Genomic DNA, 144179 nt, shown 5'->3' with positions numbered 1-144179 from the left:
GTGCGTGTAATAAGGAGGCATTTCCTTGCGTGCGGACATGGACCCAGCTTTCAGCCTCTCCACGTACAGTCCACTTCAGATGCATGTCGGTCGTTGACCATGTTGACCAGGCCGCGCCGAGAGCACCAGGGCGGTGGACGACGGCGAGGCCTAGGAAGGGAACGTCACGGAGGCAGGGAAGACTCAGCAGTTGTTTCCCGTGCGGAGGGGAGTACGACTGTATGAGGGTTTACTGGTTCGTCTGCCGTCGCCGGAGAATAACAGCATGTGTGGGTGAGTAGAGGGATGGCTAGGCCAGCGATGGGAGTACGGTGGGGCGGTGAGGCCTGTGCGGCAGCACAGCCGGCCGCGGGGAGGAGAGAGCAGGCAGTCCCGCCGGCGCTTGTTTCAGCGGCTGGAGCAGGAAGAGCAGAGATTGAAGAAGCACGATGGCCATTGTATGGACATCCAACACTCACTGCTTGTGCGTCAACCTTTTTTTAGGAAAGCTTCAAATCTGTGGAAAACATCATACAGCCCATCTGCCATTATTTCTAATAATTTACAACCCATTTGCTAATTCTTAAGGTTTTTTTGGAGCCCATACTCCTTTTGTTAGCATTACAGCCCATATTGTGGCCACGGTTAAAAAATTATACGAAATTTTGCATATTTCGGTGCGGTCCGAACTGTTTTTAATCCCGAAATTTCGAGTCACATTCATACTGATTTTAAAAATAAATGTATATCAATATAAAATCCAACAAATTGTCCACGCATAAAAATCAATGCAATTTAAAATCTCCAAATGAAAAAAAGAAATTTGAAATTAATTGCCAGTTTGATGTGTTTTAAAAATGTACAGCCCATTTCTCATTACTAATAGGCAATTTTCTCGGCCAGCCGAATGAAGCTCTCCTCGTCTTTAAAGATTTGCAGCCCAACAGGCCTGACAAAGCAACTTACTTGGCAAATCACAAAAAACTGGGTTGTGGCCATGGACCCAGTTGCGGCCGTGGACCCAGTTGGCAGCCTCTCCACGTACAGTACTCTTCCGATGTAAGTCGGTCGTTGACCACATTGACCACGCCGCGCCAAGAGCACCAAGGGGGTGCACGACGGTGAGGCCTAGGAAGGGGAAGACGCGGAGCCAGGGAAGACGCGGCAGTGGATGCCCACGCGGAGAGGAGTACGAGGGTTCACTGGTTCGGCTGCGGTGTGAGGCTGCTGTCGCCACAGAATAACAGGGGGTGTGGGTGAGTGGAGGGATGGCCTGGCCAGCGGTGGGAGTAGTATGGGGGCGGTGAGGCCTCCGCGGCAGCACAGCCGGCCATGGGAGGCAGGAGCAGGCGGCACGATCGGCGCTGCTTTGGGCGGCTGGAGCAAGAAGACCAGAGGTTGAAGAAGCACTAAGGCCGTTGGATGGACATCGTACGGTCACTGGAGCTAGAATCGTTCATATTGACTAAGTTGACAAAGCCCTCCATCCCCGTCAACTTAGTAGGCCCACAAGTTAGCCTCCCACTGTGGTGGGTCCCAGCTGGCAGGGGGGTATTCATTTTTTTGTGCGCAATAAGGAGGCACTTCCTTGCGTGCGAAGATATAGTTGGTGGGTCCGACCTGTCAGCGGAGGGAACATTTTTTTCGCAAAATACAGAGGCCCTTCCGGCAGGTCCCAGATGTCAGGTGGAGGAATCATTATTTTGCGCGTAATAAGGAGGCATTTCCTTGTGTGCGGCCATGGACCCAGCTGTCAGCCTCTCCACGTACAGTCCACTTCCGATGGATGTCGTTCATTGACCACGTTGACCACGCCGCCCCGAGAGCACCAGGGCGGTGGACGACGGCGAGGCCTACGAAGGGAACGACACGGAGCCGGGGAAGACATGGCAGTGGCTGCCCACGCGGTCGAGAGTACGAGGGTTGACTGGTTCGACTGCCGTCGCCAGAAAATAACAGGAGGTGTGGGTGAGTAGAGGGATAGACAGGCCAGGGATGCGAGTATATGATGGGGCCGTGAGGCCTGCCCGGCAGCACAGCCGGCCACGGGAGGCGGGAGCAGGCGGTTCCGACGGTGCTGGTTTGGGCGGCTGGGGCAGGAAGATCGGAGACTGAAGAAGCACGATTGCCGTTAGATTGACATCTAACGGTCTGACGCTGGTAGAGTCGATTGTTGACTAAGGGGCTGTTTGGTTTGTGACTAACTTTGCCAAAGGTTGCCACATCTAAGGTTAGGCAAGTTTGACTAACTTAGGTGAGTGTTTGGTTCAAGCCACACCTTAGGTAAGCCACACTTGAGCCCCACATGGCATACACACAAAAAGTGTGGCAAGATTCCCTTAGGCTTGCCAACTTGTGGCTCTCATTTTGATGAACTAAGCTTAGGCAAGGTCGGCAAAATGTGTGGCAAAGTGTGGCAATGCTAGGCCTAGAACCAAACAGCCCTAAGTTTCTTTTTTGATAAACCTTGTGTACGCATGAACTTAGTAGGCCCACAAGTCAGCCTCCAAATCTGTGGCAGACAACATAGAGCCCATTTGCTATTTTTTTTAATAATTTGCAGCCCATTTGCTAATTCTTAAGTAATTTATTACAGCCCATTTTCTGCCCAGGACCGCGGTCAAAAAGTTCAACCTTATTTTGCATATTTCGGTGGAGTCCGAACTTTTGTAATCCCGAAATGATAAACATTTTTTAAGAACTTATTGATTTGCCAAAAAATTGTTTTGTTTTTTAAAGCAAATAAGACGTGGGACAATTGAGTTGGTTTAAGGGAAAACCAGTGGTAAAAAAATCAGCGCTGGGAGGGAAAACAACAACAAAAATAAGGATGTAAATATGAAAAGGGAATTTTATGTATTTTCAATATAATGATACGTGTATATGAACTAATAAAACTATAGGTAGAGATTAGAAAACTGATGTAGGACATGCGTTTCAAGAGGAAAATAGAACTGGGCTGTGTGTTTGATTCAGTAAAAAAACTGCCTGTGGATGTTGTAAGACAAAATATAACTAACGCTGGTGGGCCAAAGGCCAGTAGATACCTGCTGGATCTTGGTGCCCCGTTGTCGTCATGGGCTGGGCCTGTTAAAAACAAAACCAAGCCTGGGCAGTCTACAGCCCAGTTGAAACTTGCTCGACCTGAAAAAACAATATACGTGCTCAATAAACGAGAGAATTCTACAAGTACAGACTGATAACTGGGATGCATCAGGGATATTGTTTCTTCATCGTGATAATAAGAGCATGCACTTGTTTCAAAAAAATTGCAGAACTCGGAATTCGAACGGCAGGTTCTTATGCTACCCATCAAATGAAAATCAGGTGCCTGAAAATTCGTTTCGAAACAAATGATTCAGCTTTATATCCACGTCGACCCTCGGCATGATGGTTGGAAGCAAATGCCATGTTCACACCAAAAGATCGTTAACAACAATACCAACTTGCGGACGACAAGGTAGTACAAGTACCAATACCAAACTAACTTATAATCTTTTTACTCCTGGCCCTAGTGTTCGTCTGGTAGAAAATCTTGCAGAGGACCAGCTCCCACTCCTTCTCTTGGTCCAGGTCCCTGAGGTGGTACTGGTGCATCACCTAGTTGGTCCTCTGCTGGTCGAAGTTCTTGTTGGTGTGCAGCACCAGAACCTTTTTGCTGCCCGTCTGCTGGCCGTTGACCATCACCGGCAAGGTATTGCCGGTGTTGTGCCACATCACGTGCATGCCGCACTCCGACTGTATCTTGCGACGCGTCCATGTGCCCCTTTTGAGCGCCCTGGAATTGCGCTGGAAGAAATGCTTGCTTAGGCCACTCAGTGTGATACCTGCAGTATTGTCGAATACAGGTTTTAGTGTACGTAGTTGGCATTTTCATAACATGTTTGGCATGTTGCAGTCACTTGTTTCACTTTTTATTAACTGTCAAATTGTAATTGCTTCACCAGGTCTGCGTCTAAAAAGAAAAATAGAGCTATAAACAAAGGAATATGTTTGTGCAAGTAGACGGCCGATCAGTGCCTTACCTGGAAGTTTCTCAGGATGGGTGTAGCATATGCCGTGCTCGTTGTCGATGGTTGGTATGAACAAATCGATGAGAGGGTGAGATCTCGCGCTGTCAACACTCACTTTGGCCTCAAGGTGCTCGATCAGCTCCTGATCCGTGGGATCGAACTTGACACTAGCCGGCAGCACCGGCCAATCCTTCTTCGGCTTGCATGGGTTAATTCCAGTTATATGGTACTCAATGTATGATCAATCGACTGTTTTAAGTGAATGATGAAAGATTTCGACAGATAAGTGGTACTCCAAATCTGAAGTCCAGAATACCCGAACACGCCGCCGGGATTCTTGTGTCACCTCACGCGCAGCGTGTTGTCACGTCAATTCAATGTGTGGACATGATGAATAATTTGACCGACGTATACTAGTACTGCTACTGTACTACTTACTAGTCGTATTTAGTGTCACATTTTAACCATAGGTTTAACTAACAAGTACGCACTTGAAGCCTAAGTGATATATATATATACTGCACAACATCTCCATCATCATTATCAGTACATCCTGCGCATGTGAGTTAGGATGCAGTTGATCCCAGAAAGGTATCTATCCTTCAAACCAGAGGAGTGCTTCAAACTAACAACAGTACATAATATCCAACAAAAGAGGGTCGTGCTACAGCAGCAGAATACATGGCTCAGTCTACATATCAGTACGAATCAAGTTGTGCATATTTGCTGTTGGCATGAACCACATTGCCGCATGTCGGGTTTGCAAAAGCCATCCATCGCATGGAAGCTTGATGCCTTTCACACACTGAAGATTATCTGGCAACAAGCTGTGTCGACGAATCTCTAGATATGGTGATTCATGAAACCCATGGTATGATGTGTAAACACAGTCTCCCCTGGCGAATGGAAGTTGCATAGCACGGTAATCATCACCGGTGATATGATCGATGATTGGTTGGATGATCGGATAATTGAGCCCGAGGAACATGGAGTGGTTGCCGAGGCTGTAAACCCGCCTCCAGTTGAATACGCCTGGCCCAACGGAGCTGTGATCTTTCTCGAACACGAAGCAGCCATAGCCATCAATGTCACGAACGCCCCAGGCATTGTACTGCATGTGGTTTGATGAAATGGTTTGGTCAATTTGCTACGTGCAAATGAGCATCAAATGACCACCGTCAGCTGAACGAGCGATAAACTACCACCCATCGGCTGGTACGATTCCAGGTCCTGGAATCATGAAGGCCAGCGCATTTGCGTCTGCTGCAACAATTCAAATTGGAGACCAAAAGGACAAAAATAAACAATCATGTTCAGAGTATGTGTGGAATTAAGATTATTATAACAGTGACACATATCATAGACATAGAATTGCAATGCTGTGGTCATAATCATAACCCAAGTTTAAAAAAAACAAGCCAATGGCTTTCATATTCTAGCAATATATCATGGTTCAAACATCATGTAACAATGAGAGGAAAACAGATATGACAGGGCCTACTCATATTCTACCATAGCACTTACTACAGTTATCATATCAACTCTAAGCAATAACATGCGTTGTTATAAAAATCCTGGAAATGAGAGTAACATATAGAAATCATGAAGTTATACTCATAATATCTATTCTAACAATCATTAGATACCAATTGTTCTCATATCAACTCTAACAATAACATGTGTGGTCATAAAAATCTAGGAAATGAGAGGAACATATAGCAATGATGTGGTTATAGACATACTATATATTCTAAATTTGTAACAATGAACAGGCAATCGTATTCTTAAGGTAAAGATGAGACGAGATAGAATAATTACACGACGATACCAGTATAGGCAGCCAATCTGTGCGTCGACCGCATAAACGATGCCATCATGCACTATAGCATCAGACAGAAGTGTTGGGTAAAGAGGATCGACGATGAGCCATAACCATGTATGGCGACCGGATTCCAGATAGACTAATCCCATGTTGAACACGGCAATGAGCTTGTAATCCATGTAGTCTTCTGATGGTGTGGGCACTTCGCAGCTTACAACCTTCAGCAAACAGAGCTCGAGCCAAAAGCTCGACGCGTCTCGTGCGTAGTAGGCAGGAGTGTCCGGTGGGCCGCGAGGCTCGATGGCGGCGGTATCCAAAGATGGAAGGGTGATCTCTCGCTGGGTGTAGATATCCACGAGACGCCATGGACTACCAGATTGGTGGACAAGGACGATCTAGTTGGCCTTCATGCCCGCCCAGTAGTGGCCGCGCATGAAGGACAAGTGGACGGGTAGTGGTAGCATGTCGAGGGGCACCACGGCAACCTTCGTAGGATCGTCAAGTCGGTGTCTCGGCCACCTGCGAGGATCGGGGCATCAGCAAGCTGGGTGTCTTGAAAAGAGTCGGCCGGTTGCAGACGAGTAGATGGTACAAAGACACCGAGCATGCGGCCAGACGGACGGTGCTGAGTAGGTCCATACGATTACAGACCTGCTCCAGGAGAACATCGGGGAGGGAATTCCAATCGCGGCTCTGCATGTCAGTCGGTTCTGCCATTGGGGTTTTCGGTGCCTGTGAGCCAGCGGGGAAGTGGATTCGGGCGGGCGAGCGAAGAAGCTTCTCCTCGTGTGGCCGAGCAGTGAGTGGGGGGGATATGGTACGCGCGAGCTACCAAGGAAGATAGAGCGGGCGGGCGAGCAGTGAGCGGGGGGAAATGGTGTGCGGCTGACGATGGGGAAGAGAGGAGGAAGAAGAGTGGAATACAGGGAAGAAAGTGCATTAAATCTCAATTCTACTACTACTACCAGGATATACCGTCCTTCGGAGTGTAAATAGTTACACCGATGACATGTGGGTCTACCACAAGAGGGCCCATATGTCAGTTAATGGAGGACAGAAGCGTGCTCTACTGGCAAACATGATGGTAGTATTGGGTAAGGCTGATTTAGTAACACCAACACGCTGGTTCAGCTTATTAATTAAGTGTCCCATCTGCTGCAGCGTGTATTGTCACTTCACTGTGAAGACTAGTTGAATAGTTCTCTCTGACCGAGATGGGGAATAATGGATCGCGAAGACTTCCTTTCTACATTATCCCTATGCCTCTATGCTCACTTCACTCATTTTGCTCCGTACGTAGTCACTTGTTGAAATCTCTAGAAAGACAAATACTCCATATTTGGGAACAGAGGGAGGATTTTACTCGGTATTTGGGAACAGAGGGAGGATTTTACTCCGTATTTGGGAACAGAAGGAGTACCGCCATATGGAGGGAACAGAGGAAGCTTGAAATATGAACATGTCAATGGGAGGGAGTAAGCCCCATGCATGCAGCCATGCATGCAACATGCAACACTCACACGTACACATGGACACACGGAACACTCACGCACCCATGCGGCACATAGCACACGACGCAACACACACGCTCACGCTCAAGTGCTCAACCTACTCCCTATGTCCGTGAATGACTGTACATTTAGAGATTTACACATTGACCAGGGCATAATTAACGCCCAAAAGTAGCAGACTTATGTGTGCATGTGACCATTGAGAGAAGAAGATTAAATGAAGGTCGTTGCATGCTGTAATTAAGGATAGACATGTAGCCTATACCTAGAGCACAAGTTGGTGCATTAGTCAATCAATATCGATTTAGATTAAAGGCTAAATGCATTGGAAGTGTAGATGTACTACACTCTTTATTTTTTAGCTGATTTCTTTGCTCTGCCAACTAACAGGTGGGACCCAGAAACCAGGTGACAATTTAACCAGTCAACAAAGTGCCACGTCGACTATGTGGCTGGTCAGTAGGGTGCAATACGGTGCTCTATGATGAGCTAGTGATCGTATAATCACCGCAAAACTATATATAGTGACCATAAAGAGCGTATTGTTACATACATTGACCGCCAGTGTATTTTTCTCGTTTCAAATTAAGCCATATTAACCGGAAAGGACGCAGTATGGACTAGTACTAGTACTGCTTTGATGTGTCCCGTCAACTCGCCGAACGAGGAGAAGCTTGCTTACTACGCCTTTCCCTCGCCCACGCGCGCGGTGGTTCGCAGGACGAGGAGAGGGTTTTGACTACAACGCCCTCTCCCTCTCCCTCGCCCTCGCCCTCGCGGTGGACGTGCAGCAGTTCAATCGGTGTCAGATTGCCAGAAGCATAATGTGTACTGTAGTATCATCATTGTTGGACCTTCCGAAGAGGCGAAGAGCCAAGTGCAAGGTTCACACGAGTACGAACTGTTGAACCTCCCGAAGAGGCAAAGAGCCAAGCGCAAGGTTTTATAGGAGTTGTCGTCCTAGTAGGAGCGTACTACAACTATAGCGAACGATGCTATTGTATGATGCCGCCACGTCACGTATATCCAAAGCTGTGCCACCTTTTTTTCTCAAAGAGTGTGTTGGAGCCCGTGCAACAACCACACAAGTTGCACGTACACATAACACATTTACTAGTAATAAATTCTAAAGGAAAAATGCCAGTATGCCACACAAGTTCATCTCCAATTCATGTGATAAATTTTTGCACGACTAGTCTACATATATTCACAGCGCTACCGTTCACAATTTACCGTACTCCACTTACACGTTATAGATGGGCTACATGTCCTCCTCCAGGTTCCAGTCCTAGGTGTTCTTCATGGATGGCACGATCCATAGCGGTGTGCAACGGGAATCATTGTTGCAGCTTTCTAGTCCGGTTCCACATGATGGAGACTCATCCAAGCTGAAGCGGCATAAATCAGGGATAGCGTGTCCCAGCATGTCATTCATCCGGCGGTGCGCACTGAAGACACAACCATGCTTCATGAACGGCAGGCCTTCCGTGTCATGCACGGAAGGTGGCATATGCTTCACAATGGGGTAGATGTCCCCAATGAAAAGCGAGTACTCTCCAAGAGTGTTCCTCGGCACCCACGTAGAATCACGGGGGTCAAACTTGGCGCCGTTCATCTGGTACACGCGGCATCTCAGATCTGGACACATGGTGACGTACATAGTCAAGGTCCATGCACAAAAATGTTGTGCTCAAATATGGCGGTCAGTAATACTATGCAGCAAATAGTACTACTCCGGTATAGAGGAAGTAAAATAACCGGCTTATTATATATAGCCACTCTTGGCTACATGGATGAGATAGTAAGACATGGAAAAACAAAAATGGTGGCAGCTAGTGGGTTCAAGGCTTCAAGGGCCTAGCTAGCTATACGCGTCCTCCAAGGTAAAAAGTACTCCTACTAGTACGTAAGTAGAGTACTAGTACAACAATGAAAGAGAAGGCGAGAGGGTTAAAAAATGGAATACCTGGGTAGATGGTGACGGTCCGATCGTGGTAGATTGTGTGACCATGTTGCACATCAGTGGTACCATGGGTAATGACTGCTAAGATAGTTGATCCCAATATGCCAAAGTCAGCTACAAGGTTCCAGGTTAGACCGAATCGCGGATGCAAATGCACATCCAGGTTCGGCGATCTTATTTTGTTCGCAGGATGACTGGTCCCTGCAAAATAATGGAGTACCATTAGGGATGCAAATGATGGTTTGTGTATTCCGTTTGTAATCTCCCGTACCGTAGGATGGCAACCAGATGAAACAAGTCCCCTGGCTTGTCACCACGAAGATGCGGCCTAGATGGCACATGGCGTCTTCGAACGTGTAGGGGTACAAATCTGCCGCCGCCAACACGCGCCAGCCTCTGCCGTTACTGCCTCTTGCATTGATGGCAATCCTTATGTCGAACACCGCGATGAGATAGTAATCGTCGTAGCCACGTTGCTTTGTCGGCGGGTCCACAATTGCTATCTTCTTCAATCTCATGTAGGCATCATCATACATATTCAAGCCTAGCCAGTCCGGAAGGCCGATCCCAATGGCGGAGAAGGGGTCTACCAGAACGGCCGCACTGCTGTCGATGTTGTGCAAAATGATGGTGGTATCCGGCCGGAGGTATGCAAGCCAATCTTCGTTGGCACCGACCCAGACCTATATATAAGACGGTGGGCAGCGGAGAAGTTACGGGATGGAAATGGAATAACTATGTACTACATGATCAAACTCCATTACTGATCTGCTCATCGGACAAAATCCGACTACCTCTCAACGTCGGCAACTCTAGCGGAGTCAACGTGCAACCATGGCCAGGGAGCGGTGGACTGTTCGAAGGATTGTCCCATAGAAGAACCTTCTCCTTGAGGACACATGGAAGACCAACAAGCATGGCCTTTTCCCAAGCCATTTTAAGCACCGTCTTGAAAATGTTGGTGCAGGAAGCACCGAGTCTTGTGGCGATGAGGACGTCGGAGGGGCGTGCGATTTCTCCCAGAGGATCATCATCCAAGGTCTCCCAGCCCCGACGAGGAGGAGAACCGCCTGGCGAATCCATGGGAGCAGCGACGAACTGCCTTCTCTTCGGGGGAGGGGAACTGGCGAGGAGGAGATAAGAGCGTTGTAACCGCAGGGCCTCGTCCCTTCCAACTGTAGATCGTTCCTTAGCGAAGGGGTGAGGCTATTATTTACTACTGGTACTAGCATTATGGGACGTTATGGGATTGCATTATACTGTAAATAATAGCACTAGTAAGAAATTTTTGGCACTAGCTAGTAGTATTTGGCGTGGATTAAGAAATTTTGGGTATGTTTTTGCTATTTTTTGTACACGCCAACTAGTGTCAAAAACCGTCTTACATTATGTGACAGAGGAGTACGTACTCGTACTGTAGCAGTACTAGTACTACTTTCTCAAGTAGTAGTGCGATGTACTGTACTTCTAGTATAGTGCACCAGTTTTGAACTCTTGAATCTCAGGGCCAAGGAGCTACAGTTAGAAGTGGAGGGTACTACTGTTCTCTCGAACCATCGTTGTACTATCAATGCAGGGAAAGTACACCTGCGTAGTGGCCTAGTGGGTACTCTCGGTGCTCTATTCAGCCGCTCCTCCCACGTAGCTAGCCTACTCGGCCGCTCCTCTCACGCACACACTAGCAGCCTGTTTATCAGCGACGGTTACTACGGGGCGGAACATTTGAGTTATTTGATACAGCGAGACTAGGCTTTTCGCTTCCATTTGTGGAGGTGTAATGGATCTCGTCGAACTTTGTTAGTAGTTCCTTCTTTATGAATGGGATGAAGCAAAGCTTTTGCCTCCGTTTCAAAAAAACCATGTCAAGAGGAATTTCTTTTATAGTAGAGCCGATAATGGAGTGAAGTCCATGCGTGCAACGCCACAAGCTACTGAGTAGTACTAGAGCACTTTACGTACAGAGCCATATTGCACAGTTCCCAATGCCCTGCCAGGCTTTTTCGGCTTCTCGGGCTTAATTGGGAGGCGCTAGTTTAAATATGCTACTAGCTGATGAGGAAGCTGCAAGCGAGGTGCGGCTAGGGCGAGCACGCGAGCCACGAGATGCTGGGAAGGAAAACCCGTTCACGTGGCTAGGCTATCCAGTGCACCCAGATTGTGGTGCCGCATGTCCGTTTGACTTCAAAACTCAAACTACCCGTGTAAAATATTGGCTCGCAGCGAAGTTACTATTTAAAAAAATGCCATCGTGCGTTCGGCCGGGATCGAACCCACGAAACGAGGTATACACTCCCACGACCACTAGTAGCACTCGTTGGAGTACAACGTAACCTAGAATCGCCTTTTGTCGCTAGTAGTACATTGTTCCTTACAAGAAACCCCTAATAATGCAAGAAACCAGTAATGCCAAGAAACTACTACCACTTGCATACGTGGCAGACTTAAGACAAGACTACCTTATCAACCATTGTACATGCTCTTACCAACCAGCCCTACCAAGAAATGACTACTCTACAAAGTGTCGTTATAGGCACGTTTCAACCCATGGCCCTGTTTGGATAGATTTGTTGTCAATCTAACCCTGCCATCCAAACACCACTTTGGTTAGAGTTAGTTCAGGGTTAGAATCTAACCTCTGACTTAGAGTATCCAAACAGGGCCCATGTCGCCCATTAATTCAACGCCTTCTATTCGACCGGGCGTTATGACTTGTGGGACCTACATGTCAGTCTGCACAAAAACCCCGAGTGACCTCCTACCTTCGGCCCGTCCACCTAGTCATCCTCGGCCATGGGACGCAGCTACCGCCGCCGGCAGAAGGCGAGGTCAAAACCGCCGGCGGTGCGGAGCCCATCTTGCGGCAGCCCGGATGCTAGCTCCGTCCAGCTGCTTGCCTGCAAGGTTTGCTAGCTAGATTGGCACGGCGGCGCGGCGGCTTGCTCGCGCGCGCCGCACTAAGGCCAGCCATCTGGCTTGAGCGAAGGCCAGCGCGGCGGCTTGCTCGCTCGTGAGTCACGCTCGGGCCAGCCTGCCAACCCGTGCGGAGGCCAGCGCGGCGTCCAGCCCGTCCGGCGGAGCGGCGGCCAACTCGCTCATCACCGGCGCCACCGACGAACACGCATCAGTACTGTTTGAAGTAATGTTCAGGAAAAATAATGATTTGATGGGGAATAACAGGATAGAAGGTCAGATGTGGGTCCCTCGTGTCAACGGACAAGCAAAATGTGTTGGTTTAAGCTGCCTCGTCAGCACGGACGTGTGGGCCAACCCTGTCATAAATGGGTTTAAACTAACCTAATCGGTAGGTAGTAGTTTTTGGCGTGTATTAAGAAATTTTTGGTATGTTTTTGCTATTTTTTGTACAATAGATTCTTCCTAGGGCTGGTTGAAAGTGGTAGTTTTTTGTTAAATACTCTACATATTGTAAGTAGGAGTGAAAGTTAAGCTTTGGAACCCAATAAGCAAGGCTAGTTACATAGTGTATATGTGTACATGATTGAAAGTAAATATCAACCATGAGTGACTAATATCTTGATGGAAAACTCGAAACTATGGAATACTAGGGAAAAGAATTGCATGGTTGGAAATACTAGCAATGTTCATGTGCGTTGCAACGAATCATAGTTAGAATAATGCTTATTCACAAACTTGATACAAAACACTCTAATTTTGATATACATATATCACTAGAGATATATTATGTTTCAATTAGAATATATTCCTTGGGCTGTTTTGGTGAGGTCAGGGAGGGATGTGGTTGGTTTTAAGATACTAATTATGGGTTTTTCTGCAAATTGGTAGACAAGTGGGATGTTTGTGAGAAAAGGCAACAACTTACCACACAGTCGTTAGATGTAGATCTAATGGTCACAAACGACGGATGGCAGACACACCATCATCACCAACTTAGTCTTTTGTAGGAGTACTAGCAAGATCCGTGCATTGCACGGAACATCAAGATGCATTTTTTTATAAAAACACTCGTTGTGATTGACCCATGCGGGAGTAATCCCATGTGTAAAAACTAATGATATCTCGAGAAATAGGAGATAAGGTGAAGAGGAGTGGGGCGTGGTGGTGATTGGTGGTCGGACTGAGCGGAGGCATGGGGATTGACGACGCCGGCAGTGGCCACCAGGCCAATTTGTTCCAGAGGCTTCCTTTCTTAATTGCTCAACAATGAGGTTGTTGGAGATAAGGATGAACGAGGGAAGGCCTTGTCTGCAAATGTGGAGAGGGGTGCGGGTATCTTTTAGTTCAATTTCCATCAGTCAGATATAGATCGGACGGTCTATATTGCAAGATGGCACGCGTACCATCATCACCAACTTGGTTTTTTATAGGAGAAGAAATATAAGTATGGAGATACAAACATATTATCGATACTTGTTTCCATAAACTAGCATCTACATTCTATTCAACGCCTCAGCATGTGAGGCCTTAGCACAATGACTTCTCGACTATGTAAAACAAAGGTTTTCCCGTCGCCGATAAGGAGGGGGTGACGGCGGCGCGCTTTTTGGCTTGCTCTAGTCCTAGTAGTCATACTAGGTGGTCTAAGCACGTGTAGATTTATTCCTTTTCACGTCTCGTGTTCGCCGTACTGCCATGACTGTTGATGAATAGACGGTAAGTTATTCATGGGGAAACCCTTGTTGAGCATGTTTCCGAGAGAGAGAGAGAGACAGTGTGCGTGTGTGATATGTCTAGAGACTGAGGCAATGATAACAGATTCTTTGTGTCTATGTGTGTGGAGGATAGAGAGAGACATGTACAACGGGCTTTGTGTTGTGTAACGTGGAGACACATATACATAATTAGAGAGTGAGTGTGCGAGATACACATGCGGACATGGGGAGAGATGAGGATCCAGATTAATGGGTGTTTGTGTGTGTCTGTGTGTGTTTGTGTGCGCGTTTGTGTGTGAGAGGGAGTGTGTGTATGTGGAGTACAGAGACCACTAATGATGTGAACCTAGTATAAGGGAAGTGGGAATGGTGTGACATGTGTAGTAGCGGGATAGCATGGGTGCGGGCGGGGGGAGCAGACTATTTGGAAGAGACATCGATTGTGTGTGGGAGAGGGGTGTGAGAGCGAGAGAGAGAGAGAGAGCTAGCGACGGAGAGACAGAGAGAGGAAGAGAGGGGGCGTTTGTGTCCATAAATGGCGTATAGATAGGGAGACAATGTTGATGTTGTTTGAAATTGGCCTATGTACGGAGACGCAAGGGAAGCGAGTCATCGTGTGTGTGATAGGGACTTCATGAGAGATCTAGAATAGATGGTGTAGAGAACAATGTGCGAGATCGAGAACGATGATACATTAGGGAGCTATGGAAAGAGTCACGACATATATGTATACAGGGAGGAGCTGGGGCGGGTCCGCATGTGGGAGAGATAGAAAGAGGAGAGTGGTGCACAAGGAGACAAAGTGTGCTTATTTTGCAGTGGGGGTGGTGTGTGAGGTGAGTGTGCGAGAACCACATAACTAGGGAGATAGACGTTTGGGGGCGACGTTTTGTCTGTATGGGAAAGATACACTCTACATAGTGTGTGTGCTTGGGAAAGAGAGATGCCGGGATACCTAGCTAGAGAGTGGGGGAAGAGATGTGTGCATGCCCAAGAGACAAAGTGATAGAGACCTATATTGGGGTCCAGACTTTAGAAGAGAGAGGGGTGTTAATGTGCTCGTGTGTTGGTGTTTGGGGGAGAGAATGACTTCTCTGTGTGTGTGGGGGCGACGAGGGGTGGGGGGGTGGGCGACGAGGGGGGGTTGGCTTCAGATAAAGAGTAAGGTGTCTATATTTGAGGGACTTTAGTGTAATTGAGATATACATGGTCAATAGTGTGTGCACTCAAGGTTGATCAATTTGTTTCACAGTTTGGGCTATGAGATAACGATACTTTTGAACATGCGTGATATACTTTGATGTACCAGAATTACAAACCTAAGATTGGAATTTTGGAATTTGACTCCATCATTAGCTTTTGTAATTCATTTGAACGGAGGTACATTTTTAAGCCGGGATTTCATGATTTCAAATTCATATATCAAACCTAGAGATATACACATACGGGCATGTTCAAACTTTATAATCATCCACTTTATTCATACACATACACATTTTTGCTTTTGTCATCATATTTAGGATAAACACATTTGGAATTTCATTTGAATTGGACCATATGATGGTATTTTCTTGTAGTAGCTCAATGATCCAATATTTGAATTGAATGGACAATCTAAGTTTCGTGTTGGAGACATTGATTTTCAAAACTTGCACTTCTTTTGCGTGCAAAACAAACAAATTCTCGGCCATGATATCATAGTCGGCCGTACAAGAGCAGAATATAATTTCAGGCGCCAAAAGCTTTCAAACTTCCCGCTCACATCGAAATATCTCGCGCCCGAAAGTTTAGCCCTGTGATATTCCTGTTTTACCCCTGCCACATGAACGGAAAAGGGCTGCTTTGGTAACGCCATTGTTTTCCCCTCTTTGCCCCCAACATTCTTCCCCAGAGCCCCTCCCCTTCCCCTCCCCGACCCCCCCCCCAACCACGGCAAGCCGCCGAATCTAGTCCTTCGCCACATCAGTGGACCTCACACCCCGACGGATCTACCTTCCGCACCTTGGAACCCCCAACTGGCAACTCACCACTTCGCCGGAGCCGCTTCAGCGACTGGCTTGTACACCGCTCCAGATCTCCTTGACCGCCATCATGGTCCACCGCACCGGATCTGCTTAACCGGCGCACTCGTCCACCACAGTGTAGGCCCTTCACTGACTCCCTCATCCGTCCCTTCGCTGGCCCTTCATACAAGCCCTCGTCTGCCGCAACTGATCTGCCTCACCGAAAGCACTGTACAACGCGCCCGCCGAAGCCTTCGTCCACTGCACCGGACCCGCTCCACGGACGCCATATTCAACTCCACTGGCCCTGCTTTACCGACGCCGCAGCCTCATCAGGTTATTTCGATCTGTACTCCTTCGTGCAACTGTTCACTTACCACAGATGAGCTTTCTTGTATGTCAACAGGCGCCACAACTGTAGCACCGGAGCCGCTTCAGCGACGGCGACAGCCGGCCCAAACTCAACCGCAACACGAGCACCATCGACGATCCTTGGCTATCAAGTATGCCAACGATACCCATACACCGCCGAGAATCAGGTACTATTATCCAACGGCCGGCGCCTACGTTCACTTTCTTAGCATAAGCACCGCACCTTTGAATTTCTTCAGGGCATCATTCAGCTTTTCATGAGATGCGTTATTCTGCTTGCACCTGTAGGGCCATACTTCTGGCAGTGAACATGTTACATGTGCTAATTACATACCAGTGCACATATAGTTAATATGCTTTAGTTTTGTCCTAAGTATTATTGTACTTCCTAGATATCACTGCCTACTATTTTACTTCTTGCATGCTATATTTATGATAATGGTGTTGTTCTGATGCCACCTGTTGGTTCCATCAGACTGCTTCATGTTCTCTATGCTTAATTACACATCAGCAAACTAGCATGTGGTTCCGCTGGTTTTTGTTTGTTTTACCCTACATTTTCTGATGCTAGCTATTACATCACTGCTACGAGCCTCTGTTCATTATTTTTTTGTGTGTTCTTGATCTTCCCAAGTTGCATGAATAATTTGATGCTTCTATTAATTATGGAGCTGCCAACCCCATCAAGCAAAATATTTGTTCTTTTGGGGCTGGCACCTCAAACAAGCATAAAAATAGAGGGAAGCAGATATATTGTCGTGTATGCACACACCCTTCTTTCATTAGTTTAGATGAACCATTGATGATCAATTCGAACCAGTGCATGCGATTAAAATTAATTTTACCTAAATAGAGGGTGCAGAATAAACTACAACAAGTAGATTTGCAACCACGGGATGCTGATGATATCTTCAAAGAACATTGCAATAGCAGCGAGGCTTCACAGCAACATATGGTAAGCCAGTGTGTTTTAGTACATGTGAAATGTAATGCGTGTGGGCTGCTTTCTTGGCTTGTGCCCTCAACCTGTAATCCTACAGAATAACAAATAGTTCAGTTGTCTACTTTGCTGTATTGCTTGATTCGAATGCTTGTTTGTTACTTGTTACGCTATACCTGAGTTGGCCAATATGTCAGCAGTGCCTGCAAAGAAATGCATGCCTAGTTCATTTGAGTCCTTAACTTTTCCTCTGAACTTCATCACAAGACTGTCTTCGTAGTTTATATGAGGCCACACTGTTAAGTGCTTCCTCAGATTATTTCAACTGCTTAGATGCCTTGGCAACTTAAATATAGCGGTGGTACACTCCCTTTCAACTAGGGATGTCAACTGGGTCCCGTTTAATCCCGATTAAAGTCCACTAGTGGTATGATAGTTCAAAAGAGTTTTTGTTTTTGAGGAAAATGAACCAGGGAGCTAGAAAAAACTAACTAGATGGGACTGGCGGATGTCGTTTATTTGCCACTTACATCCCTAGTTTCATCTTACCATTTTAATTTCTTTTCGGCTGATGCTGCTTCAAACCATTTAAATATAGCTTGCCATGCTCGGCAATAATTCGTATGTCGTTTACCATGTAAGCTTACTGCCTGGATCATGCGATAACTATCTCTTACTTATGTCCAGTGGAAACCTTTCAGGATGCCGTTCACACTAGGACATAATGTACAACCCCGGAATCTATTTGTGGAAGCAGTGCGCCATCCATGTTACCAGATGGTAGTAGTTCAGAGGCAACACCGCTGGAGAGTAGTCTGAGCACAGATATTATAGTTCTTGAGTCTCTACTAGAGGCAGAAAGAGATGGTGTGGCTGCCATGAATGAGGTAATCTCGATCTTGAAGCTGGAAATTATGCAATTAGCTGCACGCATTATGCAAGCAACCCAAGGATTGGAGGAAGTAAGAATGTTGCATTTGAAGACGGAGGAGGTCCTGCTGCTTCTGCTATCTGAAGCCCAGGGTAATCCCAGTTCTTCTTTAGATAGCAGTTGAAATTGTCATTAGATTATTGTACTTGCATGTTGTGTCATGTCTCTGAATGGATTATGTTGTAAGACCCCCTATGTTGTCCATGTGTTGTAATGATCCGAATTTTTTAGACGAGGTAATCCTCAGTACTTGTATGATTGACATAAGGTGAACTATTTTTCGTGTGAGCATATTGTATTGGATGAAATAACTGTTTGACTCAAAGTGTATCCAACCTACTGAATTCAAAGATCACGGCATTTCTAAATCATAATCATATATAAAGGTGGAATAAATCTTTGTTGTGGTTTTGAAGAAATAAATAACAAAACGTAGAATTATCTATGGATATTCGTAATCGAATAAAAATTGGATTTGGATTTAGTTGCCAGGGCCGAGGGCAAACATGAATGCTAATTCTCCCAAGTTTTGAACGAAGCGGCTAGACACACACTATCATTTGTGGGCTGCCCGAAGCAAGTGTTTGCGAGATGGAAATTACTGTCTACCCCTGACACTTGACATCCTTATCGACCGGATTTACACTGCTGTCGATAGGGGTAGACTAGTAACTTCAATCAGACGTGACACAACGGCCTCTGAGCCCATTCAGACACGGTGGGCGCCAAACGTGGGCGGCAAAACACATTTGATTCAAGCTCGTCCGAAAGACATGTGTCTCTCCCTCCATTTCCCCATTCATCCACGGTGGGCGGCAAAACAAACTCTCCTCGTCCGAAATTGATGTAGGCTAATATTTTAAATAGGGGCAGATGTGTAACTTCCCTCAGACGTGACACAACCGCCCTACCTGTCAGCCCCGTTCATACACCGTGGGCGCCAACCGTGGGCGGCAAAACACCCTCTCCTCGCCCGAAATCGTTACCGGCAAATATTTGGGAGATGCGAGATTACCGTCCTATCCCCAACCGACTTGATGTCCGAAATTTTAAACGGGGGATAAGTTCGTAACTTTCCCACATTTCAGACAAGCGCGACCCATAGTTTGAGATCCCCCCTCCCCCTCCATTTCCCCATTCATACACCGTCAGTGCCACGACAACCTCCCCACTGCGGCCAGCCTCCTCCGTCCGCCACCCCATCCTCCACCTTGCCGGAGCCGCTACCCCTACCCCGTCGTCCACTACAAGAGATGGACGTCTCTCATCCACGGCGTCGGACCAGGATCCTTTCATCGCATCGTCTCGCTTCATCGGCGCCGTCGTCCACTTTTTCGTTGCCGCTCCTACGACCGCCTCGTCCACGACAACAGGATTTATCCCCCGACCCGGCCGTCTGCCATCTAAAGTCTTCTTCCCCGCCGCCGATAGCCATCGCACCCGCAGCACCCTCAAAGTATCAGCAGGGGCCTAGACGGCGTCGCAAGAGAGGTCGTACTCTTCCATATGTGCTTAAGTTATTGATCTTACCCGGAAAATAGATGTTTAAATTGTTTACTATACTTTTCTTGTCCGTACCAAATCGTAGTGGCTAGTTGGATGCAAACATTGGTTGCGAAGTAGCTTTGTCCGGTTTGCACCTTCAGATCCGCCATGTAACGGTCACTATACTCGTAAAGCTTATGGTTTCCCCCCTTTATATTCACTACCATCATCGTAGGTGCTTCACTGCTTCATGTCGTGCTAGCACTGCTCCTCAAGACCTCAACCCATCAAGCGAAACAACATGCCACTCATAATTCCAAAGCTTACGTGTTGGAATACGAATCTGATATGATGCTCATATTACTAAAATAGAGAACGTTTAATTGGTCACCTAATGTTCCTATATTCATTTTGAAAAGCATGTGCGCCACCCACTGGTCCAGCTAGTTCCACTTTCCTGATTTTACTCTTGATGCTTAGGGTTTTCCCCTTTTATCTACTCTACTATGATCTGCGTAGGTGCTTTCTGTCATACTAGCATTACTCCACCCTTCAAGCTAAACAGCACAACACTCAAAATTCCAAAGCTTAGTTGTTCAAATATGATTGTGATATGATACTGTTATTAGTTAACAGACACATTTAATTGGTTAGCTAAAGGTCCCACTTGAGTTTCCAAATGCATGTTGCGACATATAGAGAGACAACAGAATTGTATTTCTTTGTCACTTGTTGACTGTACTTTCTTGTCCATACCAAATCTTAGTTGTTATTTCAAACCAAATATCGGTTGCTAACTACCCTTTGCGCGGTTTGCAGCTTCAGATCTGCCATCCCACTGCCACGGTCAACACTATACTCATCATGCTTACGGTTTCCCCATTTTATGATGACCAAGATCAGCCTACGTGGTTCGTGTCGTAATAGCACAGCTCCACCCATCGAGCTAAACAAGCTTAGTTGTACAAATTCAAATCTGGTATTATGTTGATATTAGTAAAACTAAGAGATGTTTAATTGGCTAGCTAAATGTTCCTACTTTAGTTTCGAAATGCATGTGAGCCACATATGGAGAGACCGGAAGGAATAGTATTTCTCTATGCGCTCTGGTTCATCATGGGTGGCCAACTGACATTGTATAGAAAGACTTGCAATATCTTCAACCTGCTTGCTCTTCTGCTCTTCTTTAAGATGATCCTCTTCCCTTGCGGTCGACTGGTCAGGTCGAGTTATTCTCCCTTAGTATATTTTGAATCTGTCAGGTCAGGTCGACTTGTTCTTCTTTACTATATGTTGAAACTGTCATCTGCGAAGTATCATCACTTCTGGAGCTCTCATATTTTGAGTAGTAGGCCACATTATATTAATGCACACACCAAATTACAGCATGCATGGCACCTCTTAGAAGAATTGCAGAGATAGCACAAAGGGGTTTACAGGGAGGAAGTATTGGATTAGAATCACTTCTGCATTACAAAGATAATCTCACTTGTTTTTATGTTTTCATGCATGTCAGGTTTTGAACATTATCAAAATGAATATGAGAATGGGCGCACGAGAGGAATATTGCGGAACAATCCACTGGCTAACAAACTTGGCATGGTGGAGGATGGCCTGTCTTATTCACCCATCAAGGTGCATGCTCTAACTTGGCAAGGTTGTATTGGTCGCACATATTTTGCATCTGACTTCTTGCATTACTTCTACTTTGTTACACCATCTGCTTAGTTTAAGCATCATATATGAGTATATGCCATACCTATCCATTTTCTGTACCTATTCCATGTGTCGTCATACTATGTTTTTCCAGTCAAATGTTGTTCTTTCGTAATAGATGTCCAAAAGGAAGAGGGTGATTGCAGATCCTCAAGGAGTACAAACTAGGTATTTGGAAAAGGTAGTGATACCTATTAAATCAGATAGATCAGCAGCCATAGAAAACACGGGTCCAACTGCAACAGACTTTACTCCTACTCCAGTGGCCAAACCCCTATTAGAACTGCTGACAGCCCAGCGTCAGGTACTGTCTATGATATCAATTCAAAATTTGAACTCCTAAATTTCTGCATGTGCCTTACCTTCTCTCGTGTATGAAAACTAATTTCAGATGAATCTCCTTGCTCAAAGGATCATAGGATCTCACGACAATACTAGGCTCTGCATTGCTCTTGTCAGTACCTCTTGCCCTTTGTTAGCATACTTACACTCATTGCTATTTGATTATGTAGCATCACTGTAAATGTTCGCTTCTTTATCCTCCCTTTGCTTGAAATTATAAGATCTATATTTACTCTTAGATAAATGTAGAATTAACACAATGGTTATGAAGTTTTGGATTGCTCATGTAAGTACCTGTTGTCATGTACTCCCTCTGTATCGAATTAATTGTTGATCAATTGGATGTATTTAGAACTTAATAGTGCTAGATACATCCATTCGAGCGACAACTAATAACGGACGGTGGAGGTATTACTGTACATGCATTGCGAGATAGTTGATTGTCTAGCATTACTCTGCATCTTATCTGCCCTGCCCTCCACTTTCTCCAAATTATCATATCTACATTTACTCTTACCAAAATGTTGAATAAAGCCAATGCCACTGCACACGTTGATGTCTGCATTCCTCTTGTCAGTACCTTTTGCCTTGTAATGCTGTACTTAACTAATTGCTATTTGATTATGTATCATCAGTTTGCACCTGAGCTTCATTATCCTCTATTTCTTCCAATATTATTTGATCTATATTTACTCTTTGCAAAATGTAGAATAATGGCAACGCTTATAAAGAATTTTCTTTGGGGAATTTATTGAATTATCTTTCCATCAACATGGAGAAGGGCTTTGTCTAGCCTGTGTTAACATGTAATGTAAGTTCATCCTTCTCAAGCCTTCGAACTTTGTTCTAGTATAGATTTGGATAGGCATCATTTCCTCCACTTCTGTTTACATCTGATTGGATGTTTGCAACAACTACCAGTTTTAAATTGTAGTTGTAAAAACATGTTCCTTATGCAGAACAGATCCATTTATTTGCTTATATAATTGTGAAACCTGTTACGTGTCTCCTTGTTTCTCTTTCAGAGTCGTTCTCTTATGCCAGGCAGAACTTTAGGAAAGATAATGAGCCAAACCATCTTGAGGACAGCGAAACGACCCCAAGGTCTTGTCTTGATGAAGACACTGAGTTGAAGCTACTCACCAGCAGGTGTGAGACAACCTCTGTGCAGTCGCTGCCTCAATCAGTTAGACTTCTTCAGTCTCAACTTAAAGCGGAAAGGCTTGCTTCAGCTGAGCTCCGACTTGAAGTCAAAGATGTAATGAAGATGTCAGGGGACTGCCTTGCACACTATGGTGCCATACAGCTAGGGATGAAGCATCTATCATTGACACAACTGAGGTCTCATCAGCTTGTTCGGCTGCTTGCGGGGCCCGAGCTTGCCAGGTCTAGTGCCTTCTGAAGTGCTCTCAGTTTTGTATATTCTTTTGTCGGCGCGTTTATATGCACTGGTGGCGACCTTTGATGCCCAGTGTATGTAATCCGTGGTCATGTTGCGCTTTATTATCACCGGTAGCGAACTTTGATTCCCAGTGGATGTAATATGTCGTAATTTCTTTATTGTATAGTCTAGGTTTATTCTTTGGTCGGTATGTTGTAATTTAGGCCAGAAGGTTCAGTGGATCTCAGTGTTGTCGGTCTTCAGGCCGGCCCGCTACTCGTATGGGCCAAAACGTGGGCCTATAATCATCTTGGGCCATTAGCAGGTCTAAACCTATAGTAGTTTCCCGCCTTTAACAGGCCATGGGCTACATATTTACTGTAGTGACACTGGGCTTCCTACGGGCCGTAGAAACAATGGGCCTACTACGGTCCGTAGAAACAATGGGCCTTCTACGGGCCGTAGAAACAATGGGCCTTCTACGGGCCGTATCATCAATGGGCCTTAGACGGGCCGTATGATCGATTGGCCAAACATGGGCCAAAAACAGACCGACTTATGGCCGTAAATGGGCTAGAGTTGGATTCGTCTATTCATGGGCCAACCATAACGGGCCGTCGTTAATAGGCTGTATTTGATGACGCTATGAAAACGGCCCAACGTATTAACGGGCCACAAACGGGCCGACTGTAACCATGGGCTGAATTTGGCCCACAAGCAGAAAATGGCAGTAATGGGCCGTAAGTAACCGAATGCTGGAAATGAGCCCAAGAATAAATGGGCCCTGAGAAGGCCGAAAGATAACATGGGATGCAAACGGCCCAATGGATTAATGGGCCGTTAATGGGTATAAAGTGATACACTGTTCATTACGGGCCAGTTTCACCACGGGCCGTTAATGGGCCAAGAGTTACAAAGGGCCTCATATGGGCCGAAAGACGTCATGGGCCATACATGGGCCGGAACTTAAAATGGGCTGGAATCATATTGGACGGCCCAGATGACGCTACTGGGCCTAATTCGGATAGGTCGTAACGGGCCCTGGGTTAGCGGGCTGTAAATGGGCTATATGCGAACAGGCCGTTAACAGGCTTTCCGTGGGCCGGCCCGCCACCTTTTGACCAAGTCAAACGGGCCGGCCTTTTCACAGGAATGGGCCTCTGTTCAGCCGTGCCATGTGTCGATGTATCATAGGCGCCTTCGGTCCAATGAGTGGATGACATTTGTCCCAACGTTGAGCCGACACGTGTTTCCTCCAGCCAATGATGATTTTACACGTGGAAAATCCCCATTGGTCGGGGCTGTTAGCGGGTTATCAGATCCAAAATCGGACCCGATAGCTTAACGGCGTTCCGTTATGGTGGATGCCACGTGTCGGTCACCCTTGACGAAAGCACTTCTGTGACGCGCGATTTATCGTCATGGAAGTGGACACTTCCATGATGATATTTTTGGTAATGTCATGGAACACGTCTACGACAGCACAGGTATGACTATCTTGATTCTGTCATAAAATTGTCATGGATGTACATGCATGACAAAAAACACGACCTACTGTGACAAACACGTATCATCATGGAAGTGTATTTTTTTGTAGTGATACATTCGGGATGCATCAATGTTTTCAACGGGACAACCCGAATGGATGGTATGGATATCACGGGAGGTCCGCAGGGACCGACAGGTGGGCCTAGAGCCAGCACAACGCCATTGAAACCATTGAGCGGTTGGGAAATCAAATAGACCGACGACGACCTCGTTAGAAAGGAATCGCCGTAGTCAAACACCGAGGTTGGAGCGGATGATGCTGATGAAACATGAATGCAAATCCCTAAGTCACAATTCGACGTACTAACTTGAGGAGAAACCGCCGAACACATTGAAATAGGGATAACCCTGGGACAAGACATATCGAAACATGAACGAATTGGAGCCGAATCCGAAGGAAATTGAGTTGCACACACATGGAAAATCTCACGAAGAAGACCATGGGAAATGTATCGAAAAGAGACAAGAACTTCACCTCAATCACCTGGCCATGGAGGAGGCTCGAGATTGTGATGGTGAGGTCCCAAAACGGTGAAGTGATCCCGCAGAAAGTAGATCTCCTACTTAGCTCGCTCGCTGCCACACTAGACTTTGATGAAGGAGGGGTGTTGTTTCTCCACAAAGCCGCTCCAAGTGGAGTCGGTGGGAGCGTCCTCAGATCTTGATTTGAAGGTGCTCCACATCGCCACCTGCACTGAATCGGGGGATTAGGCCTCCTTGATCGCCAAAAAATGAGCTCCACATCCAATCACCCCTCCAATCCGATGAACCTCATCTTCTCTTTGAGCGACGACATACAAATGATTTGAACATGGACCTATACACAATGGGATGGATAAGGGAATTTGAATCTCACCACCCTTTCCATCTTGCACCGCGCTTCCCGAGTCAACCGATTGATGGGAGGTCTCGGGGTAGGCAGCGCCATCGTCGAGGGGAGCCGCGCCCTCCTGGGCCTCACACCGCACCTATTAGAATTGCTCGCCATGGGAGAGTGGACCAGAGATGAGGGCTATGGCAGAGGGGTGGTGTTGGGGGCAGAGGGAGATGAGAGGTGGAAGGAGATAAGGGAGGGTTTCAGTCGCCAGTCAGCCTTTTCATCTCTCATTTCTCATTCCATTATCCTAAAATTATTTATTTATCATTGTGAGTTTGTCTTCCGAAGATGACAAGTTAGTGCTCTGGCAAATAATACTTGTGCTACCCGTTGCAATAGTGTCGGGGGGATGAACCCCGGGCAGGCAACGGAACCCGGATCCTTTTAAAAAATGACGGGGCCAGCATCGCCCCTCAAGCCGGCCCACGCTTGGCCGGGTAGCTCGACCCGGCCAACCCCCTCAACCCGGCCAAGTCCTCCAACCCGGCCGGACTCCTCAACTCGGCCCCAACAACCAGCTCAAGACAGCCAAACCCGGCATGCCAAGACTTCTCCGACAAGCCAGCTGCACCCTTGGCGCATTCCTCAACCCGGCCATGGGTTAGCTCCCATCCCATCTCAGCCGTACGATGGGACGAGTCTCCACCTACCGATGACCGAGGCAACAGTGCCCCGCCCATGCCTCAGGACAGCCGGGGCGTGGCAACAGTGCCCCACCTACCCGCTGACCAGGGCCAGCGTGGCAACAGTGCAACCGTCGTCACCAATGACGCCAGCAAGCGGCAACCTGACGGAGCGCCACTGTAGCTGACCCAACCTGGCCACTCCCTGACGATCGACGAGATGGCCAACAGTGCCCCCTGTCGGTGTCAAAACCAGCGGATCTCGGGTAGGGGGTCCCAAACAGTGCGTCTAAGGTCGATGGTAACAGGAGACAGGGGACACAATGTTTACCCAGGTTCGGGCCCTCTCTATGGAGGTAATACCCTACTTCTTGCTTGATTGATCTTCATGAATATGAGTATTACAAGAGTTGATCTACCACGAGATCGTAATGGCTAAAACCCTAGAAGTCTAGCCTGTATGACTATGGTTATGATTCTTCTTCCTCTACGGACTAAGCTCTCCGGTTTATATAGACACTAGAGGGATCTAGGGTTACATAAGGTCGGTTACAGAGAAAGGAATCTTCATATTTGTACGCCTAGCTTGCCTCCCACGCCAAGGAGAGTCCCATCCGGACACGGGAGAGAGTCTTCGGTCTTCGTATCTTCACGGCCCATCAGTCGGGCCCATGTATAACAGGTCGGACGCCCGAGGACCCCTCAATCCAGGACTCCCTCAGTAGCCCCCAAACCAGGCTTCAATGACGATGTGTCCGGCGTGCAGATTGTCTTCGGCATTGCAAGGCGGGTTCTTCCTCCGATGACTTTCAAAGAGATGTATTCGGCACTCCATTTAATGTTGTGCCCCTCGGCTTCTGTGCGTCAACAACTTCGGCTTCCACTTGTCAAGCGAATGCGAGAGGTTAGGGTATTTTTGCACATAACACCCCGGCCATGTAGGAACAACGTCTATTTAACGGGATTGGATCTCAGATCCGTTCCACATCACGCAGACAATCCTCAGAGCTTGCTAGGAAAAGAAACATTCCATCATGGCCAGCGCTCCTAGCCCTTCCTCTCGTCCCCACGGCCCATAAAAAGGCGATTGGGAGAGATGTTCCGTATCTCACGGTCAGTTGGTGAAGCTGCAAACACAGGGATTCCTTCCCCCTGCGGATCTAGTCCCCGTTCGAGGAGGATTGAATTCCTTCAACGGCGAGGCTCAGGCTGAGAATTTCCCTGATCCATCCAGGGGGAGCGAGTGTGCTTCGTCCCCTACTTGCTAAGAGGCGTTGGATTTCCAATCCATTTGTTCCTTTGAGGGCTTCTGGAGTATTATGGCCTCCAACTGCACAACTTCACTCCTGCCTCCATCCTGCACATCGCGGGCTACGTCGCTCTTTGCGAGCTATTCCTGGGTTGCGAGGCCCATTTCGATTTGTGGAGAAAGCTATTCTGCCTCGTCCCTCACAACCAAGATGGATCAATATTTGAAGTGGGCAGAGCCGAAGTATGGCGCATCGCCGGGACCGGATACCTGTCCGGCACGCCGAAGAAGGCATCCGAAGAGTGGCCTTCCGAATGGTTCTATATCGAGGACATCGCCCTTCCTGACCCAGTTCGAATGGGTCTTCCCGAATTTACAAGGGTTCCATTGAAGAAACGCCATAGCTGGCGCCCTTGGAGCCTCGAGGAGGAAGATAGTGCGGAAGTCCGTCAACTGATGAGCAAGATAAAGACGCTTGCCCAGTCCGGATTATCAATAGTCGAGGTAATGGCGACTTCCATAGTGCGAGGGGTTTAGCCACTCCAATACAGAGGGCTTCCTATGTGGCACTACAATGGGGAAGATGACGCCTCCCATTGCGGTCAAAAAGGTCCGGACACCCCCGCCGCTTTGGCCAAGATATTGGCCGAACTATTCAAAGGGGAGGAAGAGGAATTCCTTCGCATTAAGCGCCGGGATGGATTTTACATGTACAACCCTCCTAGTTGGGTGAGTTCCAATCCCCTTATTCCATTCAGTCTACTCCCTGAGTCACTTTTAATAAACATTACTCCGTCCATTCGTGACAGGAATGGCGAAAAGTCACCAAGGGGCTACACTACCCCGCCCCACAGCCAGAGAACCATAACCGGAACCTTGACCCCGGATTCGAAGAGGATCCGGACATATATGTGGAGCTCGAGGATGGGGTGTTCTACCAGGCGAGCTGTGACGGCACGGAAGTGGCCATCACTGCCGACTATCCCGGTCTTCTCCCTGCCTCGCACGCAAGTAATCAGGAGATATCTCCTATGAAAGAGCCTCCTCATCCTACCTCACCTACCGCACTGTCTTGTGCTCCAAAGGGGAGGCGCTCGACGCGACATTCTACGCCAATGGCAACTCCAAAGAGAGCGGTGCCCACGCCGGGCAGGCCTTCGAAGAGGAAGGCAAAAGAATACACGACCGAGCCTTCAACGAAGAGGTATGGTTTTGCAAATATGCCCCTTGGCAGTCACATCCAACTGTGACATTATCCGCTGTGTCTTAATAGGAAAAGCGTTCGCTGGACTATGTCCGGGGATCTTACCGGCCGCGCCTCCACAAGTCAGGTTCCCGACCCTGCTTTAAAGGCAAGGGCTGATACGGGAGTGACGCCAAATTGTCCCTCGGCAGAGGAGTCAGATGATGTATCCGTCACAAACTCGGAAGTGGAGAGCGCCATGAATCATCAGCGCCGGAGAGCCGTTCTACGCGACCCCGGCTTTACGAATGAGGCATTCAATGCCTTCAGCTCGGCTGATGCATATATCCAAGCTGCTCGAGACGGGCTTGCCAGAGCCACAGACCAACATTTGAAAGATATGCGGGTAAATTTATATTATACAAAACTAATAATTATATATACCAGTAGCCCCCGAGACTTGAAGCAGTTGATACAACTGATTTAAGGATCATTGTATAACCAGGTGCTTACGGAGAAGAACAACCTGTTGTCTCAGGAACTAGAAAAGTGTCGGACCCAGCTAACTGCTGCTACCGCCGAATTGGAGAAATCCAAGAAGGCATCACCTGGTAATGTTCCCCTCCATCGAGAAAACATAATTATATACCCGTAATGCTAACACTGTGGCTCATCTTATGGCAGGATCGTCAGATCAACTGAAGGAGCAACTAAAAGCCGCCCAAGCGGAAGAACAAGAAGCCAAAAGACTGCTGGCCGCGGGCGAACGTGTACTGACATGACTCAGAGATGAGAAAAACAAGCTGTAGGATGCCCACACCCAGCTGGGTGAAGAACTGGAAGATGTATGGGCCCAGCTGGCTGATTCTGTGAAGGAAAATAAGAGGCTGCGCGGCGGCATATTTGGTATGTGGTCACACTTACCTCCGTGTAGTTTGGAGATGAAAGGGACTGACAGAATTATATTTGTAGGTATGCTGACTGGCCGTCCCGAAGAGGAGATGTCCGGAATCTCGGGCGATCTGCTACAAGAGCTGTCGCAAATGCACGAGCAAGCTTGGTAGGCGATGTGAAGTATTGCTAAGGCTTTATGGCCATCCGCCTCCCCTCCAGGAAGGATGGACGAGCTTATACAGCGCAAGGGAGCACGGTGGCGCTTCCAATTATGGAAGATATCGGCCTACCGGGAAGGTGCACGAGAAGCCTGGGCCATGGTGAAAACATGGTATACCAAGCTTGACCCAAATCATATGGCCCGGGTTGGACCTCTAGGGTCAGATGGGAAAGAAATTCCTGTGAATTTGGTATATGACTGAGTAGAAGTAGCCGCCAGATATTCCCAACAGGATTGTAAGTTAGACAGCCTGTTAGACGGTATAGAGGAGGAATTTTATGAGTCTAAGTGACCATGTACTTTCCTTGACGTATTCGTCCCTAGCCGGATTGTAAAACGATTTTCATGGCAGACCTTTTCGCTTCGACCTCTGCACCCGAAGGTGTAGAGTGTTTCCGAATACCTGAGCGGCAAAATATACCGGGGTATGCATGGAAACCAGGCCTAGGGGTCATAGTTTCTTGAACAGACAAGTTGTCTCCGGCTAGCTATGTTATATTACATTGTGATTGTAAGAAACATCTTCCAGAGAGAATAGTTCCGTTAAGGGTTCCTTTCCCTGGGTGTACATGGGTTAATGTGCATGTTCGAACTGTGATTGAAAAAATCGCAGTATATTCAACATCTGGGGGTTCATATTTTAATGAATGTAAAAACATCTTTAGTTCGCCGATCGAATATTCCCTTAAGAACGCTAGCTTTCGGCTTCACCCAGTCTGAGGTACACATCCGGACCCGGCAGTAACAATCGCAGAGGTGCTCCCTTTATTCCCTAGCCGAACTAACGGGAACGTAGGGCATAAGCACAGGAGCCAGGCAACCCAGCTTGGCCAAAACTTAAGTCATATCGATGCATATAATGGCAAAGAAAAGGTACATATGGGGAAAACGCGCATATGTGATGAGCTTGATGCTCGAAAAATAACAATAATAAGCTTCTGTCAAAGAAGCCCCAGGTATAACTGACGTACATATTTAAGGATGTGTATGTCACAGGTGCACGGTTTAGCCGCACGAAAAGCTTTAATGTTGAAAAAAAGGAAAAAGCAAAAAGAGAGGAAAAAGCAATGGGAACAATAGGGAGAAGAAGACGAACAAAGAGTTCGGCGCTAGGCATAGAATCTTCGGAGTCTGGCCGCGTTCCAGGGGTTCGGCTCTAGGCGATTGTCTGACGCAGCACGCAGGCGGTACGCTCCTCCGGTGAGAACTTCGTCAATGATGAAGGGACCCTCCCACTTGGGCTTGAGTTGCTCCTTTTTCTTCTCCGGTAGGCGTAGAACAAGTTCGCCAACATTATAAGTCTTGGCCCGCACTTCTCTGCTTTGATACCTGCGAGCCTGCTGTTAATAAAATGCGGAACGGGCTTTTGCAACGTCGCGCTCCTCCTCCAGGGCATCTAAGTTGTCCTGCTGATCAAGCTCGGCCTCTCTCTCTTCGTACATGCGCACTCGAGGTGAGTCATGAATAATGTCGCAGGGTAACATAGCCTCTGCGCCGTACACCATGAAGAAAGGTGTATATCCGGTAGTACGATTGGGCGTGGTCTGCAGCCCCTAGAGTACGGAGTCGAGCTCCTCAACCCAGTGCTTGTCTGATTCTTTCAAATATCGCACCAGTCTAGGCTTGATGCCGCTCATAATAAGACCGTTGGCTCGTTCGACTTGACCATTTGTTTGCGGGTGATAGACGAAGGCGTAATCGAGCTTAATGCCCAGATTGGCGCACCAGTTTTTCACCTCATCGGCTATGAAGTTGGAGCCGTTATCGGTGATGATGCTGTGTGGGACACCATAACGGTGTACAACGCCGGATATAAAGTCTATCACTGGTCCGGCTTCGGCCGTTTTAACTGGTTTGGCCTCTATCCACTTAGTGAATTTATCCACCATGACCAACAGATATTTTTTCTTATGGCTTCCTCCTTTAAGGGGTCCAACCATATCAAGCCCCCAGACCGCAAAAGGCCAAGTGATGGGGATTGTTTGCAGAGCGGTGGGTGGCATATGGCTCTGGTTGGCGAAAAGCTGGCATCCGACGCAACGTTGGACAAGGTCATGTGCGTCTGCTCGGGCCGTCGGCCAATAGAAACCTGTTCGGAAAGCCTTGCTTACAAGGGCCCGAGCCGCGGCGTGGTGACCACCGAGACCGGCATGAATTTCAGCCAAGAGCTGCCGCCCCTCTTCCTCGGAGATACATCTTTGGAGTACTCCGGTAGCGCTTTTCTTGTAGAGTTCTCCATCGTGAACCTTGTAGGCTTTAGAGCGCTGGACAATGCGGCGAGCCTCATTCTAGTCCTCAGGGAGTTCTCGCCTATTAAGGTAGGCCAAGAAGGGTTCGGTCCATGGGGCGATGACTGCCATTATGAGATGGGCCGAAGGTGTTATTTCGGTGGCTGAGCCTCCGATGATATCGGTGTGTTCGGCATCCGAGGTTATAATCGGGTCCGGACTATTGTTGTCGCTCTCCCCTTGCCACACCACGGACGGCCTAAAAAGCCTTTCCAGAAAGATGTTAGGTGGGACGGGGTCGTGCTTGGTGCCGATGCGAGCAAGGACGTCCGCTACTTGATTACTTTCTCGAGCCACGTGATGAAACTCGAGCCCCTCGAAACGGGCCGAGATTTTAAGAGCGGCGTTGCGGTATGCCGCCATTTTCGGATCTTTGGCATCGGAATCTCCATTTATTTGAGATATTGCGAGGTTTGAGTCCCCGCGCACTTGTAAGCGTTTTATGCCCACGGAGACAGCCATCCGAAGCCCGTGCAACAAGGCCTCATATTCGGCCGCATTGTTGGAGTCTGTGTATAATATTTGGAGTACGTACTGAACTACGTCTCCAGTGGGGGACGTTAGGACAACGCCCGCCCCTAACCCCGCCAGCATTTTGGAACCATCGAAGTACATAACCCAATTGGAATACGTGTCATACTCTTTAGGGAGTTTGGCCTCTGTCCATTCGGCGATGAAGTCAGCCAGTACTTGGGATTTAACGGCGCGGCATGGTTTGTATGTTATGTCGAATGGAAGGAGCTCAATGGCCCACTTAGCAATCCGGCCCGTGGCATCGCGGTTGTTTATTATGTCGTTGAGTGGTACCTCGGAAGCCACCGTAATCGAGCACTCTTGAAAGTAGTGTCGCAGCTTCCGGGATGCCATGAAGACCGCGTATGCTATCTTTTGGTAATGAGGGTATCGGGATTTGCATGGTGTGAGGACAGTGGATACGTAGTATACCGGTTTCTGGAGTGGGAATTTGTGTCCGTCCTGCTCTCACTCGACGACGAGCACGGCGCTCACCACCTGGTGTGTTGCCGATATGTACAATAACATGGGTTCGCCAACGTTCGGCGCGGCCAGGATTGGGTTGCTTGCTAAAAGGGCCTTTATTTCCTCCAGTCCGGCCGTTGCCGTGTCCGTCCACTCGAAGTGGTCGGTGCGTCGGAGAAGGCGATAAAGTGGCAATGCTTTTTCTCCCAATCTGGAGATAAAGCGGCTTAAAGATGCCACGCATCCCACGAGTTTTTGGACCTGTTTAAGGTCTGTTGGCGTAGCCAATTGTGACAGAGCTCGGGTTTTGGATGGATTTGCCTCAATTCCTCTATTGGAAATGATGAAGCCCAGCAGTTTTCCGGCGGGGACGCCGAAAACACACTTTTCCGGGTTGAGCTTGATGTCATATGTACGAAGGTTGTCGAATGTAAGACGTAAATCATCTATCAATGACTCGACGTGTCTGGTTTTGATGACGACGTCATCCACATATGCTTCAACTGTCTTGCCGATCTATTTCTCCAAGCATGTTTGAATCATGTGTTGGTAGGTGGCGCCAGCGTTTTTGAGCCCGAAAGGCATAGTATTGAAGCAGAAAGGCCCATATGGGGTAATGAATGCCGTTGCGGCTTGATCGTACTCCTTCATCTTGATTTGATGGTATCCGGAGTACGCGTCGAGGAAACACAGTGAGTCGTGTCCTGCTGTTGCGTCAATAATCTGATCGATGCGAGGGAGGGGGAAGGGATCCTTAGGGCAAGCCTTGTTGAGGTCTTTGAAATCGACGCATAGGCGCCAGGATTTATCCTTCTTTGGTACCATCACCAGGTTTGCTAGCCAGTCAGGGTGTTTTATTTCTCTGATGAATCCGGCTTCGAGTAACTTGGCTAGCTCCTCTCCCATAGCTTGTCGTTTGGGTTCGGAAAAACGCCGCAGTGTTTGTTTGACCGGTTTATATCCCTTTAAGATATTGAGGTTGTGTTCGGCCAACCTGCGTGGGATTCCTGGCATGTCAGAAGGGTGCCAGGCGAATATGTCCCAGTTCTCACGCAGGAACTCTCGTAGCGCGGCATCGACCGTTGGGTCGAGTTGTGCCCCGATGGATGCTGTCTTCTTGGGGTCCGTCGGGTGGACTTGAAATTTGACTATTTCATCTGCTGGTTTAAAGGAGGTGGATTTGGGTCGATTGTCCAGGATTACGTCATCCCTATCCACAGTGGAGCGCAGCGCGGTCAGCTCTTCAACCGCGAGGGCTTCAGACAATGCCTCGAGGGCCAGGGATGCGGTTTTATTTTCGACGCGCAGTGCTATGTCCGGATCACTGGCAAGAGTGATGGTGCTGTTCGGCCCGGGCATCGTGAGCTTCATGTACCCGTAATGAGGTATAGCTTGGAAGCGTGTGAATGTGTCTCGCCCCAGTAGGGCGTGATATCCGCTGTTGAAAGGGGCCACTTGGAAGGTTATCTCTTCGGACCGATAATTCTCCGGCGTGCCGAATACCATGTCGAGCATGATTTTTCCCGCGCATCGCGCCTCCCCACTGGGAATGATTCCCCGGAAGGTCGTGTTACTTTGCTCAATGCGGCTCTTATCTATTTCCATTTTTATGAGCGTGTCCTCGTAGATGAGGTTTAGTTCGCTGCCGCCATCCATGAGCACTTTGGTGAGCCGGAAGCCGTCCACGATTGGACTGAGGACCCAGGTGGCTGGTGCCCGGACTGTCCTGAATTTTGGTTCGTCATCGGCATTGAAAGTTATGGCCGTGTCATTCTAGGGGTTTATTGCTGCGACTTGGCAGACTTCGGCGAGGTCGCGGAGTGCCCTTTTGCGTTGATTTTTGAATCAAAGGTCTCGAAGACCGTCAATACTCTGAGGTCATCGTCTTCCGGGGGGTGTTGTTCTGGAGTATTTTTGGTGAGGACATCTTCGCCACTCTTGGCCACTTGCCGGAGTATCCAACATGCTCTAAGGCTGTGGGTTGGTGTGGTATCCGGTGTTGCATGTATTTTGCATGGCCTATCGAGCCACCCCTCCAGAACAGTTCTGCGCCCTATAATGGGCTTTGATTTCTTTACTATTGGGTCAGGCGCCCCACAAGGGTGCGTCCTTTTTGCCCGGACTAGGGGCTGAGTTGAAACCGGTGGTTCCCAACGAGCTGCCTGAGTTTTCCAGGCGTTTTCCATTGCGAAGTACTTCTGTACTATGGTTGCCAAGTCGGCGAAGTCTAATACGCGACGGCGGTTGATGGCGTTGAGGATTCCTTCGTCCGTGCAATTTTTGCAGAATGCGAAGATTGCGTCTTCATCGCGGCAATCTTTAATCTTGTCTTTGACCAGGAGGAATCTGGCCCAGAAGTGATGGACCGTTTCCTGAGACTGTTGTCATATGTACATAAGGTCGCGTATAGCTGGGTGGGTGGGTGGTTTTTAAATCTGAACCCTGACCCGATTTGCGATCCGGAGTTTGTAGATCTTTCGAACTTAATGGTTCAGACTCTGGGATATCAACTGATGTTTTAGGCCCGTCGTCCGATTCTAGGTTCGGAGGGCAGGGCACGTCGTTCCGCGGAAAGGTATCTGGCTCCTCGAGCTCAGAAATCCGAACATGGTGCATCCTCAATATAGAGGAAGAGTTATTGTCTTGCTCCTCCACTACCGCTATCTGATGGGTGATCGGCGGAGATTTGATTTCTCTCTGGCCAGGTTTAAGCCCAATCCGATCGTAGTCTGTAGCGACCCCCAAGGCGGCGATGCGATCTAGGAGTTCGTTTAAAGACGACAACTCCGTCGGATCCATCCGTTTGGAGTATTCGGAGTCAACGCGGAGACGATTTTTGATGACTCGAGAGGTTATCGTCGGCTTAACGGCCGAACAGGCGGTCATGGTAAAGCCGCCAAGCCGGAGGGTTTGGCCCGGAGCCAGGGCTCCTCCGGAGGTGATATTATCCTTGACAACAAGGTGAGCCATCAACCCTGTCTTTGACGTCACAATGGAACTCTCAATGAAAGCACCAATGTCGGTGTCAAAACCGGCATATCTCGGGTAGGGGGTCCCGAACTGTGCGTCTAAGGTCGATGGTAACAGGAGACAGAGGACACAATGTTTACCCAGGTTCGGGCCCTCTCTATGGAGATAATACCCTACTTCCTGCTTGATTGATCTTGATGAATATGAGTATTACAAGAGTTGATCTACCACGAGATCGTAATGGCTAAAACCCTAGAAGTCTAGCCTGTATGACTATGGTTATGATTCTTCTTCCTCTACGGACTAAGCTCTCTGCTTTATATAGACACCAGAGGGATCTAAGGTTACATAAGGTCGGTTACAGAGAAACGAATCTTCATATTTGTACGCCAAGCTTGCCTCCCACGCCAAGGAGAGTCCCATCCAGACACGAGAGAGAGTCTTCGGTCTTCGTATCTTCACGGCCCATCAGTCCGGCCCATGTATAACAGGTCGGACGCCCGAGGACCCCTCAATCCAGGACTCCCTCACCCCCGTACCTAGCGGGCCCCGTGCCCGGAGATCCCGGCGAGCCCTGACCCCCGGCGGGTCCCAGCACCGGCTTCCCGGACAATGACAACCCGGCCCCATGGCCTTGTAACATTACCTTTGTACCCCTGGGGGGTTGACCTATAAAACCCCCAGGAGCCCTCATGCATACAGGCACGCATTTAGCGAACACCAGCAGACTGATCAGCAGAACACACATACCCAAGGAGAGGGAGCAGCCTAAGCCTTGGCCTGCCCTCCTTCTTCCTTCATACAGCTCTAGGAGCAACTCTGTACTGTTACATATAAACTACACTCGGCAGGACTAGGGGTGTTATCTCTCCGTAGAGCCCCGAACCTGGGTATGTCTTGCGTCCCACGCTCGCTCATGCCGACCTCGCCTCTGGAGCCCACCAGTGCCCTCGAGCCACCTCCTCTCTTCTGCCATCCCTTGGCATATGCCGTGCGCCCACCACGACAGTTGGCGCCCACCGTGGGGCAGCTCGAGGTCCTGGCCGGGAGCATGCTTCAGACGGGGCTCCTCTCCGACTCCGATGAGCCCGTCATGCTGGCGGATGATGTCATCGACGCCCTCGCCGCCTCCTTCGCTGCGCTACGCATCTCCGACGCGCCTGCAGCCGACGAGTACCCCAGCGAGGTACTTCACTTTTCGGACTCCCCCCTTTCCCTCGGCGGCGGCACTCCCGCCGGGGCAATGGACCTCTGCGTGGAGGTCTTCGTCACCGACATCGGCGCCACTTCCTCGTCCAGCGCAGTGAGGAAGTCCGCCGAAGTCAGGGCCGCAGCGGAGCGGGCCAGCCCGCCCAACCCGCTGCACGCCACGATGCAGAGCCTTCGCGTCCCATCGGCACGGACATCAATGCCTCCGACATCGCCGAGGGCCGGACTCGTCTTGACGAGGACCGCCAGCGCCTGCTGGACCTCACCGAGACGCTCGCCGCCATGCAGCGCCGCCTCAACTCCGCTCAGCTGGAGTGCAACGCCGCCTACGGCTTCACGCCGGACGCGCCCGAGCCAAGCTGGGTCGCCGACGTGCGGGCCTGGGACGGCGCGATCGGGCGCGCCTTCGGTGCCATCCCTCCCGTGTACAAGACTCCCGTGAAGAACATGCGCGCCGCCTAGGCGGCCGCGGTCGGCCTGGATCAGCTCGCAGGCGAAGAGCTGCAGGACCGCCTCAAAAGGTCGAACGACCTACTTGCCGCGGCCAACGCACATCAGGACCGCCTCAACCAGCTCGCCAAGCTGGCCGGATCCGGCTCCGCCCGCGTCGCTGGACCTGGCGACCACCAGAACACGGCGTCTTCACCACCTGGCAAGGCGCACTCCGGCCGCACCCGGACCCGGCGCAACCCCGCCCCGACGACTGCCGGCGGCTTGGGCGACGAGCCGGTCTCGGAGGCCTGACGCTGACTCGACCCTCTGCTCCAACCCGGCCGACGTCCGACTACGGCCGACCCGCCCCCCGCGGCGCGGTCACTGACAGGCTGGGCCCGCGCGCCATCGACGACACCGACGCCCGCCACCGCCTCGACCGACTCGCCCTCTCTCAGGAGCTAGAGGAGACCGGCCCCATCGAGCCGGCGTGCTTCAGGCCACGCATCCGGGGTGAGCCCTTTACTAAGGGGTTCATGCTCCCCCGTGACACCCCCAAGTACAACGGCACCGTGAAGCCGGAGTACTGGCTCACCGACTACACCACCGCCATCGGCATCGTCGGCGGTAACCACCGCCTCACCGTGCGCTACGCGCCTCTCATGCTCCAGGGGTCGGCCCGCACCTAGTTGAACAGTCTGCCGGCGGGCAGCATCAACGTGTGGGTCGACTTCAAGCAGGCCTTCGTGCGCAACTTCATCGGCACTTACAAGCGATCCGGCCGCCCCAGTCAGCTCACCATGTGCGTGCAGGGGCCGGCCGTGAGTACCTCGCACCCTGGACCGAGCTCCGGAACAGCTGCAAGGGCGTCCACGAAGTCCAAGCGATCCAATACTTCGTCAACGGGTGCCGGGATGGCACCCTCCTCAAGCACAAGCTCTTACGCTCCGAGCCGGCCACCATGGCCGCGCTCATGGTGATGGCGGACAAGTACGCTGCTACCTCTTGAGCACTGCGTTGGTTTTCCCTTGAAGAGGAAAGGGTGATGCAGCAAAGTAGCGTAAGTATTTCCGTCAGTTTTTGAGAACCAAGGTATCAATCCAGTAGGAGGCCACGCACGAGTCCCTCGCACCTACAGAAACAAATAAATCCTCACAACCAACGCAAAAAGGGGTTGTCAATCCCTACACGGTCACTTACGAGAATGAGATCTGGTAGATATGATAAGATAATATTTTTGGTATTTTTGTGATAAAGATGCAAAGTAAAGAAAACAAAATAAAAACGGCAAAATAAATAGCTAAGTATCGGAAGATTAATATGATGGAAAATAGACCCCGGGGCCATAGGTTTCACTAGTGGCTTCTCTCGAGAGCATAAGTATTTATGGTGGGTGAACAAATTACTATTGAGCAATTGACAGAACTGAGCATAGTTATGAGAATATCTAGGTATGATCATGTATATAGGCATCACGTCCGAGACAAGTAGACCGACTCCTGCCTGCATCTACTACTATTACTCCACACATCGACCGCTATCCAGCATGCATCTAGAGTATTAACTTCATAAGAACAGAGTAATGCTTTAAGCAAGATGACATGATGTAGAGGGATAAACTCATGCAATATGATATAAACCCCATCTTGTTATCCTCGATGGCAACAATACAATACGTGCCTTGCTGCCCCTACTGTCACTGGGAAAGGACATCGCAATGTTGAACCCAAAGCTAAGCACTTCTCCCATTGCAAGAAAGATCAATCTAGTAGGCCAAACCAAACTGATAATTCGAAGAGACTTGCAAAGATAACCAATCATACATAAAAGAATTCAGAAGATTCAAATATTGTTCATAGATAAACTTGATCATAAACCCACAATTCATCGGTCTCAACAAACACACCGCAAAAGAAGATTACATCGAATAGATCTCCACGAGAGAGAGGGAGAACATTGTATTGAGATCCAAAAAGAGAGAGGAAGCCATCTAGCTAATAACTATGGACTCGAAGGTCTGAGGTAAACTACTCACACATCATCGGAGAGGCTATGGTGCTGATGTAGAAGCCCTCCGTGATCGATGCCCCTCCGGCGGAGCTCCGGAACAGGCCCCAAGATGGGATCTCACGGGTACAGAAGGTTGCGGTGGTGGAATTAGGTTTTTGGCTCCGTATCTGGTAGTTTGGGGGTACGTAGGTATATATAGGAGGAAGGAGACGTCGGTGGAGCAACGTGGGGCCTACGAGGGTGGAGGGCGCGCCCCCTACCTCGTGGCTTCCTGGTAGCTTTCTTGACGTAGGGTTCAAGTCCTCTGGATCACGTTCGTTCCGAAAATCACGTTCCCGAAGGTTTCATTCCGTTTGGACTCCGTTTGATATTCTTTTTCTGCGAAACTCTGAAATAGGCAAAAAACAGCAATTCTGGGCTGGGCCTTCGGTTTATAGGTTAGTCCCAAAAATAATATAAAAGTGTATAATAAAGCCCAATAATGTCCAAAACAGAAGATAATATAGCATGGAGCAATCAAAAATTATAGATACGTTGGAGACGTATCATACGCCAACGCCGACTCCGCCATGAAGATCCAGGTGGCGCTGGACGAAGCCGGCAAAGCAAAGCCGGTGCCCCCCCGTAGCCGGCCGGCGAAGGAAGCCGGCAGCAGCACAACCAGCAGAACAACAAGCGCAAGGCCGATCAGCCGGCCCAGCGCTACGACAACCGGCTCGTCGCGGCCACTGAGCAGGCGCCCGCGACCGACCCGGCCGCCAAGCGCTGGCAGACCGGCAAGACGACATGGCAACCCGCCATGAGCTTCGAGGAGATGCTCGATGCTCCCTGCAAGCACCACAGCGGTGCAAGGCCGTCCACGCACACGCTTCGGCAGTGCGCCATCACCAAGCGCCTCGTGAGGGGCGACATCCCACCTCCTCCGGCCCCGGCTCCGGGAGCGGGGCAGCCGCCTCCGCCTCCGCCGCCGCCACCGGCTGGCGGCGCGATGCGCGACAACGTCTACCCGGCCCAGAACGCGACCTACGTCATCTTCACTAGCCTCGGCGACGACAAACGCAATGAGCACCTCCTTCGGCAGGAGGTGAACACCGTCATCCCGGCCAAGCCGAAGTACATGCACTGGTCGGAGCGCCCGGTCACCTAGACTCGGGAGGACCACCCGGCCGTCATGCCAAATCCGGGTGGTTACGCCCTCGTCCTCAACCCTACCATCGTCGCACCTCGGCGCACGTGCAAGTTCTCCCGGGTTCTCATCGACGGTGGCAGCAGCAGCATCAACATCCTCTACCACGACACCATGACCAAGCTCAGCCTCGAGGCCAAACACCTGGAGCCGACCCGGACGATCTTCCACGGCATCGTTCCCGGCCTCTCCTGCTCCCCAATCGGCCGAGCCCTGCTCGACGTCCTGTTCGGCGACAGCAACCACTTCCGACGCGAGCCGATCTGGTTTGAGGTGGTGGACCTGTCCAGCGCGTATCACGCGCTGCTGGGCCGGCCCGCGCTCGCCAAGTTCATGGCGGTCCCCCACTACGCCTACCTGAAGATGAAGCTGTCGGGTCCAAAGGGCCTCATCACCATCACCGGCGACTACCGCAAGTCCCTGGAGTGCGCCCGAGACGGCGCCAAACTGGCCGAGTCGCTGGTCATAGCCGAGGAGCGGTGCCAACTCGACCGGATCGTCGCCTTGGCCCAAGAGGCGTCCGCCGCGCCGATCCCGGCCGAGGAGCCGGCCGACGAGGCCTCGTTCAAGCCCTCCAAGGAGACCAAGAAAGTGAAGCTGAACCCGGAAGACCCCAGCTGCAGCAAGTACGTTGTCGTGGGCACCCGCCTCGAGAGCAAATAGGAAGGCGAGCTCATCGACTTCCTCCGTCAGAATCGGGATATTTTTGCATGGACCCCAAAGGACATGCTGGGTATCCCGAGGAAGTACAACGATCACAAAATCCACGTCCGCAAGGACGCCAAGCCTGTCCGTCAACCCCTGCGACGTTTTTCCGAAGAGAAGAGAAGAACCATTGGTGAAGAGGTTGCCAAGCTCTTGGCACCCGGCTTCATCATGGAAGTGTTTCACCCCGAGTGGCTGGCCAACCCAGTCCTCGTCCTGAAGAAGAATAAGACCTGGCGCATGTGTATCGACTACACCAGCCTAAACAAGGCCTGCCCCAAAGACTCGTTCGCCCTCCCGCGGATCGACCAAGTCATCGACTCCACTGCCGGGTGTGAGCTCCTGTCCTTCCTGGATGCTTACTCCGGCTATCACCAGATCAAGCTGGACCCGGCCGATTCCGTGAAGACGTCCTTCATCACGCCCTTCAGGGTGTATTGCTACATCACCATGTCGTTCGGCTTGAAGAACGCCGGCGCCACCTTCCAGCGCTGCATGCAAAAATGCCTGCTGCCGCAACTCGGCCGCAATATCCACGTCTATGTGGACGACATCGTGGTGAAGACCAAGCAGCACCTCACGCTCCTCGACGACCTAAAGGAAACCTTCGCCAACCTGCGCGAGTACAAGGTCAAGCTCAACCCGAAGAAGTGCGTTTTCGGCGTCCCGGCCGGAAAGCTACTCGGCTTCCTCGTCTCAGAGTGTGGCATTGAGGCAAACCCGGAGAAGATCAAGGCCATCGAGCGCATGCGCAAGCCGGCTCGGCTGCGCGATGTCCAGAAGTTCACCGGCTGCTTGGCCTCGGTCAGCCGGTTCCTCAGCCGGCTGGGCGAGAGGGCCTTGCCCCTGTATCAGCTGATGAAGAAGACGACGCCGTTCGAATGGAACAACCAGGCGGACGAGGCTTTCCGGGATCTCAAGCGCATGCTCTCCACCGCACCAGTCCTGGTCGCACCGGCCGAGAAGGAGCCGCTGTTGCTCTACATCGCCGCGACCTCGCGTTCGGTCAGCACAGTGATGGTGGTCGAGTGACCGGAGAAGGACAAGGTCCAAGCCATCCAGCACCCTGTCTACTACCTGAGCGAGGTGCTCTCCGCCTCGAAGCATAACTACCCGCACTACCAGAAGATGTGTTACGTGTGACGCCCGGGTAATCAAGCTACAGTAACCCTCTGGTATGATGCCACGTCACCACGATTACTGTTGCTAATCTCGTGTTAGTTCAGAACCGATCCAAATTCAAATTTGAATTAAAGTCAAACAATAAAAGTTTTCAATTCTCAAAACTAAAATGTTCTTATTGTGACAATTAAATCATCGATAGTATTGGTGGATAAACAACATTTTTATAAAATAATTAATTACTCTAAAGTGATTAGAACTGCAGCAAAACAATTAAGTGAATACCTTTTTCAATTAATAAAATTCTAAACTAATTTATTTCGGGGTAAAACATTTATGGCAGTGGGTGGTTCTCAAACATCAATTTAGGAGTTGTTATCATTTTTTTAAGCTAAAAACAATGTGTATCTAAAATAAAACAGAATAGGAAAATAAAAATAAAAAGAAGAAAAGGAAACAAACAAAGAAAGAAAGGAAAAGACCCCCCCCCCCCGCTGGGCCCCGGCCCAGCTGGCCTCAGGCCCAACAAGACCGGCCCACCCCGCACTTCCCCTGGCCTATATGGCCCTATCCTCTCCCCGAAACCCTAGCTACCCACCAGATCCACCACTTCCCCCCCGTTCCCCACTCCCTCCCACGATCTGGATCGGGGGCACGACCCCATCGTGCTCGCCCCTCGCCCCCGACGCCCGCGTTGACCTCGCCGGAGAACCCCCCCTTGCCCGACGACCCGTCCTCCTCCCCGGACCCCTCCCACTCGACTGGTCTGGATCAGGGAGGGCTCGATCCCGCGCCTCCCATCGCCGCCGTGCTCCACCACCGACGTCGCCGCTCGAACCCCCCCCCCCCCCATGCCGGACCGCCTCCACGACCCCGTCGCTCGCCTCCCCGTCCTCGCCCCCTTCCCGATCCATAACTGGATCGGGGCACGACCCCGACGCCGCCTCGCCACCCAGAGCCACCACGACGGCCTGCCTCCCCGCCGGAACAACGTCCCCGTCCTCCTTCTCGAGCTCGAGCACGCTGCCATTTCCCCACGAACGCCGGTGAGGCTCCGGCCTCCCTCCCTCTCTCCCCTTGTTCTCTGTCGCCGGCACCATCCATCACGCGCCGACCACGCTCGGCCCTGCGACTCGCCGTGGTCCCCCGCGCACCTCGTGCCGCTACCCCGTCCGTCGGCCTCCTCTTCCCCTACTCGCCGCACCCCCGCTTCCTAGCGCCCGCGCCCGCCGGAGTTGTCCTCCCGCGTGCGCGCCCTCCTCCCCAGCGCCCGCGCACGTCGCTTGGGGACGCGCCCCACCTTTGTCCCCGCGTCGCCACCGCTGTCCTCTGGCGCCCGCGTGCTCCGGCCGGCCGGCCTCTCCACGGCCGCGCCCGTGGTCGGACTCGGGCACGGGCACCACACCCGTGCGCCCGCACGCCCGTCAACCCGATTCGCCCTTGGCCCTATGACAGCCAGGGCCCACGACCCCCTGAGAACGTTTATAAAAAAAGAATTAAAAATATAAATAAATAAAAATAATTAATTAATTAACTTAATTAATTTTGATTAATTAAACCAAACAACTAATTAATCATTAGTTACCTAATTAACCTAATTAGCTAATTAAGTAGTCAATGACAGTGGGGCCCACCCCTAATTAATCCTGATTAGGTTAACTAATATGTTTAATAAAAATGTGTCACTGACCAGTGGGACCCACTGGTCAGGTTGACCAGTCAATCCCTGTTGACTGCTGACGTCAGCATGACATCATGCTGATGTCATAAATCCAGTTTCGAATTAAATTAATTCTGTTAATTCTAAAAATGATTTTAAACTTTATAAAATATTATAAAATAAACCGTAACTCGGATGGAAAAACTTTGTACATGAAAGTTGCTCAGAACGACGAGACGAATCCGGTTGCGCAGCCCGTTCGTCCACCACACATCCCTAGCATAGCAAACACGCAACTTTCCTCTCCGGTTCATCTGTCCGAAAATGTGAAACACCGGGGATACTTTCCCGGATGTTTCCTCCCTTCGCTGGTATCACATATCCCTATGTTACGTCATCCCTAGCACAACGTATTGCCGCGTCTTGCTTTGTGTTACCTTTGATTGCTCTGTTATTTATTATGTTCCCCCTCCGTTACTTCTTTCCGGTAGGCTCCGAGACCGTTGCCGATACCCCTGTGATCGGCTACATCGACGACGACCCCTTCTTCTTGCCAGAGCAACCAGGCAAGCCCCCCTGATCACCAGATATCGCCTATTCTTCTCCATACTGCTTGCATTAGAGTAGTGTAGCATGTTACTGATTTCGGTTAATCCTATTCTGTTGCATAGCCTCTCATTGTTGCTACAGTTGTTACCCTTACCTGCTATCCTGCTGCTTAGTATAGGATGCTAGTGTTCCATCAGTGGCCCTACACTCTTGTCCGTCTGCCACGCTATACTACTGGGACGTGATCACTTCGGGAGGTGATCACGGGTATATGCTATATACTTTATATACATGACACATGTGGTGACTAAAGTCGGGTCGGCTCATTGAGTACCCGCAAGTGATTCTGATGAGGGGGCTGAAAGGACAGGTGGCTCCATCCCGGTAGAGGTGGGCCTGGGTTCCTGACGGCCCCCGATTGTTACTTTGTGGCGGAGCGACAGGGCAGGTTGAGACCACCTAGGAGAGAGGTGGGCCTGGCCCTGGTCGGCGTTCGCGGATACTTAATACGCTTAACGAGATCTTGGTATTTGATCTGAGTCTGGCCATTTGGTCTATATGCACTAACCAACTACGCGGGAACAGTTATGGGCACTCGACGTCGTGGTATCAGCCGAAGCCTTCGTGACGTCAGCGACTGAGTGGCGCGCGCCGGATTGGACTGGAACACCTGCTAGGCTAGGTCTGCTTCCGGCCGCGTTCGCAACGTGCAGGTGTGCAATGGGCGATGGGCCCAGACCCCTGCGCCATGGGATTTAGACCCGCGTGCTGACCTCTCTGTTGTGCCTAGGTGGGGCTGCGACGTGTTGATCTTCCGAGGCCGGGCATGACCCAGAAAAGTGTGTCCGGCCAAATGGGATCGAGCGTGTTGGGTTATGTGGTGCACCCCTGCAGGGAAGTTTATCTATTCGAATAGCCGTGTCCCTCGGTAAAAGGATGACCCAGAGTTGTACCTTGACCTTATGACAACTAGAACTAGATACTTAATAAAACACACCCTTCCAAGTGCCAGATATAACCCGGTGATCGCTCTCTAACAGGGCGACGAGGAGGGGATCGCCGGGTAGGATTATGCTATACGATGCTACTTGGTGAACTTACCATCTACTCTCTTCTACATGCTGCAAGATGGAGGCTGCCAGAAGCGTAGTCTTCGACAGGATTAGCTATCCCCCTCTTATTCTGGCATTCTGCAGTTCAGTCCACCGATATGGCCCTTTACACATATACCCATGCATATGTAGTGTAGCTCCTTGCTTGCGAGTACTTTGGATGAGTACTCACGGTTGCTTTTCTCCCTCTTTTCCCCCTTTCCCTTCTACCTGGTTGTCGCAACCAGATGCTGGAGCCCAGGAGCTTGACGCCACCGTCGACGACGACTCCTACTACACTGGAGGTGCCTACTACTACGTACAGCCCGCTGACGACGACCAAGAGTAGTTAGGAGGATCCCAAGCAGGAGGCCTGCGCCTCTTTCGATCTGTTTCCCAGTTTGTGCTAGCTTCTTAAGGCAAACTTGTTTAACTTATGTCTGTACTCAGATATTGTTGCTTCCGCTGACTCGTCTATGATCGAGCACTTGTATTCGAGCCCTCGAGGCCCCTGGCTTGTATTATGATGCTTGTATGACTTATTTATGTTGTAGAGTTGTGTTGTGATATCTTCCCGCGAGTCCCTGATCTTGATCGTACACATTTGCGTGCATGATTAGTGTACGATTAAATCGGGGGCGTCATAGTTGGTATCAGAGCCAACTGCCTGTAGGAATCCCCCTTCCCAACTCCTTGGCCGAAGTTGAGTCTAGTCGTTGCAAAACTTTTACTAACATGGTTGTGCGGCTTACGGGCCCACGTCACCATTGGGTGGTAGTAGGATCTTTTATTCCTCGACCTTTACTCTGGGACTCTGAACTCTCTCCTATTCGGGTTAAATGATTTTGCTAAAAAGACTAACTGTAGGTTCTCGTAAATACTTTCTCCTGGAGAGCCCCTTCCGGCCAGATGATCGCCTGCTACACTAGAAGATTCTGAAGACACTCTCTGATGCTTTCCCGAGACCCTTGTGTTGTGCCCTTCGCCATTGCGATCCCTACCACCGATGAATCTTTATGGATAACTACATACTTTCGTCGTTCATACCTTCATCCCCAGTTGCCCTTGTTATTACAAGGTGCCCTCAAATACTCTCCGATGTTCCAAGCATCCATTATGCTTACTACCCCGCAGTTCCTTGCCGCATGAATACCCCTACGAATAATTCTTCACCCTTATCGAGGAACTGTTCATTACTAGTTGATCATATGATCAACAAGGTACATTGATATACTATCCGGTCTTCCGGTAATTCCCTGCCAGCTGTTGCTGTGCAAATACTTGTCTGCTTGCATTATGGTTGCGTTCCATATGTCTAGCAATATTCATTAGTATCCCTTGTCATCATCATTTTCAGCCTTTGATTTGATATCTGGTGAATGCTCGCAATCCTCAGTCGAAATCCTAGAATTCATCCTTCCGGATCAGACGTCATTTTAAACATGAACTGGTTCTCGACCAACCGAATAGCCGTCGGTTGTACCCGTAAGTTTACTCAACTTATCCATCCTCAATCAGAGCGTTTGCTTCTGATCTCTTGATTTGGAAATCGCAATTCCTTTGCATTTGAGATTTGAATTAGTTAGTTATTGCCATAATCTGATGCCTTTGCATTCTTTCTTCCTCTGATTGAGTACTGATACTCACATCAGCTCTGTTGTGGATTGCCCGATCCATTGTTGGATTTTTATCCGACAGTGTCCTTCATATTCAATCACCTTGAGAAGTTCTTCCCTCATACATAATGCCTTCGGTAAATTGTATCCTATTCTTTTGTCAGCCATGCTCTACTATCGAGCTTGTGTTATTTACTATTGAAGCTTGTGGTATATGTTCCCAATATGACCCTAAGGGTTGAACCTATGCCTTTCCAGATCCGGTAAACCCAAGAGCTATCACGAGTCATACTCTTCTGGAGTTTTGCTAGATAAAATTTAAACATTACAACTTCTTCGAAAAATGAGAAGTGAATGAAAGGGTATGCATTGGAGAAGTGGGAGTCGACCTTGAACTTTGTGTTCATGCCCATGGACACGATGTAGATCCTATCATAGAAGCTTCTTGTAATAATAACTATTTCCTTGATATGATATCGTCTAGTATCTGTGTATTGATACTTTTGCAATCGTGGTTCCGACCATGTTCTCCTTTAAATACCATTTCTCGTGCAAGTTTAAGCACTTGTCCTCTGCAGAGCAATACCCCCGTCCAACCTCTACTTTGGTCTGTCGTCGAGTATTACCCCCCTGGTATCTCGAGAATGCCAAGGAACTACTTAACTTCTTATGAGTTCTTCATCAACTAATATTATTGCCGATTCCATTTTTCCAACGGGTTCTGAGTTGTTAGAACCCCTCAAGGACACCGATAAGTGAATCAATTCCGCACTCCGATTCAATAACTCTAAGTATTTTTTGTTGCTTACAAGTTTAATAATCCTTCAAGTCATTCCTAGCCTGCTCGGCTATGTCATTATCGTGCCGATTTTAACTGTGCTACCTGGACCTTCCAAGCGCACAAATTTCAACAGTGAGCTAATCTTGCATCGATCTTCCTCGTCATATCACTTCTCCTTGAACAGCAAACTTGATTTCGAGTTTGTGTCCTACCCTTGGTTCCAATAACCTTTCGCTTTCATCATTCCCTTGACTTGATGTCATCGTCGATCAATTACATCTTCTTGAAAACCTCTCGACAAATTTGTCGTGATCATTATCAACAATTTGACTTCTTCCAAGTTGTGTGTCGAAATTCAGGATGAGAAATACCATCCTTGCCCCTAGATAAATTGTGTTATCATCGACAACATTCTTGCCTCCCCCCAACACAAACTTGTTCATATTTTGTGTTGTATCTTGATTTCCGTGCTATCCAACTTATGTTATGTTCTACCGTGGAGTATTACCATCTTTGATGTCAAGAATGTCGTGAGCATTACTCCACCTCCTAAGAATTCTTGGTACAGTGATACTGCTCACCATCACCATTCTTTCTTGGTCCCCGTGTTGTTTCTAAACGAAATACCGACAAATGGTCTATGATGTGTAAATTCTGAACTTCTAGCAACCCTATTGCTTTGAAGTTATTGGTCTATAGTTTCATTCTACGTCTATGGCTTAATGAATCATCATTCGAACATTGATCGTGCTACCTAGCCCATATTTCGGGTGAACATTTCAAGCAATGTTTAACTGTGTATGTTTTCCTCGAGCATACATCATTAAGTCATTCGATCTAGCTAATGCTATCTCCTTGTTCACATAGTTGTGGAAATCCATCTTTTGGAAATCTCAATGGATTGTCACTGAGTCAATCAATCACCTCCTCACCTCTCCTTGATTTAATGATGAACCCTTGTTCGGAACTCACTTCCATAGTTCATCTCCCGAGAATCTTCGATGTCGTTTCGACAATTTGTGTTGCACCTTTCTTCTCAGGCATCCTGAGTCTGAGTTATCCTGACACCAATCAGATCTGAATCTCGGTCAGATATGATGGTTGGAACATATTTCCAAGAGTTATAACATTAGTCTTATGTGACCCGGTAAGGTGATGTCGTGCCTAGCACACCTGGCCGGTTGGCCCTATTGTTATAGATTCCTTTTCAGCAAGGTTATCCATTCTTCCATGAGGGAATTGTAAGACTTATTCTACAAGTTATTCCTGATGGATCCTTTGTGTTTTCAAAGTCTGATCTTCACCTGATGACCATGTCAATGCTATCTCGAAGAATGTCTAAGGTACTCTGATTTTCAACAAGAACATTTGAAGCCCAATGCTAAATGTTTCCTGCTCAATTATCCAAACACCGCTGTATGGGTAGTGTCATGAAATTTCTCTCCCCTTACCTAAAGAGTTTTCTACATTATATCCTGTCATGGATATCATGCTCTGCTTGTCCTTGGGAAGGATATACCCTTGAAATATGTGTTTAAACACATTTTCCTTTCCATTGTTCTGTTTACTCTGATAATCGTATTTTCCTTTCCATTGTTTTGTTTAACCTTTCTTGTAATCTGACTTAGCTGAGCAGAGATAATTCCCTGCTTAGTTGAGCACCTCGTTGTACCACTCTCTCAGTAGACCATGTTACTTTTGTTGATGACATTTCGGTAGCCACCGATGGGTGAGAACTTTGCCTATTGGTCCGCCTCGTTTCAACGAGCAGGAAAATGGTTCTCTTCGTCCCTCGCCCTTGGTACCAACGTGTTGCCAACATAACTGACAGGGTACTCTCTGACATGCCTTGCTATCATGACCGTGCAAGATGTCACTGCTCCTATAAAAAAACACATGGTGGGCCCATAACCCATAGTTCCACAGGATCGAAACCTGACTCTCCTGTACCCCCATGTTGCCAAAGTTATTCCTCGCGCTTGATTTTGTATATAATTCATGGGTCATCTTCCTAGTAATATACTTTGGTATCAGACGCAATACTTATTCTCATTGCTCTGGACCCCTTTCACACTTTGTTCAGGCATCGAACGATTGCCTACCCGCTTAAACTTCTCATAGTACCTTCTTACTTTGCTCTCGAAATTTTCTTAAGTTTCAATTTGAGAGTTACTTTCCACCACCTTCCCCTGATGTTAGCTACCAGGTAGTCAACCTTGCAGAGGTCCGTTCTTCCGGAATAACCACCCTTTATTCTTTCGTAAGTACGATGGAGTTCCCGAAGAAAGGATGACGACTTGATCATGGTGTCTTGAAGCAGAGAAATGAAGACATCAACGAAAGGGATCAAACTCTTCGAAAGGGCAGCCAAGACCGACAAGACTCGTTAGGTTTTTCGCTACTAGCACCTTCCCCCCTTACTCCACCGCATAAATCTCGGGACGAGATTTCTTGTAGTGGAGGAGAATTGTGACGCCCGGGTAATCAAGCTACAATAACCCTCTGGTATGATGCCACGTCACCACGATTACTGTTGCTAATCTCGTGTTAGTTCAGAACCGATCCAAGTTCAAATTTGAATTAAAGTCAAACAATAAAAGTTTTCAATTCTCAAAACTAAAATGTTCTTATTGTGACAATTAAATCATCGATAGTATTGGTGGATAAACAACATTTTTATAAAATAATTAATTACTCTAAAGTGATTAGAACTGCAGCAAAACAATTAAGTGAATACCTTTTTCGATTAATAAAATTCTAAACTAATTTATTTCGGGGTAAAACATTCATGGCAGTGGGTGGTTCTCAAACATCAATTTAGGAGTTGTTATCATTTTTTTCTAAGCTAAAAACAATGTGTATCTAAAATAAAACAGAACAGAAAAATAAAAATAAAAAGAAGAAAAGGAAACAAAAAAGAAAGAAAGGAAAAGACCCCCCCCCCAGCTGGGCCCCGGCCCAGCTGGCCACAGGCCCAACAAGACCGGCCCACCCCGCACTTCCCCTGGCCTATATGGCCCTATCCTCTCCCCGAAACCCTAGCTACCCACCCAATCCACCACTCCCCCCCCCCCGTTCCCCACTCCCTCCCACGATCTGGATCGGGGGCACGACCCCATCGTGCTCGCCCCTCGCCCCCGACGCCCGCATTGACCTCGCCGGAGAACCCCCCCTTGCCCGACGACCCGTCCTCCTCCCCGGACCCCTCCCACTCGACTGGTTCTGGATCGGGGAGGGCTCGATCCCGCGCCTCCCATCGCCGCCGTGCTCCACCACCGACGCCGCCGCTCGGATCCCCCCCATGCCGGACCGCCTCCTCGACCCCGTCGCTCGCCTCCCCGTCCTCGCCCCCTTCTCGATCCATAACTGGATCGGGGCATGACCCCGACGCCGCCTCGCCGCCCGGAGCCACCACGACGGCCTGCCTCCCCGCCAGAACAACGTCCCCGTCCTCCTCCTCGAGCTCGAGCACGCTGCCATTTCCCCATGAACGCCGGTGAGGCTCTGGCCTCCCTCCCTCTCTCCCCTTGTTCTATGTCGCCGGCGCCATCCATCACGCGCCGACCACGCTCGGCCCTGCGACTCGCCGTGGTCCCCCGCGCACCTCGTGCCGCTACCCCGTCCGTCGGCCTCCTCTTCCCCTACTCGCCGCACCCCCGCTGCCTAGCGCCCGCGCCCGTCGGAGTTGCCCTCCCGCGTGCGCGCCCTCCTCCCCAGCGCCCGCGCACGTCGCTTGGGGACGTGCCCCACCTTTGTCCCCGCGTCGCCACCGCTGTCCTCTGCCGCCCGCGCGCTCCGGCCGGCCAGCCTCTCCACGGCCGCGCCCGTGGTCGGACTCGGGCACGGGCACCACACCCGTGCGCCCGCACTCCCGTCAACCCGATTCGCCCTTGGCCCTATGACAGCCAGGGCCCACGCCCCCTGAGAACGTTTATAAAAAAAGAATTAAAAAAATAAAAATAATTAATGAATTAACTTAATTAATTTTGATTAATTAAACCAAACAACTAGTTAAACTAATTAAACATTAGTTACCTAATTAACCTAATTAGCTAATTAAGTAGTCAATGATAGTGGGGCCCACCCCTAATTAATCCTGATTAGGTTAACTAATATGTTTAAGAAAAATGTGTCACTGACCAGTGGGACCCACTGGTCAAGTTGACCAGTCAACCCCTGTTGACTGCTGACGTCAGCATGACATCATGCTGATGTCATAAATCCAGTTTTGAATTAAATTAATTCTGTTAATTCTAAAAATGATTTTAAACTTTATAAAATATTATAAAATAAACCATAACTCGGATGGAAAAACTTTGTACATGAAAGTTGCTTAGAACGACGAGACGAATCCGGATACGCAGCCCGTTCGTCCGCCACACATCCCTAGCATAGCAAACACGCAACTTTCCTCTCCGGTTCATCTGTCCGAAAACGTGAAACACCGGGGATACTTTCCCGGATGTTTCCTCCCTTTGCTGGTATCACATATCCCTGCGTTATGTCACCCCTAGCACAACGTATTGCCGCGTCTTGCTTTGTGTTACATTTGATTGCTCTGTTATTTATTGTGTTCCCCCCTCCGTTACTTCTTTCTGGTAGGCTCCGAGACCGTTGTCGATACCCCTGTGATCGGCTACATCGACGACGACCCTTCTTCTTGCCAGAGCAACCAGGCAAGCCCCCCCCCCCATGATCACCAGATATCGCCTATTCTTCTCTATACTGCTTGCATTAGAGTAGTGTAGCATGTTACTGATTTCGGTTAATCCTATTCTGTTGCATAGCCTCTCATTGTTGCTACAGTTGTTACCCTTACCTGCTATCCTACTGCTTAGTATAGGATGCTAGTGTTCCATTAGTGGCCCTACACTCTTGTCTCTTACATGCTATACTACTGGGCCGTGATCACTTCGGGAGGTGATCACGGGTATATGCTATATACTTTATATACATGACACATGTGGTGACTAAAGTCGGGTCGACTCGTTGAGTACCCGCAAGTGATTCTGATGAGGAGGCTAAAAGGACAGGTGGCTCCATCTAGAGGTGGGCCTGGGTTCCTGACGGCCCCCGACTGTTAGTTTGTGGCGGAGCGACAGGGCAGGTTGAGACCACCTAGGAGAGAGGTGGGCCTGGCCCTGGTCGGCGTTCGCGGATACTTAACACGCTTAACGAGATCTTGGTATTTGATCTGAGTCTGACCATTTGGTCTATATGCACTAACCAACTACGCGGGAACAGTTATGGGCACTCGACGTCGTGGTATCAGCCGAAGCCTTCATGACGTCAGCGACTGAGTGGCGCGCGCCGGATTGGACTGGAACGCCTGCTAGGCTAGGTCTGCTTCCGGCCGCGTTCGCAACGTGCAGGTGTGCAATGGGCGATGGGCCCAGACCCCTGCGCCATAGGATTTAGACCGGCGTGCTGACCTCTCTGTTGTGCTTAGGTGGGGCTGCGACGTGTTGATCTTCCGAGGCCGGGTATGACCCAGAAAAGTGTGTCCGGCCAAATGGGATCGAGCGTGTTGGGTTATGTGGTGCACCCCTGCAGGGAAGTTTATCTATTCGAATAGCCGTGTCCCTCGGTAAAAGGACGACCCGGAGTTGTACCTTGACCTTATGACAACTAGAACTGGATACTTAATAAAACACACCCTTCCAAGTGCCAGATATAACCCGGTGATCGCTCTGTAACAAGGCGACGAGGAGGGGATCGCCGGGTAGGATTATGCTATACGATGCTACTTGGTGAACTTACCATCTACTCTCTTCTACATGCTGCAAGATGGAGGCTGCCAGAAGCGTAGTATTCGACAGGATTAGCTATCCCCCTCTTATTCTGGCATTCTGCAGTTCAGTCCACCGATATGGCCCTTTACACATATACCCATGCATATGTAGTGTAGCTCCTTGCTTGCGAGTACTTTGGATGAGTACTCACGGTTGCTTTTCTCCCTCTTTTCCCCCTTTCCCTTCTACCTGGTTGTCGCAACCAGATGCTGGATCCCAGGAGCTTGACGCCACCGTCGACGACGACTCCTACTACACTGGAGGTGCCTACTACTACGTACAGCCCGCTGACGACGACCAGGAGTAGTTAGGAGGATCCCAGGCAGGAGGCCTGTGCCTCTTTCGATCTGTTTCCCAGTTTGTGCTAGCTTCTTAAGGCAAACTTGTTTAACTTATGTCTGTACTCAGATATTGTTGCTTCTGCTGACTCGTCTATGATCGAGCACTTGTATTCGAGCCCTCGAGGCCCCTGTCTTGTATTATGATGCTTGTATGACTTATTTATGTTGTAGAGTTGTGTTGTGATATCTTCCCGTGAGTCCCTGATCTTGATCGTACACATTTGCGTGCATGATTAGTGTACGATTAAATCGGGGGCGTGACATTACGGCATATACTTCACCGCCAAGAAACTGAAGCAGTACTTCCAAGAGCACGTTGTTACTGTGGTCAGCACGGCCCCTCTCGGCAAAATCATCGGGTGCCGGGATGCCTCTGGCCGGGTCGCCAAGTGGGCGCTCGAGCTAGCCGGCCACACCATCCTCTACGAGCCCCGCACTACGATCAAGTCCCAAGCTTTGGCCGACTTCCTCGTCGACTGGAGCGAGACCCAGTACCTGCCGCCGCCACCAGACTCGACGCACTGGCGCATGCACTTTGATGGCTCGAAGATGCGTCTCGGCCTAGGGGTCGGGATTGTGCTATCCTCCCTGAAGGGCGACCGGCTCAAATACGCGCTCCAGATCCATTTTGCCGCCTCCAACAACGTCGCCGAGTATAAAGCCCTTGTGCACGGCCTCCGGCTTGCCAAGGAACTCGGCATCCGGCGCATCCTGTGCTATGGCGACTCGGATCTGGTGGTGCAGCAGTGCTTCGGCGAGTGGGATGCCCGCGACCCCAACATGGCAAGGTACTGCTTCCTCGTCCAGAAGCTGTTCGGATTATTCGCAGGCTGCGAGTTCCTCCACGTCCCGCGCGCGGAAAATGAGGCGGCCAACATGCTCGCCAAGATCGCCTCGTCCCGGCAGTCCATCCTGTCCGGCGTCTCCCTCGAGCACCTGCACAAGCCGTCCGTCAAGCCATCGCCGGACTCCGAGTCCATCTACGTCCCAGACGACCCGGCCTCGCCTCGACCCGACTCGGGGGCTGCCGAACCCGGCCCGGGGGCTGCAGCCGCCAACCCAGCCACCGCCATTCCTGACCCGGGGACTACTGAACCCGGCGCGGGGGCTGCCGCCCAAGAACCCGCCATAGTGGTCGTCTTCGCCGTGGTGACGGCGCCATCATGGGCCCTGCCCATCTCAGAGTTCCTAGAGAACGGGGTCCTCCCCATGGACGAGACCGAAGCCCGGCAAGTGCAGCACCGGGCGTCCACCTACAGCATCATGAACGATGAGCTCATCAAGCGCAACTCCACCGGCGTGTTCCAGCGCTGCGTCGAGCAAGACAAGGGCATTTAAATCCTCCTCGACATACACCAGGGCGAGTGCGGGCACCACGCCGCCTCGCGGTCCCTGGTGGCCAAGGCTTTCCACCATGGTTTCTATTAGCCCACGGCCCTCGAAGACGCAGAGTCGCTCGTCCTCAAGTGCGAGGGATGCCAGCGCTTGAGCAAGCACAACCACCAGCCGGCGTCGGCACACCGGACCATCCCGATCGCCTGGCCCTTCCCGGTCTGGGGACTCGACATGGTGGGGCCCTTCAAGACCGCTCGAGGCGGCATGACGCATCTGCTGGTGGCGGTGGACAAGTTCACCAAATGGATCGAAGCAAGGCCAATCAAGAAGCTGGATGGGCCAATGGCCGTCCGATTCGTCAAGGACATCGCGGTGCGCTATGGCATGCCGAACAACATCATCACGGACAACGGCACCAACTTCGCCAAAGGCGCACTCGCGCGGTACTGCTCCGTCTCCGGCATCCACCTCGACCTGGCTTCCGTTGCCCACCCGCAGTCCAACGGCCAGGTCGAGCGGGCCAACGACCTCATCCTATCCGGCATCAAGCCGCAGCTCGTTGAGCCGCTCATCCGTTCACCCGGCAGCTGGCTCGACGAGTTGTCGGCCGTCCTCTGGAGTCTCCGAACAACGCCAAACCGGTCGACCGGGTTCACCCCATTCTTCCTCGTTTATGGAGCCGAAGGCGTCATCCCGACCGATGTCGAGTTCGACTCGCCGCGCGTCACGATGTACACTGAAGCCGAAGCCAGAGAAGCCCGCGAAGACGGCGTCGACCTCCTCGAAGAAGCACGCCTCTTGGCGCTCAGCCGGTCAGCCATTTACCAGCAAGGCCTGATGCACTACCACAGCAAGAAGATCAAGCCACTCACATTTCGCGAGGGGGACCTTGTCCTCTGACTCGTCCAAGAGCAGGCTGGTTAGCACAAGCTGTCCCCCCCATGGGAGGGCCCATTCATCGTCAGCAGGGCCTTGTGCGACCACAACGCCTACTACCTCATCGATGCCCGCAAGTCAAACAAACACAAGAGAGACACCGCCGGGGAAGAAACAATCCGGCCGTGGAACGCAGAGCTCCTCCGATCGTTTTACAGTTAGCCGTGTGCACGTATGTATCACTGCCTTTTGTAATCGCATGAAAACTATGGAGTCCCCGAACGACGCTCGGGGACTGCCCTTTCTGACCAAGCCATTGTGTCTCCTGCATTTATGCATTATTTACCTCTTTATCAAACCCGGCCACCGGTCCGGCTCGATCGGCCCGGGGGCTCGGGGGCTGGCCGGCTTGGTCACTACCCGCCGTCTTTCCTTAGCAGTTCCTGACGCACTGGGATCGCCGCGACCTTCCACTTCGCCCTAAGCCACAGAACCGGCTTCGGCTATCGGCTGGCAAGCGCGCAAGGCCAGAGCACCAGCCCACCACAAACACTAAGTCAAGGGCTGCCGGGTTACCCAACCCGGCCATGCCACTTTAAGTTGCCACACGACCGGCTGCTCGCCAACCGGCTTCGTCGGATTGCTGCCAGCCGGCCCAGTGGGTGTTTCGCTCGCGCTCAACGTTTCGAACACCTAAGTACTGCGCGCTCCCCTCCAAAGCCAAACCCCTTGTCACGGACCGGAGCCTCGGCCGTCAGACTCGCGGGGGGGAAGCCCAAGGGGGGAAAGTCGCAAGAAAACGGCTCAACAGACGGAAAGCAAAAGTGCAGGCACCCGTGAAGTTCATACATACCGCTGGGTTGATCGACCCGGCCCCGTCACTTATAACACTGCCGCACGACCGGCTACTCACCAACCGGTTTCGACCGGATTGCCGCCAGCCGGCCCATTGGGTGTTTCGCTCACGCTCAACGTTTCGACAGCTCAAGTATTGCGCGCTCCTCTCAAAGGCCGAACTCCTTGTCACGGACCAGAGCCTTGGCCGTCAGACTCGCGGGGGGGGGGGGAGCCCGAGAGAGGAAAGTCGCAAGAAAACGGCTCGAAAGACAAAAAGCAAGAGCGCAAACGTTCACGAAATTCATACATCACCAGTTCTAATTTAAACAGGCCCAAGGCCAGAATTCATTACACCTGGATACCCCCAGTGGGTGGGTGGACCTGCTACCTAACAGAAATTTTTACTAAGTTAAAAACAGGCAGCCTCAGGCATCTCCCTCGGTGGCCTCCGGGTTCGCCGAGGTGCCAGTGTCCCCCTCCTCGGCGTCCGTGTCGCGGTAGACGTCCGTCTCCTCGAAGCTGCCCTCCGAGTCATCCAGAAGCAGGCCGTAGTCGTCGGCAGGCACGACTCCGCCATCCTCCGACCGCTCTGGCCGAAACTCGTCATGGAAGGCGAACCCAACGATATAGCTGGCCCGAGCAGCGATCCGGCCGGCCTCCGCCTGCAGCTGGCTCTCTGAGCCGGCTCGCTGGCCCATCAATGCGTCCAGTGACAGGTCCGGATGCCAAGACATCGCGAACTTGGGTGCCATCTCGGCGCCAGCACGGGCAGCGGAAACGCGCCAGTCATGGAGCCGATCCGGCCCCGCCTCCAACCATCGCGCCAGCCGCGTGAAGCTGTTCGGTGCGACGGAACCCGGCCAGAGGGCCGCCGTCATCGCCGCGCCGGCCTCAGAAAGCCGCCCCATCTGCTCGCTCAAGACTCGCAGACGGGCCTCGGCGGCGGTCACGATCTCCGGGAAGGTCCAGGCCACCCGCAGATCAGTCCCGGAGCCGACGATCCCCTGCGGGTCACGCTGAAAGCGGACCGCCTCCTTCGCCAGCTGGCGCGTCTCCGGGAAGGCCCCTATCAAGAAGAAAAGCAAGTCAGAAGAAAGTCACCAAGGACAAAAAGCCGGGGTCCCAGCCCGGCAAAACCCAAGGAAAGCACTTACTGGAGAAGGACTCTTCCAGGTGCTGCGCTTTGAGCAACGTACCACGCCGCTCCAGGGCAAGGGTGCGGTCGCGCTCCTGCAGCGTCTTCTTCAGATCGGCGACCTTGGTGGGGGCCGCCTTCAGCTCGGCATCCTTGTCATCGGCCGCCTTCTCAGCCTCCTCATGGCGCCGGGTCTCCCCCTGGCTGGTCTCCTCCGACGCGGCCACCCGCGCCTTCAGACGCTCCACCTCGGCCTGGAGCTGACCCTTGTCGTCGGCCAGCTGGCCGCGTTGCTGGTCCACCTCGGTAAGGGCCCGCTGCACCTCCACAACCTTGGCGGCTTCCGCCTTGAGGCGCTCCACCTCGGCCTCAAGACGACCCTTGTCGCCCGCCAACTCCTCCCGCAGCCGGCTGGCTTCGGCGAGCGCCTTCCGGGCCCCCGTCGCCTCCTCCCTCGCCCTCGCCACATTGGCCCCAAGCCGGCCGGCGTCGGCAACGAGCCGGTCGTCGTGGAAGCCGGGCCGAATCAGCCGGGTACTCCAGAACAGCACCTCGGCTGCAGAAGGAAGATTCAGAAACAAAGTATTACTTTAAGATTCGACCCAACTGCTTCGCAGTTGGCCCGAATCTCGGGGGCTACACACAGTGGGTGCGCTAGCGCGCCCCCACTAAAAAAGAGCACGCAAGAAAAAGTACCTGCCGCGGCGCGGAGCTCCTCCTCCTAGGCAACAAGCTCCTCCTTGAGCCGCCAATGCGTCTCTAGGAGCCGGTTGAAGACGCCGACCCGGTAGGAGTCCAGGTGCTGCAAAGAAGCAACAATCAACACGAGACACCAGTTTTAAGATTTGACCCAACTGCTACGCAGTTGGCCCGAATCTCGGGGGCTACACCCAGTGGGTGCGCTAGCGCGCCCCCACACGGAAGAAGCAACAGAAAAGAAAAGAAAGCAGGGGAAAACTTACAAACACGGCGCGCTCAAGTTCCCGTGTCTGCTCCACCTCGGCCTGGGTGGAGGCCTGGATCCGGTCCGACCACCCTCGCAAGCGCTGCGTCACGGCGGCCATCGCCGCCTCCTCCAGGGTCAGAGGCCCGAAGAAGACCTTGCTGGTCCCACTCTGCGTCGGCTGCAACCCGACGGATCGGCGACCCCCCGGCCTGAGCGCTAGGACGTGCTCCCCGTTGGCCGCCTCTCCCGCGGCGGCGCCCTCTCCGGCACCCGCTCGGGCACCGTCGCCGGTTCGATGGCCGGAGCGGCCTGCAGCTCCACCTCCAGTGGCGCTTCGACCATCTGCGCCTGAGGCGCCCCCTCCGGCGCCATCCGCGGCGCCTCCTCCAATGCGGCGTCACCGCCGCCTCCATTGACCCCCACCCGCTCGACCACGTCGGTCCGCGTCGGGGTGTCGTCCCCAACGACCACGACCTCCCGGTCGTGGTCCATCACATCCGCACGACCGCCTTGGCCGTGCTCCCCCCCCCCCCCCGCCGGCATCTCCGGCCACGCCGGCTCGCGCCCACGCCGCCGCAGTGCTAACCTAGGCTTGGGTCGACGCCGCCTCCAACTCCGCCTCGGCCCGGTTCCAGTCCCGCCAGGCCAGGGCTTCGGTGTCGGCAGGGTCCAGACCGAGATCCGGATCCGCCCGCTCCTCCTCCTCGACCCTGTCGACAGTGCCGGCCCGGCTCCTCCGGAACGTGGCGCTCTCGTTGGACGCGGCATCCGCCGCCGCCAGCGCCAACAAGATCGGCGACCTGAAGCACAAGACATAATGAATACGCTGGAGCCAAGCAGAGCCACTCGTCCACTCGGTTCAAGCGAGAAGAGAACTCACCCCGGCACCACCGGAACGGCGGGCCTCGCCGCCCGGTCCTGCGGAGCGCCGTGCCTCCCCTTGGCGGCCGGCTTCGCGCCCCTGGTCGGTTCCGCCGCGCGCTTCACGGCCGAGGCCCGCGGCGCGACGTTGTCCTTCCCGTGCGGGCGGCTCGCCGCCGGCGCCCCTCGAGACGTGTCACGACCGGTTTTCTAATAAAAATATTTATTGAGAAACCGATCCCTTTTATGGACCAGTAGAGAAGAATCCTTCTCACTGGTAGACAATATCTTGATCACAGAAGAAAAACCAGGAGTACTAAATATAATACAAGGTTGAGCGGAGACGGCTCAACAATTTATTACAAGCACGCCGATATTACACATAAAGGCGGATAGGGTGGCATAACTACTGGCTCACAATAAAAATGGTGGTGGGTATATCACAGTGAAGTGGGTGACATGACCCCTGAATCTAACAGCTCTTCGAGCGTCGGAGTGAGGCTCGAGGATTCTTATTGTGGGTGGCGGAAGCGTATATCATACAAGTGACCAATATCCAGGATCGCACGGGACTGACTGGGACTCCTCTAGGCATCGGACTCACTATCAAACTCTTCATCCATGAGATCGCCTTCGTCAACATCTGGCCAAATCAACAAGCCAGGTGAGTACTATGAAAGTACTCGCAAGACAGTTCGGACTTAAGATATAACAAATGTAAACATGATGCATATGAACAGATTAACAAAGCGCACTCAGGGAATGAGATAGCAATGCATGGGAAAATAAAAGGGAAGTCAGGCGGTAGTCCTCCCGAAATCCCAATGTAGTACTGAAGGCCAATCGAGTGTCTGAATGACTCCTCGAAAGGATACAAATGAAATAACAATGCCGCAGTCGGGCGTCAAGGCGACACCTCATAAAGAGCTTATAATGGAAGATAAATAACAGTGTGTGCCACAGTCGGACGTCTGAGCGACATCACGTAAAGGGCTTATATCAAAAGTAAATAACGAGCGTGCCACAGTCGGACGTCTGAGCGACATCACATAAAGGGCTTATATTGAAAGTAAATGACAAGGGTGCCACAGTCGGACGTCTGAGCGACATCACATAAAGGGCTTATATTGAAAGTAAATGACGAGAGTGCCACAGTCGGACGTCTGAGCGACATCACATAAAGGGCTTATATTTCATAACTTAATATTTCAGTAGCTCATGAATGTAAATCTTTTCAAGGGAATATTCAGGTACGAGATAAATAAAAGGTTAGTCCATCCACAGGAATAACAATTCGACCGGGTTTACCACTCAAGCATTGTTCACCGGGGTATTTACCACTCAAGCTTGCTCACCGGGGTTTTGCCACGAGGACTGACATAGATATGGATATACTGGCCATGGTCCTTGATCATGGACACAATGACTCGGAAGGATTTGACTCTGCAGAGTTTGTACTATTTAACCACAGCCAACGGATTTCAGTAGTCACAAGGGACTAGTTCCGTTTACGGTGTTTTAGGAGAAACACATCTAACCAGTACACACCCATTCAACATTCCGATGCCAGGAATCACCCTCGGCAACGTTCAAGGAAAACTTTGAGACGGGGAGGCTACAACCTCATGTAGCATGGGATCAAATTTATACCGCGCGCTCTAAGGGGTGCCCCCCTCTCGGTCCCAACCGGAAACACCCATGCCCCCTGACCGGATGACTGGCTTTAATCCAGGGCCATGGAACCCTCATCCCGGCCCCTCTATTTGGTGTGTAAAAGGAAAGAGGTTAACAACTTACTAAACTGTATTCTTTGCAGAAAACATGTGGCAGCACGAAAGGGGGAAGGACGGTAACGTGGCTCAGTCCACGTTAACGTCGGAGTTTATCAGATGACGTAAGACTGGCATGCTACAACAATACCACCTTACTGCCTTTCATGTCACCACATGATCAGGTCATCTCTCATCAAAGATCACAGTAACTTCGAAACGCACGGTTAGTTGCCTTGCATGCAACGTAATACTCACCGATGCTCATATGCCATGCACAAACCATTCAAGCAAACATGCAAAACACCTATCATATCAAAGGTTCAAACATGCTTGCCTGGTTCGGAGAAGTCGGAGTCTAGCTCGGCGAAGTTCGCGGCTCCGTCACCTCCTCCGGAGCCTACGGTATAACGAAACCGTATACTAATGTGAACATCGTTGCGTGCATAAAAAAATTGTTCCAAATTTTTTCCAAATAAATACTATAAAAAACTAGACAAAGATATAAGACTGACAGAAAAAGAATCAATCAAAAATCATCTTTTATTAAAAAGATATAAGGGTTTTAGTCCAAGGACTCATCTGTGATGAAACAGAAAAGATCCAGGGACTTGTTTGAGAAAACAGAAAACGTTTCGGAATGAAATGCGCCAGCCCAAAGAGAAAACGCATTATGCCCGAAGGCGCCATCAGAAAACGGTTCGAGGGGGGAAGAGAAGAGAGGCTGACGGGGGGGCCCCACCCGTCAGGTTTAAAACTCCAATGGAGCTCGCCGGCGCCCGAAGGCTGCGGTGGTCGCCGGCGTTGAACCACGGCGAGGCAGAGAGATCGGAGGGTACCAAGAGGTTTAGGTTGATCTTCCGCATCGGTGGGTGGTGGACTTGGCCGTCGGAGAGCACCACGTCGACGGCGACACTTTCTCCGGCGGACGGTGGTTCGGGCGATGGTGGAGTACTCCGGTGGGTGCTGCAAACTCCAAATTGATGCGCGGGTCAGAAGAGTGGGTGTACTAGGAGGTTACTGGCAAGAGCTAAGGGGTAGGGGTGCACGCACGGGGGTGAATCGAGCTGGATCCCGAAGCGGGTCGCGGCGGCCGGAGTTGGGGAAGAAGACTCCCTCGGAGTTCTTCCAGTGGCTGGGCGTGGTATTGGTGGTGTGTAGAGGTGGTGTGGGTTCGAGTTCGAGCTCGGGGCCTCCTTTTATAGGCGATCCGAGGGGGTGGCCGTGAACGGGATAGCTCCGACGAGCGATTACGGCGAGGCAGAGGTTTGGCAGGGGGTTTAGGCGGCTAGGCACCATCAGGGAGGATCACTGGTGCCGTTCCCCCGCTAAACCTCGGTCGGGCTAGGCGTAATGCACCGATCCTCGACGGGACGGCCGTACGGGCACGGCGGCGGCAGGGAGCGCGCTCCGCGCCTACCAGTTCACGACGAAGGACTGCAGCGTGCACGGGTGAGTGGAAGGCCACGTGGTGGCCTCTGGTGGCTTGGGCGGCGCTGGACGGCGCCGTCCAACGCTGCGTCTCTCTCTGGCAGCCGCAAAGGCCGCCGCTGCCGTCGCTCACGGGGTGCCGCACCTCCTCCTGCTCGTCGCCGACGCCCGCAAGCCTCCAGGCGATCGTGCGGCGCAGGGATAAGAAGGAAGCACAGTGCGCACGGCGCCACCGCGGCTACTAGCGAGATCGAGAACGGGTTCTGAAGAAAACGACAGTGCTCACTGAAACTGTATCACTGAATTTCTGAACATTGACAGAAATAGTGTCCTTCAGGTGTTCGACGAAATGATTTGGCATGAAGAATTTTTTTTTCTGGAGCTGGGACTTGGTGAGGTGACCTCTCAATGCATCCAGAGGCTGCCTGAATTTTCTCAGATTTTTAGGAGGAGAAAACAATTGAATTTCATCAAATTTGGCAAATATGGTCCAAACTTGCAGCAAGCACAATTTGAAATATTTGAACTCGAGACCAGTGGATCTTCAAGGATCTTGGTTGAGGGCTCTAAGGACTAGCTAGGGAAATTGGTTTGGAGGCAAAACTCAAAGTAGAAATGGTAGCTCCTTTGTAAATCTCCAAGAGCTAAAGTAGAAGGCAGAAATTATTTTTGATAAGAATTAAATGGAAGAGAAATTTATGGGGAGGTTCAAACTGCTGGATTTGAAGTATATCATGACACAAAGATGGGGAATGGCTTTTGGGAGGGGATTTCCACTTAGGTCATGGCAAGAGGAGATTTTGAAAAGGGGAAGAAGGTCACTCCAAATGCCATAGGGCTATTTAAAAGATTTTTCCAAAAGAAATTTCCCAAATGAAAACATTTGGTGTTGAGTCCACATAAGATGGAAAAACCTCCAAGACCAAAAATCAAGTCTTGGGTGAATCCAAACAAAACACTTGTCATAAAAGAAAGTTTTTGAGAGGGAGAGTTCTTTAGAAGAAAATTTTAAATAACACCCCTCAAATCAAATAATTTTTTTTTGAAAAAGCCAAATAAAATTTTTGGGTGTCACAACACCTACCCCCTTAGGAAAAATCTCGTCCCCAAGATTTCAGCTGATCCTCAAATAGATGTGGGTACTCTGCCTGAAGAAAATCTTCTCTTTCCCATGTAGCTTCATCCTCGGTGTGATTGCTCCACTGAACCTTGAAAATTTTAGTTGTTTTCTGACGGGTCCTCCTTTCAGATTCTTCCAAAATCTTTACTGGCCGCTCTCTGTAGGTGAGGTCTGGTTGCACATCAATGCTCTCATGAGATACATGCTTTTCCGGGTTGCTTACACATTTTCTCAATTGTGAGACGTGAAACACGTCGTGGACGTCTGACAGCTCTTTGGGTATGTCTAGCTGGTAGGCTACTGTGCCTCTTCGTGCAACTATACAGAAAGGCCCAATAAATCTCGGGGCTAGCTTCCCTTTAATTTTGAACCGTTGTAGGCCTCGCATAGGAGACACTCGTAGGTATACATATTCACCGGGTTCAAAGCTGACATCACGATGTTTTCGATCGTAATAGCTCTTTTGTCGGCTTTGAGCTGTCTTGAGTCTGTCCCTGATCTGTTTAACTTTCTCCTCGGCCTCCTTGAGCATGTCTGGGCCGAAGATACGACTGTCACCTGTCTCAGACCAATTTAGTGGGGTACGACACCTCCGTCCGTACAGTGCTTCAAAAGGTGCCATTTGTAAGCTGGCTTGGTAACTGTTGTTGTATGCGAACTCGGCATACGGCAAACTTTGTTCCCAACTGGATCCATAGGTGAGCACACAGGCTCTCAGCATGTCCTCTAGGATTTGGTTCACGCGTTCCGTTTGTCCATCAGTCTGAGGGTGGTACGCTGTACTGAATGCTAGTTGTGTGCCCAGAGCTTGTTGTAAGTGATCCCAAAATTTAGAGACAAATTGGGTGCCTCAGTCGGATATTATAGTCTTTGGGACTCCATGCAAACAAACTATACGGGAGAGATAAAGCTTAGCTAGCCTTTGAGTGGAATAGGTTGTCTTCACGGGAATGAAATGTGCTACCTTGGTTAGCCTATCTGTGATGACCCATATGGCGTCATTTCCGCGTTGTGATCGAGGTAGTCCGATGATGAAGTCCATTCCAATTTCATCCCATTTCCACTCAGGTATCCTGTTTGGCTGGAGTAGCCCTGCTGGCTTTTGATGCTCGGCTTTAATGCGCTGACATGAATCGCAACAAGCAATGAATGCGGCTATATCCCTTTTCATACCGTGCCACCAAAATCTTTCCTGAATGTCTTTGTACATTTTGGTTCCTCCAGGGTGGATCGAGTATGGAGCGGTGTGGCTTTCGGTTAGGATTTGATGCTTGAGTTCCTCGATGTTTGGTACGCAAAGTCTGTCCCCGTACCATAATATTCCCTCATTGTCCGTGACGAACTCTGAAGCCTTGCCAAGGCTCATTTTTCTCTTTATACCTTCGATGCTGGGATGTCCCTGCTGAGCCTTCTTAATTTGTTCCATTAGGGTGGGCTGTATCTCCAGATTTGATACGTTGCTCTCAGAGACTAGCACCATGTTGAGTCTAGCGAACTCCTGCTGAAACTCAGGCCTCAAGTTCTGTGGACTGTCGTTGCCCGGGCTGGGGTTCCGACTAAGAGCATCTGCCACTACATTTGCTTTCCCTGGATGGTAGTGAATGCCGACATCATAGTCCTTGACCAATTCCAACCAGCGTCGTTGTCGTAAATTTAGCTCTGGTTGCGTGAAAATATATTTAAGGCTCTTATGGTCCGTATATATTTCACAACGATTTCCCAGTAGAAAGTGCCTCCATTCTTTGAGTGCATGGATGACTGCTGCTAGCTCCAAGTCATGAGTAGGATAATTTTCCTCATGCTTCTGTAGTTGCCTGGAAGCATACGTGACAACTTTGCCGTCCTGCATCAATACACACCCGAGGCCCTTCCGGGATGCGTCACAATACACTTCAAAACTCTTGTGTATGTCTGGCACAATCAAAACCGGTGTTGTTGTTAGTTTCTTTTTGAGCTCTTGGAAGCTTTTCTCGCATGCTTCCGTCCATACAAATTTCTTGTCTTTCTTGAGCAACTGTGTCATTGGTTTTGCCACAGTGGAGAATCCTTCAATAAATCTTCTGTAATATCCGGCCATTCCTAGGAAACTCCGTACATCTGTCACGTTGGCTGGTGGTTTCCAGTCAAGTATGGCTTTGACCTTTTCTGGGTCTACGGCCACGCCTTCTTGGGTTAATATATGGCCTAGAAAACCAACTTGCCTTAGCCAAAATTCACACTTGCTAAATTTGGCGTACAATGATGTTTCCTTAGTTCTCCCAATACAATCCTGAGATGCTCAGCATGTTCTTCTGGTGTCCTTGAGTATACCAGAATGTCATCAATGAACACCACAACAAATTTGTCCATAAATTTCATAAACACTTTGTTCATGAGGTGGACGAAATATGCGGGGGCGTTCGTCAGTCCAAACGGCATTACTGTGAACTCATATAATCCGTATCTGGAGGTGAATGCTGTCTTAGGGATATCTTCTGTCCTTACTTTTAATTGATGATATCCGGATCTTAAATCAATCTTTGAGAACACCTTGGCTTCTGCGAGCTGGTCAAATAGGTCATTTATCCGTGGCATCGGATATTTGTTTTTGATGGTGACCATATTGAGAGCTCGATAGTCTATACACAATCTCAGTGTCCCATCCTTTTTCTTGGCGAATAATACTGGTGAACCCCAAGGTGAGGAGCTGGCTCGAATAAATCCTTTGTCCAGTAATTCCTTTATTTGCTTCTTCAATTCTACCAACTCTGAGGGTGCCATTCTATAAGGTTTCTTATAGATGGGAGTGGTGCCAGGTGCTAGTTCAATGCTGAACTCTATCTCTCGGTCTGGTGGCATGCCTGGTAGTTCTTCAGGAAATACGTCGGGAAACTCGCACACCACTGGAACTTTTCTCAGTTCTGAAATGTCCACTTTGTTCAACTTTGGTTGCCGTGACCGTGGTCTCTCTTGAGCTGTAACCTTAATTGTCTTGCCATGATGGTGAGTGAGAATCACAGTCCGATTGAAACAGTCAATAAATCCCTTGTTGGTGGTCAACCAATCCATCCCTAACATCCAGTCCTTTATTTTCCAACACGATGAGATTAGCCCGAAACTTTAGTCCTTCGAATTCAATAATCACTCCTTGGCAGTAACTCTGAGTGATCTGCTTATTCCCGGGGGACTTGATGATCATAGATTTTTCCAAAGGAAGTATCGGAAAACCATGTTGCAAAACAAAACTCTTCGAAATGAACGAGTGAGAGGCTCCAGAATCAAACAAAACCGTGGCAGGTATTGTGTTGACAGGGAACGTACCGAGTACGATGTCTGGGGCATTATGTGCTTCTTCCCTGGTCACATGGTTCAGGTGACCCTTCCTGTGATTGTTGTTGGGATTGAAATTGTTGCGCTTGGGGGCTGGGTTATTCCCTCCATTGTTCGGCTTGGGGGCAGAGTTCCTTGGTTTTGGGCACTGTTTGGCATAGTGCCCTTCTTCACCACAAGCATAGCAAGTGACCCCTGGACGGTAAATAAAGTCCTTGTCCCTTGAATGAAACTGTCTGGTTGGCCTTAGAGCAGTTGTCGTGGATTTCCTCGCTTCATTCCTCTGAACATCAGTCTTGCTCCGGTTGTTGCGAGCAAGAGTCGTCTTGTCCCTCTTTCGCTTACGAATATCCTCCAGACTGCGGCGCTCATTCTCCAACGTAATGGCCTTGTCAACCAGAGTTTTGAAATCTGGGAAAGTGTGTATGACCAGTTGGCATTTTAGTGCTGGCGCCAGGCCGTCCAAATTTTTTTCCATCCTTTTGTTCTCAGTCATATGCTCATCGTAGGCATAACGAGATAGCTGGGTAAACTGACTGTTGTATTCCGTCACGGTCATACCTCTCTGCTTGAGGTCATCAAATTCTCTTTTCTTGATTTTTATGATGCTCCTGGGGATGTGTGCCCCACGAAAGCCTTCCTTAAACTCTTCCCAGGTGATGTTATGTTCACTGGGATGCATGTGTAGGAAGTTCTCCCACCATGCTGCAGCTGCTCCAGTGAGGTAGTGAGGTGCATAAAGCACCTTCTCATGATCTGAACATTGAGCAATAATCAACTTTCTTTCGATGTCTCGAAGCCAATCATCGGCTTCAAGCGGTCTATCAGTGTGAGCAAACATTGGAGCACGTGTCTTCTGCAGTTTAGACAACTTGGAGTGTGGTTGGTATGGCTCACGGTGATTTCCCATATTGATGACGTGATTCATCATTTCTTGGTGTTGCTGTTGGCTTTGTTCGAAAAGGCGGCATACTTGAGATAAGGCTGCCTCGCTGTCCTGTTTACTAGACTGCCCCTGAGTGAAGTTGTTGCTTGTCTGAGTCCCATAAACTTCTTCGGGTGGATTTGGCATGGAACGAGTCCACGGACGAGACATTTTCCACTCTGGGGTATTATTTTGCAAAACTCATGAGAAGAACTGTGTGGCACAAGGAAAATATTGCAAAGGCAAAAATTTAAAAGACCTCAAGATTTTTCAAGAAAATATTTGATTGCGCACGGAGAAGGACTGCTTAGACATATCTTACACGCGATACGCAAACATACGATACATCACTCAGGATGTGCGTACACACTCCTGACATGTTATTTTAGGCTAGCACACTCCTCTGGAATGAAGCGCATACAACTACTACAAGCTTAAGTACATATAAAACATATCATACATGGAGACACATCGCGCGGCTACTAGTCGCACTCAGTCGGAGATGGTGAAGATGTCCTTCCCCTTGCCGAGGGCAAGACCCAGCGGTGCAGGAGACTCAACCTCCACCTCCTCCCTAATAGGCTCCAGGCGCGTAGCACTGCGCTGAGGTGATGGCGCGGGTGCGACAGGCGGTAGTGTGGGTGCGGCAGGCGGTGCAGCTCTGACTGGAGTAGGAGCAATGACCCGGTCGAACTCCTCAGTGGTAGGCAGACGGCGAGCGGTGGCCAAAATGGCAGGTGAATAGGATGCTGAGGATGAGATGAAAGTCAGTGGCGGTGCCATGTGGAGAAGCTCCTTCCTGCTGGCAGAACCGCCCCGAACTAAGTCCATGCGGGCAGCCACAAGATCGTCCACGAGGTTGTCGAAAGCTTCCTCCAGAGCTTTGAGATACTCAACAAGCATCTCGATAGCTTCATCTCGCTCTCCCCTATGGCAGGCGAATGCATAGTGACAAGTATATGGCACATGGCATGGGAGGTAGCGGTAGCGACGAGTCTTCATCATAGGAAGGATGTCCCGAAGGCGACCTATTGCCTCACGGGCAGCCATCTGCATGGCATGCCTCTCCGTAGGCATGGCCCTCCCCACAAAACGGAAGTGGCGAGACGCAGAACGTCCTCCCTTGAATTGCACCACGGCCTGGTGCATAGACACGTCGTCGCTGAGCTTGTGCTGGTAAAGCGTGAACTCCGGACGAGTCGCTGGCCCGATCGTGAGCTTGGTGATGGAGACGAGGAGTTTGACAAACCCCTCGGTCACATTAGTGAACACTCGAGTCTCGCAGTTGCTGCCAGCCATCTACAAAAGTAGGCAAAAATTCTGAGTAGTCATATCATAAATTTATGATGACCAACAGAAAATAGCTACATTTGCAAAATGCTGAAAAAGCACTAAAAACGCTAATAACCGATTAGCGATCGCACCTAGTGGCTTCCTACAGTCAGCCTGGCTCTGATACCAAGCTTGTCACGACCGGTTTTCCAATAAAAATATTTATTGAGAAACCGATCCCTTTTACGGACCAGTAGAGAAGAATCCTTCTCACCGGTAGACAATATCTTGATCACAGAAGAAAAACCAGGAGTACTAAATATAATACAAGGTTGAGCGGAGACGGCTCAACAATTTATTACAAGCATGCCGATATTACACATAAAGGCGGATAGGGTGGCATAACTACTGGCTCACAATAAAAACGGTGGTGGGTATATCACAGTGAAGTGGGTGACATGACCCCTGAATCTAATAGCTCTTCGAGCGTCGGAGTGAGGCTCGAGGATTCTTATTGTGGGTGGCGGAAGCGTATATAATATAAGTGACCAATATCCAGGATCGCACGGGACTGACTGGGACTCCTCTTGGCGTCAGACTCACTATCAAACTCTTCATCCATGAGATCGCCTTCGTCAACATCTGGCCAAATCAACAAGCCAGGTGAGTACTATGAAAGTACTCGCAAGACAGTTCGGACTTAAGATATAACAAATGTAAACATGATGCATATGAACAGATTAACAAAGCGCACTCAGGGAATGAGATAGCAATGCATGGGAAAATAAAAGGGAAGTCGGGCGGTAGTCCTCCCGAAATCCCAATGTAGTACTGAAGGCCAATCGAGTGTCTGAATGACTCCTCGAAAGGATACAAATGAAATAACAATGCCGCAGTCGGGCGTCAAGGCGACACCTCATAAAGAGCTTATAATAGAAGATAAATAACAGTGCGTGCCACAGTCGGACGTCTGAGCGACATCACGTAAAGGGCTTATATCAAAAGTAAATAACGAGCGTGCCACAGTCGGACGTCTGAGCGACATCACATAAAGGGCTTATATTGAAAGTAAATGACAAGGGTGCCATAGTCGGACGTCTGAGCGACATCACATAAAGGGCTTATATTGAAAGTAAATGACGAGAGTGCCACAGTCGGACGTCTGAGCGACATCACATAAAGGGCTTATATTTCATAACTTAATATTTCAGTAGCTCATGAATGTAAATCTTTTCAAGGGAATATTCAGGTACGAGATAAATAAAAGGTTAGTCCATCCACAGGAATAACAATTCGACCAGGTTTACCACTCAAGCATTGTTCACCGGGGGATTTACCACTCAAGCTTGCTCACCGGGGTTTTGCCACGAGGACTGACATAGATATGGATGTACTGGCCATGGTCCTTGATCATGGACACGATGACTCGGAAGGATTTGACTCTGCAGAGTTTGTACTATTTAACCACAGCCAACGGATTTCAGTAGTCACAAGGGACTAGTTCCGTTTACGGTGTTTTAGGAGAAACACATCTAACCAGTACACACCCATTCAACATTCCGATGCCAGGAATCACCCTCGACAACGTTCAAGGAAAACTTTGAGACGGGGAGGCTACAACCTCGCGTAGGATGGGATCAAATTTATACCGCGCGCTCTAAGGGGTGCCCCCCTCTCGGTCCCAACCGGAAACACCCATGCCCCCTGACCGGATGACTGGCTTTAATCCAGGGCCATGGAACCCTCATCCCGGCCCCTCTATTTGGTGTGTACAAGGAAAGAGGTTAACAACTTACTAAACCGTATTCTTTGCAGAAAACATGTGGCCGCACGAAAGGGGGAAGGACGGTAACGTGGCTCAGTCCACGTTAACGTCGGAGTTTATCAGATGACGTAAGACTGGCATGCTACAACAATACCACCTTACTGCCTTTCATGTCACCACATGATCAGGTCATCTCTCATCAAAGATCACAGTAACTTCGAAACGCATGGTTAGTTGCCTTGCATGCAACGTAATACTCACCGATGCTCATATGCCATGCACAAACCATTCAAGCAAACATGCAAAACACCTATCATATCAAAGGTTCAAACATGCTTGCCTGGTTCGGAGAAGTCGGAGTCTAGCTCGGCGAAGTTCGCGGCTCCGTCACCTCCTCCGGAACCTACGGTATAACGAAACCGTATACTAACGTGAACATCGTTGTGTGCATAAAAAAATTGTTCCAAATTTTTTCCAAATAAATACTATAAAAAACTAGACAAAGATATAAGACTGACAGAAAAAGAATCAATCAAAAATCATCTTTTATTAAAAAGATATAAGGGTTTTAGTCCAAGGACTGATCTGTGATGAAACAGAAAAGATCCAGGGACTTGTTTGAGAAAACAGAAAACGTTTCGGAATGAAATGCGCTAGCCCAAAGAGAAAACGCATTATGCCCGAAGGCGCCATCAGAAAACGGTTCGAGGGGGGAAGAGAAGAGAGGCTGACGGGGGGTCCCACCCGTCAGGTTTAAAACTCCAATGGAGCTCGCCGGCGCCCGAAGGCTGCGGTGGTCGCCGGCGTTGAACCACGGCGAGGCAGAGAGATCGGAGGGTACCAAGAGGTTCAGGTTGATCTTCCGCGTCGGTGGGTGGTGGACTTGGCCGTCGGAGAGCACCACGTCGACGGCGACACTTTCTCCGGCGGACGGTGGTTCGGGCGATGGTGGAGTACTCCGGTGGGTGCTGCAAACTCCAAATTGACGTGCAGGTTAGAAGAGTGGGTGTACTAGGAGGTTACTGGCAAGAGCTGAGGGTAGGGGTGCACGCACGGGGGTGAATCGAGCTGGATCCCGAAGCGGGTCGCGGCGGCCGGAGTTGGGGAAGAAGACTCCCTCGGAGTTCTTCCAGTGGCTGGGCGTGGTATTGGTGGTGTGTAGAGGTGGTGTGGGTTCGAGTTCGAGCTCGGGGCCTCCTTTTATAGGCGATCCGAGGGGGTGGCCGTGAACGGGATAGCTCCAGCGAGCGATTACGGCGAGGCAGAGGTTTGGCAGGGGGTTTAGGTGGCTAGGCACCATCAGGGAGGATCACTGGTGCCGTTCCCCCGCTAAACCTCGGTAGGGCTAGGCGTAATGCGCCGATCCTCGACGGGACGGCCGTACGGGCACGGCGGCGGCAGGGAGCGCGCTCCGCGCCTACCAGTTCACGACGAAGGACTGCAGCGTGCACGGGTGAGTGGAAGGCCACGCGGTGGCCTCTGGTGGCTTGTGCGGCGCTGGACGGCGCCGTCCAACGCTGCGTCTCTCTCTGGCAGCCGCAAAGGCCGCCGCTGCCGTCGCTCACGGGGTGCCGCACCTCCTCCTGCTCGTCGCCGACGCCCGCAAGCCTCCAGGCGATCGTGCGGCGCAGGGATAAGAAGGAAGCACAGTGCGCACGGCGCCACCGCGGCTACTGGCGAGATCGAGAACGGGTTCTGAAGAAAACGACAGTGCTCACTGAAACTGTATCACTGAATTTCTGAACATTGATAGAAATAGTGTCCTTCAGGTGTTCGACGAAATGATTTGGCATGAAGAATTTTTTTTCTGGAGCTGGGACTTGGTGAGGTGACCTCTCAATGCATCCAGAGGCTGCCTGAATTTTCTCAGATTTTTAGGAGGAGAAAACAATTGAATTTCATCAAATTTGGCAAATATGGTCCAAACTTGCAGCAAGCACAATTTGAAATATTTGAACTCGAGACCAGTGGATCTTCATGGATCTTGGTTGAGGGATCTAAGGACTAGCTAGGGAAATTGGTTTGGAGGCAAAACTCAAAGTAGAAATGGTAGCTCCTTTGTAAATCTCCAAGAGCTAAAGTAGAAGGCAGAAATTATTTTTGATAAGAATTAAATGGAAGAAAAATTTATGGGGAGGTTCAAACTGCTGGATTTGAAGTATATCATGACACAAAGATGGGGAATGGCTTTTGGGAGGGGATTTCCACTTAGGTCATGGCAAGAGGAGATTTTGAAAAGGGGAAGAAGGTCACTCCAAATGCCATAGGGCTATTTAAAAGATTTTTCCAAAAGAAATTTCCCAAATGAAAACATTTGGTGTTGAGTCCACATAAGATGGAAAAACCTCCAAGACCAAAAATCAAGTCTTGGGTGAATCCAAACAAAACACTTGTCATAAAAGAAAGTTTTTGAGAGGGAGAGTTCTTTAGAAGAAAATTTTAAATAACACCCCTCAAATCAAATAATTTTTTAAAAAAAAAGCCAAATAAAATTTTTGGGTGTCACAAGACGACCCGGCTCCGGCCGCGCCGCCGCCTCCTCCACCCGGCACCGCTACATTGGCAACTCGCGTCAGCTTTCCCCGCGCTGCACACCGACTAAGCAACTCGAGAAATACAGAAGACGAAACTTACCCAGTCGGCGCCCTGCGCCCGCATCGGCGGTCGCCTCCTCCCCTCCGCCACGGGCCTCAGGCTCCCCCGAGCCAACGAGCACCACCTGCGTCCGCGCCCGGTTGTAAGGATGCCGGATGGTGTTCAGAAGCACCTCCCGCGTCGCGTCAGGGCGAATGAGAAGATGGGCAGCAGCAAAGTACGAAGACCAAGGACTCACCATCGGTGCCGGGTTCGCGTGGCTGTACTGGGGTTTCCCAAACTCCCAGTTGTCCTGCAGATTGGCCTTGGAGATGTCGTTGACCCGACGCACAACCTGGTCCGCCCCCAGCCGCAAGTTCGCCATGCGGTTGGGGTCCTGAAGGCCGGTCATCTGACCGATGAGGTGGCTATGCTGCTGCAGCGGCAGCACGCGGCAGACGATAAAAGCGGTGATGAGGTCGGTGCCGGTGAGCCCTTCCCGCTCCTTCATCACCGACACCCACTCGCACAGGTTAAGCACCTCCTGCGACGGATGCTTGGGGTAGTAGCCCCAATTCCGCTTCTCCCTCGGCGGCGAGTTAACGAAGGGCGGCAAGTTGATGCGGTCCGCGCCGAGGTTGCGGACGTAGAAGAAGGAATTCTGCCATTTCTTGGCAGAATCCTCCAGCGGCATCTTGGAGCAGTCAGCGCCCAACCGCTTGGATATGACAGCGGCCCCGCACTCGGACATCTCCCCGGCCCTCGGCCCCTGCTGCTTCAAGGAGAAGAAGCGCACCCAGAGGTCGATCGAAGGCTCGACCCCCAGGTACCCCTCGCAGAGGGTGACGAAGCCCGAAAGCTGCACGATTGCGCTGGCGCCAAGATGGTGAGGCTGGAGCTCGAAGAACTCCAGGAAGTCGCAGAAGAAAGTGCTCGCAGGAAGCCCAAGCCCGCGCTTGAAGTGCGGGAAGATGACCACGCGCTCCGTGCCCTCGGGCCGCGGCTCCCGCTCGCCCTGCGGCAAGCGCACGACAACCTCCGTCACCCCTGGCAGGTGCCTAGCGGTGCGAAGATAGGCGATGTCATCGAGGGTGACGGTCGAGCCCATCCACAAGCCCGACGGCAGCGCCATCGACAAAGATACGAGAGAAGAAAGAAGAAGGTGGCTACGAAGTTCTGCTCAAAGCAACGGGCGTCGCAGCGCGCGGCGGTCGCAAGAAGCAGAGGAAGGAAGACGAAGGCAGGGGGCGCGAGCGAGAATGATTTCCGCCGCCCCCTCCTCGCCCCAATTTATAAGCCGCGGTTTGAAACGTGGGGGAGTGGGATCGTTTGCGCCCGCCTCTCCCACTTCCCCGCAATAACTCCGCACGTACGTGCGCAATAACTGCTGCGAGAATGACAAACGACTTGCGGACGCCGCAATAAATCCGCGCGCGTGGGCCGAGGGCGCGCGGCCGCGGGCCCCAGTGCGTCGCCCTGTCCCGTCGCGCGCGTGGCCTGTCAGGCCCCTCCAGCTTCCGGGCACCACGTGGCGCCCGCGCGAAGTCCAAAGATTACCCCCAAGATTCGACGGACTCCTCGGTTTCCCGCCTCTGACAGGGTGCCGCGATCCGGCTTCCGGAGGCCGGCACACAGTGGGTGTTGCCGGACCTGACGGCCATAAAATTCACCTCCTCAGGGAAGGGAAACTGCGAAGGCCCTCCTATCCGAAGACGGCGGACCTTCACAGCTTCGGGGACTACTGTCGGGGGGATGAACCCCGGGCAGGCAACGGAACCCGGATCCTTTTCAAAAACGACGGGGCCAGCATCGCCACTCAAGCCGGGCCACGCTTGGCCAGGTAGCTCGACCCGGCCAAGCCCCTCAACCCGGCCAAGTCCTCCAACCCGGCTGGACTCCTCAACTCAGCCCCAACAACCAGCTCAAGACAGCCGAACCCAGCACGCCAAGACTTCTCCGACAAGCCAGCTGCACCCTTGGCGCGTTCCTCAACCCGGCCACGGGTCAGCTCCCGTCCCATCTCAGCCGTACGATGGGACGAGTCTCCACCTACCGATGACCGAGGCAACAGTGCCCCGCCCATGCCTCAGGACAGCCGGGGCGTGGCAACAGTGCCCCACCTACCCGCTGACCAGGGCCGGCGTGGCAACAGTGCAACCGTCGTCATCAATGACGCCAGCAAGCGGCGACCTGACGGAGCGCCACTATAGCCGACTCAACCCGGCCACTCCCTGACGATCGACGAGACGGTCAACAGTGCCCCCGTCCCAGGGGGTCCCGCGCCCGGAGAACCCGGCGAGCCCTGACCCCCGGCGGGTCCCAGCGCCGGCTTCCCGGACAATGACAACCCAGCCCCACGGCCTTGTAACATTACCTTTGTACCCGTGTGGGGTTGACCTATAAAACCCCCCAGGAGCCCTCATGCATGCATACGGGCACGCATTCAGCGAACACCGGCAGACTGATCAGCAGAACACACACACCCAAGGAGAGGGAGCAGCCTAAGCCTTGGCCTGCCCTCCTTCTTCCTCCATACAGCTCTAGGAGCAACTCTGTACTGTTACATATAAACTACACTCGGCAGGACTAGGGGTGTTATCTCTCCGGAGAGCCCCGAACCTGGGTATGTCTTGCGTCCCGCGCTCGCTCATGCCGACCTCGCCTCTGGAGCCCACCAGTGCCCTCGAGCCTCCTCCTCTCTTCTGCCATCCCTTGGCATCTGCCGTGTGCCCACCACGACAAGTAGTGTACCTATACTTTGTTGTGCAACACATGATGAGCATCACACCTTGCACACAACAATGGAGCACACCTTCACACCACACCTTTACGTGTGCACCACGCCGCGTAGTACACCTTCGCATGTTGCGCAACACGCCTTTGTGCAACACTTGACACACCTTCACGCCCATGACACACATTTATGAACCTCACATGGACTTTTTAAGTACATGAATTTTTTAATACATGAGCATTTTTCAAATATGCAAGGAACATTTTTGTATATTCGGACATTTTTGAATATCTGAATACTGCAAACACTTACATGTACATATGTGAACATCTTTCAAAAAAATACACTAATACATTTTTATAAAAACATTTGTGTTCACATGAGATGATCATTTCTAGTGCGTACATAGGCACATTTACATTGAGATACTTCAACATGTATTCCCTTTTTTTGCAATATAAAAAAGTTTAAAGATTTAAACTTATTTTAGAAATATTTTAAAAACATATTTCTGAAAAATACTTTTGTTGAATTTGCCCCCCCCCCCCACCCCCCTTTTTTAGCGTATTTTGATTTGTTTTCGTAGAAATAAACTTTGTAAGCTTATTGGGCTGCGGCTGTGATCCGGCCCGGAGGCACACGTTGAAAGCCTAGCCCAACTCGGAGCTCGGTTCCTCTTCCTCCCCATCCCCTATATTCTTCGCCTCCTCCACATTTCTTCCTTCCGATCGAAGCCAACTACCTCCGCCCGCTTGAGCTCGAGCGCATCCGCCGAAACCGAGGACGACTCTTCTCCACGCCGCCGCCGCCTCCTCGGCCTCTGCCTCCTCGGCCTCTGCCTCCTCTTCGGCCGAGCGGAGAACCGGTGCTTAGGTATTTACCAGTAACCCTCGACTCAGCTTCTCCGCCTCTTTTAACCCTTTGCCGGCACCGATCAATCTCTCCGGTACCTCCACCCGATTTCGCTCCCGCACCCGTCCGTGCTTCGATGCGATCCCCAGATCGTCAATCTAATCTGGTCTCCTAAGCGGATACATCCGTACTTCGTGCATACCCTCGCCTGCCGCCAGTTCGTCCCTCGAGTACGGAAAATAAAGTTTGTGTTTTTCATGCGTTTTGACGGCGAGCAACCTCTTCCGCTAGTGTTGTGCTACGGAGTAGTAATTTAGTTGAAGTATGCTGTGCTAGTAATTTACTTGACTCTGTGGACTCCGGATGTTCTGGAAGAATTTTGTTAGCAGTGCTACCCCGGTTATCCTCCAGCAAGTCAATAACCCTCGGGATTTGTGGAACTAGAGAACCTATTCGCTCATAGCAGGATCTATAAATCTAATAGCATGTAGAAATTGATTGTTTGGACTCTGGAGCCTGATTGCAGCTTTGTCCCTGTAAGATTAGTTGTCTTGGCTCAAATTGATTAACTTGACTACACCATTATTGTAATCCTCTTTCCTGGCCCCTAGAAGCTACTACAGCTTATCAAACATCGAATGTCTGCAAATGTGTATCAGCAATTTTGAATAGGTCTTATGTCTTCTGGGTCATGAATAAACAGTGTGTGAATGAATGTTCGTTTTTCCAGATGTGATTATTGGGTGACTGTGTTATTGTATTATCTGCTTATGTTCACCATCATTTTAATTAAATGTTTTCGTTCCTCATATGCAGGCTCAAAAGGGGTTAACCTTCTTGTCCATGAATATGGTAAGCCTTTAGACAAATTTGATCTTCCTATTAGCTGTTTCGAACTATGTTACCTTCAGGAGCACATCATCGAAATTCAGACCTACAAACTCCTTAATTGAACCTGTCGCCGACTAGCCATAGCTTCAACTAATCTGTGTACCACATGTGCTGTTATTCTCAAACCTTGGATATCTTCTGGATTTATGACCTAGTACGTGCCTTCGTTATCAGTTTGCATCTTTGCTATGCATCTGGTAGTCAGTTACAGTTTTGGACATACCAGCACCTTTTTGCCATGAATAGTTTCCCAGTAATTCTCTATGGCTTCATCAATTGGTGAATCATGTTGCATGGTTCTAATACAATTATTTGTTTTGACTAGTATTTCGAAGGCTATGGTTACCGTGGAAGTACTTTTGAGCAGACCTATCGCTGCTACCCTGCATCTTTTATTGACAAGGTATGTGAATCTTCTTTTCATGAGGTGCCATGTACCCATTTGATAATTATTCTTGAAATATAAAATATGGTGATATAGAAGTTCATACATATTTCTAATCAACGTTATAAAATGTTGATTGCAAGCAATCTAACAAGTAAAAATGATAATGAATGAATTGTAAATTTGGAGTTGCAATCCTTTTGATATAGATCTTTGTTTTCTAGTTCCAAGTCAGTACCAATACAAACAAACTTTGCTCAGTGATGGTGTATGCATTACCCACTTCCATAGTTCCACGGATCATGTGAGATCGGTATTTTCTCTGGAGTATTAATCTGATTTCTCGTCTATGTTCTGGTGGCATGGCTTCTGTCTGGTTAAGGAATGGATAGAAATTGTATATCTGCATGTTCTTTGTTCTCCTTCTCAACTGTGTTTGATTGTCAGCTTTTAATCTTGATCGTCTGATTATGACCCTTTCTGTTCCTAGTTAACTTGATTTATATGTTTTTTTGACATGATTTATAGGTTGAGAAAACTAAAAAACTGATTTCTCAGTAACTAAATACCCGCTGCCTGCCGGCATGTTTCCATTCACTTTGCTGTCTTGCCTCATTAATAATGTATAGAAGAATCTAACGGAATTATTACTCTTCAAAGTAAAGTATTATTTTCCATGAATTTATCTGAAAGATCTTTTGTGCCCTGTCTTGCAGCCACAGCTTGAATCTGGTGACAAAAGTATGCTCTCTCTTCACTAATTTCCTTGCGTCTTTAAGTTACTTTTGGCAGTTGAAATGATAATTACCTTTTTTCCTTTCAGTTATCATGCCACCTTCGGCACTTGATCGTCTTGGTAAGTTGGCAGTGTTAGTAAGAGACATGCATATGTTGATAGTGTACTTTGTTTCTGTGATTATTCTGTGCACTATTTCCACTAAATTCTCAAATATATGTTATTTCCTCTGCAGCGTCTCTGCATATTGAGTACCCTATGCTATTTGAAGTACGCAACACAGCAGCAGAACGCACTTCACACTGTGGTGTCCTAGAGTTCATTGCAGAAGAAGGCATGATCTACATGCCATACTGGGTAGGCCCAGGTTTAAGATATTTTCACGCTTATTTTTATGTGATATCATCATCTCAATCAAACTAACTCCCATATACCCATCAGATGATGCAAAATCTTCTTTTGCAAGAAGGAGATATGGTGTTTATAAAAAATGCCAACCTCCCAAAGGGCACATATGTGAAGCTGCAGCCTCATACAACTGACTTCTTGGACATTTCAAATCCCAAAGCAATGTTAGTATTGTTCTGATAAAACTATTTGCTTTTCCTTGGGAACTTCTTTGCCTTATTTTGCTATGACTGTTGTCTGTTGCACCGTCACTGGAGCTTCCTGGTATGAGTAGTGTGAGATCTGAAGAATACTAATTTCCTGTTCATGTCATTATTGCAGCTTGGAAAAGACTTTGCGGAACTACTCTTGTCTAACCACTGGTGACAGCATTATGGTGGCATATAATAACAAGAAGTACTACATTGATATAGTTGAAACAAAGCCTGCCAGTGCTATAAGTATAATTGAGACTGATTGTGAGGTTGACTTTGCCCCACCACTTGACTATAAAGAACCTGAGCGACCAAAACCTACTGCTCCTCCCAGCGCTGATCCTGCTGCAGGTAGCTTTCTTGCTTTGTACTTAACTGGTAACTTTTGGTGGAATGCATCAATATATCTTGCCGTTCATTAGTAAGGAAGGACCTGCATGTTGCTGTTGCAGAGGCTCAAGTTGAGGAGGAACCAAAGTTCAGCCCCTTCACTGGTCCTGGAAGGCGCTTGGATGGCAAGCCTGCTAAAGATCTGGATGCGTCATCCTCCTCGCCTGCAAAGCGACAAGCTAATGCAACCAACAGTGTTCAGCCCTCAGCATCCTCCACACCACAGATCACGGCGCCACGTAAAACCACGGGAAAGCTTGTCTTTGGCTCTGGTGGAAGCCAGTCATCAAAAGGAACAGAAAAGGTTTGTATTTTGTAACATGCATCTTGTGATGGCCCCATATTGAGAGCTCAATGAGTAACCGTGACATTTCCGAAAGTCATTTGAGATGCATGGAACACTGTTTTCCATGCTTCCAGCTTTTAAACGCTAGTGTCATCTTAACATCTTGTGCATCAATGCCAGGTGCCCGAGAAGGATGCAAAGGAGGAACCGAAGAAAGAAGAGCCGAAGTTTTCAGCATTCACGGGAAAGAAGTACTCTTTGAAGGGTTGAATAGCCAGAGTATGTATTTATCAGCACTTCCTGTTACAAACATCATCAAGGCTAAGAGTCCAGTCAGCTACTGTTTAGTTTCCTGATCCCTTTGGAGCTGGGCATCTTTCGGTGGACTACCAGTCCTTCTTTTCTGTAAACTGTGATCCTTATGTCAGCCGCCGTGGGTCAGTTTGACTGATGTGTAAAAAGTATTTCAATGTCTGGTCATGGATTTTTAGCGAGTTCCTACACATTGCATTTGTCTGTGCTGTTAGTTCCTACACCAGCACGTTCCTAGTTGATCATACTTTTCTTGTTTGATGGAAATAGCTCTTAACTTTCTTTAAAGGAAAAGAGCTCTTAGCAAGGAATAGTCGATATGTATTCGGGTGACAGTTACAATGATTTAGCTTGTTAGCTCTAAAGTGAGAGAAATACATAATCCCAAGAAAGGAAACCAAAAAACCTGGCTAGACGTTACTGATTAGTTCACCACAAACAAGAACTTTACTGATTAGTTCGCCAGAGCTTATCCAATGGTGCTTCTTCTACATGATGTTGGAGCCAACGCACACGATAGGTTGAAGATCTCACGTACGCACGTCCTTAGCATCTACTACCTCTCTTCCAACATAGGTTGAAGATCTAACCTACTTGCGTCCTTAGCATCTACTACCTCTGTTCCAAAATATATGATATTTTGGTAGGCTAAACTAGCTTGCAAAAACGTCATATATTTTGGAACGCAGGTGATACAATCAGATATAAGGTAGAAAGTGGAAGGAACGCAGGTGATACAATCAGATATAAGGTAGAAAGTGGAACGGTATCCAACGAAGCCAGAAAAGGCAACTCCAAAACACAATCCTTGCTCGAATTATTTGTGACTTGGAGCAACGCTGTGAAAACATTGAGCAGCTGCATCCTAATCATAGTTGTGCTCTGTTTTCGTTCGCACTGATGGCATACTAAACCTCGATCTCTTTGATTCTTCCTCGTGAACGCAAAATAAGGCCTCCTGCTGCACCAATCAGTTCCGCTAACATCACTGCCAATGATTCGGTTTGCAGATGGAGCATTACTTCATAAAAAGCAAGCTAAAGGCCAGAGAAACAAAAAGATAAAAAACCATAAATCTCACACGCACGCTACTACATGGAACTTATTCATGGGTCTCACGACTGGTCACAAAAGTGTTGTATTTAACTATTTATACGCTCATAACATGCAGTCTTACTCTGAGCTCATGGATGATCTTATTTGAGGCAACCAAATGAGGTTTATCAGATGCTTCTGTGAACGGAAGTCCAGAGATCAAAATCAGTACAAATGTTTCTTTGTGGTAACCGTGCGGTCTAAATTTTGAAACACGCGGCATTTCTAGAGCGGAACTGCTCCGTGGATGACACTTGCGCCCGATGTTTGGACGATTCACAGATCCAGCGGCCAGTGACCTTTTCGGTGATATGCCTGTCTGGCTGGATTTAACCTTCGTCTGTGAATAGTGCAAATGTTGTCGTGTGCATAGCACGACTCTTTCTAGAGTCCCAAATCCTCCATGAGATAGAGTAGCACCTCTGCCCAGATTAGTTCGAAATGTGGAGCTGTCCTCGGATGCTCTATATATTTATGCTTTGAGTTGCATTCTTTTGCTCTAATGGGCATGCGACCAGCAAATCACAGACATACAGACTCCCCGATACTCACCCCCTGACACCCACAGGTTTGATTCCATGGACAGAGAAATAATGACATTCTATGATCACTCATGGATCAGTTCCTTGCTTGTTGGCAACAGGAGAAGGAAGTGTGTCGCAAAATCACCGCCATACTCATATCAGTTTCCTCTAACATCTCGACAACTTTCAGTAACCCAATCAATCCTCCGCATTTTCATCTGCCATTAGGAGAAACAAAAATTCAAAAAGGCTACTAAAAAGTTATTCGTGGATCTCACTACCAGTTCTTCTTTTTCGTGAGTACGTCAATGACGTACCAAATTCTTATAAAAGATAAGTGATACTCCCTCCGTAAACTAATATAAGAGCGTTTAGAATACTAAAGTAGTGATCTAAACGCTCTTATATTAGTTTACAGAGGGAGTAGTTTACAAAAGCTGAATACTCACTATAATGTCTATCGCCGTTGCAGTCACAAAGCGTTGTATTTATATGTCCACAGCATGTAGTTTCACTTTGTGGGCATGAAGATCTTGTGTTATATCCATGCAAATGATATGAAAGATCAGATTGATGATTCTATCCTTCCGTATGGGATTGGCGTCCTTCGTTTTAGTCACGCAATATCAGCGTGGTTGTTCTACACCGAGTCACAATTCTGAAACTTTGTGGCTTTGATTATGACCAACGTTGTAGGTGATTGCGTGCAGTGTGCCTGGGCGTAGCCACAACTTTTCCAATACATGTAGGACTTCACAAACGTTGCTACATGAACCGCGCAACTTCTAGTATTATGCAAATTTCAAAGGAATTTCAAATGAGAGGAACTCAATATATTTTTACCCGACTTTTTGCATGCAAAACACTCCTAGTACTCATATACGTGATACGTCACCGTAGACAGGGTGACCGTAGCACGTGTATCAAAAAATGATGTCTTCGTCCCTCTGGCCGTCGCCATTGTCCAGCATGGTTGCTGCGGTGCCGAGGGAGACGCCGCGCTTGAGTGCGACCTCGCCAGCGACCTTCTCCCCGGCGTAGAGCTTCGCGGACTCCATCTGGCGCTCCAGCTCGCGCTGCTTGACGGCCTGGATCTTCTTAAGACGGAAGAACTCCTCCCTCTCCTGCTCGTCAAGCTCGCCCCTGATATAGGTAACGGTGTTCTCCAGCTGCGGCTTCACCACGTGCTCCAGCGCGTTCACGCGCCGGTTGGTCGTCTTGATCGCCTCGTCCAGCGTCAGGAACGACGTCTGCAGCGACGCCAGCTCCACCAGCAGCTCGATGGCGCGGGCGTGCGCCGCACGGCAGGCGGACACCTGCTGCCCGCCGCCCGCGAGCCCGGCGAGCAACGGCGCCCTCGCGCCGGCGCCGTCCATGAAGTGCTCGAAGCGGGGGAGGCGGACGCCGGCGATGTTGTCGTGGCGGACGCGCACGCGGAGGCGGGCGGGGCCGGTGACGGACTGCTGGATGACGTGCCGGAGGGGGCCGCCGGCGACGTAGAGCGCCTCGGCGAGGGAGAGGGAGGCGCCGCGCATGGAGTCGCCCACGGCCTCCTTGGCGGTCACGATGCGCTTGAGGATGGCTCGGAACTGCACGGTGAGCGCGTCCGACTTCTTCTTGAGCAGCGCGTGGCCGCGGGTCGCCGCTGCCAGCCGCGCCTTGATCATGCCCATCACCGTCACCGTCGGCACCACGTTCAGCCGCTGTCCCTGACCCGCCATGCCGCGCTGCCGCCGCCGGAAGCTACCTAGTGCTGGCGTGTTGGCTCTGTGCACTTCTTTCTGCGAGGACTCTGTATACTTCTTGATCTGGCTAGCTCGCACCAATTATAGATGCATACGCAGGCGCCAAAGGGACACGTCGGCATGTGTCGGGATGGTTCAGGAGAAGATGACACACACTGGCACACACGAGAGTGCAACATTTGTGCATGGATGCTCATGCTATTGGACTATCTTAAGACTTGTGTAGCTATCTGTTCAATTGTTCATCACCAGAAAACAGCTGAGCTGGTACACAAATAGTCCCTCCGTTCGGCCATGCATTTTATGGCTCAGATTCAACTTCATTCAACGAAACCCGAATTGAGCCTATGTCATGCAAGCGCATATCTGGTCGCAAGTCCATCTGATCCCTAGCTTTCAAACTATTGCTTGTTGATCGCTGTTTTCATCGCGTCGATTTTTTTTTTTTAGCTTTGGTCTCCTACACTGCTATTTGTTGGTGTGTTTATTTGTGCGTGTGTTGATATATATTGGTTGTGTGCATCCGAGCTATGCATGGTACATTCGGTTGTATGCTCATTGTGTTTATATCCACTCGATACTTTATTTTAAGTTAATAAAATCCATTATTTGTCAAAAAAAAGTCCATTTGATCCCTATCTAGCATTTGAACTATTTGCTCTCTGAGCCATGGCCTGTAATGTGTTAATTACTCCTTCTCTTCGATAATAAGTGTTGTGGTTTTGAACTAAAACCTAAACACGTGTTATGTTGTTTAACTCTATGCTGCACGTCTTTTGCGAGAACAGGAAATCAAATATTATCAAAGATCCAAAGCTGATTTCATCTTGGAGGGAGATAGTAATACACGATACTTCCAATTGGTCATCAATGGTCGGCATAGGAATACATGTATTTTAGAGCATCTATAGCCGAACTTGGCAAATCCGACCCCTCAAACGCCCGCGGACGCGCTCGGTCGTGTCTGCGGACAGTGATCGGTCACCTCTCAAAAAACGCATTCCACATCCGGATATCTAAAAATTAAAAACCTCAAATCCATATTATTACATGCAACGTGAAACCTAATCTAAGCGGAGCTCGTCCGGTTCCACTCCCCGCTTGCCCAGCTCCGCCCTGGCCATGTCCGGAGGCCGGCTGCGCTCCTTAGAGTGTTGGTCCGGTCGCCGGCAATCAAGGTAGGATAGGGCATGGGACACGAGCTGGCTCACGGGACTCAAGGCCTTCCCGTCTCCCATGCCCTACTCTTCCTCGTCGGAGACCGCAACCCGAACGGGACTGGTGCACGTTAGATTGATGACGGATCCATCCGGGGACGAGCCGCCAACGTCCACCAGGATGCGGTTGCGGCGCCCGGACTGATGCGCCATACGGGGCGTCGGAGAATGCAACTCCGCCACACCGACGTCCGCTGCCGCCTCCCGCGCCCGGTGCCTTGCACGGCGTGCACGCCGTGCCATGGCCTCGTGGAACGATGGTGTGTCCCCAATATCGGCGCGCCACCGGATGGTTGCGCGTCCGCCAGCGCGTTCGGACGCCAGACGGACCGCACGGCCTCCGGCGAGGCAGCTACGGCCGGCCTAGCTCCGGATCCATGCGCCATTTGGGCGGACGCAATGGATTCCCAACGGATGGAGTCTGAGAGCAGCCGTCCACGGGCCTCCTCCCGGGCGCGGTGGAGCGCAAGCCGGACGACCATCTCCTCCTCGGGGCCGCGTGGGATGAGCTCAGGGTCGACGGATCTAGAGGTGAAGGACTCGGAACCGCTGCCCGCCATGCGGGAGACAGCCGGAAGGAGCCGGAGACGAACTTGGGTAGCGGAGGGGAGTGAAGTGGCTAGGGTTTGGTCCGGCGAGCGAATGAGGAGGATTTTATGTGGGGTCGGGTGGGCCAACGTGGGCCGGGTTCGATGTGGCGGGGGTGCCCGGGCTCCCCCATATCCGCCCCATATTTGGGCTGGATATGGGGGGTGCCGGTCAGCTCGGGCGTTTGAGGGGCCCGTCTGGGTCAAAAAATCATGACCGGACAGTGACGGAGCGGCCCGCCCGGGCGTATGAGGTGCCCAACTGTAGATGCTCTTAGTCTCTAACAAGATGAGGGGTGGATCGAAGGTCTGGCAGAGCTCAAAAGCTATATCACCAAATACAACAAATCTCTGTTCGGGGCGCTGGATGAAAGGAATTTCACCCCTGATGAAACCCGGATAGATGATATTTCACAAGTCACGACAGAAGAGAATGATATCCTCATGACACCTTTCTCTGAAGATATGGTGAGAGCTGAGGTATTCCACATGGAACATAACAAAGCTCCAGGCCCTGAATGCTTCCCCGCAGAATTCTATCAAAATTTCTGGAATCTCGTTACATTTTTCATGCCGGCCAACTCGACCTATCCAGGCTGAACTTTGGTGAGATAGTTTTGTTGCCAAAAATTAAGGAGGATGGGCGGATCCAGCAATAGAAACCAATATGTCTCCTCAATGTCAGCTTCAAGATTTTCACCAAAGTGGCTACTAATAGGCTCAACACGGTGGCTGACCATGTCGTACGACCATCTCAAACAACTTTCATGAAAGGAAGAAATGTACTCGATGGAGTAGCAATCCTACATGAGACTATTCATGGGATGCATAAAAAACATGAGTGGAGTAGTTTTCAAGATTGACTTTGAAAAGGCTACGAAAAGGTCAAATGGTCGTTTCTTCAACAACCCTTAAGAACGAAAGGATTCTTAGATAAATGGCCCCAATGGATCCAAAGTTTTGTTACTAGAGGTAGTGTGGCTGTAAAAGTCAATGATGACGTGTGCCATTACTTTCAGACAAAAAAAAGGATTACGTCAGGGTGACCCCATGCCTTTAATTTTATTTAACACCGTTGCAGATATGTTGTCTATTCTAATTTATCACACGAAGCGGGATGGTCATATTGCAGAAGTAGTGCCACACCTTGTGGATGGCGACCTCTCTATTCTGCAATATACCGATGATATGATTATTTTTATGGAACATGACTTGGACAAGGCTCGAAACTTGAAACTATTGCTTCAACATTTGAGCAGATGTGGGGCCTCAAAATTAATTTCCATAAAAGTGAATTGTTCTGCTTTGAAGAAGTTAGTGTGGCGGCCGCTGATTACGCTGACTTGTTAGGTTGTGCGCAAGGCCCTTTCCCAATTAAATATTTGGGAATTCTGATTCATTATCAACGTCTCACTAAGGCGCGGTGGAAAGATGTAGAGAAATGCTTGGAGAAACGGTTGAGCAGTTGGAAAGGCAAATTGCTATTTGTTGGAGGACGGCTGGTCTTGATTAATTCTGTTCTTACAAATATGGTTCTCTATATGTCTTTTTCAACTCCCAAAAGGGATCTTGCAGAGGCTCGATTATTTCAGATCCATCTTTTTTTGGCAAGGAGACAGTGAAAAGAAAAAGAACAGGTTTGCGAAATGGAGGTTTGTAGGCCAAAAGACCAAGGTGACATTAGCATTCATGACCTTTATGTCAAGAATGATGCTTTACTTGGTAAATGGGTATTCAGACTACTTACTGAGGTTGGCGTCTGCAAACCCTGCTGTGCACAAAGTATATATCTAGGCCAAAAAGCGGTGTCTCGGGCCTATTGAAAACCTGGAGACTCACATTTTTGGGTTGGACTAATGGCGGCAAAGAAATATCTTTTCCGCTTTGGGCCCTTCATAATAAAAGATGGGTCAGAGATTCGTTTCTGGGAGGACAATTGGCTTGGCAATGCCAGTCTCCAAGAACAATATCCCGCTTTATACCGCATTGCCCACGATTCCCCGAGAACAATATCCCCTTTTTACCACATTATCCGCGATAAGAATGGTACTATTGGACATGTGCTCAGTTCATCTCCTCCAAATATTTCTCTCAGGCGGAATGTGATTGGCCCCGTCTTATGTCAAGGTAAAATCTTCTATCCCGATTGGAGTCGATTAACCCGACACATGGACAGATGTGTTTCGCTGGAATCTCACTATATCTGGGTCCTTCACGGTTGACTCTATGTACCGGACGTTCACGCATTCCGAGGTTCCGGTGGATAATAATAAGAAAATTTAGAAGTCAAAGATTCCACTAAAAGTTGAAATCTTCATGTGGTATCTTCGAAGGGAAGTTGTACTAACCAAGGACAACCTCGCCCGTCGCAATTGACAAGGAAGCAAGAAGTGTAGCTTTTGTACTCAGGATGAGACAATCAAACACCCCCTTCTTTCAGTGCAATTTTGCACGTTCTACATGTTCAATCATCCAAGTAACGTCTAATTTGTATTCGCCCACAAGTGTTGCCAATATTTTTTGATCATTGGTTGACCGGTATACCAAAGAGGTGGGTGAGAGCGTATGCCCGTTATGATCGCTTTGACTACGTAGAAATGATTTTTTCTAATGACAAAAGTTATTTTTACTTTGCAGGTTATTGTTTGCTACACGTACTTTCTTCGTACGTGGTCTATGCTATACTGAACAGAGTGACGATCGTTTTTTAAGGCGGTGTGTACGCGTCTGGAGCAGGTGATCATGAAGGTTTTTACCTAACGTGGATGACAGTATAATCTCTGGATTAGTCCACCACCACCTTTTAACACATGCATAGTGCGGTCATATGACTTTTATGTTGACGGTATGTCGGTTTTTTATTTTCTTACTCATCATGATTTGTATCCTCTATGCTACATTTGAAGTCAATAAAAATCGCCTTTTATAAAAAATATATGTTGGCAAACCAATGGGATGAAAATGATAATAAACAAAGAGGAAAGAAATATCTCGGAGCAATTACTATCTTTTGGAGTATTTGAAGGAATTATTTGTGACCACATGTGCTTGGACCACTGCCCCCAATCTCCCAGCCCAACTGTCAGGAAGCAATTATCAAGAACATCGAAGCCCCAATCGTCAGAGCCAAGCATCCAAATCAATTTCTCCACATCAGATTCAGATGGATTGATAGTTCGACACTCCCAACTATTCTTGTTTCCTTCCTGACCCAATGGCCGCCATCGACTTACGCTTCCATCTCCATCCAGCCGCCTTCTCCTCTGTCCACCCGTCCAATTCAAGCGCCAAACCGCACCGCCATTGCCCACCTCAGAGGGTCCATGCTGCAGGAAGAAGGTGCCTCCTCAGGGCGAAGTCTTCAAACGGGCACCCGCAGATCGGGGCCTCCTTCAGCGATGGTACTCGGACGTGCACCCAGCACGGCTGTCTGAACTCGCTGCAGCTTGTGCAAGAATATTGTACCGAGAAGTGGTTGTTGCAGGGGTGCTAGATGCTAAGCCGTCTGGAGCTGGAGGCCCGGCGCCGGAGCAGGGAGAGCACACCGTCAGCATCACGGTCGTCGGAGCCTCCGGGGATCTCGCCAAGAAGAAGATCTTCCCGGCTCTCTTCGCCTTGTTCTACGAGGACTGGCTCCCCGAGGTTTCAGTTAGCTTTGTGTGGTTCTGTTTGGGTTTTTTGGAGCCATGCTAGTCATTTGTTTTAGTTAACCTCTGTCAATGCAGCATTTTACAATCTTTGGTTATGCTCGTAGCAAAATGAGCGATGAAGAGCTCAGGAACATAATTAGCATGACCCTAACCTGCCGGATTGATCAGAGGTACTGCTTATAAATCCTCATGCTTGGTCCCTATGCTATGCTGAGTCGTCTGTGTTGGTTTTACTTGTAACTATCTGAGTTTGCCCCTTGCATTGGGTGTCAATCAGCTTTAGTTGTCTGATTCATGAGCCAAATTTGGCAACGAAAATTGTAGTATGTACAATGGCATGGCACAATGTATCCTCATATATATGTTTGATTTTGTATTACGTCTAAAAGTTTATCCATAAAACAAAGGTCAGCTCAAATTTTTTGTCCTGTCGTAGAATGTGTTCTGAATCTCTGGGCCCATATTCAGAGTGTAACACGTCATATTCGAATGGACAGGGCGAACTGCAGTGAGAAGATGGATAAATTTCTGAAGAGATGCTTCTATCAGTCCGGACAGTACAACTCAGAGGAGGGATTTCACGAATTGGATAGAAAGCTTACAGAAAAAGAGGTAACCCCGAATTCATAGTACATGTTTTTCTAGCCCTTTACTATGAGATACCAAGTAATTATTCCCAAAGAAAAGAGATACCAAGTAATCGCACTGCAGAATTCATGGCAAATATTGCGTAGAAAAAAGGAGTTGAAGCTAAATGTTTGTCATCAATCAGGCTGGGAAGCTACCAAACAGGCTGTTCTACTTGTCTATCCCACCAAATATATTCGTGGACGTGGTAAGATCTGCCAGCCGTACCGCGTCATTGCCGAGTGGGAGTGGCTGGACGAGGTTTATAGTGGAGAAGCCATTTGGCCGCGATTCTGAGTCCTCGGGGGAGCTTACCCGATCCCTGAAGATGTATTTAGAGGAGGAGCAAATCTTCAGGTAACACATAAATGCAGAGTGTTTTCAGCGACTCGCCCTATTTCTTAGGATTTGACAGCGGAATGTGACAGGATTGACCATTATCTGGGCAAGGAGCTGGTGGAAAACCTGTCGGTCCTCCGTTTCTCCAACCTTGTGTTCCAGCCACTCTGGTCGAGGGACTACATTCGGAATGTGCAGCTCATATTCTCCGAAGACTTCGGCACCGAGGGTCGAGGCGGGTCTGCGCTCCGTCATCCAGTCCAATCTTTATAAGAATCTTCATTCATTGGCCAGTGGATTCATCAGGTAGATAATGGCTTCCTTGTTGGGTTGCATTGCAGCTACTTCGACAACTACGGCATCATCCGGGACATCATGCAGAACCACTTGCTGCAGATACTGGCCCTGTTCGCCATGGAGACTCCGGTCAGCCTCGCCGCCGAGGACATTCGCAACGAGAAGGTAGCATGCGTAGCAGAGCAGTATGATCGGTCAGACGAAAAGCCTGGTGAAATTGTCTGTTATGCTTCTTCAGGTGAAAGTGTTGCGATCGATGAGGAAGCTGAAGCTGGAGGACGTGGTGGTGGGGCAGTACAAGGGGCACACGCGGGGCGGGAAGTCGTTCCCGGCGTACGTGGACGACCCGACGGTGCCCAACGACAGCGTGACCCCGACCTTCGCGGCGGCGGCGCTCTTCATCGACAACGCGCGGTGGGACGGGGTGCCGTTCCTGATGAAGGCCGGCAAGGCGCTGCACACGCGGCGCGCGGAGATCAGGGTGCAGTTCCGGCGCGTGCCCGGGAACCTCTACCGGGGGAACGTGGGCACGGACCTGGACATGGCCACCAACGAGCTGGTGCTCCGGGTGCAGCCCGACGAGGCCATCTACCTCAAGATCAACAACAAGGTGCCCGGGCTCGGGATGAGGCTCGACAGCAGCAACCTCAACCTCTTCTACTCGGAGCGGTACCAGCGGGAGATACCGGACGCGTACGAGCGGCTCCTCCTGGACGCCATGGAGGGGGAGCGCCGGCTCTTCATCCGGAGCGACGAGCTCGACGCGGCCTGGGCCATCTTCACGCCCGTGCTCAGGGAGCTGGAGGAGAAGAGGGTGGCGCCGGAGCTCTACCCGTACGGCAGCCGGGGCCCCGTCGGCGCGCACTACCTCGCCGCCAACTACAACGTCAGGTGGGGGGACATCAGCAGCGACGGATCCTTCTAGCTAGCAAGCTCTGCCTATCTGCTAAGGCGCCGGTTGGCTTGATTACGAGTTTACGACTGCCATCAAGTGACAGCCAATTTTACTCAGACTCCTCAGACTCAATCAAGCCGTGAGGAACAGGAGAAGCTCATATTGCAATCGTTTTGTCTTCTGCCTAATCGTACTTGCATTTTCCTTACTTATGCAAGATACAAAATCTGCCACACACCGCAAAATCAAATAATGCCGTATATGGAAAATACTCGAGGTCAGTTTAACCTCAGCTTACTATAAGTCGGGTGTTGCACAGCTTTACACTTCTCGGCTAGCTTAGCTTATACGCTGTAAGTCGAGATCCTATTCACAGGCACTCGACTTAACTATAAGCCGAGATCAAAACAGTGGCGCAATGCACGGCGTGCTAAAAAAACGTTTACAGTATTGGAATAGACAGTTTTTGTGCGTCGCAGAGTGCTGACTCCAGCGATCGCTGCAAAATATCGCACGAGTGCGCCGCCTCCAGCAGACGCGCTATACTTTTTACTACTCGTCGTCTTCTCCTTGTACTCCGACTCGATACACATTCAACTACGACTCAATACTCATAGATAATAGATAGGCATAGATTCATAAATAAAAAGATACATAAATAGATAACATAGATAATAGATAGGCATAGATTCATAAATAAAAAGATACATAAATAGATAAAAACGATACATAGATAGTTCATAGCATAGATAGATAAAAAAAAGATAGTTCAACTACTCCTCGTCGTCCTCCGACTCCGACTCCGCCTCGGTGATGTCCTCCTCCAACGTCTCAATGAAGGCGTCAAGATACCGATCGTCGTTGGAGTCCCAGGTCGACGCTGCTCCTAGCTCGATGTTGAATTGAGCGACCGCTTTCCGCGTACGCATGTCCTCGCGATAGGCGGCTCGCTCCGCCCTCCTCTCCTCCCTTTCCACCCTCCTTTGCGTGTAGAACCCGCGCTCGTTGATGACGTCCTGCGGAAGCGTTGGCGCCACGCCGCTATGACTTCCTCGCCCATCTCGGCGAGGCCGAGACGGCGCTCCCGCCTCCGGTTGTCGCGACGATCCTCGTCGGTGATAAGCCGCGGGGGAGGCACGAGCTCCTGCACCCGCTCTTGCGTCGGCACGTCGGGGAAGTTCATGTCCCTACGAGGCCGCCGGAGGCGCCACGCCGCCACGTCGTATGCACGGGCGGCCTCGTGGGCGGTGTCGAAAGTGCCGAGGCCGAGGCGCATCTCGGCGGACCGGATCTCGACGGAGAAGACGCCGGAGGGGCGTGCGCGGACGCTGTGATAGCCCGAAACTCCCCGGTGGTGAGGCCAGAAAGAGCGGGGAGAGAGCGGCAGAGGGCGCGTGGCGAGGTGGAGGTCGGTGGGAGGGCACGTGGCGGGCGCTGAATTTATAAAGCACACCGAACGCCACGCGCCAAAACTAGCGCACGCCCGACCGCTTTTTCGCTCGCGCTAAAACCCACTTTTACCCCACGCGTGTTTTTTACAACCACTGTTGGAGATGCTCTTAGTGACATAAAGTGGCATAACGGCCGGCTGACGCTAACGGAGGTGTCACAGGCACCTTGGTAAGCCGAGCGTACCACTCATTAATTTTCCAACCCGGGATCGTCATGTGTCCCATATAAGAGCATTTTTAGCAGACCCCTTAAATCACGGAATTAAAAACGCGATTTTCAGTTCGCGAAAAACGTGTTTTAAGGGTCGGTTTGAGCTGCGGCCAAACATACCCCTCAAATTTAAACTGTAAAACCAAATATTCGCTTATATTTTCTTCCCACGTCTTCTTCCTCTCGTCCGTGTCCACGATCAGCTAGCTCACTCCTATAAAACCGACGAACAGTGCACGAAGCGGCCAAATAAGAAGCCGCCGGCGTCCAGCTAGCTCGAAGTGACCAAATACCATGCTCGAATCAATCCAGGAGCTAGATAGCTAGCTAGCTCCTCCGTCCGCCGAATTCGCTAGCTAGCTCCTCCATCCGCCGAATCGATTCGAGCGAGCAGCAAGCTAGCTCCTCCGTCGGAAGAGGCGCGGGCGCGGCGGCCGGGTCGGACGGCCGGGCCGGGAGCCGGGACGGGCGGACGGGAGCGAGCCATTTTGATGACAGTTGTCTTTCGCATATACAGGCACCTTTGGGTTGGCTTCGAAATCCTTATTTTTACATGTTTGATGGGGATGTTTTCCGCGCCTCTTGAAAAAATTACAGGTCAGAGTCATTTACGGGTTCTATTTAGGTCACTTTTTCCGTCTAAAATTGTAAACCAACGGTTATTTTGCAGTTTCATGCGTTTGATCGGGGCTAGCGATGCACTAAGCCGAGTACCTTAGGGCACCCACGGTGTATACGTAAGCCGAGACCCTCGTCGGCTTCTTGGATTGTAGGTAAGTGCAGTCACGTATCTGTTGTAAGCCGAGCGTTGTTTGGTAAATACACGACATGTATGTAAGTTATGATTATGTTTAATACTTGATGTACGCGTAAGTGAGTGCTTTACTAAATACACTCGGCTTACAGACAAATTGGGTAGTGCTATTTGGTCCCGAGAGCTCCTAGGGCCTGCCACGTGGTATGAAAGCCAAGTGTTTTCCAAGTGCACCCGGTGTATAGGTTGTAAGACGAGTGTTGTACTTGGTTTGCCCATATTGCATTTTTTGGTTGCTTGTTCGAACAACCCCACAATTCAAGTAACAAAATGCATACATCTATATCCAACAGGTCCAGCAAGTTCACAACCATATATATAGGACCGTACAACCATATGAAACCAAGCAGGCATACATAGGATGAAAGATGCAATATATAGTTCATAAGCATATATAGTTCCAATTTCACAACCATATATAGTTCCAAGTTCACACATGCATACATCTCCACCAAGTTCGCAACCAAAAGCATGCATACATATCCAACAAGTTTCAAGTTCACACCAAGCAAAAGTTCGAAGTTCACAACCAAGTCAACTTAGGACGATATATGCAATGTGCTCAACCGCTGCGAATATAACATGCATGCCCACCGTCGACGGCATCGGCGATGCAACCTACAAGTTCATTACCACAAGCCTGAGTTTTCAAGTTGAAAATGCAAAGGATCGATAATGATGAAAGTCTAAGAAGTATGAAATAGAAGAACCACTACTTGTGTGCTCTATCATCTCTAATAAACAAACACACCATACATCGATAAGGAAAAATCATTAATTCGGTGCCAAAGCCGGTTGCTGTTTTGTGCATATTTTTAGTTTTACAGAAAATGGATATCCCCGGACCTCAAAATACCTTTGGGATTTTTGATGATTTTTTCGTAAGGAGAAAGTTCTAGAAAGCACTATAAGGTGCCGGGGCCACCCAGGGCCTGGTGGGCCCGCTTGGCACCCCTCTCCATCGCCTTTCGCTCATCTTTCGCCTATAAATCACATATCTTCCGAGACCCTTCGTACCTTTTTTTCGTGATTTTTTTTTCACTGCAGCAAGTTCCTGTTCCGGGGAGATCCAATATGGAGTCCTATTCCAGTGTGCTGCCAGAGGGGGAATCCATCATTGGAGCCATCTTTATGAACCTTACTACCACCATGTCCATATCCATTATCAACAAAGCCAAATTGCGAAGGGGGTTCAAGTCCAGACGCCTGAGAAAACTACACTATCTATCAGGGTTTCGGTGACGAATTACCTAAGACCAATCATACCCAAAGGTCGAATTAGGAAGAGTGATCATACGTGGAAAAAGCCAAGTCATGGGATGAAGATAAACATTGATGCCTCCTTTCAGTATGAAACACTCTCAGGTGCCCGTGGTGTTGTGGCTCGTGATGACCGGGGTGATTTTATAGCAGCAGCAAGTTGGTTTTGTTGGGGAACGTAGTAATAATTCAAAAATTTCCTACGTGTCACCAAGATCAATCTAGGAGAAGCTAGCAACGAGAGAGAGGGAGTGCATCTTCATACCCTTGAAGATCGCTAAGCGGAAGCGTTACAAGAACGCGGTTGATGGAGTCGTACTCGCGGTGATTCAAATCGCGGAAGATCCGATCCAAGCGCCGAACGGACGGCGCCTCCGCGTTCAACACACGTACAACCCGGGGACGTCTCCTCCTTCTTGATCCAGCAAGGGGGAGCAGAAGTTGAGGGAGAACTCCGGCAGCACGACGGCATGGCGGCGGAGCTCATGGTTCTCTGGCAGAGCTTCGCTATGCTCAACGGAGGAGGAGGAGGAGTTGGAGGGGAAGGGCTGCACCAGGGGCAAAGGGTGCAGCTCCCATGCACCTCCCCACTATATATAGGGGTGGAGGGGGCTGGTTTCTTGCCCTCCAAGTCCATTGGGGCGTTGGAAAAGGTGGGAGGAAAGAAATCCCATCCTTTCCCTTCCCCACCGATTGTTATCCCCCTTTTTAGGGATCTTGATCTTATCCCTTCGGGATATGATCTTATTCCTTCTAAGGGGGGATCTTGGTGCGTCTTAACCAGGGGTGTGGGGCCTTGCCCCCACTACCCACGTTCATGTGGGTCCCCCCATGCAGGTGGCCCCACTCCGGAACCTTCTAGAACCTTCCCGGTACAATACCGAAAAATCCCGAACATTTTCCGATGGCCAAAATAGGACTTCCCATATATAAATCTTTACCTCTGGACTATTCCAGAACTCCTCGTGACGTCCGGGATCTCATCCGAGACTCCGAACATCTTTCGGTAACCACATACAATTCCCATTACAACTCCAGCGTCACCGAATCTTAAGTGTGTAGACCATGACCGAGATGCAGACATGACCGAGATGCCTCTCCGGCCAATAACCAATAGCGGGATCTTGATACCCATATTGGCTCCCATATGTTCCACAATGATCTCATTGGATGAACCACGATGTCGGGGATTCAATCAATCCCGTATACAATTCCCTTTGTCCATCGGTATGTTACTTGCCCGAGATTCGATCGTCGGTATCTCTATACCTTGTTCAATCTCGTTACCGGCAAGTCTCTTTACTCGTTCCATAACACATGATCCCGTGGCTAACTCCTTAGTCACATTGAGCTCATTATGATGATGCATTACCGAGTGGGCCCAGAGATACCTCTCCGTCATACGGAGTGACAAATCCCAGTCTCGATTTGTGCCAACCCAACAGACACTTTCGGAGATACCTGTAGTGCACCTTTATAGCCACCCAGTTACGTTGTGACGTTTGATACACCCAAAGCATTCCTACGGTATCCGGGAGTTGCACAATCGCTCTAGCAAACGAACTACGCGATCTTGTGTTATGCTTAGGATTGGGTCTTGTCCATCACATCATTCTCCTAATGATGTGATCTCGTTATCAACGACATCCAATGTCCATGGTCAGGAAACCACAACCATCTATTGATCAACAAGCTAGTCAACTAGAGGCTCACTAGGGACATGTTGTGGTCTATGTATTCACACATGTATTACGGTTTCCGATTAATACAATTATAGCATGAACAATAGACAATTATCATGAACAAGGAAATATAATAATAACTATTTTATTATTGCCTCTAGGGCATATTTCCAACAGGTTTATGCCCAATATCCGTGATGTGGATTCAGCTGAGCTAATGGCAATAAGAAACAGGCTGTACTTGGCGGGCCATATCGGCTGTACCAATGTGGAAGTTGAGTCCGTTTGTTCCTTTGCCGTTGATTTTATCAACCAGATTGAGGACTATTAGGCCCCGAGATAGCAACTATCACAGAGTGCAAACAACTGATTGTAGACTTTGCAAAGATATCCTTCAAACACTGTCTTAGGAAGGTAAATCAAGTAGGAGAGGAAATAGCCAAATTAAACGTGTCACAAACTAACTTACGAATTTCAACAACCACTTTCTAAGCACCAATCAAGAATTTCCGCAAGAATTTTCCAAGCCCTGCAAATTAAACATGTCATCATTGTCAAAATTCGAAGTTACCAGCTAGTAAACATGAATCCATTGTGTTTGACCAATACTCTTTGGACTCCCAATTCCTTATGAGGTGTCAGGGCACGCAGGACAAAGCACAAAATGTACCTCCCCTGCCCTAAGCTCCCCAATACTTCATACAGGAACGAATGAGGGAGCCGAGAACCATTACCTACAGGAGGATTGTGAAGGCGAATGTTATACTGAAGAATAAACTTCCAATTCATTTCCCTAAGAAAAATTCTTCGAACTGATTACTTTAGAAAAATTCTCTACCTGATACTTCTGATTAATATATTTACTTGTTTTCAACATACAAATATAAATGGATATTGCTGCATATCTCCAAAAAAAATACCTTCAGAAATACTATTATCTTTTTCAGATTTTGATTTTTCTTCAACTGAGCTTAAAAAGGGTAATTTATTTTATGTTTTCTAAGCCTTTTTGTTAGGCATTGATGGATGAATAAAGCCCAAAAAATGCTAAGTTACTTCTGTCCAGTTGGCACCAATAGTACCACCAGCATGTAAACAGTGTGCAACAAAACTTCCTTCCAAAGCTAACTCTGCATCTGAAACTTCCTCGGATCCATCACGCGCTCGTCAGATAGAAGTCGAGGAAACAACTAAGCCAGAATTAGAAGAATATTATTGGATCTCTGGCAAGGCATGGAATTGCTGGGAACGACACAGAAGGAAATATGTACAGAAAGTACATGAAACAGAGCTCTGTTGTAAAAACACAGATGCAATATGTGAAGGAAATATGCCCTAGAGGCAATAATAAAGTTGTTATTTTATATTTCCTTATATCATGATAATTTTTTATTATTCATGCTAGAATTGTATTAACTGGAAACTTGATACATGTGTGGATACATAGACAAAACACCGTGTCCCTAGTAAGCCTCTACTAGACTAGCTCGTTAATCAAAGATGGTTAAGCTTCCCAACCATAGACATGTGTTGTCATTTGATGAACGAGATCACATCATTAGGAGAATGATGTGATGGACAAGACCCATCTGTTAGCTTAGCATATTGATCATACAGTTTTATTGCTATTGCTTTCTTCATGTCAAATACATATTCCTTCGACTATGAGATTATGCAACTCCCGGATACCGGTGGAATACCTTGTGGGCTATCAAATGTCACAACATAACTGGGTGATTATAAAGATGCTCTATAGGTTTCTCCGAAGGTGTTTGTTGGGTTGGCATAGATCGAGATTAGGATTTGTCACTCCGAGTATCGGAGAGGTATCTCTGTCCCTCTCGGTAATGCACATCGTAAGAAGCCTTGCAAGCAAAGTAACTAATGAATTAGTTGCAGGATGATGTATTACGGAACGAGTAAAGAGACTTGCCGGTAACGAGATTGAACAAGGTATGTGGATACCGACAATCGAATCTCGGGCAAGTAACATACCGATGACAAAGTGAATAACGTATGTTGTCATAATGGTTCGACTGATAAAGATCTTCGTAGAATATGACGATGGTATTCGGACACTGGAAGTGTTCCGGAGGGTACCGGGTACATATCGGGTCACCGAAAGGGTTACCGGACACCCCCGACAAAAGATATGGGCCTTATGGGCCAAAAGGGGAAACACACCAGCCACAAGGGGCTGGTGCGCCCACCATATGGGCCGGCCAAGAAGGAGAAGGAAAGAAGGGAAGGGAAAGTAAAAAGAGGGAATATGATTCCCCCTTCCTTCCATCTCCCCTCTCTTTCCTTCCCCCTCCGGCAGATAAGGAAAGGGGGGCGCCGGCCATAGGAAGGCCCCAAGTAGGATTCAGCCTACTGGGGCGCCTCCTTGGCTGCCTCCTCTCTCCCCACCACCTATATATATATATGTGGGGGGGCGCCCCTAGCACATAGAACAACAATCGTTAGACGTGTGCGGCGCCCCCTCCACAGTTTACGCCTTCGGTCATATCTTCGTAGTGCTTAGGCGAAGCCCTGCGCGGATCACTTCACCATCACCGTCACCATGCCGTTGTGCTGACGGAACTCATCTACTTCCTCGACACCTTGCTGGATCAAGAAGGCAAGGGACGTCATCACGCTGAACGTGTGCAAAACTCGAAGGTGCCGTACGTTCGGTACTTGATCGGTCGGAGGTAGAAGAAGTTCGACTACATCGACCGCGTTGTCAAACGCTTCCGCTTTCGGTCTACGAGCGTACGTGGACACACTCTTCCCCCTCGTTGCTATGCATCTCCTAGATAGATCTTGCATGGGCGTAGGATTTTTTTTGAAATTTCATGCTACGTTTCCCAACAGTGGTATCAGAGCCAGGTTTATGCGTAGATGATATGCACGAGTAGAACACAAAGAGTTGTGGGCGGTGATAGTCATACTGCTTACCACCAATGTCTTATTTTGATTCGGCGGTATTGTTGGATGAAGCGGCCCGGACCAACCTTACATGACCACGTTCATGAGACCGGTTCTACCGACAGACATGCAACTAGTTTTGCATAAAGGTGGCTGGCGGGTATCTATTTCTCCTACTTTAGTTGAATCGAATTTGGCTGCGGCCGGTCCTTGAAGAAGGTTAAAACAACAAACTTGACGAAACACTGTTGTGGTTTTGATGCGTAGGTAAGAACGGTTCTTCCTAGAAGCCCGTAGCAGCCACGTAAAACTTGCAACAACAAAGTAGAGGACGTCTAACATGTTTTTGCATTGCATGTTGTGATGTGATATGGTCAAGACATGATGTGATATGCGTTATTGTATGAGATGATCATGTTTTGTAAAAGTTATCGGCAACCGGCAGGAGCCTTATGGTTGTCTCTTTATTGTATGAAATGCAAACGCCATGTAATTGCTTTACTTTATCACTATGCATTAACGATAGTTGTAGAAGCAATAGTTGGTGAGACAACCACGACGTAACGATGGAGATCAAGGTGTCGAGCCGGTGACGATGGAGATCATGACGATGCTTTGGAGATGAAGATCAAAAGCACAATATGATGATGGCCATATCATGTCACGTATTTTGATTGAATGTGATGTTTATCTTTTATGCATCTTATTTTGCTTAGTACGGCGGTAGCATTATAAGATGATCCCTTCACTAAATTTCAAGGTATAAGTGTTCTCCCTGAGTATGCACCGTTGCGACAGTTCGTCGTGTTGAGACACCACGTGATGATCGGGTGTGATAGACTCTACGTTCAAATACAACGAGTGCAAGACAGTTTTGCACATGCGGAATACTCGGGTTAAACTTGACGAGGCTGGCATGTATAGACATGGCCTCGGAACACTAGAGACCGAAAGGTCGAACATGAATCATATAGTAGATATGATCAACATAGAGATGTTCACCATTGACGACTACTGCATCTCACGTGATGATCGGACATGGTTTAGTTGATTTGGATCACGTGTCATTTAGATGACTTGAGGGATGTCTATCTAAGTGGGAGTTCTTAAGTAATTTGATTAATTGAACTTAATTTATCATGAACTTAGTCCTGATAGTATTTGCATATCTATGTTGTAGGTCAATAGCTTGCGTTGTAGCTCCCCTATGTTTTTGATATGTTCCTAGAGAAAACTAAGCTGAAAGATGATAGTAGCAATGATGCGGACTGGGTCCGTGATCTGAGGATTATCCTCATTGCTGCACAGAAAGAATTATGTCCTTGATACACGGCTAGGTGAACAGACCTATTGCAGGAGCAGATGCAGACGTTATGAACGTTTGGCAAGCTCGATATGATAACTACTTAATAGTTTAGTGCACCCTGCTTTACGTCTTAGAACTAGGACTTCAAAAACGTTTTGAATGCCATGGAGCATATGAGATGTTCCAAGAGCTGAAATTGATATTTTCAGACTCATGCCCATGTCGAAAGGTATGAGACCTTTGACAAGTACTTTGCCTACAAGATGGAGGAGAATAGCTCAGATAGTGAGCATGTACTCAGAATGTCTGGGCACTAGAATCACTTGAATCAAGTGGGAGTTAATCTTCCAGATAAGATAGTGATTGACAGAGTTCTCTAGTCACTATCACCAAGCTACTAGAACTTCGTGATGAACTATAATGTGCAGGGGATAACGGAAAAAGATTCTCGAGCTCTTCGCAATGCTGAAATCGGTGAAGGTAGAAATCAAGAAAGAGCATCAAGTGTTGATGGTTAACAAGACCACTAGTTTCAAGAAAAAGGGCAAAGGAAAAGAAAGGGAACTTCAAGAAGAATGACAAGCAAGTTGTTACTCCCGTGAAGAAGCCCAAAGCTAGACCTAAGCCTGAAACTGATTGCTTCTACTGCAAAGGGAATGGTCACTGGAACCGGAACTACCCCAAATATTTGGTGGATAAGAAGGATGGCAAAGTGAACAAAAGTATATTTGATATACATGTTATTTATGTGTACTTTACTAGTGTTCATAGTAACCCCTGAGTATTTAATACCGGTTCAGTTGCTAAGATTAGTAACTCAAAACAGGAGTTGCAGAATAAACAGAGACTAGTTAAGGGAGAGGTGACGATGAGTGTTGGAATTGATTCCAAGGTTGATATGATCAACATCGCACACTCCCTCTACCTTCGGGATTAGTGTTGGACCTAAATGTTATTTGGTGTTTGCGTTGAGAATAAATATGATTGGATCATGTTTATTGCGATACGGTTATTCATTTAAGTCAAAGAATAATTGTTGTTCTGTTTACATGAATAAAACCTTCTATGGTCGTACACCCAATGTCAATGGTTTATTGAATCTCGATCGTAGTAATACACATATTCATAATATTGATGCCAAAAGATTCAAATTTGATAATAATAGTGCAACATATTAGTGGCACTATCGTTTAGGTCATATTGGTGTGAAGCGCATGAAGAAACTCCATGCGGATGGATTTTTGGAATCATTTGATACTTGCGAACCATGCCTCATGGGCAAGATGACTAAAACTCCGTTCTCCGGAACAATGGAGCAAGCTAATGACTTGTTGGAAATAATACATAACGATGTATGCGGTCCGATGAGTGTTGAAGCTCGCGGCGGGTATCGTTATTTTCTGACCTTCACAGATGATTTGAGCAGATATGGGTATATCTACTTGATGAAACACAAGTCTGAAACATTTGAAAAGTTCAAAGAATTTCAAAGTGAAGTAAAGAATCATCGTAACAAGAAAATAAAGTTTCTATGATCTGATCACGGAGACAAATATTTGAGTTACGAGTTTGGCCTTCATTTAAAACAATGTGGAATAGTTTCACAACTCACGCCACCTGGAACACCACAGCGTAATGGTGTGTCCAAACGTCGTAACTGTACTTTATTAGATATGGTGTGATCTATGATGTCTCTTACCGATTTACCACTATCGTTTTGGGGTTATGTATTAGAGACAACTGCATTCACGTTAAATAGGGTACCGTCTAAATCCGTTGAGACGACACCGTATGAACTGTGGTTTGGCAAGAAACCTAAGATGTCGTTTCTTAAAGTTTGGGGTTGCGACATGATACGCCTTGATCGGGAACGCAATATTTCAAAAAATTTACCTATGATCATGCAAGATCTATTTGGGAGATGCATAGCAACGAGACAGGAGAGTGTGTCCATGTACCCTCGTAGACCGAAAGCGGAAGCGTTTAGTAACGCGGTTGATGTAGTCGAATGTCTTCACGATCCAACCGATCCAAGTACCGAACGTACGGCACCTCCGTGTTCAGCACACGTTCAACATGATGACGTCCCTCGAGCTCTTGATCCAGTTGAGGATGAGGGAGAGTTCCGTCAGCACGGCGGTGTGGCGACGATGATGATGAAGTTACCGGCGCAGGGCTTCACCTAAGCACTACGACGATATGACCGAGGTGTGTAACTGTGGAGGGGGGCACCGCACACAGCTAAGACAAATCTTGGAGTGCCTTTGGGGTGCCCCCTGCCCATGTATATAAAGGAGGGAGGGAGAGAGGCCGGCCCTCCTAGGGGCGCGCCAAGTGTAGGGACTCCTACTAGCACTCCCAAGTCCTAGTAGGATTCCCTTTCCTTTTAGGAAAGGGGGGGGGGTCGCGCCCCCACCCCTTGTCCAATTTGGTTTGGGCAGGAAAGAGGCGCGCGCCACCTTGTGGCCCTTCTTCCCTCTCTCCACTAAAGCCCAATAAGGCCCATTAACTTCCCCCGACGAATTCCCGTAACTCTCTGGTACTCCGAAAAATACCCGAATCACTCAGAACCATTCCGATGTCGGAATATAGCCTTCCAATATATGAATCATTAGCTCTCAACCATTTCGAGACTCCTCGTCATGTCCATGATCTCATCCGGGACTCCGAACAAACTTCGGTCATCAAAACACATAACTCATAATACAAATCGTCATCGAACGTTAAGCGTGCGGATCCTACGGGTTCGAGAACTATGTAGACATGACCGAGACACGTCTCTGGTCAATAACCAATAGCGGAACCTGGATGCTCATATTGGCTCCTACATATTCTACGAAGATCTTTATCGGTCAAACCGCATAACAACATACGTTATTCCCTTTGTCATCGGTATGTTACTTGCCCGAGATTCGATCATCGGTATCATCATACCTAGTTCAATCTCGTTACCGGCAAGTAATTTACTCGTTCCGTAATGCATCATCCCGTAACTAACTCATTAGTCACATTGCTTGCAAGGCTTATAGTGATGTGCATTACCGAGAGGCCCAGAGCTACCTCTCCGATACTCGGAGTGACAAATCCTAATCTCGATCTATGCCAACCCAACGAACACCTTCGGATACACCTGTAGAGCATCTTTATAATCACCCAGTTATGTTGTGATGTTTGATAGCACACAAGGTGTTCCTCCGATATTCGGGAGTTGCATAATCTCATAGTCAGAGGAATATGTATAAGTCATGAAGAAAGCAATAGCAATAAAACTGAACAATCAACATGCTAAGCTAACGGACGGGTCTTGTCCATCACATCATTCTCTAATGATGTGATCCCGTTCATCAAATGACAACACATGTCTATGGTTAGGAAACTTAACCATCTTCGATTAACGAGCTAGTCAAGTAGAGGCATACTAGGGACATTCTGTTTTGTCTATGTATTCACACATGTACTAAGTTTCCGGTTAATACAATTCTAGCATGAATAATAAACATTCATCATGATATAAGGAAATATAAATAACAACTTTATTATTGCCTCTAGGGCATATTTCCTTCAGTCTCACACTTGCACTAGAGTCAATAATCTAGTTCACATCGTCATGTGATTTAACACCAATAGTGCATATCTTTATGTGATTAGTTCACATCGCCATGTGACTAATACCCAAAGGGTTTACTAGAGTCAATAATCTAGTTCACATCGCTATGTGATTCACACCCAAAGAGTACTAAGGTGTGATCATGTTTTGCTTGTGAGAGAAGTTTAGTCAACGTGTCTGTCACATTCAGAGCCGTATGTATTTTGCAATCTATGTCTACAATGCTCTGCATGGAGCTACTCTAGCTAATTGCTCCCACTTACAATATGTATCCAGATTGAGACTCAGAGTCATCTGGATCGGTGTAAAAGCTTTCATCGATGTAACTCTTTATGACGAACTCTTTATTACCTCCATAACCGAGAAATATTTCCTTAGTCCTCTTAGGTAACTAAGGATAATTTTGACCGCTGTCCAGTGATCCACTCCTGGATCACTATCGTACCCCCTTGCCAAAATCATAGCAAGGCACACAATAGGTCTGGTACACAACATAGCATACTTTATAGAACCTATGGCCGAGGCATAGGGAATGACTTTCATTCTCTTTCTATTTTCTGCCGTGGTCGTGTTTTGAGTCATACTCAACTTTACACCTTGCAATACAGGAAAGAACTCCTTCTTTGACTGTTTTATTTTGAACTACTTCAAAAATATTGTCAAGGTATGTACTCACTGAAAAATCTTATCAAGCGTCTTGATCTATCTCTATAGATCTTGATGCGCAATATGTAAGTAGCTTCACCGAGGCCTTTCTTTGAAAAAATCCTTTCAAACACTCATTTATGCTTTCCAGAAAATTATACATCATTTTTGATCAACAATATGTCATTCACATATACTTATCAGAAAGGTTGTAGTGCTCCCACTCACTTTCTTGTAAATACAGGCTTCACCGCAAGTCTGTATAAAACTATATGCTTTGATCAACTTATCAAAGCGTATATTCCAACTCCGAGATGCTTGCACCAGTCCATAGATGGATCGCTGGAGCTTGCACACTTTGTTAGCACCTTTAGGATCGACAAAACCTTCTAGTTGCATCATATACAACTCTTCTTTAAGATATCCATTAAGAAATGCAGTTTTGACATCCATTTGCCAAATTTCATAATCATAAAATGCTGCAATTGCTAACATGATTCGGACAGACTTAAGCACCGCTACGAGTGAGAAAATTTCATCGTAGTCAACACCTTGAACTTGTCGAAAACCCTTTGCGACAATTCGAGCTTTTGAAGATAGTAACACTATCATCAGCGTCTGTCTTCCTCTTGAAGATCCATTTATTCTCAATAGCTTGCCGATTGTCGGGCAAGTCCACCAAAGTCCATACTTTGTTCACATACATGGATCCCATCTCAGATTTCATGGCCTCGAGCCATTTTGCGGAATCTGGGCTCATCATTGCTTCCTCATAGTTTGCAGGTTCGTCATGTTCTAGTAACATGACTTCCAGAATAGGATTACCGTACCACTCTGGTGCGGAACGTACTCTGGTTGACCTACGAGGTTCGGTAGTAACTTGATCTGAAGTTTCTTGATCATCATCATTAACTTCCTCACTAATTGGTGTAGGCATCACTGGAACTGATTTCTGTGATAAACTACTCTCCAACTCGAGAGAAGGTACAACTACCTCATCAAGTTCTACTTTCCTCCCACTCACTTCTTTCGAGAGAAACTCCTTCTCTAGAAAGGATCCATTCTTAGCAATGAATATCTTGCCTTCAGATCTGTGATAGAAGATGTACCCAACAGTTTCCTTTGGGTATCCTATGAAGACACAATTCTCCGATTTGGGCTTGAGCTTATCAGGCTGAAGCTTTTTCACACAAGCATCGCAACCCCAAACTTTAAGAAACAACAACTTAGGTTTCTTGCCAAACCACAGTTCATACGGTGTCGTCTCAACGGATTTAGATGGTGCCCTATTTAACGTGAATGCAGCTGTCTCTAATGCATAACCCCAAAATGATAGTGGTAAATCAATAAGAGACATCATAGATTGCACCATATCTAATAAAGTACGGTTACGATGTTCGGACACACCATTACGCCGTGGTATTCCAGGTGGCATGAGTTGTGAAACTATTCCACATTGTTTTAAATGAAGGCCAAACTCGTAACTCAAATATTCGCCTCTGCGATCAGATTGTAGAAACTTTATTTTCTTGTTACGATGATTCTCCACTTCACTCTAAAATTCTTTGAACTTTGCAAATGTTTCAGACTAGTGTTTCATTAAGTAGATATACTCATATCTGCTCAAATCATATGTGAAGGTTAGAAAAATAACGATACCTGCCGCGAGCCACAACACTCATTGGACCGCATACATCGGTATGTATTATTTCCAATAAGTCATTGGCTCGCTCCATTGTTCCGGAGAACGGAGTCTTAATCATCTTGCCCATGAGGCATGGTTTGCAAGCATCAAGTAATTCATAATCAAGTGATTCCAAAAGCCCATCGGCATGGAGTTTCTTCATGCGCTTTTCACCAATATGACCTAAACGGCAGTGCCACAAATATGTTGCACTATCATTATTAACTTTGCATCTTTTGGCATCAGTATTATGCATATGTGTATCACTGCGATTGAGATTCAGTAAACCATTTATATTGGATGTAAGACCATAGAAGGTTTTATTCATGTAAACAGAACAAAAATTTATTCTTGACTTAAATGAATAACCGTATCACAATAAACATGATCCAATCATATTCATGCTCAACGAAAACACCAAATAACATTTATTTAGGTCCAATACTAATCTCGAAGGTAGATGCGATGGTGATCTTATCAACCTTGGAATCACTTCCAACACACATCGTCACCTCGCCCTCAACTAGTCTCTGTTCATTTTGTAACTCCTGTTTCGAGTTACTAATCATAGCAACTGAACCAGTATCAAATACCCAGGGGCTACTATGAACACTAGTAAAGTACACATCAATAACATGTATATCATATATACTTTTGTTCACTTTGCCATCCTTCTTATCCGCCAAGTATCTGGGGCAGTTCCGCTTCCAATGACCATTTCCTTTGCAGTAGAAGCACTCAGTTTCAGGCTTGGGTCTAGCTTTGGGCTTCTTCATGGGAGTGGCAACTTGCTTGCCATTCTTCTTGAAGTTCCCTTTCTTTCCCTTGCCCTTTTACTTGAAACTAGTGGTCTTGTCAACCATCAACACTTGATGCTTCTCTTGATTTCTACCTTCGCCGATTTCAGCATCGCGAGGAGCTCGGGAATCGTTTTTCGTCATCTCTGCATATTATAGTTCATCATGAAGTTCCAGTAACTTGGTGATAGTGACTAGAGAACTCTGTCAATCACTATCTTATCTGGAAGATTAACTCCCACTTGATTCAACCGATTGTAGTACTCATACATTCTGAGCACATGCTCATTGGTTGAGCTATTCTCCTCCATCTTGTAGGCAAAATACTTGTTAGAGGTCTCATACCTCTCGACTCGGGCATGAGTCTGAAATACCAATTTCAGCTCTTGGAACATCTTATATGCTCCTTGGTGTTCAAAACATTTTTGAAGTCCTAGTTCTAAGCCGTAAAGCATGGTGCACTAAACAATCAAGTAGTCATCATACCGAGCTTGTCAAACATTCATAACTTCTGCATCTGCTCCTGCAATAGTTCTGTCACCTAGCGGTGCATCAAGGACATAACTCTTCTGTGCGGCAATGAGGATAATCCTCATATCACGGACCTAGTCTGCATCATTGCTACTATCATATTTCAACTTAGTCTTCTCTAGGAACATAAATAAAAACGAAGAAGCTATACGCGAGCTATTGATCTACAACATAGATATGCAAATACTATCAGGACTAAGTTCATGATAAATTTAAGTTCAATTAATCATATTACTTAAGAACTCCCACTTAGATAGATATCCCTCTAGTCATCTAAATGATCATGTGATCCATATCAACTAAACCATGTCCGATCATCACGTGAGATGGAGTAGTTTTCAATGGTGAACATCACTATGTTGATCATATCTACTATATGATTCACGTTCGACCTTTCGGTCTCAGTGTTCTGAGGCCATATCTGCATATGCTAGGCTCATCAAGTTTAACCCGAGTATTCTGCACGTGCAAAGCTGGCTTGCACCCGTTGTATGTGAATGTAGAGCTTATCACACACGATCATCACGTGGTGTCTCGGCACGACGAACTGTAGCAACGGTGCATACTCAGGGAGAACACTTATACCTTGAAATCTAGTGAGGAATCATCTTATAATGCTACCATCGTACTAAGAAAAATAAGATGCATAAAGGATAAACATCACATGCAATCAAAATATGTGACATGATATGGCCATCATCATCTTGTGCCTTTGATCTCCATCTCCAAAGCACCGTCATGATCTCCATCGTCACTGGTTTGACACCTTGATCTCCATCGTAGCATCGTTGTCGTCTCGCCAACTATTGCTTCCACGACTATCGCTACCGCTTAGTGATAAAGTAAAGCAATTACATGGCGATTGCATTTCATACAATAAAGCGACAACCATAAGGCTCCTTGAGGGAGTCCTGGATTAGGGGGTCCTTGGACAGCCGGACTATATCCTTTGGTCGGACTGTTGGACTATGAAGATACAAGATTGAAGACTTCGTCCCGTGTCCGGATGGGACTCTCCTTGGCGTGGAAGGCAAGCTTGGCAATACGGATATGTAGATCTCCTCCCTTGTAACCGACTCTGTGTAACCCTAGCCCCCTCCGGTGTCTATATAAACCGGATGGTTTAGTCCGTAGGACAACAACAATCATACCATAGGCTAGCTTCTAGGGTTTAGCCTCTACGATCTCGTGGTAGATCAACTCTTGTAATACTCATATCATCAAGATCAATCAAGCAGGAAGTAGGGTATTACCTCCATCGAGAGGGCCCGAACCTGGGTAAACATCGTGTCCCCCGCCTCCTGTTACCATCCGCCTTAGACGCACAGTTCGGGACCCCCTACCCGAGATCCGCCGGTTTTGACACCGAGATTGGTGCTTTCATTTAGAGTTCCACTGTACCATCACCATAAGGCTAGATGGCTCCTTCGATCATCGGCAACGATGCGATCCAGGGTGAGGTTTTCCTCTCCGGACAGATCTTCGTATTCGGCGGCTTCGTACTGCGGGCCAACTCGCTTGGTCATCTAGAGCAGATCGAGAGCTACGCCCCTGGCCATCAGGTCAAGTTTGGAAACTTGAACTATACTGCCGACATCCGCGGAGACTTGATCTTCGACGGATTCGAGCCCATGTCAGGAGCGCCGCACAATCACGACAAGCATGATTTAGCTCTGCTGTCAGGCAGTGTTCGGGAGATCACACCTGCATCTACTCCGGCCCTTGATCCGGAACAAAATGCGCCATCTGAGGATGGGTGGATGGACCCCGCCACGGAGGCCGCACACTCAGTGGTGATAGAGCCGAATACTGACTTCACCTCCCACGAGACCCGTGTTGCCGAACCATTGGATTCATCCCCGGCCATGGGCTCCGAGCCGCCTGCATCCGTGCATATCGAAGCCGATTGGGCACCAATCATGGAGTTTACTTCCGCGGATATCTTTCAGCACTCGCCCTTCGGCGACGTGCTAAACTCATTGAAGTCTCTCTCCCTGTCAGGAGACCCTTGGCCGAACTATGTCCGGCTAGAATGGGATGCGGACGACGAAGAAATTCGCTCCCCACCCACCACCCACTTAGTAGCCACTGTCGACGATTTAACCGACATGCTCGATTTCGACTCCGAAGACATCGACGCTATGGACGATGATGCAGGAGACGAACAGGAACCACCGCCCACAGGGCACTGGACTGCCACCTCATCGTATGACATATACATGGTGGACACCCCCAAAGAGGGGGATGGCGATAATACAACGGAGGATAATCCCTCCAAGAAGCAATCCAAGCACCAACGTCAGCGGCGTCGCTCTAAGTCTCGCCATAGCAAAAGCAGCGATACCGGCACAAGAGACAATAACGCTCCGGATAGTGCCGAAGACGGCGATAATCCGCTCCAGCCAGACCTGGAGCGGGAGGATGAACAAGCTAGCCCTCCAGAACAGACAGCAAACGGAGAATCAGAGGATGACAATTACATGCCTCTCTCCGAAGACGAGGTGAGCCTCGGCGATGAAGAATTTGTCGTGCCTGAGGATCTCGTCGAATAGGAGCGCTTCAAGCACCGGCTTATAGCCACAGCAAACAGCCTGAAGAAAAAGCAACAACAGCTTCGAGCTGATCAAGATCTGCTAGCGGATAGATGGACTGAAGTCCTGGCAGCTGAGGAATACGAACTCGAGCGACCAACCAAGAGTTACCCAAAGCGCAGGTTGCTACCCCAACTCGAGGAGGAAGCATTGAAACCTACATCACCAGCGTATGATGCGGCTGACCGGCCACCTCGTGGCTGAGACAGAGAGGCATATCAACCCGAAGTCCAGCCCGCACCCCGCCGCCATTCAAACAAAAATACCAAGGCCCGGGGCAGCACGCGGGACCTGCGAGACGTATTGGAAAACAAAGCAAAACATGCAAGATCGATCTACGGATCACGGGGTCGCGCCCCAAAGCGTGACGATGATCGTCACGTCGGATACACTAAAAACAAATCCGGCCGGGCCGAATACAGCAGACAAGACTCGTATGAACTGCGTCGTGATATAGCCCGGCATAGAGGCGTCGCACACCCCCTATGCTTCACTGATGAAGTAATGGATCACAAATTCCCAGAGGGTTTTAAACCCGTAAACATTGAATCATATGATGGTACAACAGATCCCGCGGTATAGATCGAGGATTTCCTCCTCCACATCCACATGGCTCGCGGTGATGATCTACATGCCATCAAGTACCTCCCACTAAAACTCAAAGGACCAGCTCAGCATCGGCTGAATAGCCTGCCAGCAGGCTCCATTGGCAGTTGGGAGGATTTGGAAGATGCATTCCTTGACAACTTCCAGGGCACTTATGTGCGACCACCGGATGCTGATGACTTGAGCCATGTAACTCAGCAGCCAGGGGAATCGGCCAGGCAATTCTGGACCCGGTTCCTAACTAAGAAAAACCAAATTGTCGATTGTCCGAATGCAGAGGCCTTAGCGGCATTTAAGCATAACATCCGTGACGAGTGGCTCGCCCGGCACCTCGGCCAGGAGAAGCCGAAGTCTATGGCAGCCCTCACAACGCTCATGACCCGCTTTTGCGCGGGCGAAGACAACTGGCTGGCTCGCAGCAACAACACATCAAGAAGTCATGGCACTTCAGATACAAAGGATACTAACGGCAGACCACGTCGTAACAGACACAAGCGCCGCAACAACGGCAACAACGCCGAAGACACGGCAGTCAATGCCGGATTCAGTGGCTCTAAATCCGGTCAGCAGAAAAAGCCGTTCAAAAGAAGTAATCCGGGCCCGTCCAGTTTGGACCGCATACTCGATCGCTCATGTCAAATTCACGGCACCCCCGATAAGCCAGCCAATCACACCAACGGAGAATGCTGGGTGTTCAAGCAGGCTGGCAAGTTGAACGCCGAAAACAAGGACAAGGGGCTGCATAGCGACGACAAGGAAGAGCCTTGGCCGCCGAACACGGGAGGACAGAAGAGGTTCCCTCCACAAGTGAAAACGGTGAACATGATATACGCAACCCACATTCCCAAGAGGGAACGGAAGCGTGCACTAAGGGACGTCTATGCGATGGAGCCAGTCGCCCCAAAGTTCAACCCATGGTCTTCTTGTCCGATCACCTTCGATCGCAGGGACCACCCCACTAGTATCCGTCATGGCGGATCTGCCGCACTGGTCCTTGACCCCATCATCGACGGATTTCACCTCACTCGAGTCCTTATGGACGGCGGCAGCAGCCTGAACCTGCTCTATCAGGATACAGTGCGCAAAATGGGTATAGACCCCTCGAGGATCAAACCCACTAAAACCACCTTTAAAGGTGTCATCCCAGGTGTAGAGGCCCATTGCACGGGCTCAATCACACTGGAAGTGGTCTTCGGGTCTCCGGACAACTTCCGAAGCGAGGAGTTAATCTTCAATATCGTCCCGTTTCGCAGTGGCTATCACGCACTGCTTGGGCGAACCACATTTGCCAGATTCAATGCGGTACCGCATTATGCATACCTCAAGCTCAAAATGCCAGGACCTCGCGGGGTTATAACAGTCAATGGCAACATAGAACGCTCGCTTCGCACGGAGGAACACACTGCGGCCCTCGCAGCAGAAGCACAAAGCAGCCTTTTAAGGCAAACCGTCAATTCGGCGATAAAGCCCCCGGACACCTTCAAGCGAGTCCGGAGTAACCTGCAACAAGATCACCTGGCACATTCAGAGCTCGCCTAGCAATTCGGCCCCCGTCCTAGTCCCAGTCAAGCAACGAAATCTGTACCGCACGTACATAATTAAAAATACCATGGGCATAGGCGGGGGCACGACCAGGGCACGTCCCACAATGCGGCTCAACCGCCCTAGGGGCTGTATACCTTTATCATTTTTCTCTCTTTCAGGACCTTACTCTCTGGAAGCCCTTTTCGGCAGTCTGATTGCTGGACACATTACGGGAAGGAACAACCAAGGAGGCAAGAAGCTAAGACGTACAAGGGAATCCCCAGGTGGTCTCTGATAACAATCGAAGTACCCATTTTAAATACTCATACGCAGCTTGCCCTTGGATAGGACATGTCAAATAGTCCTATTTTTTGCTTATTGCACTACTTGTATCAGTACGCTTCGACGTATTATTTAAATAACAATGCATAGCATTAGTCTATTATTGCATTACCCTTCCCTTTTTACTTGTCTGTTTATTGACGACAAATTGCACCCGTACATTCTGGTACGACCAGTACGCCAGGGGCTTCAGTATACCCCATAATACGGCGTGAGAAGTCTGAACACTTTCGATAGTGCGGCACCCCAAACTTATAGCATTATATGCATCAGCTCCGAATCATGTCTTGGGTCAATAGTTGGGTTTGCCCGGCTCCCATGTTTTGGTACCTTATGTTCCGCAATATCGGCTAAGGTAGCGCTGGGAGAACTACTGCGATTGTGTCCCGGTTCTTTCGGACGAGCACCTCAGTAGAGAAAGCCGAAAACTGACTGTCATGATAAGGCGAGAGCTGGTCGCTGTTCGAGAGGTCTCAAGTCCTTAAAGACTTTTTCCGCTTCGGGCGAGGAGTCGGGCTTGCCCTACTTAGGCGCATATAGCGCCCCAAATTTGGCCTTCCGAATACTAGGGGCTTCGCCAAAATTTAAAATTGTAGACTTCTATGGCTAAGTGAGAGTGATAAAGCCTTATAGTCCGATTGCCTGGTTTGTTGTGCTGAACACCTCCCTCGAAGGACCCAAAATTGGGATAAAGAGTGCTCAGGTTTATCCCGAACACCTCAGTACTAGTTACATGGGGGCAGAAGCCGACGACTGGCCAACTCTCAGATTTTATAAATGGCCGCACAGAAGGTAATATTTTAAATTCACAAGAGTTGCATAGCGTAAATGAACTCGTTTCATATTACAGGATCACATGAGTACATTCATTCGAATATTACATCCTTAGCACATTCCTCCGCCACAAGGCGAGAACCCTTCAGGACACTGTTATAATACATTTCGGGGTGGCAATGCTCCTTGCCTTCCGGCGGCCCCTCCTTCACCAGCTTCTCGGCGTCCAGCTTCGCCCAGTGCACCTTTGCCCGGGCAAAAGCCCTGCGCGCACCCTCGATGCAGACGGACCGCTTTATGACTTCAAGCCATGGGCAGGCATTCACAAGCCGCCTCACCAGGCCGAAATAACTATCAGGTAGGGGATCGCCAAGCCACATCCGGACTATAAGACCCTTCAGGGCCTGTTCGGCCGCCTTGTGGAGCTCGACTAGTTGCTTCAGCTGGTCGCTCAAGGACATGGGGTGTTCGGTCCCAGTATACTGAGACCAGAACAACTTCTCCGTCGAGCTCCCCTCCCCGGCCCGGTAGAACTCCGCGGCATCTGACACACTGCAGGGTAGATCTGCGAACGCTCCTGGAGAGCTCCGAACTCGGGTAAGTAAAAGGAAATTTTCTTTCACATGCTTGCTTTGCATAATGAATGCCTTACCCGCCGCTATCTTCTTAACCGCCTCAATTTCCTGGAGGTCCTTTTGGGCTTCGGCCTTGGCATGTTGTGCACTTTCGAGGGCCTTCGCAAGCTCGGACCCTTGCGTCTTAGAGTCACGCTCCAAGGACTCATGCTTTTGGACGAGGGTCTGGAGCTCTTGCTGCACCTCGCCTACTCAGGCCTCTTGTTTCTCTCGCTCGATGCGCTCCTTGGCCGCCTTGTCCTCGGCCTCGGACAGCGCCTTCTTCAGGGTCGCCACTTCGATCGTGGCCCCTAGCAAAATTCATGACGATCCTCTGATCTAAGCAACCACCCTTGTTTTTTCTTATCAATATACAGACGGGGTATCACTTACCTTTGTTCTCTTCGAGCTGCCTCCTTGTAAGGCCGAGCTCTTCCTTGGACCGCTCAAGGTCCCGCTTTAGTGCGGCGACCTCCGCAGTACGTGCGGCAGCGGCCACCAGTGAAGCCTGCATATGCACATAGACATATTATGATTAGACTCCTGCGATTATTATTTAATCCTCTATTTGTCTTTTCTTCGCGAACGCCAAAAAGAGCATCAGGGGCTACTGTCTATGACATAATATTTTCTTATAATTTGATTACTTACCTCAAAGCCTGTTAGGAGGCTGGCACAGGCTTCAGTCAGTCCGCTTTTGGCGGACTGACCCTTCTTGATCACCGCACTCATGATAGTACGGTGCTCTTCATCAATGGAAGCGTCGCAAAGCGCTTCCAGCAAGTTGTCCGATGCCTCTGGATGGACAGAGGTCATCGGCACAGACAACTCACCCCCCTTAGCGAGGGGTCGCCTGACAGAGTCCGGAACCACTGGAGGTTCCGGCATAGTATTCGGCTGGGGGCCAAACTTGTTGCCCCCGCCATTGGAGCCCTTGGGAGTCTTGTTCCCCATGCGCCCAGTGTCCGGGATGTCGCCCTGGGGCGCCTCCAAGACTATCTCCCCTTAAGCTACTACCCTTCGAGACAACACCTTGGCGTCGTCCGTAGGGCGGGGAGAGGTGGCAGTCGGGAGTGAATCGCTGTTCATCGCCAACGGATCCAAAGACCCATCCGAAGAGGATACGTCAATATGGGCCTTGGAGGGACTGCATGTGACACTCAAGTTTTTATTTGGATTTTTCAAAAGATTTCTATTTGACTTGAGGGGAGTGATTTAAATTTTTCCTTTAAGAGAACTCTCACTCTCAAATATTTTTCCTTATGGCAAAAGTTTTATTTGGATTCATCCAAGATCTGCCTTTGGTCTTGGAAGTTCTTGCCTTTCATTTGGACTCAAGACAAAATGTTTTCCTTTTGGGGAAAATAGCTTTTGAAAACCTTTTTGAATTTGCACTATGGCTTTTGGAAAATCCTTTGCCACTTTCAACAATTCCTTCTTGCCATGGCATTAGTGCAAATCCTCTCTCCTAACCACTCCCTCACCTCTGGATCATGATTTGCATCAAATCCAGCAAGTTGAACCTCCCCATGTGATTATTTCCATTCAAACTATATTCAAACAAATTTCTGTCTTCTATTCTACCACTTGGAGATTTACAAAGGAACTCCATTTTCTGTTTTGATTTTTGCCCCAAAACCAACTCTCCTCCCTGGTCCTTTGTACCCTCAACCTAGAACCATGAAGATCCACTGGTCTTCAGTTCAAAATTTTCAAACTACACTTGCTGCAAGTTTGGACCAGATTTGTCAAATTTGGTGAAATTCATTTCAAACCTTCTCCAAAAATTCCAAGTAAAATCAGGCAGCCTCTGGGTGCTTTGAGTGGTCATCTCACCAAGTTACAGCTCCAGAAAAATTTATCTCATAGCCAAAACCTTCTGTCGAACACCTGCAGTGCACTGTCTTTGTCAAAGTTCAGAAAGTTTAGAGATTCAGTCAAGTGGCTGCTGTCGTTTTCTTCAGAGGAGGACGTCGATCTCGCCAGTGCCACCGCGTCGCCTTGCTCCTCGTCCCCGCCCCCTTGTTCCTGCACCGCACGAACGCCTGGCGCCTTGCGGGCGTCGGCGACGAGCAGCAGAAGGTGCGCCGCCCCGTGACCGACGCCGGCGGCGGCTTTGCGGACGCCAGCGGGAGACACGGCGCCGACGACGCCACCCAGCGCCGCCCAAACCACCGGAGCTCGCCGCGTGGCCTTCCACTCCCCCGAACGCGCTGCCGTTCTCGTCGTGAACCGCAGGGCGCGGAGCGCGCTCTCTGCCGCCGTTGAGCCCGTGCGGTCACCTCACCGTGGACCGACGCCATTACGCCAAGACCGACCCCATTTAGCTGCAAAATGAAGCCAGTAACCTCCACTGATGCTGCCCGGCCGCTCAAACCACCTGCCAATCCACTGCTCCGCCGTAATCGCTCGCCGGAGATTCTCCGTTCACGGCCACCCCGCCGATCTGCCTATAAATAGAGGCCCCGAGCTTCAACTCGAGCACCCACCAGCACTGCACTCCCCCTAGAGCACGCCTAGCCACTGGAAGAGCCCCGAGGAGGTCTCCTTCCTCGACTCCGGCCGCCGCGACCCGCCACGGGATCCAGCCCGATTCGCCCCCGTGTGTGCTCCTCCGCCTCCATTCTCTTGCCAGTAGCTTCACCATGCATCCCTCTTTCTGACCCGCACTTCAATTTGAAGCTTGCAGCCCTCCACCGGAGTTCCCCATCCTCACCCGAGCCACCGTCCGCCGGAGAAAGTGTCGCCGTCGACGTGGTGCTCCCCGTTGGACGAGTCCACCACCCACCGACGCGGAAGAGGACGCTGAAGCTCTTGGTACCCTCCGTTCCTCCTAACTCGCCATGGTTCGACGCCGGCGTCCACCGCAGTCTTCGGGCGCCGGCGAGCTTTTCAAACCTGACATGTGGACCCCGCGTGTCAGCCTCTGTTCTTTTATTCGCGAACCATTTTCTGTTGGCGCCTTCGGGCAGAATACGTTTTCTCCTTTGCGCTTGCGCATTCCCAACCGAAGCGTTTTCTGTTTTCTCAGTTAAAACCCTGGAACTTTTCTGTTTCATTACAGATAAGTCCCTGGACAGAAACCTTTATAACTTTTTAATAAAAAGGTATTTTTGAGTGATTCTTTTTCTGACAATCTCCAAATTTTGTCTAGTTTGTTATGGGATTTATTTGAAAAATATTTGGAAAAGTTTCTATGCATGTGTTGGTTTTCACGTTAGTACCCGTTTCGTGATTGCCGTAGGTTCCGGGAGAGGTGACGGAGCCGCGAACTTCGCCGAGCTAGACTCCGACTTCTCCGAACCAGGCAAGCATGTTTTGAACATTTGATATGGCAGGTGTTTTACATGTTCACGTGAGAGTTTGTGCGTGGCATATGAGTGTCGGAAAATACCTCGTTGCTCGTAAGGCAACGACCCAGTTGTTCCAAAGTTGCGATGACCTCTGATGAGAGGTGGCCTAATCATGTGGTGACATGAAGGGCAGCAAGGTGGTACTGTTGTAGCATACCAGCCTTGCGTCATCCGACTTTCTTCGACGTTAACGTGGTTGGAGCCACGTTATCGATCTTTTCTCGCATGTTCCAAAGTTGCGATGATCTCTGATGAGAGATGGCCTAATCATGTGGTGACATGAAGGGCAGCAAGGTGGTACTGTTGTAGCATGCCAGCCTTGCGTCATCCGACTTTCTCCGACGTTAACGTGGTTGGAGCCGCGTTACCGTTCTTTCCCCTTTCCGTGCTACCACATGTCTCATTGCCAGGATGCGGTTTAGTAAGTTGGTAACCTCTTTCCGTGTACACACCAAACAAAGAGGCCGGAATGATGGTACCTTGGCCCAGGATTAAAGCCAGTCATTCGGTCAGGGGGCATGGGTGTTTCCGGTTGGGACCGAGAGGGGGGGCACCCCCTTAGAGCGCGCGTATAGAAATTTGATCCCATGCTACGCGAGGTTGTAGCCTCCCCGTCTCAAGGTTTTTCTTGAACATTGCCGAGGGTGATCCCTGGCTTCGGATGGTTGAATTGGGTGTGTACTGGTTAGACGTGTTTCTTCCAAAACACCGTAGACGGAACTAGTCCCCGTGACTACTGAAATCCGTTGGCTGTGGTTAAGTACAAACTCTGCAGAGTCAATTCTTTCCAAATCATCGTATCTATGATCAAGCAGTGTAAGTATTATATCCATATCTATCTGTGTGAAAAACTTGTCCCCGGTGAACAAGCTCAAGTGGTAAATTCAGATTTATTGTTATTCCTGTGGATGGACTAACTTTATATTTGTCTCATGCTTGTGATAATTTATGTCCCGAACTATTGTGTTAATGAGTTGTGATATAAGCCCTTTATGAGACGTCGCGCAGACGTCCGACTATGGCATGTACTCGTTTCTCACTTTAAATATAAGCCCTTTATGTGATGTCGCTCAGACGTCCGACTGCGGCATGCACTGTCTTTATTTTCTATTATAAGCCCTTTATGTGGTGTCGCCCCGACGCCCGACTGTGGCATTATTATTCCGCATTTTCCGCTCGAGGAGTCTTTCAGACACTCGTTTGGCACCCGCATTATTATTCCGCATTTTCCGCTCGAGGAGTCTTTCAGACACTCGTTTGGCACCCGCATTATTATTCCGCATTTTCCGCTCGAGGAGTCTTTCAGACACTCGTTTGGCACCAGTATTACTATTCTGTAGTTTCCGCTCGAGGTGTCATTCAGACCCTCGCTTGGCACCCAGTATTTATTATCTCTATGTCTGATCGCACCGGTTAACTTGTTCATATGCTTCATGTTTACATTTGTTATATCTTGTGTCCGAACTGTCTTGCGAGTACTTTCATAGTACTCACCTGGCTTGTTGATTTGGCCAGATGTTGACGAAGGCGATCTCTTGGATGAGGAATTTGATAGCGCGTCCGATGCCTAGAGGAGTCCCAGTCAGTCCTGCGCGATCCCGGACATTGGTCACTTGTATTGTATTCGCTTCCGCCACCCGCAATAAGTCTCCTCGAGCCTCACCCCGACGCTCGAAGAGCTGTAGTCTTCTGGAACCACATCACTCGCTTCGCGGTGATATTTCCACCACCGTTATTATCATAAGTTAGTAGTTTGCCACCCTATCCGCCGTCTTGTTTTAACGGCGTGCATGTAATAAATTGTTGGGTAGTCTCTGCTCAACCTTGTATTATATTTAGTACTCCTGGTATTTTTCTTCTGTGACCAAGATATTGTCTACCAGTGAGAAGGAATTCTTCCTCGCTGGTCCGTAAAAGGGATTGGTCTCTCAATAAATATTTTATTGAAAAACCGGTCGTGACACTGCATGATCATGTTCGGCATGATAAGGAGCAATAAAATGAAACATACCAAAACTATTATGGTATCCGGATACTTACGACTTCGCCAGGGGCTTGTCCCTAGGCAACCACTCCTCTTCGCTGAAGGCGGTGGTGGTGGAGTTTTCCGGAAGGAGGGTTCTTCCCTTCTTGGACCCTTCGGCCGCCCCAAGGTGGGCGGCCTTCCTTTTCTTGTCTCCCCCGGCTGGGGGGGAGAACTTTCCTCTTCCTCCTCCTTGTTTTCGTGGGAGGAGTGCGCCTCAGTGCTTTCGGACGATGAGTCTGATATAACCTTGCGCCGGAGACCCTTCCTGGTCCTCGTGACCTTCTTCTTGGCCTTCTTCTCCGGCACCTCATAAGGTGCCGGAACCAGCATCTCCATTAGGAGAGCATCTGCTGGATCTTCAGGCAGGGGAGCCGGACAATCGATCCGCTCCGCTGTCGCTACCCAGTCCTGTTAAACGGCGTGGAGGCTTAGATTCCGCGCATGGTTATACTGGGGAAATGAACATCTTATAAGATATAAAAGACTTACCGGATTAGCAGGGCGCTTTGCGCTGAGTCCACGGTCCTCGGTAAGGGGAGGAGGTACCTCGGCGCCCTTGAACAGCACCTTCCAGACGTCCTTGTGCGTCGTGTCGAAGAGCTCTCGCAGCGTCTGGTGCTCAGCCAGGTCGAACTCCCACAAATTGAATGCCCGTCTTTGACACGGGAGGATCCGGCGGAAGAGCATGACTTGGACCACGTTGACGAGCTCGATTTTCTTGCTCATCATGTTTTTGATGCATGTCTGGAGTCCGGTCAGCTCTACCGGGGAACCCCAAGACAGGCCCTTCTCTTTCCATGCGGTAAGCCGCATGGGGATTCCGGATCGAAATTTGGGGGCCGCCACCCAGTTGGTGTCGCGCGGCTCGGTGATGTAGAACCACCCCGATTGCCACCCCTTTATGGTCTCCACATAGGAGCCTTCGAGCCAGGTGACGTTAGGCATTTTTCCCACCATGGCGCCTCCGCACTCCGCTTGCTGGCCGACCACCACCTTCGGTTTAACATTGAAGGTATTCAGCCACATGCCGAAGTGGGGCTTGATGCGGAGGAAGGCCTCGCACACGACGATAAACACCGAGATGTTGAGGATGAAATTGGGGCCCAGATCGTGAAATTCTAGCCCGTAGTAGAACATGAGCCCGCGGACAAACGGGTGGAGGGGAAATCCCAGTCCGCGGACGAAGTGGGTAAGGAAAACCACCCTCTCATGGGGTTCTGGAGTAGGGATGATCTGCCCGGCATCTGGCAGCCGGTGCACGATATCCGCGGCCAGATATCCGGCTCCCCGCAGCTTCGTGATGTTCTCCTCCATAATGGAGGAGACCATCCACTTGCCTCGCGCTCCGGACATGCTTGGAGTAGTTTGAGGACAAAAACGCGAACTTGGGCGCTGGAGCTCGAGTGCGCAAGAATGGATGAGCAAGGAGGAAGAAGGCATGGGTGAAAAGGGTGAATCCTTGTCCCTTTTTAAGGGCGGAAGAAGCTATGCGCCTCCCCACCTACCTGGTAAACTCGCTTATTCCCCAAGCGCCGTAATTGATGGCGCTGTTGGGTTACCCACACCCGTATTGATGAGAATCCCGTGATAAGGGGACACGATCTCTGCTTCGACAAGACGTGCCAAGGAAACCGCCTCGCGATATGTGCAGTGGCTGGTTGTGAAAAAACGGTTCGAATAATGACCGGGCCGTGGTGTGATGTCATGCTGCAAAATGCGTCAGCAGATTAGATTTGTGGAAATATTATTCTCTCTACAGTGGTACGTGGAATTTGTTGTGCAGAGCCGGACACTATCCTTGTGTTCAAAATCTTCTATGGAGTATTCGGAGAAGGAACCCGCCTTGCAATGCCGAAGACAAATCTGCGCGCCGGACTCATTGTCATTGAAGCCTGGTTCAGGGGCTACTGAGGGAGTCCTGGATTAGGGGGTCCTCGGACAGCCGGACTGTATCCTTTGGCCGGACTGTTGGACTATGAAGATACAAGATTGAAGACTTCATCCCGTGTCCGGATGGGACTCTCCTTGGCGTGGAAGGCAAGCTTGGCAATACGGATATGTAGATCTTCTCCCTTGTAACCGACTCTGTGTAACCCTAGCCCCCTCCGGTGTCTATATAAACCGGAGGGTTTAGTCCGTAGGACAACAACAATCATACCATAGGCTAGCTTCTAGGGTTTAACCTCTACGATCTCGTGGTAGATCAACTCTTGTAATACTCATATCATCAAGATCAATCAAGCAGGAAGTAGGGTATTACCTCCATCGAGAGGGCCCGAACCTGGGTAAACATCGTGTCCCCCACCTCCTGTTACCATCCGCCTTAGACGCACAGTTCGGGACCCCCTACCCGAGATCCGCCGGTTTTGACACCGACACTCCTGCCAGTTGCCGATAACTTATACAAAACATGATCATCTCATACAACAATTTATATCTCATCACATCTTGACCATATCACATCACAACATGCCCTGCAAAAACAAGTTAGACGTCCTCTACTTTGTTGTTGCAAGTTTTACGTGGCTGCTACGGGCTTCTAGCAAGAACCGTTCTTACCTACGCATCAAAACCACAACGATTTTTCATCAAGTGTGCTGTATTAACCTTCAACAAGGACCAGCCGTAGTCAAACTCGATTCAACCAAAGTTGGAGAAACAGACACCCGCCGACCACCTGTGTGCGAAGCACGTCGGTAGAACCAGTCTCATGAATGCGGTCATGTAATGTCGGTCCAGGCCGCTTCATCCAACAATACCGCCGAATCAAAGTAAGACGTTGGTGGTAAGCAGTATGACAATTATCGCCCACAACTCATTGTGTTCTACTCGTGCATATAACATCTACGCATAGACCTGCCTCGGATGCCACTGTAGGGAACACATTATTTCAAAAAAATTACCTACGATCACGCAAGATCTATCTAGGAGATGCATAGCAATGAGACAGGAAAGTGTGTCCACGTACCCTCGTAGACCGAAAGCGAAAGCGTTTAGTAACGCAGTTGATGTAGTCGAACGTCTTCATGATCCAACCGATCCAAGTAACGAATGTACGGCACCTCCGTGTTCAACACACGTTCAGCACGATGACGTCCCTCGAGCTCTTGATCCAGTTGAGGACGAGGGAGAATTCCGTCAGCACGACGGCATGGCGACGGTGATGATGAAGTTACCGGCGCAGGGCTTCGCCTAAGCACTACGACGATATGGCCGAGGTGTGTAACTGTGAAGGGGGGCACCGCACACGGCTAAGACAAATCTTGGAGTGCCTTTGGGGTGCCCCCTGCCCACGTATATAAAGGAGGGAGGGAGAGAGGCCGGCTCTCCTAGGGGCGCGCCAAGTGTAGGGAGTCCTACTAGGACTCCCAAGTCCTAGTAGGATTCCCTTTCCTTTTCGGAGTGGGAAAGAAGGAAAGGAGGGAGAGGGAGAAGGAAAGGGGGGGCACCCCCAAACCTTGTCCAACTCGGTTTGGCCAGGGGGAGGCGCGCGCAACCTTGTGGCCCTTCTTCCCTCTCTCCACTAAAGCTCAATAAGGCCCATTAACTTCCCCCGGCGAATTCCCGTAACTCTCTGGTACTCCGAAAAATACCCGAATCATTCAGAACCATTGTGATGTCCGAATATAGCCTTCCAATATATGAATCTTTACCTCTCGACCATTTCGAGACTCCTCGTCATGTCCGCGATCGCATCCGGGACTCCGAACAAACTTTGGTCATCAAATCACATAACTCATAATACAAATCGTCATCGAACGTTAAGCGTGCGGACCCTACGGGTTCGAGAACTATGTAGACATGACCGAGACACATCTCTGGTCAATAACCAATAGCGGAACATGGATGCTCATATTGGCTCCTACATATTCTACGAAGATCTTTATCGGTCAAACCGCATAACAGCATATATTATTCCCTTCGTCATCGCTATGTTACTTTCCCGAGATTCGATCGTCGGTATCATCATACCTAGTTCAATCTCGTTACCGGCAAGTCTCTTTACTCGTTCCGTAATGCATCATCCCATAACTAACTCATTAGTCACATTGCTTGCAAGGCTTATATTGATGTGCATTACCGAGAGGGCCCAGAGCTACCTCTCCGATACTCGGATTGACAAATCCTAATCTCGATGTATGCCAACACAACAAACACCTTTGGATACACCTGTAGAGCATATTTATAATCACCCAGTTATGTTTTGACATTTGATAGCACACAAGGTGTTCCTCCGGTATTCGGGAGTTGCATAATCTCATAGTCAGAGGAATATGTATAAGTCATGAAGAAAGCAATAGCAATAAAACTGAACGATCAACATGCTAAGCTAACGGATGGGTCTTGTCCATCATATCATTCTCTAATGATGTGATCACGTTCATCAAATGACAACACATGTCTATGGTTAGGAAACTTAACCATCTTCGATTAACGAGCTAGCCAAGTAGAGGCATACTAGGGACATTCTGTTTTGTCTATGTATTCACACATGTACTAAGTTTCCGGTTAATACAATTCTAGCATGAATAATAAACATTCATCATGATATAAGGAAATATAAATAACAACTTTATGATTGCCTCTAGGGCATATTTCCTTCACGTCTCCAACGTATCTATATTTTTTGATTGTTCCATGTTGTTATATTATCAATCTTGGATGTTTTATAATTATTTTATAGTCATTTTATATCATTTATTGGTACTAACCTATTGACATAGTGCCAAGTGCCAGTTGCTGTTTTCTGCATGTTTTTTACATCGCAGGAAATCAATATCAGACGGAGTCCAAATGCAACGAAACTCCACGGAGATTTTTTATGGACCAGAAGACACGTAATGGGCCCTGGCTGCGCCTGGGGGTGCTCCGAGGAGAGCACAACCGATTAGGGCGCGCCAGGAGGCCCAGGCGCGCCCTGGTGGGTTGTGCCCACCTCGGGTGCCCCCCGGACCACCTCTTTGCTCTATAAGTACACCAATATTCTCAAAACCCTAGGGGAGTCGACGAAATATTGATCCAGCCGCCGCAGAGTCCAGAACCACCAGATCCAATATAGACTCCATCTCGGATGGGGTTCTCCACCTCCATTCATGCCTCTCCGATGATGCGTGAGTAGTTCTTTGTAGACCTTCGGGTCCGTAGTTAGTAGCTAGATGGCTTCCTCTCTCTCGTTGAATTCTCAATACAATGGTCTCTTTGAGATCCATATGATGTAACTCTCTTGCGCTGTGTTTGTTGGGATAGATGAACTTTGAGTTTATGATCAGATCTATCTTTTTATATCCATGAAAGTTATTTGAGTTTCTTTGATCTCTTATATTCATGATCTCTTATAGCCTCGTATTTATTCTCCGATATTTGGGTTTTGTTTGGACAACTTGATCTATTTTTCTTGCAATGGGAAGATGTGCTTTGTAGTGGGTTTGATATTACGGTGCTTGATCCCAGTGGCAGAAGGGGAACCGACACGTATGTATCGTTGCTACTAAGGATAAAACGATGGGGTCTATCTCTACATAGATAGATCTTGTCTACATCATGTCATCGTTCTTATCGCATTATTCCGTTTCTCCATGAACTTAATACACTAGATGCATGCTGGATAGCGGTCGATGTGTGGAGTAATAGTAGTAGATGCAGGCAGGAGTCGGTCTACTAATCTTGGACGTGATGCCTATGTAAGGATCCTTGCCTAGATATTGACATGATTATTTGAAGTTCTATCAATTGCCCAACAATAATTTGTTCACCCACCATTTTCTATTTTTCTCGAGAGAAGCCACCAGTGAAACCTAGGGCCCAGGTTCCTAATCACAAATCTCATCTCCTCGCAGTTTACATTATTTTCCATTTGCCTCTCGTTTTCCTGTCCCCCACTTCACAAAAATTTGCCATTTTATTCGCCCCTCTTATTCCGTTCACCGTTTTCTTGCCGGATCTATTTTTGAGTGCAATCTTGTTGTGTGGTCATCATGACTCAAGAGAACACCAAGTTATGTGATTTCTCAAGTACCAACAACAATGATTTTATTGGCACTCTGATTGCTCCTCCGGCCACTAGTGCGGAGTCTTGTGATATTAATACTGCTTTGCTGAATCTTGTTATGAAAGATCAATTTTCCGGTACTCCTAATGAGGATGCCGCATCCCATCTTAATACCTTCATGGAATTATGCGATATGCAAAAGAGAAAAGATGTGGACAATGATGTGGTGAGGATGAAATTATTTCTGTTTTCTTTGTGCGATTCTACGAAAATTTGGTTTTCTTCTTTGCCTCGCAATAGTATCGATTCTTGGAATAAGTGCAAAGATGCTTTTATCACTAAGTACTTTCCGCCCGCAAAAATTATTTCCCTTAGAACCCATATCGTGAATTTCAAGCAACTTGAACATGAGCATGTTGCACAATCTTGAGAAAGGATGAAAATGATGCTAAGGAATTGCCCAACTCATGGGTTAAATCTTTGGATGACCATACAAAAAAATTATGCGGGATTGAATTTTGTTTCTCGTAATCTTTTAGATTCCACTGCGAGTGGTACTTTTATGGAAATTACTTGGAGTGAACCACCAAATTTCTTGATAATATCATGGCAAATTATTCGCAATGGCATACCGAAAGGGCTCCTACTAGTAAAAAAGTTGATTCGGTTGAAGAAATTTCTTCTTTGAGTGAAAAAGTTGATGCTCTTATGAAATTTGTTGCTAGTAAACGTGCTCCTATTGATTTCAATGATATGCCTTTGTCTACTTTGATTGAGCAAAATAGTGATGCCATAGATGTGAATTTTATCTCTCGAAATAATTTCAACAACAATGCTTATATAGGTAATTTTAATCCTAGGCCTTTTCCTAGTAATTCCTCTAATAATTATGTTAATTCCTATGGAAATCAATCTTATAATAATAGTAGGAATACCTCTGATCTTGAGAATAATATTAAAGAATTTATCAACACGCAAAAAGTTTTCAACACTTCCATAGAAGAAAAGTTGAGTAAGATTGATGATTTGTCTAGAAGTGTTGATAGAATTGATCATGATGTGGAAAATCTCAAGATGAAATTTTTTGTGCCTAAGGTTGATGAATCAATTAAAGGTCTTTATGTTTCTATGGATGAAAGTAAGAAAAGAACCGCTATGCTTAGAGCTAAAAGAGAATTTTGAGAAAAAAAAAGTGTTTTCTAGTAATTACTTTCGTAAAAGTGATGAAGATCTTAAAATGGTTGGTGTTTCTTCTATTGATTCCTTGTTTAGTAAAGTTAAGATTGATGAAAAAGGGACTCGAGAAGAGTCAACTTTAGCTAGAAGGCGTCCTGATAATTCGGAGGGTGAAAATCTTGTTAAGAAAATTGATAAAAGTAGGTTTGGAGAGGTCAAAACTTTAACTAGTGATGTGCCCACTCTTTTGGATTACAAATACTTTAATTATGATAGTTGCTCTTTGATTGATTGTATTTCTTTGTTGCAATCCATGATAAATTCACCCCATGCTTATGAACAAAATAAAGCTTTTACTAAACATATTGTTGATGCTATGATGAAAGCTTTTGAAGAAAAATTGGAATCAGAAGTATCAATTCCTAGAAAATTGCATGATGAATGGGAACCTACTATCAAAGTCAAGATTAAAAATTATGAGTGTTTTGCTTTGTGTGACTTGGGTGCTAGTGTTTCTACAATTCCGAAATCTTTATGTGATGTGCTTGGTCTTACCGATCTTGAAGAATGTTCTTTGAATTTGCACTTGGCGGATTCCACTATTAAAAAGCCTATGGGAAGAATTAATGATGTTCTTATTCTTGCAAATAGTAATTATGTGCCCATAGATTTTATTGTTCTTGTTATTGATTGCAATCCATCTTGTCCAATTATTCTTGGTAGACCGTTCCTACGCACTATCTGTGCCGTGATTGATATGAAAGAAGGCAATATTAAGTTCCAATTTCCTTTGAGGAAGGGTATGGAACACTTACCTAGAACAAGAATTAGGACACCGTATGAATCAATCATGAGGGCATCTTATGGATCTCGAACCAAAGATGACAAAACTTAGATCCTTGCTTTATGCCTAGCTAAGGGCGTAAAACTATAGCGCTTGTTGGGAGGCAACCCAATGAATAAAATTTATCTTTTCTTTTTTGCTTTCCGTTCTTGAGTGTTAGAACAATTATGCTACTATTATGATTGTGTTCTTTGTGTTTTAATTAGTGTTTGTGCCAAGTAGAACCGATAGGATCTTCTTGGGTGATAGTTGTTTGATCTTGCTGAAAAAAATAGAAACTTTTGCGCTCACGAAAACAATTCTTATTTTTTACCAGAGCGTGATAAAATACCAATTCTTTTTGCAGTAGATTAATATACAAATTACCCCATGCCTTCCTAGTTTTTCAGAATTTTTGGAGTTCCATAAGTATTCGAACAAATCAGATTGCTATAGAATGTTCTGTTTTGATAGATTCTGTTTTCTTTGCGTTGTGCGCTTATTTTGATGGCTCTATGGTTTTCTTTGATGAGTTTTTGCCATAGAAAAGTTGGAATACAATAGATATAATGCAAAAACAGAGTATGAATTGGTTTGGTACAGTACTTATAGTAGTGATTTATTTTTCTTACACTAACGGATCTCACGAAGATTTGTTGAGTTTTGTGTGATTGAAGTTTTGAAGTTTTGGGTTATCTTACGATGGATGAAGGAATAAGGAGTAGAAGAGCCTAAGCTTGGGGATGCCCCGGCATCCCAAGCTATTATCTAAAAATGAGCAATCAACTAAGCTTGGGGATGCCCCCCGAGTGGCATCCCCTCTTTCTTCTAACGACCATCGGTATTTTACTTGAAGCTATATTTTTATTCGTCACATATTATGTGTTTTGCTTGGAGCGTCTTGTATGATATGAGTCTTTGCTTGTTTTATTTTGTGTTTTAAGTCTTGATCCCTTGCTGTACACACCTATTTGGGAGAGCCAAAATTATGTCATGACTTGTTAGAATTGCTCTCTATGCTTCACTTAAATTTTTATGAGCTATGGACTAGCTCTAGTGCTTCACTTATATCTTTTTGAGCACGGTGTGCTTAGTATTTTTGAAGAAATGCTCTCTTGCTTCACTTAGATTTATTTGAGAGTTAGTAAAATTTTCAAGAAATTCTCCCTTGCTTCACTTAAATTATTTTGAGAGAAAGAAAGAAAATTATGCTCATGATCTTCACTTATATTTGTTTGAGATTATGAAAAGCAACACATGAAAATTAGTCCCAAAGTGATAGATATCCAAGAAGGATATAATAAAAACTTTCATGAAGATCATTGGACAAAATAAACTTGATTCTTAGTAATATTTTTGAGATATGATGATGTGATATGTGAGTTATGTTGATGAGTAATTATGCTTTAGTAAGAATATTGGTGTTAAGGTTTGTGATTCCCTATGCAAGCACGAAAGTAAATAGTCATGCAATGAAATTATATCCTACTTGTGGTGCATTATTTGGTGTTAATTATGCTTAATGCTCGCTTATGAGATTATCCGTTTCTTGGTTGGTCGCTTCTCAATCTTTTGCTAGCCTTCATTTTGCACTAAGTATGGTCTCTACTTGTGCATCCAAAAACCTTTAAACCAGTTTTGCCACATGAGTCCACTATATCTACCTATATGCGGTATTCTTTTGCCGTTCTAAGAAAATTTGCATGTGCCATCTCTAATTTTCAAAATAAACTTCTCTTTTGTGTGTTCGTTTCGCTCGCGGAACGGTGAGGGGTGGCTAATATTTTCCATGCTAGATGTGTTATTATCAAGATGATTGTTTATTCACTTGTCATTGCACGAGAGTAAGGCAAAGGTATTAGGGATGCCCAGTCCCGAAATGAAAAATGAATTTACTTTATGTTGTCAAATAATAAATTCCTTGGAAAGTGTTGGTATGGAAGGCACCCGTGGATACGGTTAGCCATGGAAAGTGAAAGTATAGTTGAAAAAGGAATAAACTTTATTTTCTGTTTGGGAACCGCCTATGATATATCTAGCATGGAAAGTGTCGGGAACTCTAAGTTGTTTTCCTTGGTGGGATGGATACGCCTCCCAAAATGTTTTTATCTCTAATTTTTCGCTTTGAGCTCTGGCACCTCTACAAATCCCTACTTCCCTCTGTGAAGGGCCTTTAGTTTACTTTATGCAATTTTTATTTCGAATTTGAGCCTCCATCTTCTCTTACAAAAGCACCAACTAGGAGGCAATATGATCGTACTTGAGTATTGGGTGTAGCTAATATGCGAGTGTGTTTCATGAATGGATCAATGGTTGAGCATGATGGGCTAGGGATAAATTATTTTAGCGTTGATATTTTGAAAGACATGGTTGCTTGTTGATATGCTTGAGTATTTAAATTATCATGTCAAAACTAGACTATTGCTTTGAATCACATAAAAGTCCAAATGTCCATGCTATAAAGAAAACAATATGATATGACATGTTAGGCAGCATTCCACATCAAAAATTCTGTTTTTATTACTTACCTACTTGAGGATGAGTAGGAGTTAAGCTTGGGGATGCTGGTACCTCTCCAACGTATCTATAATTTTTTATTGTTCCATGTTGTTATATTATCAATCTTGGATGTTTTATAATCATTTTATATCATTTTTTGGTACTAACCTATTGACATAGTGCCAAGTGCCAATTACTGTTTTCTGCATGTTTTTTACATCGCAGGAAATCAATATCAGACGGAGTCCAAATGCAACGAAACTCCACAGAGATTTTTTATGGATCAGAAGACACGTAATGGGCCCTGGCTGCGCCTGGGGGTGCTCCGAGGAGAGCACAACCCACCAGGGTGCGCCAGGAGGCCCAGGCGCGCCCTGGTGGGTTGTGCCCACCTCGGGTGCCCCCCGGACCACCTCTTTGCTCTATAAATACCCCAATATTCCCAAAACCCTAGGGGAGTCGACAAAATATTGATCCAACCTCCGTAGAGTCCAGAACCACCAGATCCAATCTAGACACCATCTCGGATGGGGTTCACCACCTCCATTGGTGCCTCTCCGATGATGCGTGAGTAGTTCTTTGTAGACCTTCGGGTCCGTAGTTAGTAGCTAGATGGCTTCCTCTCTCTCGCTGAATTCTCAATACAATGGTCTCTTGGAGATCCATATGATGTAACTCTTTTGCGCTGTGTTTGTTGGGATCGATGAACTTTGAGTTTATGATCAGATCTATCTTTTTATATCCATGAAAATTATTTGAGTTTCTTTGATCTCTTATATGCATGATCTCTTATAGCCTCGTATTTCTTCTCCGATATTTGGGTTTTGTTTGGAGAACTTGATCTATTTATCTTGCAATGGGAAGAGGTGCTTTGTAGTGGGTTCGATCTTACGGTGCTTGATCCCAGTGACAGAAGGGGAACCGACACGTATGTATCGTTGCTACTAAGGATAAAACGATGGGGTCTATCTCTACATAGATATATCTTGTCTACATCATGTCATCGTTCTTATTGCATTACTCCGTTTCTCCATGAACTTAATACACTAGATGCATGCTGGATAGCGGTCGATGTGTGGAGTAATAGTAGTAGATGTAGGCAGGAGTCGGTCTACTAATCTTGGACGTGATGCCTATGTAATGATCATTTCTTGGATATCTTCATGATTATTTGAAGTTCTATCAATTACCCAACAGTAATTTGTTCACCCACCGTTTGCTATTTTTCTCGAGAGAAGCCACTAGTGAAACCTACGGCCCCTGGGTCTCTTTCTCATATATTTGCCTTTGCGATCTACTTTTCCTTTGCATTTATTTTCAGATCTATTAAACCAAAAATACAAAAATACCTTGCTGCATTTTATTTCTATTTATTTTGTTTGGCGTTCGATCTATCAATCTACTGCCATTTTATCTCACGTCCGTTTGCCTATCTTGAGGCGCCGTACCCGAAGGGATTGACAACCCCTTTAACTCGTCGGGTTGCGAGGATTTGTTATCTGTGTGCAGGGGTTATTTACGTTGTGTTGCTTGGTTCTCCTACAGGTTCGATAACCTTGGTTTCATATCTGAGGGAAATACCTATCGCCGCTTGATAACCCACAAGTATAGGGGATCGCAACAGTTTTCGAGGGTAGAGTATTCAACCCAAATTTATTGATTCGACACAAGGGGAGCCAAAGAATATTCTCAAGTATTAGCAGTTGAGTTGTCAATTCAACCACACTTGGAATACTTAATATCTGCAGCAAAGTATGTAGTAGCAAAGTAGTATGGAAGTAACGGTAACGGTGGCAAAAGTAACAGTAGCAGTTTTGTAGTAATTGTAACAGCGGCAACGGAAAAGTAACTAAGCGAAGATCAATATGTGAAAAGCTCGTAGGCATTGGATCAGTGATGGATCATTATGTCGGATGCGATTCCTCATGCAACAGTTATAACATAGGGTGACACAGAACTAGCTCCAGTTCATCAATGTAATGTAGGCATGTATTCTGCATATAGTCGTACGTGCTTATGGAAAAGAACTTGCATGACATCTTTTGTCCTACCCTCCCGTGGCAGCGGGGTCCTATTGGAAACTAAGGGATATTAAGGCCTCCTTTTAATAGAGTACCGGACCAAAGCATTAACACTTAGTGAATACATGAACTCCTCAAAATACGGTCATCACCGGGAGTGGTCCCGATTATTGTCACTTCGGGGTTACCGGATCATAAGACATAGTAGGTGACTATTGACTTGCAAGATAGGATCAAGAACTCACATATATTCATGAAAACATAATAGGTTCAGATCTGAAATCATGGCACTCGGGCCCTAGTGACAATCTTTAAGCATAGCAAAGTCATAGCAACATCAATCTCAGAACATAATGGATACTAGGGATCAAACCCTAACAAAACTAACACGATTACATGATAAATCTCATCCAACCCATAACCGTCCAGCAAGCCTACAATGGAATTTATGCACAGCGGTGGGCATCATGAAACTGGCGATGGAGGATGGTTGATGATGACGACGGCGACGGATTCCCCTCTCCGGAGCCCCGAACGGACTCCAGATCAGCCCTCCCGAGAGAGATTAGGGCTTGGCAGTGGCTCCGTATCGTAAAACGCGATGAATCCTTCTCTCTGATTTTTTTCTCCCCAAACGTGAATATATAGAGTTGAAGTTGACGTCGGTGGAGCCTCAGGGGGCCCACGAGGCAGGGGGCACGCCCTAGGGGGTGGGCGCGCCCTCCACCCTCGTGGACAGGGTGTGGGCCCCCTAGTGTTGATTCTTTCGCCAGTATTTTTTATTAATTCCAAAAATATTCTCCGTGAAGTTTCAGTTCATTCCGAGAACTTTTATTTCTGCACAAAAATAACACCATGGCAATTTCTGCTGAAAACAGTGACAGTCCGGGTTAGTTCCATTCAAATCATGCAAGTTAGAGTCCAAAACAAGGGCAAAAGTGTTTGGAAAAGTAGATACGATGGAGACGTATCAACTCCCCCAAGCTAAAACCTTTGCTTGTCCTCAAGCAATTCAATTGACAAACTGAAAGTGATAAAGAAAAACTTCTACGAACTCTGTTTGATCTTGTTGTTACAAATATGTAAAGCCAGCATTCAAGTTTTCAGCAAAGATTATGAACTAACCATATTCACAATAACACTTAGGTCTCATGTTTACTCATATCAATGGCATAATCAACTAGCGAGCAATAATAACAAATCTCGGATGACAACACTTTCTCAAAACAATCATAATATGATATAACAAGATGGTATCTCGCTAGCCCTTTCTGAGACCGCAAAACATAAATGCAGAGCACCTCTGAAGATCAAGGACTGACTAGACATTGTAATTCATGGTAAAAGAGATCCAGTCACAGTCATACTCAATGTAAATTAATAGTAATGCATGCAAATGACAGCAGTGCTCTCCAACTGGTGCTTTTTAATAAGAAGATGATGACTCAGCATAAAAGTAAATAGATAGGCCCTTCGCAGAGGGAAGCAGGGATTTGTAGAGGTGCCAGAGCTCGATTTTTGAAATAGAGATAAATAATATTTTGAGTGGCATACTTTCATTGTCAACATAACAACCAAGAGATCTCGATATCTTCCATGCTACACACATTATAGGCGGTTCCCAAACAGAATGGTAAAGTTTATACCCCCACCACCAACAAGCATCAATCCATGGCTTGCCCGAAACAACGGGTGCCTCCAACTAACAACAATCCTAAGGGAGTTTTGTTTGCAATTATTTTGTTTTGAGCATGGGACTGGGCATCCCGGTTACCGGCCATTTTCTTGTGAATGAGGAGCGGAGTCCACTCCTCGTGAGAATAACCCACCTAGCATGGAAGATACAGACAGCCCTAGTTGATATATGAGCTATTTGTTGGGGAACGTAGTAATTTCAAAAAAATTCCTACGCACATGCAAGATCATGGTGATGCATAGCAACGAGAGGGGAGAGTGTTGTCCACGTACCCTCGTAGAACGAAAGCGGAAGCGTTAGCACAACGCGGTTGATGTAGTCGTACGTCTTCACGATCCGACCGATCAAGTACCGAACGCACGGCACCTCCGAGTTCAGCACACGTTCAGCTCGATGGCATCCCTCGAACTCCGATCCAGCCAAGCTTTGAGGGAGAGTTCCGTCAGCACGACGGCGTGGTGACGATGATGATGTTCTACCGATGCAGGGCTTCGCCTAAGCACCACTACAATATTATCGAGGTGGATTATGGTAGAGGGGGCACCACACACGGCTAAGAGATCAAGAGATCAATTGTTGTGTCTATGGGGTGCCCCCCTCCTCCGTATATAATGGGGGGGAGGAGGAGAGGGCCGGCCAAGGGGGTGGCGCGCCCTAGGAGGGGGAAACCTACTCCAAGTAGGTTTGCCCCTACCTTTCCTAGTCCAAGAAGGAGGGGGAAGGAAGGAGTGGGAGAGGGGAAAGGCAAGGGGGGCGCCCCCCCCCTTCCTTGTCCTATCGGACTCAAGGGGAGGGGGCGCGCCTCTTGCCCTGGCCATCCCTTCTCTCTCTCCACTAGGGCCCAACAAGGCCCATTAGTTCCCGGGGGGGTTCCGGTAACCCCCGGTACTCCGATAAATGTCCGAAACCTTCCGGAACCTTTCCGGTGTCCAAACATAGTCGTCCATTATATCGATATTTACCTCTCGACCATTTCGAGACTCCTCGTCATGTCCGTGATCACATCCGGGACTCCGAACAACCTTCGGTACATCAAAACACATAAACTCATAATATAACCGTCATCGAACTTTAAGCGTGCGGACCCTACATGTTCGAGAACTATGTAGACATGACCGAGACACATCTCCGGTCATTAACCAATAGCGGAACCTGGATGCTCATATTGGCTCCCACATATTCTACGAAGATCTTTATCGGTCAAACCGCATAACAACATACGTTGTTCCCTTTGTCATCGGTATGTTACTTGCCCGAGATTCGATCGTCGGTATCTCAATACCTAGTTCAATCTCGTTACCGGCAAGTCTCTTTACTCGTTCCGTAATACATCATCCCGCAACTAACTCATTAGTTGCAATGCTTGAAAGGCTTATAGTGATGTGCATTACCGAGTGGGCCCAGAGATACCTCTCCGACAATCGGAGTGACAAATCCTAATCTCGAAATACGCCAACCCAACAAGTACCTTTGGAGACACATGTAGAGCACCTTTGTAATCACCCAGTTACGTTGTGACGTTTGGTAGCACACAAAGTGTTCCTCTGGTAAACGGGAGTTGCATAACCTCATAGTCATAGGAACATGTATAAGTCATGAAGAAAGCAATAGCAACATACTAAACGATCGAGTGCTAAGCTAACGGAATGGGTCAAGTCAATCACATCATTCTCCTAATGATGTGATCCCGTTAATCAAATGACAACTCATGTCTATGTCTAGGAAACATAACCATCTTTGATCAACGAGCTAGTCAAGTAGAGGCATACTAGTGACATTCTGTTTGTCTATGTATTCACACAAGTATTATGTTTCCGGTTAATACAATTCTAGCATGAATAATAAACATTTATCATGATATAAGGAAATAAATAATAACTTTATTATTGCCTCTAGGGCATATTTCCTTCAGTCTCCCACTTGCACTAGAGTCAATAATCTAGATTACACAGTAATGATTCTAACACCCATGGAGCCTTGGTGCTGATCATGTTTTGCTCGTGGAAGAGGCTTAGTCAACGGGTCTCCAACATTCAGATCCGTATATATCTTGCAAATTTCTATGTCTCCCACCTGAACTTGATCCCGGATGGAGTTGAAGCGTTTCTTGATGTGCTTGGTTCTCTTGTGAAATCTGGATTCCTTTGCCAAGGCAATTGCACCAGTATTGTCACAAAAGATTTTCATTGGATCCGATGCACTAGGTATGACACCTAGATCGGATATGAACTCCTTCATCCAGACTCCTTCATTTGCTGCTTCTGAAGCAGCTATGTACTCCACTTTACACGTAGATCCCGCCACAACGCTTTGTTTAGAACAGCACCAACTGACAACTCCACCGTTCAATATAAACATGTATCCGGTTTGCGATTTAGAATCGTCCGGATCAGTGTCAAAGCTTGCATCTACGTAACCATTTATGACTAGCTCTTTGTCACCTCCATAAATGAGAAACATATCCTTAGTCCTTTTCAGGTATTTCAGGATGTTCTTGACCGCTGTCAAGTGATCCACTCCTGGATTACTTTGGTACCTCCCTGCTAAACTTATAGCAAGGCACACATCAGGTCTGGTACACAGCATTGCATACATGATAGAGCCTATGGCTGAAGCATAGGGAACATCTTTCATTTTCTCTCTATCTTCTGCAGTGGTCGGGCATTAAGTCTGACTCAACTTCACACCTTGTAACACAGGCAAGAACCATTTCTTTGCTTGATCCATTTTGAACTTCTTCAAAACTTTGTCAAGGTATGTACTTTGTGAAAGTCCAATTAAGCGTCTTGATCTATCTCTATAGATCTTGATTCCCAATATATAAGCAGCTTCACCGAGGTCCTTAATAGAAAAACTCTTATTCAAGTATCCCTTTATGCTATCCAGAAATTCTATATCATTTCCAATCAGCAATATGTCATCCACATATAATATCAGAAATGCTACAGAGCTCCCACTCACTTTCTTGTAAATACAGGCTTCTCCAAAAGTCTGTATAAAACCATATGCTTTGATCACACTATCAAAGCGTTTATTCCAACTCCGAGAGGCTTGCACCAGTCCATAAATGGATCGCTGGAGCTTGCACACTTTGTTAGCTCCCTTTGGATCGACAAAACCTTCCGGTTGCATCATATACAACTCTTCTTCCAGAAATCCATTCAGGAATGCAGTTTTGACATCCATTTGCCAAATTTCATAATCATAAAATGTGGCAATTGCTAACATGATTCGGACAGACTTAAGCATCACTACGGGTGAGAAAGTCTCATCGTAATCAACTCCTTGAACTTGTCGAAAACCTTTTGCAACAAGTCGAGCTTTGTAGACAGTAACATTACCGTCAGCGTCAGGCTTCTTCTTGAAGATCCATTTATTCTCAATGGCCTGCCGATCATCGGGCAAGTCAACCAAAGTCCACACTTTGTTCTCATACATGGATCCCATCTCAGATTTCATGGCCTCAAGCCACTTTGCGAAATCTGGGCTCACCATCACTTCTTCATAGTTCGTAGGTTCGTCATGGTCTAGTAACATAACTTCCAGAACAGGATTACCGTACCACTCTGGTGCGGATCTTATTCTGTTTGACCTACGAGGTTCAGTAACAACTTGATCTGAAATTTCATGATCATTATCATTAACTTCCTCACTAATTGGTGTAGGTGTCACAGGAACCGGTTTCTGTGATGAACTACTTTCCAATAACGGAGCAGGTACAGTTACCTCATCAAGTTCTACTTTCCTCCCACTCACTTCTTTCGAGAGAAACTCATTCTCTAGAAAAATTCCAAATTTAGCAACAAAAGTCTTGCCTTTGGATCCGTGATAGAAGGTGTACCCAACAGTCTCTTTTGGGTATCCTATGAAGACACATTTCTCTGATTTGGGTTCGAGCTTATCAGGTTGAAGATTTTTCACATAAGCATCGCAGCCCCAAACTTTAAGAAATGACAACTTTGGTTTCTTGCCAAACCATAGTTCATAAGGTGTCGTCTCAACAGATTTAGATGGTGCCCTATTTAACGTGAATGCAGCTGTCTCTAGAGCATAACCCCAAAACGATAGCAGTAAATCAGTAAGAGACATCATAGATCACACCATATCTAGTAAAGTACGATTACGACATTCGGACACACCATTTCGCTGTGGTCTCCGGGTGGCGTGAGTTGCGAAACTATTCTGCATCGTTTCAAATGAAGACCAAACTCGTAACTCAAATATTCTCCTCCACGATCAGATCGTAGAAACTTTATTTTCTTTTTACGATGATTTTCAACTTCACTCTGGAATTCTTTGAACTTTTCAAATGTTTCAGACTTATGTTTCATTAAGTAGATATACCCATATCTGCTTAAATCATCTGTGAAGGTGAGAAAATAACGATACCCGTCGCGAGCCTCAATATTCATCGGACCACATACATTTGTATGTATGATTTCCAATAAATCTGTTGCTCGCTCCATAGTTCCGGAGAACGGCGTTTTAGTCATCTTGCCCATGAGGCATGGTTCGCAAGTACCAAGTGATTCATAATCAAGTGGTTCCAAAAGTCCATCAGTATGGAGTTTCTTCATGCGCTTTACACCAATATGACCTAAACGGCAGTGCCACAAATAAGTTGCATTATCATTATCAACTCTGCATCTTTTGGTTTCGATATTATGAATATGTGTATCACTACTATCGAGATTCAACAAAAATAGACCACTCTTCAAGGGTGCATGACCATAAAAGATATTACTCATATAAATAGAACAACCATTATTCTCTGATTTAAATGAATAACAGTCTCGCATCAAACAAGATCCAGATATAATGTTCATGCTCAACGCTGGCACCAAATAACAATTATTCAGGTCTAAAACTAATCCCGAAGGTAGATGTAGAGGTAGCGTGCCGACTGCGATCACATCGACTTTGGAACCATTTCCCACGCGCATCGTCACCTCGTCCTTAGCCAATCTTTGCTTAATCCGTAGTCCCTGTTTCGAGTTGCAAATATTAGCAACAGAACCAGTATCAAATACCCAGGTGCTACTGCGAGCATTAGTAAGGTACACATCAATAACATGTATATCACATATACCTTTGTTCACCTTGCCATCCTTCTTATCCGCCAAATACTTGGGGCAGTTCCGCTTCCAGTGACCAGTCTGCTTGCAGTAGAAGCACTCAGTCTCAGGCTTAGGTCCAGACTTGGGTTTCTTCTCCTGAGCAGCAACTTGTTTGCTGTTCTTCTTGAAGTTCCCCTTCTTCTTCCCTTTGCCCTTTTTCTTGAAACTGGTGGTCTTATTGACCATCAACACTTGATGCTCCTTCTTGATTTCTACCTCCGCAGCCTTTAGCATTGCGAAGAGCTCGGGAATCGTCTTATCCATCCCTTGCATGTTATAGTTCATCACGAAGCTCTTGTAGCTTGGTGGCAGTGATTGAAGAATTCTGTCAATGGCGCTATCATCCGGAAGATTAACTCCCAGTTGAATCAAGTGATTGTTATACCCAGACATTCTGAGTATATGCTCACTGACAGAACTATTCTCCTCCATCTTGCAGCTGTAGAACGTATTGGAGACTTCATATCTCTCAATCCGGGCATTTGCTTGAAATATTAACTTCAACTCTTGGAACATCTCATATGCTCCATGACGTTCCAAACGACGTTCAAGTCCCGGTTCTAAGTCGTAAAGCATGGCACACTGAACTATCGAGTAGTCATCAGCTTCGCTCTTCGAGACGTTCATAACATCTGGTGTTGCTCCTGCAGCAGGTTTGGCACCTAGCAGTGCTTCCAGGACGTAATTCTTCTGTGCAGCAATGAGGATAATCCTCAAGTAACGGACCCAGTCCGTGTAATTGCTACCATCATCTTTCAACTTTTCTTTCTCAAGGAACGCATTAAAATTCAACGGAACAACAGCACGGGCCATCTATCTACAACAACATAGACAAGCAAGATACTATCAGGTACTAAGTTCATGATAAATTTAAGTTCAATTAATCATATTACTTTAGAACTCCCACTTAGATAGACATCCCTCTAATCCTCTAAGTGATCACGTGATCCATATGAACTAAACCATGTCCGATCATCACGTGAGATGGAGTAGTTTCAATGGTGAACATCACTATGTTGATCATATCTACTATATGATTCACGCTCGACCTTTCGGTCTCAGTGTTCCGAGGCCATGTCTGTTATATGCTAGGCTTGTCAAGTTTAACATGAGTATTCCGTGCGTGCAACTGTTTTGCACCCGTTGTATTTGAACGTAGAGTCTATCACACCCGATCATCATGTGGTGTCTCAGCACGAAGAACTTTCGCAATGGTGCATACTCAGGGAGAACACTTATACCTTGGTAATTTAGTGAGAGATCATCTTATAATGCTACCGTCGATCTAAGCAGAATAAGATGCATAAAAGATAAACATCACATGCAATCAATATAAGTGATATGATATGGCCATCATCATCTTGTGCTTGTGATCTCCATCTCTGAAGCACCGTCATGATCACCATCGTCACCGGCGCAACACCTTGATCTCCATCGTAGCATCGTTGTCGTCTCGCCAACTATTGCTTCTACGACTATCGCTACCGCTTAGTGATAAAGTAAAGCAATTACAGGGCGATTGCATTGCATACAATAAAGCGACAATCATATGGCTCCTGCCAGTTGCCGATAACTCGGTTACAAAACATGATCATCTCATACAATAAAATATAGTATCATGCCTTGACCATATCACATCACAACATGCCCTGCAAAAACAAGTTAGACGTCCTCTACTTTGTTGTTGCAAGTTTTACGTGGCTGCTACGGGCTGAGCAAGAACCGTTCTTACCTACGCATCAAAACCACAACGATAGTTTGTCAAGTTGGTGTTGTTTTAACCTTCACAAGGACTGGGCGTAGCCACACTCAGTTCAACTAAAGTTGGAGAAACTGACACCCGCTAGTCACCTGTGTGCATAGCACGGCGGTAAAACCAGTCTCGCGTAAGCGTACGCGTAATGTCGGTCCGGGCCGCTTCATCCAACAATACCGCCAAACCAAAGTGTGACATGCTGGTAAGCAGTATGACTTATATCGCCCACAACTCACTTGTGTTCTACTCGTGCATATTACATCAACGCATAAAACCTGGCTCTGATACCACTGTTGGGGAACGTAGTAATTTCAAAAAAATTCCTACGCACACGCAAGATCATGGTGATGCATAGCAACGAGAGGGGAGAGTGTTGTCCACGTACCCTCGTAGACCGAAAGCGGAAGCGTTAGCACAACGCGGTTGATGTAGTCGTACGTCTTCACGATCCAACCGATCAAGTACCGAACGCACGGCACCTCCGAGTTCAGCACACGTTCAGCTCGATGACGTCCCTCGAACTCCGATCCAGCCGAGCTCTGAGGGAGAGTTCCGTCAGCACGACGGCGTGGTGACGATGACGATGTTCTACCGATGCAGGGCTTCGCCTAAGCACCGCTACGATATTATCGAGGTGGATTATGGTGGAGGGGGGCACCGCACACGGCTAAGAGATCAAGGGATCAATTGTTGTGTCTATGGGGTGCCCCCTCCTCCGTATATAAAGGGGGGAGGAGGAGAGGGCCGGCCAAGGGGGTGGCGCGCCCTAGGAGGGGGAAACCTACTCCAAGTAGGTTTGCCCCTCCCTTTCCTAGTCCAAGAAGGAGGGGGAAGGAAGGAGTGGGAGAGGGGAAAGGCAAGGGGGCGCCTCTTCCTTGTACTATTCGGACTCAAGGGGAGGGGGCGCGCCTCTTGCCCTGGCCGGCCCCTCTCTCTCTCCACTAGGGCCCAACAAGGCCCATTAGTTCCCGGGGGGTTCCGGTAACCTCCGATACTCCGATAAATGTCTGAAACCTTCCGGAACCGTTCCAGTGTCCAAACATAGTCGTCCAATATATCGATCTTTACGTCTCGACCATTTCGAGACTCCTCGTCATGTCCGTGATCACATCCGAGACTCCGAACAACCTTTGGTACATCAAACACATAAACTCATAATATAACCGTCATCGAACTTTAAGCATGCAGACCCTACGGGTTCGAGAACTATGTAGACATGACCGAGACACGTCTCCGGTCAATAACCAATAGCGCAACCTGGATGCTCATATTGGCTCCCACATATTCTACAAAGATCTTTATCGGTCAAACCGCATAACAACATACGTTGTTCCCTTTGTCATCGGTATGTTACTTGCCCGAGATTCGATCGTCGGTATCTCAATACCTAGTTCAATCTCGTTACCGGAAAGTCTCTTTACTCGTTCCGTAATACATCATCCCGCAACTAACTCATTAGTTGCAATGCTTGCAAGGCTTATAGTGATGTGCATTACTGAGTGGGCCTAGAGATACCTCTCCGACAATCGGAGTGACAAATCCTAATCTCGAAATACGCCAACCCAACAAGTACCTTTGGAGACACCTGTAGAGCACCTTTATAATCACCCACTTACATTGTGACGTTTGGTAGCACACAAAGTGT

At 48.3% G+C, this 144179-nt stretch overlaps 3 protein-coding genes and 2 pseudogenes across 4 annotated transcripts; 2 read left to right on the top strand and 3 right to left on the bottom strand.

Moving 5' to 3' along the window:
- Window positions 1-29276: 29276 nt before the first annotated feature.
- LOC141025890 (uncharacterized) lies at window positions 29277-117167 on the bottom strand (annotated as a pseudogene).
- LOC109742223 (uncharacterized) lies at window positions 78002-82083 on the top strand. Of its 2 annotated transcripts, none has more exons than XM_020301313.4 (10): window positions 78002-78172; window positions 78968-79003; window positions 79368-79445; window positions 80144-80168; window positions 80251-80283; window positions 80399-80520; window positions 80605-80735; window positions 80893-81116; window positions 81218-81459; window positions 81622-82083. In XM_020301313.4, the coding sequence occupies exons 2-10, from the start codon at window positions 78995-78997 to the stop codon at window positions 81709-81711; spliced, it is 954 nt and encodes a 317-aa protein (XP_020156902.1). In that variant the 5' UTR covers window positions 78002-78172; window positions 78968-78994; the 3' UTR covers window positions 81712-82083. The 2 variants fall into 2 exon arrangements, with proteins under 2 accessions (XP_020156902.1, XP_073357274.1); XM_073501173.1 differs by having other exon boundaries at window positions 78010-78172; window positions 79652-80168.
- Window positions 84184-85143, bottom strand: LOC109742226 (V-type proton ATPase subunit D-like). The gene has a single exon (XM_020301316.4). It carries the CDS (start codon window positions 85091-85093, stop codon window positions 84296-84298), a length of 798 nt encoding a protein of 265 aa, XP_020156905.1. The 5' UTR covers window positions 85094-85143; the 3' UTR covers window positions 84184-84295.
- Window positions 89955-92917, top strand: LOC109742222 (glucose-6-phosphate 1-dehydrogenase, chloroplastic). Its single transcript, XM_020301312.4, has 8 exons — window positions 89955-90322; window positions 90406-90563; window positions 90647-90741; window positions 91069-91183; window positions 91344-91555; window positions 91627-91776; window positions 91879-91999; window positions 92073-92917. The coding sequence occupies exons 1-8, from the start codon at window positions 90136-90138 to the stop codon at window positions 92757-92759; spliced, it is 1725 nt and encodes a 574-aa protein (XP_020156901.1). The 5' UTR covers window positions 89955-90135; the 3' UTR covers window positions 92760-92917.
- A 4239-nt stretch (window positions 117168-121406) lies between the features above and the next one.
- On the bottom strand, window positions 121407-122810 carry LOC120966266 (uncharacterized; annotated as a pseudogene).
- Window positions 122811-144179: the final 21369 nt, after the last annotated feature.

Source organism: Aegilops tauschii, chromosome 6, assembly GCF_002575655.3.
Source record: "Aegilops tauschii subsp. strangulata cultivar AL8/78 chromosome 6, Aet v6.0, whole genome shotgun sequence".
Taxonomy (NCBI): Eukaryota; Viridiplantae; Streptophyta; class Magnoliopsida; order Poales; family Poaceae; genus Aegilops; species Aegilops tauschii.
This window is presented reverse-complemented; position numbering and strand designations above follow the sequence as displayed.

What these genes read in the sequence shown, in the direction of transcription:
- LOC109742223 (XM_020301313.4), top strand. An exon ending in TGATCTACATGCCATACTGG is followed by an intron (nt 80,521 to 80,604) that starts GTAGGCCCAGGT and finishes TATACCCATCAG; the next exon opens with ATGATGCAAAATCTTCTTTT. An exon ending in CAGCGCTGATCCTGCTGCAG is followed by an intron (nt 81,117 to 81,217) that starts GTAGCTTTCTTG and finishes TTGCTGTTGCAG; the next exon opens with AGGCTCAAGTTGAGGAGGAA.
- LOC109742226 (XM_020301316.4), bottom strand. Translation starts at nt 85,093, where the DNA reads ATGGCGGGTCAGGGACAGCGGCTGAACGTGGTGCCGACGGTGACGGTG.
- LOC109742222 (XM_020301312.4), top strand. Translation starts at nt 90,136, where the DNA reads ATGGCCGCCATCGACTTACGCTTCCATCTCCATCCAGCCGCCTTCTCC. An exon ending in ACGAGGACTGGCTCCCCGAG is followed by an intron (nt 90,564 to 90,646) that starts GTTTCAGTTAGC and finishes CTGTCAATGCAG; the next exon opens with CATTTTACAATCTTTGGTTA. An exon ending in GAGGAGGAGCAAATCTTCAG is followed by an intron (nt 91,556 to 91,626) that starts GTAACACATAAA and finishes GGAATGTGACAG; the next exon opens with GATTGACCATTATCTGGGCA.